The sequence below is a fragment of the Mytilus galloprovincialis genome, chromosome 3 (assembly GCF_965363235.1).
Source record: "Mytilus galloprovincialis chromosome 3, xbMytGall1.hap1.1, whole genome shotgun sequence".
In the NCBI taxonomy this organism is placed as follows: Eukaryota; Metazoa; Mollusca; class Bivalvia; order Mytilida; family Mytilidae; genus Mytilus; species Mytilus galloprovincialis.
In genome coordinates, this window is record NC_134840.1 from 43791994 (window position 1) to 43924910 (window position 132917).

At 32.1% G+C, this 132917-nt stretch overlaps 7 protein-coding genes and 2 long non-coding RNA genes across 10 annotated transcripts; 7 read left to right on the plus strand and 2 right to left on the minus strand.

The window, feature by feature from the left end:
• Positions 1–1144: 1144 nt before the first annotated feature.
• LOC143068027 (calmodulin-alpha-like) lies at positions 1145–12658 on the plus strand. 2 transcript variants are annotated; one of them, XM_076241768.1, is made up of 6 exons: positions 1145–1275; positions 6732–6783; positions 7553–7577; positions 9181–9324; positions 10112–10366; positions 11255–12658. In XM_076241768.1, exons 2-6 carry the CDS (start codon positions 6781–6783, stop codon positions 11347–11349), a joined length of 522 nt encoding a protein of 173 aa, XP_076097883.1. In that variant the 5' UTR covers positions 1145–1275; positions 6732–6780; the 3' UTR covers positions 11350–12658. The 2 variants fall into 2 exon arrangements, with proteins under 2 accessions (XP_076097883.1, XP_076097882.1); XM_076241767.1 differs by lacking the exon at positions 1145–1275 and adding an exon at positions 6471–6605.
• An 11323-nt stretch (positions 12659–23981) lies between these two features.
• LOC143066261 (uncharacterized) lies at positions 23982–41224 on the plus strand. The gene is made up of 10 exons (XM_076239254.1): positions 23982–24110; positions 27035–27062; positions 27274–27417; positions 29517–29759; positions 33286–33319; positions 36928–36940; positions 38897–38930; positions 39235–39378; positions 40115–40357; positions 41097–41224. Exons 1-10 carry the CDS (start codon positions 24108–24110, stop codon positions 41138–41140), a joined length of 930 nt encoding a protein of 309 aa, XP_076095369.1. The 5' UTR covers positions 23982–24107; the 3' UTR covers positions 41141–41224.
• Positions 41225–45330: 4106 nt separating this feature from the next.
• LOC143068033 (neo-calmodulin-like) lies at positions 45331–52822 on the plus strand. The gene is made up of 5 exons (XM_076241773.1): positions 45331–45644; positions 45929–45962; positions 46541–46684; positions 51977–52222; positions 52709–52822. Exons 1-5 carry the CDS (start codon positions 45642–45644, stop codon positions 52735–52737), a joined length of 456 nt encoding a protein of 151 aa, XP_076097888.1. The 5' UTR covers positions 45331–45641; the 3' UTR covers positions 52738–52822.
• LOC143068036 (uncharacterized) lies at positions 50880–60930 on the minus strand. The gene is made up of 2 exons (XR_012976094.1): positions 60858–60930; positions 50880–51706 (listed from the first exon to the last, which is right to left on the minus strand). It is a non-coding gene; the product is annotated as an uncharacterized LOC143068036 (long non-coding RNA).
• Positions 60898–71133, plus strand: LOC143068034 (calmodulin-like). Its single transcript, XM_076241774.1, has 5 exons — positions 60898–61025; positions 64155–64185; positions 64920–65063; positions 66383–66625; positions 71022–71133. Exons 1-5 carry the CDS (start codon positions 61023–61025, stop codon positions 71048–71050), a joined length of 450 nt encoding a protein of 149 aa, XP_076097889.1. The 5' UTR covers positions 60898–61022; the 3' UTR covers positions 71051–71133.
• A 3348-nt stretch (positions 71134–74481) lies between these two features.
• Positions 74482–83179, plus strand: LOC143068042 (calmodulin-alpha-like). Its single transcript, XM_076241782.1, has 5 exons — positions 74482–74669; positions 77645–77675; positions 79452–79595; positions 80539–80781; positions 82056–83179. The coding sequence occupies exons 1-5, from the start codon at positions 74667–74669 to the stop codon at positions 82082–82084; spliced, it is 450 nt and encodes a 149-aa protein (XP_076097897.1). The 5' UTR covers positions 74482–74666; the 3' UTR covers positions 82085–83179.
• Positions 83180–103070: 19891 nt separating this feature from the next.
• Positions 103071–108483, minus strand: LOC143068039 (neo-calmodulin-like). The gene is made up of 5 exons (XM_076241779.1): positions 108437–108483; positions 106128–106158; positions 104962–105105; positions 104135–104380; positions 103071–103322 (listed from the first exon to the last, which is right to left on the minus strand). Exons 1-5 carry the CDS (start codon positions 108437–108439, stop codon positions 103291–103293), a joined length of 456 nt encoding a protein of 151 aa, XP_076097894.1. The 5' UTR covers positions 108440–108483; the 3' UTR covers positions 103071–103290.
• On the plus strand, positions 107953–109265 carry LOC143068043 (uncharacterized). The gene is made up of 2 exons (XR_012976095.1): positions 107953–108513; positions 109062–109265. It is a non-coding gene; the product is annotated as an uncharacterized LOC143068043 (long non-coding RNA).
• An 8471-nt stretch (positions 109266–117736) lies between these two features.
• On the plus strand, positions 117737–121896 carry LOC143068038 (calmodulin-like). Its single transcript, XM_076241777.1, has 5 exons — positions 117737–117893; positions 118549–118579; positions 118847–118999; positions 120063–120305; positions 121551–121896. Exons 1-5 carry the CDS (start codon positions 117891–117893, stop codon positions 121577–121579), a joined length of 459 nt encoding a protein of 152 aa, XP_076097892.1. The 5' UTR covers positions 117737–117890; the 3' UTR covers positions 121580–121896.
• The last annotated feature ends 11021 nt before the right edge of the window (positions 121897–132917 follow it).

Consider the following 132917-nt stretch of genomic DNA (forward strand, 5'->3'; position numbering starts at 1 on the left):
CAGCCTTTTCCCGCCATATTTTAAATTTCAAATATCTCGAAAAGGAAGTCCATGACCTGTCAATATTTTTAGCTTATTTTTATCCTTAATTGATGCTCTACCAGTTTATTATTTTAATAGTATTAATTTTAACTTCTTAATTTATTAATTTTCACCTAACCTCCCCTAAGTACACCCTTAATTAACATGTTGCTTGTGACCTTGCATGTTACAAAATCGACTATAACAGAAGCGGGATCTAGTCAGGGAATATATGTTAACACTTCATTGTCATCAAGAATCCTGTTGAATATGTATGAACTATTTGCTATTTAACGTTAGGCAAACAACAATCAATTATTCAACATTTTCTCGGGTTGTTTTCGGCCTTTTACTACGAAAATGTAATCATTCATTATTATTTTTATTTATTTGTTACATAACCTTGTATCTGCTCTTTAGTCGACTTTTATCTGTTTTTTTTTTTTTGTGATTGGTTTTATGGGAGACTTTAAGTGATTCTACTTACTTAAACATTATTGTATACGCGTATCTCAACTTGGCACATACTAGTAGTTACAACAACTACATATTCATCAGTCTAATGTTTGTTCTTATAGTCAAAATGGTCGGTCTGATTCCAGCAGGTAAACATTAATAACGTGTGTATAGTCTCTTTCATTTAATCCGGTCAAGAATCGAGCTTTTAACATTATGTCTTCACTTGAAGTCAGTGTAAAATATTACAACAAAAGAAAGTTAAATCAATATGGAATGAAGCATAAAATCAGTTATAAACGGACGTTGCTTTTGTGTCTAAAATGATATTTTAAGTTTAAAGTATGCATTTATCAATACACTATTGATCATGTGCTTGCATATAAGTCCTGCTCACATTTTCCAATACATATAAATATATATAGACATATCAGTTTATTGTATAACGTGAATTCTGCTTCAATTATTCAGTACTAAGTCAATCCTGGGTGTAATAACAACCCGTAGAATATAAGATTCTTTTCAACATTAGGACAATTGCTTCGACTGGAAAAGATAGATTATGTCTCCCGTTTCCATAGTCATAAAAATACAATACCCAATCTACATTCAGTTAATTGCTTTACCTGAGAAAATACAACATAGAAACTAAAGTAACTGTTTATTGTATGTAGGAAATCGTACTTGCTTTCTTTGATATTTTATTCAGTTTCGTTGTAGATCGAGAAGTTAAAGAATACAGTATATAACCGAATCGATACTTTTCTATCCGCACGCAAGAAACATACAGCTAAACAGGTATGTATTAATAGAAGTGATGCATATATTTCATTTAATTTAGGAAGGTCGGTTAGTGGGTGGGCTGGAAAATATAAAAATAATGAAAAGATGAGATCATTAATTTGTTTATTTTAGAACGTCTTTAAAAAGCTCATTTTGAATTTTTTTAGAGTACATTCAGAAGGTGTCCGCCAGATCTCAAAATCATCGAAAAAACTCATTCGAATTGAATTTTAATTGTTTCTCATCTTGCGTAGAACCCGCCGTTCAAGACAGCTAGATCCAACGAATCAAACTTGTACAAAAAAGGTTTTATAATCAAGTGTCTAGCACGTCCCGTGAAACTAGAGATTAATGAGTTATACACACAAGCACTAGCCTTTCAAAAAGGGCTAGTCGACTCTTAGCTGATGAAAATGGAAAGTGCTCTCGCTTTGTAGATTAGTTCATTTACTAGAATAGCCACGTGCATCAATCAACAAATTTTACCACACCCGTGAGGTCACACGTTAAGAAGTAGTATATATCGTTTAACGTTGTTGTTTACGAAACTCCAGAAGATTCGACTATTTATAGATATAAGTTACCGGTGTATCAATATCATGAATATGCATGATTAATGACCAGACAAAATCTAATGGCTAAAATAGAAAGGACAAATCTCCTTGGAGTCAATAATTACAATTTCAGACAGTCCTATCAACTCAGCTCTTTTGTAAATATTGAAATATAATAGTCACTTGAAAGACAGCCACATCAAGTGGACATTATAAACAAATATCTGAAAATGTGTGCCAATCTTACAATATATCTCAAACACTAGGTGGTGAGTAATATTTTAGGTAAACAAATAACAAATACCTTATATCGTTATTGTAAGTTTTATCCTTGTTATCATAAGATGTGGTATGACTGCCAAAATAACGGCCTGAGATTTACAGTAACGAACGACAATGACCTTCTTTCGCCGAAAAAAAGCACACATTGCTAAAATGGGTTGAACGTTTGTCTAACTGAGATAAATTACCTACAATCATAACTAGTCTAAATGGAGACGTCTAATAAATTGAAGAAAGAGTGCCAAGCAATATGTACGTTCATAAACCCATTCACAACAATGGTGGCCTGTTGCTAGGCAGAATAATTGTCACTATCTAAACATAATGGTGTTGTCAGTGATATTGAACCTTCCCCAGCCCTTTATACATGTGGCCCCGCTTTGCAGGAACCTACATTTTTATAGACAGTATTTGTAAATGTTAATAATTTTCGTCCTAAATATAAGCCTGAAATAGTTGTCGCTAGACGTTAAAGAAGCAACAACCAGTTAATAATCTTTCGATAGATTCTAACCAAAATCAAATCATTATTTCTTTTAACTCCGGATTCGGAATTAGTATACTTTGCATAAATACTACCAAATAAGAAATAAATAGATGCATGAGCATAAAAACACCTCCGAATGTGTCTATTAGTAAAAGTAAAGACATTTTACTTTCTAAATACATATCATGTATCACTCTTATTTACCAGGTTCCTTTTTCCTTCCACGATATATTTTGGTTGTTGTCGCATTTGATTTTACAAGCGTAACTGTAGGCAGCCGTCCATAACTAGTTTAAACTTTTGAAAAGATAACTTCGTGGACTAAGAAAAGGAGAGTTATCAAAAAGGGGACAATAAAAAACCATAGATTAAGAATAAAGACAACACCATGGTAAAAAGAAAAAGTGTAGAACAGACAAAAAATAAACCACCAAACACCACACAGAATACTAGAGACAAAATTCAACATAAACTGTGGATTAATGCCGGTGTTCCGTCAGAATCCGTGCGAGTAGCGGTGAACGCTGATGATATTCAGAAAAGGTCGACGAATCGTGTGTAAATTATAAGACATAATTTGTCATCGACAGTTCTAAACACGGCTGGTAATCTACACACGCAGAACATTTGGTTCTGCAATGAATACCGTGAGAGGATTTTCCGGTTGTGCTTGAGTGGAGCAATTGTCACCGCTTCGAAAGGTATATACATTTCTAAATCGCAATTTTCTTATTCGACTGATCAAAATATTGAAAATCGGAGAATGCTATGCTGTGGTGAATACTTGAACGAAGAGATACATGTATCATTTACTGTTGTACGTGGAGTTGAACTCCTACAAAATCAGTTGTCCCACGATAATTTGCCCAAAAAAGTGACATTTTGATTTTGAAATGGTTGTATTAACAGACCTACAAGTTCAAATTTACTTTTTTTTTCAGTCAATGGGTATGAATGTCGTTTTGGGCGTCGTGGATGCTGTCCGGTGTTGATAGACATCTTAATAAATCTAAAAACCTCATATTTTCAATTTGTCATTCGTGAGGGGATTGGTTCTGATTGAGGACATCGTGAATGCGTGAGGGGACTTGAAATCATATCTTTATATACAAGCTATCAGTCGTTGAAAGTTGCCTTAATATGGTTAGATTGTTTATGAAAAAAACATTTGTGTGCATAAATAAAAATTATGAGATATAATTTTGAAATAACCATAAATGACCATGTTTCTTTTTATGAATAAAAGTCTACCCAATAAATTTCAAATATCATAGGCGGATCCAGGGGGGCCCTGGGAGGCCCCCCCCCTTTCGTGGGAAAAAAATTTGGTTGATTATATAGGGAATCATTGAAGCATGACTGGAGCGGGCCCCCCCTTAGGAAAAGTTCTGGATCCGCCACTGAATATGTGTCCAAATTCGTGGATTTGGGCAAATAATCGGTATAGTTTACTACCAGTCCACAATGTGATATTAATTAATATTGTAATTTTCATTGTTATTAATTGATAAATGTTATATCAGTATTGCAAATCTAATCCTGAATTCTGTCTATCCTATTTTTGGGATATTGTTTAAGAAATTCATATATTACGTCACTTTGTGCGTTTATGGTTTTGGCTAACTCGGCTGTGAATTTTTATGTGCTGGTTTAGATAGTTTTATGTAACCGTTTTTATTGTGTAGTTAGTCACCACTTCGATTCTATCATGTATATCTATTATATAGTCATTTTATAAAACATCACTGGTTGCAAAATTATGAATAATATGGAACGCCATGACTGTCTTCTGATGTTGATTGTTTAATATGTTCGGTGCTTTATGCATTATGTTCAGTAGTATGTATATTATGTTCAGTAGATATCCTATTATGTTCAGTAGTTATTACATTATGTTCAGTAGTTTTTACATTATATTCGGTGCTTTAGTTATTATGTTCAGTAGTTTCATTATTATATGCAGTGGTATTTAAATTATGTTCGGTACTTCTGACGTTATATTCAGTACATTTTTCATTATGTTCAGTACTTTCAACATTATGTTCAGTAGATTCAATATTATTTGCAGTACATTATGTAATACCTTCAGTAGTCCCGCTTTCTTTATATTCAGTACATTATTCATTATGTTCAGTAAAATCATCTGTATTATATTCGGTTCGTTCAACTTTATGTTCAGTGGTTTTATCATTATGATGATGTAGTAAAAGTCGGGAAGTCAATAACGGAAATTGTTGGAAAAAAACGAAGGCGGATATTTTTGACGGACGTTTTATTCATGAACACCTTTACGTGATTGAATTAAAATGGAAGAAATGGAAGCAGTTTTAAATCGGTGTGGTTTACGTTCCCAAGTTGGCATTTTTCACAAGAAAAAAATAACTCCTGACTCAATTTGTAAGTTGTCGCTACAAGATTTCACATATTTAGGTATGACTGACAGGAGAAAAATAATGGAATTAAGAATAGCTTGTGTTCATTTCAGCAGCAATATTTTGAATGAGTAATAACAAGTTTTTCATTCCCAAAGGAGCACTGGAATCCCTGCTTGAAATCGATTTAACTGTTTTAAAAATATTCCCTGTGGACTACCCCTCCCCCCTTTTTTGGTGCTCTCTATTTTCAACCCTCGAATTAAGCTTTCCAATCTAATTAAAATTAAAACCTTGCTTTCTAACCAATCTGTTCATGCACCGGACCGGCAACTTTCTTTATTTAATACGAAAATCTAAAGTGCCGTTATACACATGCATGTTGTTTGCTTGGAGTATACGCCCGCAAAGAAAGAAATAGCCTAAGTCCGAAGGCACAAATAAGAAAAAGAAAGTTTTATGGCAAAGGGTGCCGGGGTAAATCTCTGTTTTCAAAATATACATGAAATATTTACCACAGTCATGGCGTTCCATAGAATTATTCGAAATAACCAGGATGTTCTTATTCCAGGCAGAAACCCTAGCCGTATTAGGCACAACTTTTTGGAACTTTTGGTCCTCAATGTACTTGACTTGGCTTTCGAACTTTTTTCATCTGAGCGTCACTTTTATTTGTAGCTAGAAACAAATCGTTGACAATTGTTTTCCTTTAACTGCTCGTAAAACCTATCTTCCCACAATGTATTTCAAAATTCTATCTCATTAATTTTGTTCATGCACACAAATGTGTTTTCTCATGAACAATCTGACCACATTTAGGCAACTTTCAAAGACTCATAGTTCGGATATTATATTATGATTTCACGTCCCCTCACGCATTCACGGTGTCCTCAATCAGAACCGATCCCCTCACGCATGTCAGAATGAAAATATGAGGTTTTTATATTTATTAAGATGTCGATCGACACCGAACAGCGTACACACCGCCCAAAACGACATTCATACCCATTGACCGAAAAAAAAGTAAATTTGAACTTGAGGGTGTGTAATTAGAACCATTTTAGAATTTAAATGTAACTTTTTTTAGACAAATTGTCGTGCGGCAACTGATTTTGTAGGAGTTAAACTCCACGTTCATCAGTAAATGATACATGTATCTCTTTGTTTAAGTATTCACCACAGCATAGCATTCTCCGATTTTCAATATTTTGACTAGTCGAATAAGAAAATTGCGATTTAGGATTGTATATACCTTTCGAAGCGGTGACAATTGCTCCACTCAAGCACAACCGGAAAATCCTCTCACGGTATTCATTGCAGAACCAAATGTTCTGCGTGTGTAGATTACCAGCCGTGTAAAGGTAAATGTATAATGATGGGCCCATTTAAAAAAAAGTTCACTAAAGTATAATTAAGTCTACACTTATATATTACACGAATATTTGTATATTTAAAAATCACAAATATTGTCACAAGTAGAAAGAAAGAAGTATTATGATAAATAGCAACAGTTGTTAAGATGATTGTTAGAATATTCAAATTCTTTTTTTAATTATCATTTTAAATGCCGAACTAGAGAAAGTTTTGACATGAGTTTATACTTAAGTGATTAAAATTTATCAATCGATGACACGGGTATCATAATATAAGGTAGGATTTATAACACTAAAGAATTTATTTTTCTTAGAATACATAATTCGATCCAATAATAATTACAATGATGCTAATATAATCTATTGTGTATGTTAAAACCATTACATGTATTGTATTTTACAGACTGAGAGCATAATTTGGGACGCTAAAACTGCAAACACAATCAACGAAAATGGTAAGTGCTGTTTTTAGATTGTATTGAAGTTGTATGCGTCTTGTAAATATTGATTGAGATAATTTCAAAACAATGTTAGCAAGACATATGAATAAATATATATATTCTATACATTTGGTGCATTAAAAAAAATGAATTAGCCTGGCATCTGGTTTGATATTTTTGTTGACTGTTGATATTTTTGGGAAAAGATTTTTGTTTAAGTATTCCATTGCACCGTCTGACTTTATCTAACTAAATCATCCAAATCGAATTTTTCATTTAGCACAAGCAATGTGTTACATATTTGGTGTATATTAAAGAGATACAAGGAGATGTGGTATGCGTTACAATGAGATACCTCTCCATCCAAGTCGCAATTTGTAAAATACACCATTATAGGTCAAAGAACGGCCTTCAACACAGAGTATTGGCTCACACCGAATAGCAAGCTATACAGGTTCCGAAAAATGACCAGTGTAAAACCATTTAAAAAAATGCATATTAACGCTGATTATAAATCGTTTATATAATGATAACGTGCAAGTATGTTGGTTTAAGTTATACACAAATTTTAGTGTAAACGACTGTCAAGGTCAGCTTCATTGAGTGAAATTCGTTACATTATTTTTTTGTAGACTTTAATTTCTTTATTTCATTACAATTTGTCAAAACTCAAACGAGTCCTAGTATTTTGTTATTCTTTTGGTGTCATTGACGTTTATCAGAATTAATGTTTATCTTTATATTCATTATATCTATAATTTAAATCGACCTTCGTATGTTGCAGGCAATGACGGAAGATCAGTTAAAGGGTAAGATACGTGTATTACATTTATACTGAAGGATAACTGAAAAAAGCGACTGTCGACTGGATATGTATATATTTTGACCTTTTATGATATAAAAATAGCCCACTTATCCCTTGAGTTAACAATGTATTGTAAGTACAAATATTTCTCTTTCAGATAAATGGGTTCAATTTTTCAACGCAGTCATATTTTACTATTCAAAATTCAAGGGTAGTCACTAATGCATAGAAAATAAATTCTATTTCAAGTTCTTTGATTTTTAAATGAATTCAATGTAAAAAGAACGATAGTTTAGTCACAGAACTTCGTTGGACTAGTTATTATATTGCATAACGAAAGGAAATGGGGAATGTATCAAAGCGACAACAACCCGACCATAGAGCAGACAACAGCCGAAGGCCGCCAATGGGTCTTCAATGTAGCGAGAAACTCCCGCACCCGTAGGCGTCCCGTTTATACCGTTTTCTCCATTTTCATTGTCATGGTTTGTGACGTTTACATATGGTTCCCAAAAAGTTATTACTTTCCATTGGAAACTTTTGAGTTCGTTTGCCACAATAATCGTCAAAAAGGAGGGAGTAACATCTCATTTTGTTTAAAGCAACAAACAATATATGTAGAAGCATTATATCGAAGAACCCACTCTCTTTAATCTTATGTAATATTCAGAAAATACAATAATTATTATTGTACCACTTTTTCGAAATCACAACATTTGAGGAAAAAAAAGAAAAAAATGCAGTTTACTTTTCTACATTGGCTAGAGGTATAGGGGGAGGGTTGAGATATCACAAACATGTTTAACCCCGCCGCATTTTTGCGCCTGTCCCAAGTCAGGAGCCTCTGGCCTTTGTTAGTCTTGTATTATTTTGATTTTAGTTTCTTGTGTACAATTTGGAAATTAGTATGGCGTTCATTATCACTGAACTAGTATATATTTGTTTAGGGGCCAGTTGAAGGACGCCTCCGGGTAGGGGAATTTCTCGCTACATTGAAGACCTGTTGGTGACCTTCTGTTGTTGTTTTTTTCTATGGTCGGGTTGTTGTCTCTTTGGCACATTACCCATTTCCATTCTCAATTTTAAGTAAAAAAAAGTAGCCGATTCTGTGAGAACAATGCCATATCATTTGTCTCTTTCAGTTGCAATAAATCTTTAAGTTTGTTAGCAATATACATGTACACATACCGTCTTACCATTGACTACTTAGTATGACAAATAGATTCAATAAATGATAGATGGATAATAATGCTTCTATTTCGTCAAATCAACATCCGAATATACATATTGTGTTTCTGAAATAACAAATGAACGTAAGATACACTTAAACTTCTGTTCACTGTATCAGATGTTTTATCCAAATCTCAATGAATTTAAGTGATAGGAGCAAACTATATAAGTTTCCCGTAAAAGTTTTAAAAAGAGAGAAGACACAGAGGACAATCAAAAACCACAAGTTTAATAAGACGGAAAACAAATGACCAATATCAACAAAAGGACAAACATGTGTAACAAAATACGTGATGTATACTTTACAGATAGATATTTGGGAACACATTAATTCTATATGTCTCCTTTCTTTTACGGTAAAATTTCTCTTGAAACAGAATTAGAAGAAACATTCTTAATTTTTGACAAAACTGGTGACCAGGAACTCGATGTTGAAGAAGCAGGAAGAATGTGGAGATCAACAGGATTAAATCCGACCAAATCAGAAATACAAGAGATGTTCAACGAAATTGACCAGGATGGTAAGTCTGATCATAAATGGCTTGCGTACAAAGTTCAGTTAAACTGGATGGAAGAGGTAATGAATTACGCTTGGCAATTGTTGACAGACCAATTGACCTGTGAACTATTGCTTACCAGTTATTCCTCCAATAAGAATTTGGTAAACTAGCAATTGATAACCGATAGATGTGAAAACGTATCACATGGCTTGAAGCTTTCTCATATGAAGCTTGATACCGAATTTCAGAAAACCGTTTATTCGTAATTTCTTGGAAAGTGCATCAAAAAGTACTTACAATGCCATTATGTGTAAGTTTATATAAGTGTAAACAAGAAATTAATAAACAATGAATGCAAAAGCATCAGGCGGTAAAGCATACGAAAAAAAACTGAATATCAAATTTTGGAGATCTGTAATTAATTTTGTAGTAACTGCGAAAAATGCGACAAAAAAAATCATTTGTATGATACATTGGTAGATGGATAGAGGTATAGCTGTATACCAACCTCCGTCGGTGTTAGGGAATATTAATAATAGAAAATGTCATGATAAATTTCAATCTGAACGAGAACGCGAAAAGCAACAATAAAAGCATTGTCTATGCAAGTATCACCCAATATAACATTCAAAAGTTTCATCCGATAGCAAATGACACTCTTTCTTTCAAAATTAATATAAGAAAATGAATAAAGGAATTATAATATAAACATATAACGTCAAAATAGTTACAACCCAATGTTGATATAAGCATCTATCATTGCCTGTTAACACTACAAAGTTTCTATAACTGTGTATTATATGTATAGGTCGTGGAACGATAGACTGCAAAGAATTTATATCATGGATGTCAACAAATGGAAACAAGAATTTTGTTGATAACTTGGAGGAAGAAATGAGAGAAGCATTCAGAGTTTTTGATAAAAATGGTGACGGTTTTCTAGATAAGAAAGAATTCAAACGTATCATGACTGAACTTGGAGACGAACCTTTGACCTCTGAAGAATTAGAAAATCTGATGGGAAAGTACGACGAAGATGGAGACGATAAAATAAGCTATGAAGGTATACGATATATACAATATGTGTTTACATGTTACAGGGGCAAAACTCAAATATATCAAATAAAGACTATTTGTGATTAAAAGTAAAGCAATACATATGAATGATTAACACCTATTTATACATCAGATCAATCTAGTTATTCAGTCTGACCTTGCTTTTGTTTTATACTTAGTGATACACATTTTCATACCATCTCGAAGCCATGAACTTTTCTAAAAATATTCAAAACCTTTATTCTAACAATTTGAAGTAGCTTATTTATGTGTTAATGTGGTCGACTTACTCAGGCACATACTGAATCAAGTCTTAAAGACGTTTTTGTAAATTTTGTGAGTTAAAGGCAAACTTAAGATATAAATCAATTATATGTACGTTAAAATACCATTACCATTATTACTTATTTATTCCAATAAAAGGAAATAAAACTTGCATCCATATATAATATTCCAATTAATCTTACAGAGCTATTTCGCCTGTGTAGGAAGTCTTTCTGGTGACGTTAGTGGTCACCATGGCACTATCTTAACTTATAAATGAAAGTACATGTAGGGTCTATATGAATGCATCATACAACATCGAACCACTGGAAGGTGATAAAATCTTTCCTTCAATGCATGAAGTTCTTCTGGTAGTAATATTGACCATCGTGCACTTATATTTTTATAATATAAAAATAAGGATATGTGGTATAATTGACAATAACACAACTATCCACCAAAGTCCAAATGATGGTTATGATTTATCTTGTTATTTTCTTTTAAGTATAATAAGTGCAATTTACACTGTATGTATTCAAAGCCAATTTTTTTTTGAAGTATTTTTTTTACTTTCACAAACACATTTATATAAAATTCCAGGTTCTTAATTTACCACCTCTTCTTTTTGCAGAATTCATACCAGGTTTTGTGGAAATGGCGCGAAATAGAGATGCATTTGAAGAACAAGAAAATGAAGAACAAACAAACAATGAAAATGAATATTAAACAACACAATCACGAACAAACAAACAATGGAAATGAATATTTAACAGCACAATGACAAACGAACAAACAATGGCAATTAATATCAAACAGCATAATTCATTACGAACAAACACACAATGAAAAAGAATTGACACTATTCATTATAGACTAACTTGTTTACATTTGTACATTTTATCCTTTTTTGTGCAATATATTCTCATCAAGCTTTTCTATTACCTCACCTTTTTTTTAGCATAAACATTGTAAACTGCTGTATAATGGTAATATTTGAATGTTTATACAGTTACTGTTTTTGGTTTGGTAAATGTATGGTTTTATATCTGTGAGTGAACTGTAAGTGTTGATCTCCAACAATTGCAGTTCGTTCAATATTCCGGTAAATGGCAATATGTTGTTTTTTTCGTAACAAACTGTTCAACTGGTCACGAATTTTTTTACCAGCTGCTGTGGAAAACCATAGTCAATTCATTTTAGTGAAAGGGGAGAAAATAAAAGCAATTTGCAAATCGGTCATAATTTTGAATAAACTGGAATATTTGGCAGGCAACACTTAAAGTTCAGTCAGTATTTTGAGAAAAAAACATGATATTCATTTAGGCCAATCATCGGAGTTAGTATCAGGTTTTTGAAAGTCAATTAAAAAGGAGAAAGATTAACACTAAATCTTGTTGCATGTTTCTGGATCTTATTGGGGAATTTGAATATATATTGTAATTTGTATAATTCATAATATAATACTGTTTACACTAAAAGTCAATTAAACCACCCCCATGTTTGCCGAAACAAAAGACAATAATTGTTTCATTCCATATTCGAGGAAGTATAGTAAAATACTGGTAAAGTAATTGTTTATTATAAAATACGTTTTTCTTGGAATAAGGAGTAAAACAGTTATTGGCTGTTATATCAGTAAATATGTGGTTTAATTGACTTTCATAAAAAATATATATTCACCTTGGTGGTCAATATAACCATACAGATAGAAATATGGCGTAAATGCTACACGGAAGTTCTAAAAGCGGACATTTCAAATTATTTTACTGTAACAATCAGACCTGTATACCCAAAAAGAGTCTTATAGTCAACAATCATAGCATTACCACACATCTAATTAAGTTTTTTGTCACTGATTGCAGGTTCCTTGATGTATTAGTTAACTGAATTGCACAAAACACCCACTAAATATATGTATCGTTTTATCGCGGTTTCTAATCATTGCTCTACAAGTTATATCTGTGTTTTAACTACAGGTCACCAACTGTTATCAAAGAGCTTATCATGAACTTTTGTAATAAAGCATAAAAATGGTCGAATATCAAAATATCTAAAATGTTTTGGTAAGTTTAGTGCTCTGATGGTCATATTACTTGGTTGGCGGTTTTTATTTTTCGATTCTCTAAAGCAGTACACTTTTGTTTGATAAAAGTCTATTTCATTAGAAGGGCATTAGCTGTCAAATTCATGTACAGCGATATGACTCAAATGCTAATATTTGATTAATAAAACACTTAAATGTATATTCAAATTATAAAAAATATGAAATTAACAATTTACAATGCATGGGCTCGATAATATATATCAGAATTTCATTTGAAATTAAGTCCAGGCGCCATCCAACTAACACTCGATGTGACTTCCGAAGACTTTAGTTTTTTGTGGATCAAATAAGTCAATCAAACGTTCTATGTTTACATTCTATTCCTTTTTTAATAACTGGACAAACTTATTTCCTGTGTTACTCATCTTTAGCTTAGAGGTTAAATTGAAGGTCACATGAAAACGGATTCAATGAGGTCGAATTATTCACTTGAAAGTGAATAATTAATCAATGATGTTTATTAGATTATTTTGACAAAATTGAACCAAACTGGCTACAAAAGGCGACCTATCATTTCACTTGTATAGCTTCTATATTTAAAAAGGTAAATATGCTAGTTATACCTACTGGAAGTGTGATGAAATATGTCTGTAAATTTTCTGCTTATCATGATCTATGTACGTTATGTCAATACATATTATCGACAGGTTGCAGGTATTCATATGGCCAATGATTGCGCCCCTTTGATATCAAACTTGTTCATATACTGTTATATCAATAGTGCTCTGCCTATCTCAGTAGAGGCCCTTGATTCAATTAAATTACTTACTTCAACCACTTCTATCGTTATCTTGATATGTTTCCGTAAAATAATCAAGAATTCTGTAGATATGCTGCCAACATTTACCCAAAGACACTTACTTCTAAATAAACAAATCATGTATTAATATTTAACAGCAATAGTCCTTTCCAAGATTCGTTGTTTAGGTCAGTTGCACACTTGGGACTCTTTACAAAATGATCGTCAAAAGGGACGATTTTTAGTTCTGTATTGATCTTTTTCTTACTATAGTACGTAGATGTTTATTTATCCTCAACTTATGGTGTTTGTATCGTACATATAATTTGGTTTGGAAGATTGCTGCACCTGTAGAAAACTTATCGCAACCTAATATTTACGGTTATGTTGTTTTCAGAGATCGTAAGTTTAGATACGATCCGTGCCTGGAAAATTATCGACTCTTATAAAAACTTCTAGAAATTTAAATCTGTGGTTCTTGAATACTGCTTGATCGACACACATTTGCTTACATACATAACTGGTAGAATTACTGCACACACCATCAATGTCCTCAGCCAATGCCACCCGTGATTTTGTGTTTCGATCCCTAGCTCGGTACACTCTCTTCCAGCTACTACTGTCTTTCTTCGTCCATATCAAGCGAGACGCTTTTTCTGCTGCTTGGTCGAGTTTCGGAATTTCTGCTCGTCTATGCCGTCTAGTTATTCTGTGGCAGAAAACAACATTAACACCGACTGTACAGGAAAGCCTCTGCAGCTAACCTCAACAGGAAAGTTTCATGTCTACCCTCCTCTATCTCTGCACTCTGCCACAAGTTCATCTTACTGTGCCCTCTTTTTTTCATTGGCTTCGCCCCATTTTTCCTCTTTCTCTGTCTTTTCTATCTTTCTCTGCATATACACATGCAACACCGAATTGAATTTATTTTTTTGTGATATAATTTGTTGTAATAGAACTAGATAAACATCATTTAAATCTCACCTGAGTGTAATCAATAAATATCGATTCGATAAGTTCTTATTTGCACATGCAGCTACTGTACCCGTAAACATTAAAACAGATGTTTTTATCCTCATTGTTTTCAACACTTTAAATAACCAAGTTTGTAAAGTTATGTGATTGACACCTTGTAATGGGTCCTCAACAACTCTTTACTGCAGCGATAAGGCAGATTATCAGCATGAGAGAAGCAGGTTTGTCGCTGTGACAATTGCACGTATGTGTGGTCATCACCATTCCACTAAAAGTCGTTTTAAGAATAAAAATCAAACGATGTTAAAGACCTTCCCAAATTAAGAAGACCCCCTATAAAATCTGCAAAGGAAAATCAAGCATAATGAAGTTTGGTCAGAAGGAAACCCATTGCAAACAATACAATCCTAAAAAGAGAGTGGTGGCCATACAGGAGACTTTAAACAAGAACTGTTCGAGGTTGATTCATCACTACTGGTTATCGTGCGATAAGACCATTTCGGGGACCTTTGCTTACGAACAGACATACAGTGGCCCGTATCCAATGTAGTGCAGAGCTCGCCAAAAGTGGAAATTAGTATCGTGGAGGAAGATCCATTGTTCCAATGGAATTCGGTTTAATTTCCATGGCCCGATCGAAGCCCGGATTTTAACCATATCGAGCATTTATGGGACACTATTAGGCGTAAAGTGCGCGAAAGGACACCCCGGTTCAAACACGTCATGAAATTAACAATGCCCTTCATCGAGAATGGTTGTAGTTACCTCAGCAACAAATTGGTCGACTGGTGGTAGGAATCAGAAGACGTTAAGAGGAGGTTATCCGTTTGAATAGAGGCTGCACTAAGAACTAATTCTTTTGCGTATAACGATCAACGATGATGTTAACAATCATCGTAAGATTAATTTTCAAATGTCTGACATTGTAAAGTTCGACTACAATAAAAGTGGTAAAATGCATTTTTTTGTACAAAAAATACAACATTTTGTTATCAAAATTGTGGTTAGATGAAACTTTTTTTTTTTCATACATGTTTTAATTTATTCGTTTTAATGCCAATGTTATCATTAACTATGTTTCAATTTTATTTTACAAATATTTCATCATATTCTATCCAAAATAAGAAGCTGATTTTTCAAGGTTTAAAAATCCGTTGTTGCAATACTTTTTTCCATGTGAATGTATCCAGATAGCGTATTATCGAAGATCGTGTCAAGGTCTTCATCAATATTTCCGATCTCCTAACATCTGAATACTGCTTAAATACTGATTGATCAACACAAACAATGATTGTGTCTCCTATTTAACTTAATGTTATTGCCATACAGCTATGAACATTAACGCGTACTACATTCTGTCCATACCTATATTTTGACATTGCGTACGATCGTGGTTTTCTCTGACTTTTTATTACGATTTTAAACTGAATCCTTTAGATTTGTTCCCTATTTATATTTTACTCTTGGATACATGAATCTACATAGCTTTCAAAGTCATTTTTCTGTCATTTTTATTGTGTGTGTGCATTGTGTTAATCTCTTAAACCAAGTTTTTTCATTTGATTTTTATAGTTGTTTTTTTTTATGTTGTGCACATATGCCTCCTGTCAAGGGGATGGTTTGGCTCTCCTAAACAAGTTTAACCCCGTCGCAGTCTATATGTTCCAATCCAAAGTGATCAAGGGCCTGTAATTGTCGTTTGTTGATCTATATCATATATGTTTTTCCATTTATTATTTTGTACATAAATAAGGAATAGCATGATCGTTTAAATTGTTTGAACATTTGTCTTGTAGGGTTCAAAACTAAAATATATAGAAAGAAACTCTCAATAGAAAAAATTATCAGCAAAATAATTATCAGCAAAATTTGTTAGTCGATTCCTTATTGAAATATTTGCTCTTTAAATGATATTGTTTTGCACTTTTCATCTATAATATTTATTTAAAAACCTATAATAGAAATTTTTAATAAAAAAAATTATCAGCAAGTCTTACGTCTAGTTAGTCGATTTCTTTTGGACAAAATTGCCTTTAAATTATACTTTTTTGCACTTACATCTTTTATCTTGAAGAAAACAATTAATATATCTAGACATTTTGAATAGAAAAGAACGACCAGCAAGACGAAATCTTAACAAAAGACATACATCATGCCGGAATCTTTAGTTATTGTAGCTATTGTCCTTCGGTGATATTTTAACCATTAAATGGCGATATATTTGCATATCAACCTAAAACATAGACATATAAAAACAGTGAATACGAAAAATATATCATAGAAAATTTAGTTTTTATGAATACTAGTTTAAAGAGCAGGTTTATGAATATATATAAAGACTGCTTTTTAGGCACAATTTTATATAGATACAGTGTATTGAAATAATATCAGCACTGTGGTTTCATGTGAAAATGATATTCCACGAAATAAGTAAACAAGTTCATAAAAAAATACCAGAGTGACAATGAAAAACTTTCCATCGGATACTACAGATTAAGCGAAATGGTCCAAACAAAAAACCGGAATGAAAGGTTCACCAGTGACTCATTTTCGTTGCCCTTTCAAAATTCCGATGATGACATACTCATATCAGGTTATATCGCTAAAAAATAACACAAGATACCAAAGGGCAATTAAAACACATAAGTTGTACGATATTGACAACGTCATGGCAAAAATGAGCGACTAAGAAAAGACGAACACTTTGAAAGAAAATTAAACTTTAGACTGAGCATCGCGACCCCCACAAAAAAAAAATATTGGAAATATCTGGTGATCCGGATAGGTAGTCAAATCCTGTTCCAATAGTGGCACTCGTAACGTTACTTATGGTAAGTACAATTCATTAAAAGACTACGGAATTGTGTGATCCCGGAAAGCCGGGCAGAGATGTGACAATGACATGGGACATCGCAAGCTATAAAATATTGTACCACCTGGGATACATATTATATAGACAAAAACAAAGAGGGAACAGATACTAATGAGGGTCCGAAAAACGAACGTCAAAAAAAACCTTGAAAACATCATTTAAAAAGTGAAAAATTATGATAGAAAAACAATAATAACATGAACAAAACCAAAAAATAAACAGCGGAAGAACACAGAAATTTTAACTGAAACACTTTAAATGATTCCTTACATTTTTCAATTTTTAAACTTGGAAAATTACTTAAGGTTTATGTACCCTTCTGTAGCCATTTTTGTACGAACTTTTCAAACTTCGATTGTTTCAAAACTACAGATACAATGAATAATAGAGATAGGCCATTTTGTACATATTCCAAGGGGAAACTTGATGCAAAGCATTATTTTTTACTGTTTCATTGCATTTAATAGAAAAAGAGGACTTTGTGGCAAATAAATCAATATTTGTATAGAAAATCCACAGCCTTTATCCTTGCACTCTCATATTTGGCAATTTGATGACTGATAGATATAGGATTATTGCATGCAGTGCTAGCATTGATTTCCTAAAAACAAGTTTATAAATGTAGTTATTGGTTAAGACAAGTATAAATATGGCCAAAATCAAGTACACCTTGTAGGGTGCGCTCGACTTTAGTGACTCAGCACGAAGTGTTTTGGAATTTACAGGTTACTTAGAACGTTTTGTAAAAAAATAAACACTAGCACATCATAGAAAATCAAGTGAGTAATTTATGTTTCAAATTTTATAACATAAATCTCTGTATTAAAGGCTGTGGATTTTCTATAAAAATCTTGATTTATTTGCCACAAAGTCCTCTTTTTCTATCAAATGCAATGAAACAGTAAAAAATAATGCTTTGCATCAAGTTTCCCCTTGGAACATGTACTAAATGGCCTATCTCTATTATTTATTATATCTTTAGTTTTGATACAATTGAGGTTTGAAAAATTCGTACAAAAATGGCTATAGAAGGGTACATTAACCTTAAGATATTTGCATGCAACCAGATGAATTTTAGCCCTTCGCAAAGTGTTTTTCACCATTTCATACAGCAATTTTGTTTTCTGTTGAATTTGTACACTCTACTAACATTATCTTCATTTCTTAGATAATTCATTTTCAATAACGTCTGCTTTAAATACAATGCTACTTAAGAACGTGAGTCAACGATGTATTTCGGGTTTTAAGTTGCTATCATGTATTTATCTTAAGACAAATGTTAGGACACTTTCGATGTCACGACCCCAGTGGTTGTCGTTTGTTGATGTATTATATCATATATGTTTTCGTTTATTATTGTGTACATAAATAAGGCTGTTAGTTTTCTCGTTTAAATTATTTTAACAATTGTCTTGTAATGTTCAAAACTACAATATATAGATAGAAAAATGATCAGCAAGACTTATTAGTCGATTCTTTATTGTAATTATTGCTCTTTTAATGATATTGTTTAAAATTGGCACTTTTATCTTTTATTTAAAAAATTTATAATAGAAATTTTAAATAGAAAAATAACAACAAGACTTACTGTCTAGTTAGTCGATTTCTTTTTGACAAAATTATACTTAATTATAACTTTTTGCACTTTTATCTTTTATCTTGAAGAAAACAATAGATATTAAGAAATTTTACATAAAAAAAAAACAATCAACAAGACAAAATCTTCGAAAAAAAACATTATGCCAAAATCTTTAGTTATTGTAGTTATTGCCCTTTAATGATAACTTTCACCATTTTCTTCTACTTCTTCTTCCTTGCTAAGGACTGGATTCTTTAAAAGAATGTTATAGGTCCACTAGGGCGGTATATTTGCATATTGACATAAAACATAGACAAATAGAAACAGTGAATACGAAAAACATATCAAAGAAACATGAAGTTTTTAGATATGATTTATATATATATATATATATATATATAACTCGTCTAAACATCAACCCAACAATGTTAGATCTGTAAATTTGCTTTCGCAAATTTTTGTTCTTCCCTCGCCGGGATTCGAACTCATGCTTCTGAGATATTGTGACACCATATCGCCTGCACTGTAGCCGTCCCGGACGTCATTATGTTCTTTATCCCTGCTGACTGCCATTGGCGATTGCCAAATAAAATTGATCACAAGATGTAACCAAATGGATCTTAATATAAATTTAATACTAAACAGAAAAAAAATTAACTTGTGGCCACGATGTTATGCCACAAACATACGGTGTCATTATTTTTTTAGTACACCAGATCCGGAGTTCGACAATGAATGTCTCTTCAGTGATGTTAGGGATCGAAACGGTATTTGGAAGGCCATATAAAAAGTACCCTCATTTTTAGAAAAAGTACCCTCATAATATAATATAAAGACATATTTTTATGCACAATATTATATAGATGTAGTGTATTGAAATAATATCAGCACTGTGGTTTCATTTGAAAATGATATTCCACGAAATAATGTAAGTAAACAAGTTCATAAAAAATACCAGAGAGACAATCAAAAACTGAAGATCTAGGGGAATAATCACAAACTGTCCATCGCATACTATAGATTAAGCGAAACGGTCAAAACAAAAAACCGAAGTAAAGGTTCACCAGTGACTCGTGTTTAATTGCTCTTTAGAAATTTCGATGATAACTCGTATCAGGTTATATCGCAAAAAAGGCAAATGATACCAAACGGCTTAATTTAATACGCCAGACACGCGTTTCGTCTACATATGACTAATCAGTGACGCTCATATCAAAATAGTTAAAAAACCAAACAAGTACCAAATTGAAGACCATTGATGATCCAAAATTCCAAAATGTTGTGCCAAATACGGCTCAGGTTATCTATGCCTTGGATAAGAAAATCCTTAGTATTTCGAATAGTTCATACTTTTGCAAACAGTAAATCTATAAAAATTACCATTTTTTTTATAATTGATATTCATGTCAACATCGAAGTGCTGACTACTGGGCTGGTGATACCCTCGTTGACGAAACGTCCACCAGCAGTGGCATCAAACGTCAAACGATATGGTAGGGTAAACGAACAGTCCTAGAAATAGTTATCAAAGGTACAACTTGAAGGCTTACAATTTAATACGCCAGACGTTGTACGATATTGAAAACGTCATGGTAAACTTTCGCGACCCCACAAAAAAAGTTTGGGAGATATCTGATGGTCTTGTTGGGTAGTAAAATCCTGTTCCAATAGTGGCACTTGTCACGTTACTTATGTTAAGTACAATCCATTAAAAGAAGACGGAATTGTGCAATCGAGAAAAACGGGGCAGACATGTGACAATGACATGGGACATCGCAAGCTTTAAAATATTGTACCAGCTGGGATATATAATTATCATAAGGGCAAACACAAAGATACTAAAGAAGTGATCGAAAATCGAACGTCGAAAACATCATTTAAAAAGTGAAAATGAAGAAAGAAAAACAATTATACCAGGAACCTAACCAAAACTAGCTAATGGCACAGAAAGTGAAACTGAAACACTACAATATAAAATTTAATTTCTTGATAAAATTCAACATTCATTACAGCACAGGTTTCTCACCACGACGTCACAACAATACATAGGAAAACAAACGAAAAATTAAATTAGCAATTATAACTCGTCTGCTGCTTAACGGTTGTAAAGCATAAACATGTAATTATAAGAATCCACAGTGTAGATACTATGCTATCCGGAAGTCGCGATTTTCGAAGCGAGAACTTTTTGGATCACATTTTAAATTTGATGGGTATATTGAATTAAACGGTAAGTTGATCATCTGTACATTGCTTAATGATTAATTCAGCTGACATCGATATTCTCAAATGGTTTAGAATTAAATTCCGCACATTCATTATTCGTATCTTTGCCTTAATCAAGAGAGTTTCAAGTGCATCACTAAGAAAAATCAGTCGGCGAACCTAAAAACAATCTTTTTACCCTCTTAGTGTACAAATTAACGTTAAAACCTGACTTTATTAACTAAATGAAGATTTCAAGTGGTGGTAAAAGTTTCAACCAGATCTTTGAAGCCAGAAATAAGAAAATTACATTTGTTTGAATTTCTCACTGTACGATCAGTCTCGCTTGTATATTTTAAAACTGTATGATCAGTCTTTATGTCACTATATTCTAGTGGTGATTTCAAAGTTATTTACGATACATTAGAAGGTGGCATTTTTCTAAATAACACAAGTATATTTCAATACATTCACATCCTAAAAACTTATGAAACATGTTTTAGCTTGATAGGGTGTACTCGACTTACTACATTAAGTATAAGGATGTTTAAATGTTGCTAAAATAAGAGGAAGGTTTGATGTATACTAGTATGTAAGTTTCAGAAATGTCCTCCGTTATTCTTAAAATTGTACAAACACACAGATTTAGTTGTTATATAAAAATGCATGTATTTACACACATTCGGGGCCGTACTGTAGCCTATAATTAATCACAGTTCCTTCACTTTGTTTAAGATGTAGAGCTGTCTCTTTGACACTCAATTGTACACCACTTTGTCAATCGGGGGGTTATAGTGCTAAAGAAGTCCGTCTTTCCGTTCGTCCATTGGACCGGTACAATATGTTTCGCCGGTTTTGTAAGCGCAGCTCCTCATAAACCACTTAATATACATTGGGGGTTCCGGCCATTTTTAAATGGAGAGGGGGTCCAATCCAGGAGAAAAGGGTATTCTAAATATATGTTCCCATACAAATGCATTGATAGTTAAAAAAGGGTTTCAAACTGCCGGATCCCCCTTTTCTTTAATCCGTCACTGATATAACTATTATTTAATCTTATTCGGTTTCCTTATATATGAGCGTCACTGATGAGTCTTATGTAGACGAAACGCGCGTCTGGCGTACTAAATTATAATCCTGGTACCTTTGATAACTATCCTTATCATAAATCATAATGACTGTATTGTGCACCGTCTATTTCCAATTTTAGTAAAAATCTTTTTTGGGGTTACTTAATATAAGATACGGACTTGAACATTGCATTATATGGGGGCACCCATCAGGTATTTCCAACACCTCCGAAACCAATCATTCAAGTTTTCTGAAATTGCTCCATTTTTATTCGATTAATGCATTATGGACCTTCTGTTTCTATAAACTTACCAAAATTATATCACATGAATTATCCCCCTACGCAAAGCTGTCTTTATCCATTTTTTGTTATTTTAAAAGTGACAAGCTTGATTTATGTTATCATCAATTGGTCAACGGCGGACGGTGTAAATAATCTTTAAAAATGTTATAGCTAAACAGATAACTGTAACGATACACTATTACAAAGTCCACAAGCGAATCATGTATTACTTTTTGGGCATTTGATTTTAAATAAGACTGATGGAACAAAAATAGAATTATTTTGCCGTCTAAAAAATTCATGAGAAATATATTTGTATTGTCTGATGGAAGTAATTACACGTTATAGTTCCCTGGATAGTTCATAATATCACATATACATTGTACACGTATATACCTTCAAATTACTGTTGTTTTTTCTTCAAATCACGACTGGTCATACAGTCAAAAAATCTGAAATCGCTTCTAGAATACAGTCAGTTCTAGACTGATCGTACAGTAATTTATTTTGGTATCCTCAAGGAAAACATATTTTTATGGCAAATACGAATATTCTACTTAAATACGAAAAGAATATTGAAACAGTATATATTTAACTATAAACTGATGCAAATATTTTCAATAAAAGATTATTTGCTTTGTACAACGAGAGCAAAATTGTCCATCAATTTCACTTTTTTCTACCAAGTTGATGTGATGCACACGTATATTTTATATTCTAATGCATGGTTTTGTTACAGTTACTCCTATTTATGATGCTATATATACCTTGAAGATGTTCAAAGCACTTTGTAGATATAGGAGTAAACAAATGATGATAAAAGTTACCGTAGGCAAAACCGTCCTGTTATCCAGTTGGAAAACACCGCTTCGAAAATCGCGACTTCCGGATAGCGTACAGAATAGTATCTACACTGTGGAATCGGATACTGTTTATTTTTTTATTTTATGGTGTTGCAAAAGCGTTGCTTGTGCGCACTTTTTAAATTCATACAAACTGTATTTCGGTTAACTCTTTTACTCATCAATAAAATTATAAAAAGAAGCATTCAATTCTTAAATGCATATATATGTTATAACTATTGAATCATGTAAGAATTTGACATGCATTAAAGCTGAGAGTTTAATTATGATATATCACTCAAAACTGAAAAATACAGTAATCTATTAAGTTTTAGTGTGTATGTGTGTTCGAATTGAGATATTCTATTAATTCATTATTGTTCAATCGATTTGTCGTTCTTTAGAGGGTTTTAAATTTTCAACGTTATTGCTGTTAAATGTAAACAGCGGCGTAAGAATGGTTATTGAAATTCGATCACCACTAATTGTCTAGCAATCATAGCTAGATAATTTTATCAAACATTTAAATAACTGGACCGAATAAAGGTACACAAATTGGGGAAAACACTTATATTATCATTTTTGTATTTTTACTAGAAGTTCTGCAAGATATATTGAACTAAAATAAACAAACATTAATTGTCACAAATTATATAAACGATTTATTGCTGAAAAAGGACAAATAATATTTCACAAATGGTTGTATATTGAATATATAAACGTGCAGCGCCTCGTCCAATGGTATTTGAATGTTTAAACGTTGTTTTTGACTACAAAACGGAAGTAGATTTTTTTCGGAGTTTAGGGTATCAACATGGTAAGTGTCAATTTATTTAAAATATGTCGATATGCAACAAAAATTGGTAATTTCAAGTAACTAAAGACAGAAGATTAAATCATTAAATATGTTTTCAACAAAAATAGGACACTTAATTTGTTTGCAACTTAAGGAAATCGCTACATGTTGAATCTCATTCATTTCAGATATGTACTGCAAACATTCCGAAAGGTCAGATTTCTTTATCATGAGATCGTATTTCCTCATTCCAATAGAATTCTGTTCAATTCTTTGAAAAATCAAGTGTTCAAGTATTCCAGCCTTGCGAGTCCAAGGAATAAAACCAGATTACATGTAGATTAAAGTTAGATTCCTTTGACCTTGCTGTTTCAATACAATTTTCGTCAAATATAACAAATCTCTCTTTCTCTCCATACACTTCAACAACAAGGGACATTTCTATCTCGTATTAAATCATATTAATTTCTCAAAACCTTTGTTTATATTTCAATAATTTCATTGTATTACAGCACATCATCCCCCAAAAACAAAAGCATAACAAAAATATGAAATAGAGTTATGAATAACCGTAAATAAAAAATTACAAACATTCAGTTTACAATGGATATATGTTTCAAATACTGTATACTCACCAGAAAGTTCTTTGACACTGTATAAACAGTTTATCTGATACTTTGCGCCACTTATGGCTCATATTTGATTATATCTACAAGTAGAAAGCTGATATGTATAAAATGTAGTCTGGAGGAACGGGACTTAATTGTAATGCATTAAATTACAAATATTATTAAAAATATATAAATAATCAATTCGCAAGAGTCATAGGAGTTATATACGTATAAATGTATACTCTTCTAGAAAGTATGAAATAAACATATTAAGATAACCACCACCTCTATTCCAACCTTTGTAACACCAAGTGGGGACATATGCAGTCATTTAATTGTCATTGTTTTGTTTTTACTTATGTTTGCTTTTTATATGAATTCTGTGATAATTTGAGAGTTGTTTCGTCACTACGAATCTATTCTACATCGTACCACTTGCCGAAATAGACAGACCTATGCCCCCTTTTATTTGAATTGGCGAGAATTCTCATAATTAATATTAATGAAAATGCTTTAACTTATTTAACGATTTTTTTGTAAAGGGCTTACATTTAAAATGCTTTCTGCCATTGAAATTGATTTCTATTATTTTACGATGTATGTATTGTTTATTATATATAATAGATATCTGTGATTTTAAATATCAATTTTCTCTGTAAATATGGCATGTAATTTTATGACAATAAATTTAATTCAACATAGATAATTAACATAAAGTTTGTTTAATTCTGGACGTCGTTTAGTTATATGTGACAGTGAGACAGTTCTCATTAGCGTTTACCCCACATATATCTTTATTCATTTGAAATAGTCATATTTTGTAGAACTCAAAGACGTAAATGAAAAAGAGAGTCAAATTAGTGTTTATATGTTTTGAATATCCGGTATTGTATATGGTTGTTATAGCGAATGGACTTAAAAAGGTTGCCTTCCTCTATCAGATTTCGCGATTATTGCTTTTCTTTGGCAGTCTCTGTTCAAAAGTTTTCAATTTCTAACCATTTTGGTTACACTTACAATAATTGAAATTAAATATTTGTTGTTTTCTGACATGAGCAATGCATTCGATAGAGTTTGACACTAAGGTCTTAGTCATAAATTGTAATTTTATAAAAAGCAGGAATATCTAGTTTAGTACTGAAACGGTTCCAAATTGTTTATTTGAATGTGCGTACTATGTGCATACACAGTGTTTTATTGTGGGTCCCCTTATATTTTGTTCTTTATTAATTACATATGATGGTACTTCTTGGTGCCTTAGTTAAGATATGTAATAATCAATTGATTTGCTTGTTAATTTTAATATCCACTAAGTAAGAAACTATGCTTTACCGCTCATCACCTTTACACAGATGAATGACTAGACACAAATTCGAACGACATGTAGATGACAGTCACACACATCTGTGTTGTCATTTAACTAGCAATGGATTTTGTCAAAGCCTTTTTGAAAACTTTTTTATTGCAACAGTGATATAATTGAACAAATGACTTTAAGGATGTTAGCTACTCTGTTTTAAAATAACAAGCTTTTTAAAAAAAAATGATGATATATAAATGAAGGAACTAAAAATCAGAAAAACTTAAGGATTCGTGAGCTTGTTTTCAAGATATAAGCTATTAAAAATTTGGCAGGAAATGATTTTTCATATATTTAACACCGGCATTTTTTTTTTATTTAAAACACAATGAAAAAATAACAATGATTTTATAAGATTTTCAAACATGGCTTTTTAAACTATATGTTATAAAATTATGAAAAGAAAAGTCCACTTGTAATTTTGTCCATCTGATGAGTTAAGCCCTTTTCAAATAATTTTTATAGTTTGTTCTTATGTTATACTGTTATACCACTGTCCCAGGTTAGGGGAGGGTTGGAGTCCCGCTAACATGCTTAACCCCGCCACATTATGTATGTATGTGCCTGTCCCAAATCAGTAGCCTGTAATTCAGGGGTTTTCGTTTGTTTATGTGCTACATATTTGTGTTTCGTTCATAGCGGACTATGCGGTATGTGCTTTGCTCATTGATGAAGGTCGTATGGTGACCTATAGTTGTTAATTTGTGTCATTTTGGTCTCTTGTGGAGAGTTGTCTCATTGGCTATCATACCACATCTTCTGTTTTATACATCTAGTGGGCAAAAAATGTAATGGCACTACATGAATAAAACAAAAAATAAAAAAAACAAGAGGAGCTTACATTATATGTTATATATTGCGACTGTAATTCATAGACTTGCAAGATCATCCTAAAATTTGTTCATGCTTAATTTCTATGATAATAACAATGACTAAAATTTCATTTGCATTTATATTCGAATTTTCTATTGCAGGCCAACCTTTCGGAGGAAACTATTGCAGGTAAATCAATTATTGATAAGCATTAAAATTTTAATTAACAAGACTATCTGAAACATAACTTTAATATTTGTTCAGTACTCATAGAAATGAAATCATATTGAAATGAAAAGAATTAATGAATGAATTAATAAGAAAATACAATATCATAAATCTTTAACACATAAAATACCATACACATATTGTTTTTTAATTGTAAAAACTTATATTATAGAATTTAAAGAAGCTTTTGGTTTGTTTGACAAAGACAATAATGGCCAGATTACGAGTTCGGAACTTGGAACAGTAATGAGATCTTTAGGGCAAAATCCAACGAATGCTGACATTACAGAAATGATAAACGAAGTAGATAGTGACGGTAAGATTCGAAACAAATATAATAATACTTTTCAATATTATATATAGTCCCAATCAAGTACAATGTGTAATGTGCTATAGTCGCATACGAGTACACGGTATAATGTGCTAAAGTCCAATACAAGTACACTGTGTAATGTTCTATAGTCCCGAACAAATACACTGTGTAATGTTCTATAGTCCCGAACAAATATACTGTGTAATGTTCTATAGTCCCGAACAAATATACTGTGTAATGTTCTATAGTCCCGAACAAATATACTGTGTAATGTTCTATAGTCCCGAACAAATATACTGTGTAATGTTCTATAGTCCCGAACAAATATACTGTGTAATGTTTTATAGTCCCGAACAAATATACTGTGTAATGTTCTATAGTCCCGAACAAATATACTGTGTAATGTTCTATAGTCCCGAACAAATATACTGTGTAATGTTTTATAGTCCCGAACAAGTACACTGTGTAATGTTCTATAGTTCCGAACAAATATACTGTGTAATGTTCTATAGTCCCGAACAAATATACTGTGTAATGTTCTATAGTCCCGAACAAATATACTGTGTAATGTTCTATAGTCCCGAACAAATATACTGTGTAATGTTCTATAGTCCCGAACAAATATACTGTGTAATGTTCTATAGTCCCGAACAAATATACTGTGTAATGTTTTATAGTCCCGAACAAATATACTGTGTAATGTTCTATAGTCCCGAACAAATATACTGTGTAATGTTCTATAGTCCCGAACAAATATACTGTGTAATGTTCTATAGTTCCGAACAAATATACTGTGTAATGTTCTATAGTCCCGAACAAATATACTGTGTAATGTTCTATAGTCCCGAACAAATATACTGTGTAATGTTTTATAGTCCCGAACAAATATACTGTGTAATGTTCTATAGTCCCGAACAAATATACTGTGTAATGTTCTATAGTCCAAAACAAATATACTGTGTAATGTTTTATAGTCCCGAACAAGTATACTGTGTAATGTTTTATAGTCCCGAACAAGTACACTGTGTAATGTTCTATAGTCCCGAACAAATATACTGTGTAATGTTCTATAGTCCCGAACAAATATACTGTGTAATGTTCTATAGTCCCGAACAAGTACACTGTGTAATGTTCTATAGTTCCGAACAAATATACTGTGTAATTTTCTATAGTCCCAAATAAATATCCTGTGTGATGTTTTATAATCCCAAACAATAAAACTGTTCAATAGCCATTACAAGCTTTCTGTGTAATTATAGTTCATAGTCCCAAACAAGTAGACTGTGTAATGGTTTATAAAAGTCCCAAACACAAACAAATACTGTTTAATTTTCTATAAGGGACTATGCTTCATTTGTTTCATGTGTTACGACACAAGTCTTTTTGTGGTTATATATTTTATATGTCTAAATTATAACTGCAACCGAATCTTTTGGCTACTCCAGTTTTTACCAGACGACGGCTTCTTATTATTTTGACTTGCAGTTAGCGCTACAAATTCATACAGGGTCCTCAAACGTTGTGCAATTTCCCATACAGTTCTTATACTTATAATTACTTTTTAGATATAATAACAAATTATATGGATTGTATACAGTTATTAAACAAATTCATAACCACGAATATATTAGTATACAGTAATACTAGTACGATATTACAAAAAAAACAACTTAATGAAAACTCCAATAACAAAAAAAAAAAAACATGGTGCTATGCAAATTATACTGCAATACTGACTGTATGTATACTACAAAAAAAAAACAAAAAACACCAATAACGACAAATTGATACAGTGTTATCACAATAACACCAATAGTGAAAAATCGATACAGCGTTTTTAAGATAACACCAATAATGATAAATCGATACAGTTATCAAGATAACACCAATAATGATAAATCGATACAGTGTGAGATAATACCCATAATGATAAATCTATACCAGGTAATTATAATACGGATACCACTTATAATGATAAATCAATAATGTTATAAAGATACCACCACAATAATATTATCTGTTTTTATAATACTGCATTTGAACAAGTGTGAAAATAATCAGATCTATAATAAATTGAATAATATCTATAATGTTTCATGCAGGTAGTGGAACAATTAATTTTGCCGAGTTTACAAAAATGATGGGGAAAAAGATGGAAAACAGTGATCCAGTGGAAGATCTCCGAGAAGCATTCAAAATTTTTGACAAAAACAGTGATGGCAAAATAGATCCTAACGAGCTTAAAAAAGTGATGGTCAATATTGGTGAAAAATTGACCGATGAAGAAGCTAATGAGATGATTAAAGAGGCAGATGTGGATGGAGATGGAAAAGTCAATTATGAAGGTTTGTATAACAATTGTTGCTTAAACAGATTTGATGGAGGGTTGAGATCTCATAAACATGTTTAACCCCGCCGCAATTTTGCGCCTGTCCTGAGTAAGGAGCCTCTGGCCTTTGTTAGTCTTGTATGATTTTTAATTTTAGTTTCTTGTGTATTATTCGGAGTATGACGTCCATTATCACTGTACCAGTAAACATATATGTAACACTCAGAAACGTGTCCTTCCCCCCAAACGTGTCCGATTCCCCCAAACGTGTCCACATTGACGTCACTGAACTGCAAAACATGTCTAGTTAAAAACATCGCCAAAGCGTGTGATTTGTATAAACGCCCAAACGTGTCCATTTTTCAACAAACCCCAAAACGTGTCCAATCCCAAAAACGTGTCCATATCAAGCGTTATTTGGTTATTGCTATTCCATTAACGTATACTAATTTTACCATTTCATTAAAAATATAGATAAGGTACTTTTTTAAACCGGCCGAAAAAACTGGGTAAAAGTGGGGGCGTCATTTCGGCTATGTTGTATGTAAATTGTAAGCAAACATGTTTAGTTAAACTGTACAGTTAACGGACGAAAGTGTCCCTTTCTCTGCACATTAAAATTTGTATGTTCTCTCTAAATATTGTGAAACACCGGCAACTGGACGATCAACAGTCAAATATATACAGTACAAATGTAAAAAAAAACAAAAACTTGTAACCTATGTTCTCTCTAAATATGTATGAAATATTTGCAACTGGACAATACACAATCATCAGTTTAAAGATAATTTAAACAGTATATAACAGTAAAATCATTAAAACATGTATGTTCTCTAAATATGCATGAAATACTTGCAACTGGAAATACGCTATCAACAGTCTAAAGTTAATTTATACAGCAAATGTAAAACTATTTCGCTCTAAATATGCAAGAGTACTTGCAACTGGACAATACGCTATCAACAGTCTAGAAAGTAAATTTTTACAGTACAAATTAAATTTGCAATTACGGTAACCACTAATAACCGGCGTTGATCACATAACATTCATATTAATAAAAAGAAGCTATAAAACCAATGCATGAAATATTTGGCACTGGACGTTATGTCTCTTGATCGTGTGTCTTTAGTGATGCTGGAAACCTAAAATTTATTTTAAAAAAAACGGATAACCAGTTTATAATTCGATGAGTTTTTGAAATACACACAAATTCAGATGGAGAACTATTAACAAAAGTTTTTAAAAAAAGCTGCTTAACGCCCGCCAGGCAATATTCGGATAAATATAAAAAGCATCATCGGAGTTTATAAGTACAAAATAATTTACAAAGTCACCGATTAATTCAACTCTATAATTATGTGCAGGTTCGCTCTAAATGAGTTTGAAATACTTGCAACTGAACAATAAACAATTTCAGTCAAAAATTGATTAACAATTACAGATTAAATTTTGAATTATGATATTCTTTAAAAACCTACATTTAATTAACTAAAGCTATTAAATGAAAACTTTGTCACCTGTGTCCCCATCATGAAATTGCCGTAAACGTTATTTAGGCGATACATGTATCAACGCTAAAAGACATGAGACGTTCTGGCGTTAAATATTGGACACGTTTTGGTGAATAACATTTATCGGACACGTTTGGGGTTATGAATTTGGACACGTTTGGGGAATATTGTACATTTCGAACACGTTTAGGGAGAAAAGACACGTTTGGGGGAATCGGACACGTTTGGGGGGAAGGACACGTTTGGGAGTGTTACATATATACTAGTATATATTTGTTTAGGGGCCAGCTGAGGGACGCCTCCGGGTGCGGGAATTTCTCGCTACATTGAAGACCTGTTGGTGACCCTCTGCTGTTGTTTTTTATTTTGTCGGGTTGTTGTCTCTTTGACACATTCCCCATTTCCATTCTCAATTTCATATCGTATTTTTAAGGGGCCAGCTGAAGGACACCTTCGGGTGCGGGAGTTTCTTGCTACATTGAAGATCCATTGGTGGCCTTCGGCTGCTGTCTGCTCTATGGTTGGGTTGTTGTCGCTTTTACACATTCCCCATTTCCTTTCTCAATTTTATTGATGCTTTATGCCTAAAACAAATAAAAAGTGTCTTTCTGAATTTTTGATTCTAATAATTGAAAAAAATCCATCGACGCTGACTGTCGATGAATGTGCCATAATTATTATCAATGCACATGATATTAATCTGAAAACTTATCGATTCAAGTAAGGGTGTATAAATATATAATATACTACGTTTTTAACCTGTTTTTAGGTTTCATCTAGTAAACACTAAACATTGAAATACACCGCTCTGTCAGTTGCCATAGATTCTAGTTCTCTGTCAAAACCATGTATACTTATATAGCATTCAAAAGAATATGACACGATTGCCTTTGAGACAACTATCCACTTCAGATCATATGGTCTAGATGTTAGCAATAAAAGGACACCATGAGGACTTCAACAATGAGAAAAAAAAATCCGTGTAGTCCGTATATAAAGCACCGACATGAATATTGCGAAACAATTCAAACAAAACAAACGAAGCAACAATTTGTAGTGATACAACACTGATTTGTTGTTATACATTAAATTAAAATAACAGTTACATTTACAGAATATATGATTTCCACCCATTTATATATCATTCTATTCTACAATTTTAATAATAGTACAATGTAAGTGCATGGTGGACACTTTTCTGTAAAAAATCGATTTTTCTAAAAGATTGGACACGAGTAGGCTATCATATTTTCCCGCAAAAACAATCACAGAGTTACCGGTCCTTGCCGGTAGTGTCGCAAAACGTTATTGAGATATTCTTCCGCATGCTTTATACAATTTTTCGGAACGTGTGCATTAAAAATGATTTTTTACTTATATATATTTATCTAAGTTAACTACAAAACATTTTCATATTATCAATTTATGTTGTAAACAAAACATTTTTGTCAGTATTCATTAAAGAGATGAAATTATCAAACGACAAGGAATGTTATTTTGCACTTGTTAATGTGCGCGTATTTATCATGTTTATAGATCGGTTACAAACCCAAAACTTATTTACATAATGGAAATCTAGGCAATAGCAATACATCAAAATGACTCAAGGTCATCGCGATGTAAAACTGAAAATGTGCGTTATAATTTTATTTTTTAGATTTTGTATATCGATTCATTTAATACTGATGCTCATAAAAGATAAACTTTTTATAACTACATATATACTTTCTTAACATAATTTCTGATATGATTAACATAAGACGTTATTATGTTGGTTATCTCAACTTCATTCAAACAACAGACCAGAAGTAGAATTGTCATCAAACAATAAATTATTGACAGTTAATGCCTAAATAACCTAGATCATGCCTAATAATGGTACATTATCAAAGAACACCCATTATTGAACTATAAACAATGATAACAAAATCAGCCAATATAAAACAATATTCGGCTACAAAGTTAAAGTTCCTACTCAAAAATGTATTTTTATATTTCAATATTACATGTATGATGTTATTTTATTTTCAGAATTTGTAAAAATGATGACAAAAAAGGATAAATAGTGATGTGTACAGACAATGATAGTGACATAGTACATTCACGTTTTGCTGCCACAAGTGAAATGTTTCCTGTAGTTGTATTTACAAAATGCTGATAGATTCTAAATTGAAAGCCAAGAAAACTGTTTATAAGATAGAATAAAATAAAATAAATAATATTACTCAAAAAGACATTATACTACCTATCTTTGATTGCATGAAATATGTCTCAATACAATGTTCTTGTAGGAGCATAAATATTCCAATTTTCATTTGTAAATATTCACTTTAAATGTATACAATATGAACAGCCAAACACAAAAAGAGAGAACCCAAACACAATCAACAAAACCAAGAGAGAAACAACCAGGCAAATATATTAGCATTATACTAAATACAAAGAGACCTACATCGGACTCGGACTTCTTGTAGACGAAACGAGCGTCTGGCATATATACAAAATTTAGTCCTGGTTTCTATGATGAGTTTATTTTCTATTAAACTGAGTTTTACTGTGCGTATTGGTTTGTGGTAGTTTATTCTACATTGACAAGAAGTAAGGAGGAAAGGTCGAGATCTCACAAAACATGTTTAACCCATCCACATTTTTGCGCCTGTTCCAGGTCAGAAGCCTATGACCTTTGTTAGTATTTTTTTTTCAATTTTGGTTTATTTTTTGGAGTTTATTATGACGTAAATTTTCACTGAACTAGTACACATTCTTTGTATAAGGGCCACCTGAAGCCCACCTCCGGTTGCGGGATTTCTCTCTGTGTTGAAGACCCATTTGTGGCCTTCGGCCGTTTTCTTCACTTTGGTCGGGTTGTTTTCTCTTTGACACATTCCCTATTTCCATTCTCAATCTCATTATGCAGAATTATGAAAGTCAATGAATTCTGACTGAAGGTAAAGTTCAAATGATTTCCATAGGAATAGAATATGCTAACTTTTTGTTAATGCAAGTGCATACCAAATATGACTTAGTAATCATGAGTGGTTCCCCTCAAATTTACCTAACCACAAACCTAAACAAATTCTTGACGCTTCTGCCCTCGCCAAAACCCGTTTAAGAATTTAGGCTCCATCAAGACGGGACAAAATATATTTAAACAAAGTAGAATTGAAACAAAATAAAATGCAGCAAAAAAGCAGAAACAAATAAAAAAAAAAAACACAAAAAAAGAATAAGATGGAAAACATGCATTGTATCACAATGTGACAGTCCTGTATCTTCAGCCAAAAAAATGCTTTTAACCGCCTGTTATCATAATGAAGATACATGAATATTGGAGAGGCCAGCAAGTTAGTTCATTACACAGAAATACTATCATAAAGTTGGTGTTTTTGTCTGTATATCTGCACCATCTTTGATGAAAGTGTATACTCAATTATTTATAAGTACATTTAAATAATGTGTCAACAAAACATACATAAATTGGCCCTTATATAAATGACAAATTCTGTCTTTAAATTTCCAGTTTATATATTTTTGTTTTTTTTTCGTCTATATCGATTTATTTGGAGGCTTTCGGAAACTCTCGGTCTAAGGCGTTATATGGTGCAGATTATTTTGTTTCGAGCGATATCACATGCGATGAGATCAATAAACTGCTATTTCGTGCGTATAAAAGTTTTAGTATTACTGTTCGTCTTATTCTGAATACTCTTGTACATGTTTTGAGCACAAATGATGCACAGTGTCCTTGTATCTCAATTACAATTCAGTGTTTCACATTGTTGGGGTTTCTTCAAAAGCATTATAACTAAAAAGTTAGCTTTTTGGAAAAATTGTTCGGTTTTATAACAAAAATGAGAATAAGAAAGAAGGCATTTTGGGCTTAAAAATTGACTCTTTCTAGTTTTAACTGTAATCTAGAGAAGGAAATTAGCATATGTTTCTAATAAGTCGTCATGTATTTGTATGAAAAATAGCTTTAGTTTAAATTTTGAATTAAATGCATTGTAAAGCTATTTTGAACATTTATAACACAAAATAATAAAGGGTTGATAAAACATTTATATAACAAAACCTAACAAACCTTCTATGATTGCGTATATATATAAGTTCAATCGCCCGTATTTCACGTCTTACAAGATATGAAACCTATGAAACCATTTTTGGTCATATTAAATTCATCCGAGAGAAGAAAAAAAATACATGGTCACACAAGAAAGATCAAATCACTCGAAAAAAGACTAGATCCCAGACCTTCTGTTTGTATTAAAACATTTCGCTCTCCATGGACTTTTTCGGAGAACGATATTAATTGAAATAATTTTGTTATATTAATATATTTAAAGACATATTTTTAGTTCATCTTTGTTGAAAAAAATGTCGTTGAGTCACTCTTTATATCCATTTCAAACTATACACGTAGAAAGAAAATGATGACGTATTTAAACGTCAAATGGAGCAGGTATGACTAAAGATCACTAGCGTGTCATGTATTTACAACTTTAATCTGTACTTTAAACGCTTTCTAAGGCAAACTGATTTAAATGTATTGCATTTACATTTTTATAAAACAAACAACTACTAATAGTGAAACAGATGAGGCTCCATAGTAATGGGATCGTTGTGTCTTAAGTACCCAATTGATATCCACCAATTTCGATAGTTTTGTATATCAAATTATTTTTTTTACTGTGCCATAGCAAATATGGGTTGTAACCTCCTTTATTCATAGGTATATTATATCCACAATTTTCGTTAATCCATTATTGATTGAAATATGGAATTTTGATAAACAGATTGGTCAGTAGCCAACAGTGCACCCTTTTTTCACATTGTGATTATGAGATCTACAAAGGCAAAACATGGACCGTGTCATAACTAAATGTAAAACAAGAATGTGTCCAAAGTACACGGATACCCCTCTCGCACTATCATTTTCCATGTTCAATGGACCGTGAAATTGGGTACAAAATCTAATTTGTCATTAAAATTAGAAAGATCATACCATAGGGAAATGTGTACTAAGTTTCAAGTTGATTGTACTTCATCTTCATCAAAAACTACCTTGACCAAAAACTTTTACCTGAAACTCTAACTTTCATTTTCTATGTTCAGTGGACCGTGAAATTGGGGTCAAACGTCTAATTTGGCTTTAAAATTATAAAGATCATATCATAAGCAACAAGTGTACTAAGTTTCATGTTGATAGGACCTCAGCTTCATCAAAAACTACCTTGACCAAAAAATTTAACTTAAAGCGGGACAGACGGACGAACGGACGGATGCACAGACCAGAAAACACATAATGCTCCTCTACTATCGTAGGTGGGGCATAAAAAATGAAAGGCGCTATAGTATGAAATTGAAGATTCTTCTCAAAGATTTTCTAGTTTTATATTTTTTGAATTTTTTACGAAGGGTGCATATCGCACTTACATAAACAAAGAACCTCAACGAGTCATAAATTCATTTTAAATATTTACAGAAAACAACCCAGTTATCACCCTCTTAGATACAATGAATTTCGATATCGGTAGATAAGACTGAATCCCACATTACCACACATATACGTATATATATGATTTCGTCACTTCGTAAACAAGTTCGGTTAATAGCAACGACCATATAAACAATGATCTATACATGTTTAAATGCACATGATTGACTTCTTCCCAGCTTATCTGTCCCTGTATATTGTTTCGTGTGTGTGAAATTGTACTTATTTGAGTGAAAAGGTTACTTGTTCATTTTAAGTTTTAACAAGTACATTACTATCGATTACTAGTATTGAAATTGATACAACTCTAAATCATGGTAAGTAGTTTAATTATTAATATTCATAATACATTCAAGATCATTCAACAAAAACATTACATACGAGATACACATTAAATCTATACGTTGATATTTTGTAACGTTGGATGTAAATTCTTCAAACTTCTGACCAAAGACATCTTTTGCTATAATAAATGTTCTTATCTTACATTTAATTTCCATGAACTAATCGTTTTTTCTTCCGTATTTTTCTTCTTTTCTCAAGTTTTAATCAACCTCAGATATCCGTGTTTCGGCATCTTTCAAAATCAACTATATGTCTTCATTTTTTAAGTTTGATTCAAACTTTACTCTAAATGCAACACCAGCTGTATAGGTATGTAAGTTGGATTAGAAAACTAGAAAGGCCAAAATCTGTTAGGTCCTCATTCTTCACAAGTATAAAAAAATAAGTTAATTGAAGAGAAACTCTTTTCAAATCTAATTTCATCATATCAGTATGATCAAACTTAAAGTTTGTATTCTCAGCAGGCGACAGAAGTTTACCAATGTTCAAGTATCGTAACTCAATTGAACAGAGCAAAATTATAAATTGTAACCATACAAAAACGAGGGAATCGGATGATCTTTACTTTGTTTGAGCGTTTTTTTTTTTTAAAGAAATTTTTAAAATGTGAAAATATACGACCGAAACTAATTAATAAAGAAATGTAAACGCCATACGATGAAGCTGAAAGTGAGTTACTGCTGATAAATGGGAAGTTGACAATTGGAAAGTTGAAATCAGCACGTTTGTCATAGAATCTAGTTTGAAGACACTCCAAGTCATCTATCAGTGTCAGGGTCGAGGAAAAGATCAATATACGAAGCAGTCCGTTTACTTTTGACAGCATATTTTATCTGAAACTCATTGGGATAGATGACATGGGACCACTCATTGGAATGTGAGACATTAAGTGACAACCTAATCCATACCTGAAAATAAAATCGAAAGAACTATAAAAAATGTCTTTCCATTTAGTCTTTGTAGAGCTTTAAAATGAATTCTGCGTCGTATGAGTACAAAAACAAGTCGGCAAACATTGGTGCAAAATGAGTACCCCTTGAAATACCGACCAAAGTCAACACCTATAATGTCAATTTAAAAATTCAGATTTGGAATCCATGAGCCGATGAGGTGCTTCAATTGAATGTCAACTGTAAAAGCATCAAAGGTTTTGATATAACATCAAAATTGTAAATGTAGTAGATCGTAAGTTGTTGAGAATCCACATCTTTTTGACATCGATGTTTTAATATACCTCATCACTCACAATATTTCAACTGTAGAAATAATGGTGGTAAAAGATGTCTGTACGAACAATCCGGCTATATACCGTTATTTGTAAAGATTTTTGTATCCAGGTATCCTGTATAAAGATGGGAGATTTTTATGATCCTTTTTATACAAAAGGAGAGAAGGACGGATTTGTGATTCTCTAAAATCTCTTCGTTAATGATGTAGGATATGTGTGGTGCTCATTTTTGTACTAAGAACACTATATAGAATAAAGTCGCCGTTTATACTAAAAGATATAACACACTGCCTATCTGTTTAGAAAAGTGTCTAAGCGACCTTAAACATAATATATGATTGAAACCATACAGATATTCAACTATACATTACACATGCGCTGTATTACGTTTACGATTTTACGTTTGGCAAATAAAGCAAAATAAATCTTCTTCTTTCTTTATATAAAAATGAAGAAACTACTACTTAATAGAATTTTCCGTCGGACATTGAAAATGCATCATACATGTATACGTATGTCAGATAAACAATATATATGTTAATAATATTAAGCCGATGTACCTTTCTTTTTTGTAGGCGGAACGAGGCTTGACAGAAGACCAACGTGAACGTAAGTTATCTCTTCTTTTTTTCCGATAATATTAAACACACTATAATTCTATTTGGTGTACGGTATGAGCTTTGCTTATTGTTGAAGGCTATACGGTGACCTATAGTATTTTTTGTTATAAGTAATTTCTGTGTCATTCGGTCTCCGGTGGAGAGTTGTCCCAGGGGCAATCATACCACATCTTCTATTTTTTATATTCATTATGATATCGAAATACAGTCTAAATAATTTGCCTGCATTAGTGTGTAGCATAATAACGTAGTGGAATAATGTCCTGGGATTGACATATAATATTTTCTTGTAGATATTACCGGTGTGTTCAATTGGTTTGATAAAAATGGCGATGGAAAGATCGACGCCAAAGAATTGGGATTGGCTCTTCGATTAGAAGGATTAAATCCAACGGAAAAAGAAATATCAGAAATGATTCAAAAAGTAGATGTTGATGGTAAGACTAAGACAAAAAAAAAATATCATTTGAAAAAAAAAACTGTTTTCCCAAACTTTTAGAACTGCTTAACATTGACTATTTTATTTTATTCACAATACACTTTAAAAAGATATTCGACTTAATATATATTATTTATCTGTCCATGTTTGTTTAGATGACTTACTTGAAATCAAATATACCTTGATTTGCCGTCATGTGTTGACCATTATTCACGATTCATGAATTTGTCACTAAAAAACATGCGTACCCAATATGTTTTTGTTCATGTCGACCAACCAACCAATATGGCCGGCAGATGGAGAATGAAACTGAAAAAGTATATTCTCGAAATGTAAAGGAAAATCAAATTAGGTTTAAATAAATTGCCCATTGATATAAATTTTGTAAATTCTCCATTTCACAGCACCACGATGTACCGATTGATTTCTGTTTGCTGAACGTCCAGTTGAAGATATTTCTTTCACATTCAAAACGAATAATTGATGATGTGGGCATCTATTAGATTCAATTGCAAATTTCATTTTTGCAACCAGAACCAGGCTGGGGAAAAAAATACAAAGCATTAAATATGTGTCATACTAAATGTTGAGATCATGATGCAATTTGGTATAATACATGTATACAAAAAAATATGCAAAACATATACACGTAACATAATTAAAAAAGATATTAGCAACTAGTTTTCTTTTAAAATTGTACATTGTCTGATAGAGGAGACCAATTTCTATTATAGATGACGGTCAAATTAACCACAAAGAATTCATGAAAATGATGAAAGACCAGGTTTTAAATACAGACGAGAAATCAGAGCTTCAAGAGGCATTCAAAGTATTTGATAAAAATGGTGATGGTCGAATATGTGCCTCAGAACTAACCGAAGCCCTTACTTCTATCGGGGAGACGTTATCACAAGAGGATGTCAGTGAGTTAATGAAGAGAGCTGACATAGATAAAAACGGAACTATTTGTTATAATGGTATGTTCAAATATAAAATGCCTCGATTTGAAGCTCGGCAAACGGTTTAGGGACTTGCTGCAGCCATTATATATTTACCATTGTTTTGTGTTTCATTTTGGGGCATATGTTATCGATTCTTCACTTCGAATTTAACGAAACTAAAATTTCTACATGTTTATATTTCCATAATTAAGTTTTCTGAAGTTTCATCTTTTTTTCAATTGCGTTTGAATAATCTTAAAAGAGGGACGAAAGATACCAGAGGGACAGTCAAACTCATAAATCGACAATAAACTGACAACGCCATGGCTAAAAATGAAAAGGACAAACGGACAAACAATAGTACACATAACACAACATAGAAAATTAAAGAATAAACAACACGAACCCCACCAAAAACTAGGGGTGATCTCAGGTGCTCCGGAAGGGTAAGCAGATCCTGCTCCACATGTGGCACCCGTCGTGTTGCTTATGAGATAACAAATCCGGTAAATAGTCTAATTCGGTAGGTCACATTTATGAAAAGGAAGGGAATTGTAGTTATGACGTAAGGAACATATCCGATATCATTTGTGAAACGGTTATTCCATAACGGTCAACCAACTCGTGATGGTGTCCGTAAAATTTACGAAGAGATGATTTCAACTTCATCATTTAGAACTCTTGATTTAACAGCTTCCTTAACCTGATCTACATGTATAGGACTTATGATATTGTTCTCCTTTATAAGTAATTTAATCATTCTTATGTTTTTCAGAGTTTGTTGTTTTAATGACTGATATGAATCCAGGTGTTAAATGACCAAAGCAAGCTAATACGTTGCTGTTTCGACAATTTAGTGACTTTTGAATAATAATATATTTGAAATAAAGACTAAGTCTATAATATTTTTAATATTTATACTTGAAAGTTGTATGTTAAATTTGTGTAAGTAATATATACACATTCTCCAAATATCTGGTGGTTGTGTATACATGTGTTACTTGTTTACTTTCTTGTTAATGTGACTTGGATGGAGAGTTATCTCATTGGCACTCATACCACATCTTCTTATACATGTATAGAATTATAACCAGAAAAGAGGCCTAATATACCAAATGTAGAAACAAAAAATATAGAGCAACACGAGCCTCACCAAAAAAAAACCCAGAAGATTTCATACATTTGTTTTAATAGCATGCTCGCTCAACTTGATACTTCTTGTGAAAGAGTTCAAGGAACACAATGAAAAATAGACCTTTTTTCAGATATCTATATCACAGCTTTCATGTTATCCGGAGTACATGAGAAAGTACATACAAAATGCTATGCATTTGATATTTAAAATAAATCTTCCAACTTAGCATCTTGAGAGTCATTCAATCTTAACACATGGCATGGGTAAAATCTCTTTGTTCTAACTGTGCTATAAAGGTGTGCATTAACTACCTCAGATATACTGCACAGTTCAAATCTATTTTTACCTTTATAATTTAGGGGCGGTTCCTGGCAGTTTTAAAAGGAGCGTTATTCCATCAAATTAAAAAAATATGTCACCCAAGTGTAGCGAGACTAAAGACAATATTGACTATTTTAAGCTATACACGATACTTTGTCCAATCCAAGGGTTAACGACCTGTTCGCCCCCGATCCCGAATCCGCCTTCTGTCTTGAAAGTACGACAAAGTTGAACTTTGAAAAAAATATCGTAGTTTCAAAATAGGAAAAAAAGAAAGGTTTCTCATTCCCTTTTTTTTTTTTTATCTAAGCTGGGACATAAAATAATTTATTATATTTTGTGTACAACGTAAATCTTAAATCAGTGTTTTAAAGTCATAAAGATAGTTAAAACAATTTTTGGTAATTTCTGCCAAAAAAAAAAAAAAGAAATGAATATCCGAATAAAAGAAATCTGATTTGGATTAATTTTTAGACTCAATTGAATTTATAACGACTTTTTGAATATCTATTCCTATAAAGTGACTATTTTTGGATCTAATGAAATGAGGATCATATTTAAGTTTGTTTTAAAACTAGGGGATTAGCTGGAGATAAATCAGATTTCATTTAGATGGACGTGTCTTAAAAAGTTATATAGTAGATCAAAAGAAATTTGGGGGGTTGCAGGGAGTAAACGGTTTTGAAAGAGGAACGTATTTTCTGTTTATTTAACAATTTAACAATTTAAATTTAGGTAATACACAAATGTATCACATCTTCCTCGATTCCTTTTTTCTCTAAGCAAATCATTGAGGGAAAGAAATTCAAAAGCAATTAATTTAAACTCAATAACCCTTATACTATTAAATCGCAATTTTAGAAGAAGTCTAAATATAAAAAAAAAAATAATTTAAAACTTACCAAAGTCGTATTTTCCCCTTTCTTTACCCTACAAGAAACTTTCCTAGGATCCGTGGATTGCGGAATAACGTCCACATTTCTAAAACGTTCACGTAAATTGATTGCGTCATGTGTTAAAACAGTAATTGGCCAATCAAATCGGTATATGTAATTTAATCTGCACAGCACGAGATGACCCAATAACCCGAACTCCTTCGTCGTTCGGGTTAAGCAGGGTCACTCGAACTGTGCAGATTAAATAACATATACCGACTTGCTTGGTCAATAACTATAACATATGGATGTTTAAAAAACATGGTTAAATATTGGAGTTATATAAAAAGCCATTCAATTAAAAAAAATATAGCTTTTGGAGAATCTAGTAAAACAGATTCAGCCTGAAATAAAGAAACATTGAGAAAAATAAGAAAAATTACCTCATGGTTAAAACTTGATTATTTATTTCATATACATACCTTACATGTTTTGTCTAAAAAAAATCCATCTTAAGGTTATAAGTACGAGCATAGATGTAACACCCAGACAGATGGGTATTACATATATGGGTATATCTATGGTACGAGCCTTATAACAGTGGGGAAACCTTTATTTGATCAAATGAATAATGAGAACAAATATGGTTTATGTAAGCTATATGATCATTAATTTGACTTTGAAGTAATAATGGCACAAATGTCACAGATGTATGTTTCATAAATGATTTAAGTATCTGTCCGAAGAAAGGTATAATGAACAAAATGCCAGTATGGACTTCAACAATGAGCAAAAACATACTGCATACTATTAGAAAGCTTTAAAAGGTCCCGACTTGATAAATTTCATACAGTTCAAACGAGAAAACAGTAATCGTGTATAATTAAAACAATAAACGAAAAATCAAAAAACAAATATGAAGCTGCTCCTTTTCAGATATGTTTTAAAATGGTGCATGTTATATATTATAAGTAACATGCTGTGATAAGTTACATTATCATATACTTAGACTAAATAACATATGAATTTTACTGTATGATAATAGCATTAAATCAATCTCAATTTTATTAACGAAACAATTATTTGGATACTGGAAAGTATATTTTGTAAAATAATAAAAAACAAAAACAAAATCAAATTATTAAATAAATGCGTTTTTTAAAAGTTTCAAACATAATTTAGAAAGTTACGTTAAAAAAGTTTACTTTTTCAAACAGTGTTCATTATGTATATTTTTGAATCATTTCTTTTGTCGTTTCGTCCATATTAAAATGTTTTTTTCTGTTGAGGCATCTGATAGAAAAATTTCATATCGAATGTACTAACTGGTATCCGACGTCCGTGAACTTTTCACTCTTTGAACTTCTATTTGGTAACCACGTAAAGGGATCAATACATGAATCTGCGATTTTTCTCCATTGTTGAAGCATATGATAAAAAGATCATAACATGTCATTTTTCATATCGCATGTATTATCAGCCCTCGGTCAATATCAGACCTCGAGCCATGCGGCTCTTGGGCTGATATTGAACCTAGGGCTGATAATACATGTGATATGAAAAATGCCATGTAATAATCTGATATTCTTACACCGGGAAATCTAGTGAAAAGATATACTGTCTTTCATATTTGTTTTTCGTTTATTGTTTACTTATTGTTCTCGAATTTATTCACATATTTCCATATTGGGGTCCTTTTTACTTGACTATATACATTTGTACATGCATTAATCATACATCTCGTTATTTTATATTGATTCAATGCAATTAAGAATACGAAGCTTGTCGTACACATACTAATTTATCGGTGGTAATCGATTTATGCCTTTTTGGATCGAAAGCAAGTTGAGGCGCATTGGTCTATAAGTTCTTTTATTGTTTCAGGATAATTTCAAATCCTTTACGTATGGCGACGATTGTTGTTTAGAACGATTTTTTCAATTATGCTCCGCGAAAAGATATAAGGTGCATTTAGTCATATTCTTCAGTCAGTCCGTCTATGTGTCCGAAACAAAGAGAAGAATCCAATTTCAAACGATGAGGTCAAAGTTTAAGGTCACGTTGCTTAAAAAAGACTGCAATTGAAGAAGAAAAAGTATGAAGCCATGGCTTCTAATGATAGCTGCAACTAGTATAAAACATTCTTAAAATTTGGGCTTTTATACGAGATCACGAAATATAACCTTTGGTTTTCTTTGAGAATTTTGCTTCAGCATATATGAAAAATTATCAATGAAATTACATTTTGTATGTTTCTCTTCGAATAAACTGATAATTTGAATACTTAAGACAAATTTTCAATAAATGTGCAGTTAGGTGAGCTTCCTTTTGCATATCCAGATCAGTAAAATGATGCTTTTGGAAGATATTTGATCGTGCGTATGCGGAATTATAAAATAAATGTCACTGACAAAAAGAGAGCGTATGTGTTTGAAATGGATTGATTGATTGATTTCTGGTTGTTTAAGTCCAGTATGCGAAATGGAAAATGGACATTAATATCTCAGAGACTGATTTGATCAATCATAAAGTCCTGGCATGTATGACATTCTTTTAATGTATTGAAACATGTGAAAAGTTAGCATCATACAGACATTTTTAACTGATTTTTATCATCCAGTACTATGCATCTTGTACTGAAATCGTGAGACTATTTTCATTAATTAGATATAAACATTTATTATCCGAAGATTAAGTGTGATCCTATTAGTTTATAATGAAAATTGAAATAGATGTGCTTACTGCCAACAAACCATGGAGATATGTCGCAATGCAGGTAACACTTTAATGCCGCATTGAAGGTTATCCAAACCGTACATTCCAATGTAGAAATAAGGGTATCCACGAGGATACGATCGGCACAAACAATAATTTCCAACAGTGGATTTTGTTAGTACCTTTTTGCACACCTTTACATGTCCCCTCAGTATTAAGTTATTTTATATGTCGAACTACTGTCAAAAGGACATAATCAAAAGTTGATTCCGAAATGGTAAGTCTTGATTATGACATTCTGAATCAGAAATATTACGTCAAAATTGTTTTTTTATATAACCAAATATGGTTTCAGATATTCATTACTATGATTATGATCAATTATAAATATTATATAATTATGATTATTATGATTATTATTACAATTTGCAATGATTTTCTATTGTCTTTATTTCTTAAAATAAAAATTCATAAAAATTATTTTTTATTTATTTTTAACTTGTTTTTTATATAATTTTTTTGAGGAGAAAACGTGTATACATTCACCCAATTCTATTATAGGCAGACTGTAACTTAACAGAAGAACAGATTGCAGGTAAAACATTTTGAAAAAATATTGATCCCTTTATATTAATTTTGTTTAATATTCAATTTGATAGAATAAAATTCAAAATATGGACCTTCGTGGCATGTGGATAGAGGATAGGTCATGAAAATAACAATATACCTTAAATTATAATCTTGAATTTAGAAGAAACTTGGACACAAAAGGCATCTTGATACCAACCTGCAGAGAAGCATGTAGGCTGGAAAACTGCTATCAAACGTCGAAAAAGGGTAAACAAAACCCAAAACTCGTAATTACAATGTACTATGTCTAAATGATTGATTGATTGATTGTTGATTGCTTAACGTCCAGTGGCAAATAGTTCATGCATTTTTAGGACGATTATGTCTAAACGATAGACAGTAATTGATTTTTCTATATAGTTGCAAAAGAGCACATATTTCAGGAAGGATACAAAGTAATTACATATCTATACATGCATAGAAATACTTTGATATTGAAACGAAAATGTGTCTGAAAAGTCTGAATTATAATAATTTATATAAGTCTTAAAATGTTTTTTGAGACTTAAGTCTCCTTTTTGGTATACAAACTTTTTTTAACAGAATTTCAGGAAGCGTTTACGCTTTTTGACAAGGATGGAGATGGAACTATTACAACCAAAGAATTGGGAACAGTTATGAGATCTCTTGGACAAAATCCCACGGAGGCAGAGCTTCATGACATGATTAACGAGGTAGATGCCGACGGTAAGTACATATGCATACGGAACATTTTTTGCATTTTGAACCTACAACTTTTAACTTACAATTAATTCTTAGAATACAATTAACATACAACAAGAAGGTTTGTTTAAAAAAAATATGATATATTAACCACTTTTACGTGACTAGCAAAGACTGCGTATTTAATGGCAGATTATTAAGTGTTTCTGTTAGATTTATCAGTCACAGTCTATGGAAGAAGCGATTCGATAAAACTTTTCTTATATTAACGAGCTATATTGTCTTGTATCAACGAGTTGCATTGTGAGAAATTTCAGACGAATGTTAGCATTTGTACGAAGAAAGGCAGATTTCTCGGTATCGAGTAATGACTCTTTTCTTAAAACAGGGTGACATTTAACACGACATACGTCTGCTGTATAATTTCCATGAATTATTTTATGTAATAACAAGCAAGGTTTATTATTTGTACACATTCAATAAATATCACGTAGCAAATTCAGTGGAATGCAATTGAGATGAATTCAATTATTTGCTAAGCCAAAATCACATATAAGTCAAAGATACTGCTATATTTTATTATATCAATGCGATGTTTGTCTTATATCATAGCGATATTTTTTTAATATAAAAAATGTATGAATGCGATACTTTTCTAATATAACTGCCATAATTTTCTAATATAAAATGAATACGATGACACGTCACAATGCGTGTCAAGAAAACTGCAAACACAATTCACAAACTTAGTTCATGACCGACTTAATGTTTGAGGATCAATATCACTGAAATGTCGTATCTGTAACAAAATTAACGCTTACATGAACTTATCATTTCGAAAATGTTGCTTGACGCTATTGATAGTTGAAAGTGTTAACAACCTGTTCAGTCTATTGTTTTCAATCACATGGTTTAACCGACTAATTCTATTTGAAGCGATGATGCAATGGCGGAATTTATATGCGTTTGTAAATAGCCTGCCGACCTATTAGATTCTTATATAGGTCCAGTGGTGGAAGGGGGGATGGGGGGTCCGGGGGTTGGAAACTCCCTTTTTTGGCCGATCAATGCATTTGAATGGGGACATATGGTTGGACCCCCCCCTTTTTTATAACCCTCTTTTGAAAACGGCTGGATCCACCATTGAGGTCACACTGCTATAGCCTATCCACATGGGTCATATCGAAATAGACAAAAAATATAATTACTAAAAAGAAAGAAAAAAAACATTCATTCAAACAATCCAATCCAACACAGCTCCAAATAACAATGAATATTCAAATGGCAAAATGAATATTTCAAACAAATTAAAATGTGCAAATGCTGATGTCCCGAACTTTGAAGATACCAACTCAAACTATAAATTGAACAACTTCAGATACAACGAAAATCAAAAATCTTGTCAAACAGAAAATGTGTTTATTATTAACATAGAAAAAAATATTGACAAGGAAAACAGTTCTTTTTGGATATCAAAGACTTTTCCCGTTGGTAAATCGATATCTCTATGAACATAATCAGCTTGCCGCATGGACGCTCTTTTACATCGTGAGGGCATTCCGATGTATTGTTGCCTCACATATTTGACTTTCGTTTTTTACTAGTAACCGATCGTATAAATACGCGAACATTTCTAAGTGCAAAATAACAATCCGTATCTTTTCTATATTTATAAATTAAGATCGTTCAGTGCTGTTTATTTGGTAATTTTATTGACGTAATCGTTCTTATACCATCATAACTGTCGTTACCGTTAAATCTTTAGAAGTGTGCTAGTTCATTTTGCACTTTACAAAAGCTTCAGCACCCAAATGACGTTTTTGGAAAAGCAGTTATTTATAAGGGGAAATTTTAAAGATGTATAGATATAAGAAGATGGTGCATGAGTTCGAATGAGACAACTTTTCATTAAAGTAATAATTTGTTTCAAGTAAACCATTATAGATCAAAGTAGGGCCTCAAACACGGAGCATTGGTTCACAGCGAACACCACGCTATATAGGAACAAAAAAATAAATACTAGTGTTAAACCATTCAAACAGGAAAACCAACGGTCTAATTTGTATAAAAAAAGGAGATTCAAAAGTTCAGGTCAGATTTTGTCGAATCAATCTGAACGAGGACAGTATAATTATTCATCTTTGTCACAAGTTAGTTTCATTGTTATCAATAAAGAAAGTCTTCCATGCTTGCGTTGCGAGCATATCAGATATATATTATTTTGATGCGTTCATTATAAAATTTGCTAAATGTTATATATGTGAACAATAATTTTGATACTTACATGTAGCTATTTGATAACGACATTGTTTATTAAACCCCATCGGTACTGGCATTTTCTAATTTTGAAATTGGTGGATTGAACCTGGTTTTATAGCGCTAAACCTCTCACGTGTATGACAGTCTCATCAAATTCTGTCATATTTACAACGATGCGTGAACAAAACAGACATAATAGGTAAAATTGTCAAAATATGGGTACAGCAGTCAAATATTAATACTAATAAGTACTAATATTGATATAAGAAAAACACAGCTATGATATTTTAAAAGGACCGCATTGATATTAGAAATTATAGCATTTGTATATTTATGTATATAAGAAAAACACAGCACTTCAAATTTTACACGGACATAAACGTTTGCTTCTAACTAACTTCTGAATAGATATTTAGACTCAATTGTTGTTTATATTTGAACAACAAGTTTTAAAATTAGTATTTTCTTAATTTTTCATTGCCGAAAACAACATTTTCCGCATGGAATGTCTGCATATTTAAAATTGATATTAGACAATATCGCTATGTGATATAAGAAAAGTTTTTATCGATTCGTTTCTTCCACAGACTGAGTCAGAAGTTAAAGAGAACTCTAGCTTATAGTTTATCATATGGTAACGAAACTTATCGATCGTCAAATTGCCTTCTAAGTATCTTATTGTCATTCTTATCGTTGGGTTGTTGTCTCATTTGAGTTAAACCCATATCTCCTTTAGCTGATTCAAAAGTTTTAAAAATTAATAGAAAAGAATGCAGTCACCATCTTATTTTCTAGCTTCAAAATAAAATGGTTAAATGGTCGTTCTTTAAAGAAACGTTTTTGTTGTGATTTTTATTTGGTGAATTTTAAAATCTCTATTTATTTGAAAAAGTAAACTAATGTCAGATTCAGTTGGGTTGCTCTCTCTCTCATGGTATCATGTGGAATTTTATTGTCCATAATAAGAACAGGTAACGGGACTTGAAAAAAATCTTGTGTATCAATTCATTGATCAAATTCGCAACAAGAACACGCAAGAACAAAGGAACCGCGCTTTATCTGCTGTTCTACATCCCAAAGTCTATATGATGCCAAAGCCCATCAACATGTAGGCAAAACTATCACATCACTGTAGGCCTAGCATCTGCTTACCCTGAGCACCTGAGATCACCCCTAGTTTTTGGTGGGGTTCGTGTTGCTTATTCCTTAGTTTTTTATGTTGTGTCATGTGTACTATTGTTTGTCTGTTTGGCTTTTTTTCATTTTTAGCCATGGTGTTGTCAGTTTATTTTCGATTTATGAGTTTGACTGTCCCTCTGGTATCTTTCGCCCCTCTCTTTTCAAGACCTATCATACGTTTGATTTAACTTATTTCCTACTTGTCGCTAATTTTGGTTCACGCTACATCTTCACCACTACAACATGAATCTGATTTCAATTCCGCAAAAAAATATTTATTTAAACTGACTTCTTGAAGAAACTTCTAAGGACGAATGTTAAGAAGTTATAATTATCCTTTAACTTCACGTTATAAATAATTGATTCAGTTTAAGAATTATGAACTTGTTATATTATAAGCTCGGGTGTGATCCTCCATCTTGGATTTTGAAGAAGCAGATAACTTTGGTCTAGATATTTGATGAAATGTGCAAATTTTGAGAGTTGTATGTCATTCATGTAAAAGACTTTTGATATAAATATAGAAACGTTTGTGTTCTATTATGAATCCAGATGTAATTTCACAAAAACACTCAGATAAAGTAATTTTATAATAGAAAGTGTTACTATGATGAATTTACCTATTTTGATATGTAGCAAGAAAACAAGTTCGGTGACCCCATTTTTTTTTCTTATCTGAAAGCATGTTACAAGAGCAATCTTCTCACATTTTATCATAAAGTTCTTAAAGTACGTTTTCTTTTTATCACAGAAAATTGGATTTTCCATAAATAAAATAAAATAAATAAATAATCTTTATTTCAAGAGGATGATCCCATTAGTTAAAACTAATCTTCCTGAGAGTCCTCAAAATAATAATAACATATTTATAAGTACATAGAGTATTATAAAGTTATATTATACACAATATACAATTGTATTTAAATAATAATGAAAAAGCATATTAATTTGCACAATTGATGAAAAACTTGTAACATTTTGTTTTAAAAGATACAAGTGTATTACTCATTTTTATTTCATTTGGTAAACTGTTCCATATTTGAGAACTTGAATATGTAAATGTTTTCTTTAAAAAATTTGTTACTGGTTTTGGAAGATTTAATAGTTTTTCATCAGCTGAACGTTAGTTATAATTTTAGTTATCAGTAAAATGAAATTTTTCTTGTAAATAGTTAGGAACCATACCATTTAATGATTTAAATACAAGTATTGCCTTTTGGTATTGAATGCGTTTTTCCACATTTAACCAGTGTAAACTATTAAACAATAAACTGGATGATGTCATTATGTCAGCTTCTACTATAACCCTAGCAGATTTCTGCATAATCCATACAAAATCTGACAATTTTGCTCAACCTGAAGCGTGCAAAAAAGTCCGGTGACCCATACTTTTAGTATATTTTTTAAAAAAGCATGATAAAACTTCATTTTGACAAGTTATTAATTTTTTTTATCAATTTTAATTCATACTCCCTAGCCACCTTAACGTCTATATAGACACCCGTCTATTGTTGCAATGAAGTATTTTCTACTTGAGGTTGCTGTCTCATTTGTGTCTTTTCAAGTACTTCTTTCATCAAAAGTCTCGTACAGTCAAGTTAAAAGCACCTGTTAGAAGAAAAAAATAAAAGGAAGAGTTATGACTCTTTCAATACATTTAAATAAAAGGTGACATACTTAATGTTGAAGTCCGTACGGTGACCTATAGTTGTTAATGTCGGTGTCATTTTGGTCTCTTGTGGACAGTTGTCTCATTGGCAATCATACCACATCTTCTTTTTTTTTTATGTTAAAGTTATTTTTCACACAGAGAGAATCACATCTTCACTCAAAAAACATGCGGAATCTATTTACCGATTTTCGTTCTTCATTTCATAGGAAATGGAACAATAGATTTCCCAGAATTCTTGACAATGATGGCGAAAAAGATGCAAGGTAGTGGAGATGACCAAGAGGAATTACGAGAAGCATTCCGAGTGTTTGATAAAGATGGAAATGGTTTTATTAGTGCAGCTGAACTAAGACATGTTATGACAAATCTAGGAGAAAAACTTACGGACGGAGAAGTTGACGAAATGATACGGGAAGCTGATACAGATGGCGACGGTCAAGTAAATTATTCAGGTAAATATTTTTATGCCATCTTTGATTTGTTGCATAAAATTTCAATCTCAAATATTGAAGAAGAAAAAAGGAATACTAATATTAAAATGTAAATTAGCGAAAAGCAAAATATTCAATTGCGTAGGAATTTTAACAAAAAATTCCATATATCTATTTTGGCTGTTTTATGTCAATTATTTTATATTCTATAATTTTTATAGATATAAGAAGATGTGGTATGCGTGCCAATGAGACAACTCTCCATCAAAGTCACGATTTGTTAAAGTAATCCATTATAGGTCAAAGTATATACATGTACTTGGCTTAAATTTGTTTCAGCTCGTTATATAATTGGATGTAAACCAATAAAAATGTACATCTTATTCAGCTATATATATAAGATGAATGCTAGGGTTTTCAATTCACTTGAGTTTACCCAAAATGCTTATCTGTTTGGTATTTTGTGCTGTTTTATTTTGTAATGAATTATGTCTTTTTCTTTTGTAGAGTTTGTGAAGATGATGACCCACAAGTAAATTCTTATGTATACCATTACCTCATTTAATTGCAATAAAATAATAATTTTAAATAAAAATATATAACGCCGACATAAAGACATTTGTGGTGTTCATTAGTTGTTTCTGATACCGATACCTCTTTAAAATGAGTACATCCGATAGTGAAAGCCGTGAATAGGGACGTATATGTATGCTTAAGATGTTTGGAAAATAAAAATATTGTCAAAATTGGAACCTTGAATCCGAAATCTCGTAGAAGAGTGCCCTGTTTCCTGACCGTTATAAAATCCTTGTAGGTCCGTAGATGATCTTTTGAAAGGCAAAATGTATCCCCTTTCTACCCTAATTTCATTTTCCAGTGGTTTTAGATTCTTGTGCTTACTCCAGGTCGGCAAGTTAGGAGATCCTATACCTATTGTTTATCGTGAATTTGTTCTCGTCCCTATAGCTAGACATGCATCGTTCCTTTAGTTTCGAGCAACTTAGTATAATTGGAAAGAGGCAAAACATACAGGCGACAGTTGGTTGACCGTTATGGAATAACCGTTTCACAGATGATATCGGAGATTTTTCATCATGTCGTAACTACAATCCCCTTCCCTTTCATGAATGTGACCTACTGAATTAGACTATTTACCGGATTTGTTATAACATAAGCAACACGACAGGTGCCACATGTGGAGCAGGATCTGCTTACCCTTCCGGAGCACCTGAGATCACCCCCAGTTTTCGTCGGGGTTCGTGTTGCGTATTCTTTAGTTTTCTATGTTGTGTCATGTGCACTATTGTTTGTCTGTTTGTCTTTTTCGTTTTAATCCATGGCGTTGTCAGTTTATTTTCGATGTATGAGTTTGACTGTTCCTCTGGTATCTTTCGTCCCTCTGTTGCTGTTAATATCTTTTTCCATGTGATATAACATAATCTTATACAAACTGCTGTATTATTTTGCCTTAGAATGAAAGCGATGCATTTCTATAGAATTTTCATTATTATTATTATGTAAAGTGCAAAATGTTGCTATGGATAGTTAATTCTTTTTGATTCTTTAACGCTATTTTGAAAAAAGTTCTACTAAAACTAGAAGTACACCAGCCTTTTAGGGATTTACATGTTTAAAATCGAATTGTTTTATGACTGAAAATGAAAGAAAAAAACAAAACAATGTCTCTTAAGAAGTGGTGAGAATATAAGAAATATATGAAATGATTACAAAAGATATTTTATCACTTTATCATTTTTACTGAAAAATATGTCGAATAAACAAAGAGAATTTTATCAAAACTGTAAACATAATTATGTATATAGTAGATTTAATATATATATGCATGTTTCGTTAATAAACTAAATATACCTTTTGACTGAATGTATATAAAGAAGTACTTATGAAAATTATTAAACACGAAATATTCGGTTGATTTAATTTTGCCGCAATGCGACATATTACTAAGGAAAATATCACCCATTAAGATTTCTTACACATATCCGAATATTTAATAAATTTGCGGATGGACATGTTCAAACAAACTTTCCTTCATCGAATTGAAATTGTAAAAACAGTAGTACTGGTACACCACTGGTCCAGGTTAGTGGCAGGTTTGGGCGCCTGCTAACATGACTAACCCCGCAACATAATGTATGTGCCTGTCTCAAGGCAGGTTTGGGCGCCTGCTAACATGACTAACCCCGCAACATAATGTATGTGCCTGTCTGAAGGCGCCTGCTTACATGACTAACCCCGCAACATAATGTATGTGCCTGTCTCAAGGCAGGAGTCTAAATCAGTGATTGTAGTTTGTTGCTGTGTTACATATTTGTTTTTCGTTCATTATTTTGTACTTTTGTACTTAAATAAGGCTCTTAGTTTTCTTGTTTGAATTGCATTACATTTGTCATTTCGGGGCCTTTTATTGCTGACTGTGGTTTTGGCTTAGCTCATTGTTGAAGGCACATAGTTGTTAATTTCTGTCTCATTCGGTCTCTTTTGAGAATTGTCTCATTTGCTATCATACCCATCTTCTTTTTCTATTCAAAGAATTAAACAAGTTTGGAGAATATATGTGGAATGAAGTGTTTACTACAGAAAACACAACTAAAACACAAGTCCATGCTTTGCACTCCCAAAACATATGCTTTCAAAAGAATAAGAACAGTACGGGTATACAACACAAAACTCTTCCAGCAGAATGATGATGGTAAAATTGACAGTGAATTCAATCTAAGAAACAATCAGATTCAGTAGTAAACAGGGTGGCTTATTCGAACTATAATAATTACTGGAAAACATAACTACGCTCCAGAACCATTTCGTTCTAAGATGTAAGAATGTCTTTTTTATAATATGTCTCCTCACATCTACCTTTGTGATGATCATACAATGTAAAACATTTAATCTATAAGATTAGGTTGTATTATTATTTCTAGATGTTTATATAAATCTATGTAAATAATCAAAGTCTAAATCCAATTAATAGCCTCTAGATTTTTCATTCAAATTTACATGTAATTGTATGTCAAGAAGAATATTACTTGACCTTGTTATAAGACAATTCACTACAGTTACTATGTTATAGTAAGAAGTTAGGGAATTAACATTCTTCCCTATTAGATGGGACATTTTTTTCTGAACAATATAGATTTTGGAGGATGCAAAGGTCTACTGTAACAGTGTATATGTAGCCACAAGACATAATATATCTGAAAGTCGAAGCACTACAAGCGCTTAAATCGTTTGTTTCATATTCATTTCGGAGGTACATACTTCAAATTTCTATTTTACTTGACGTTTAAAAAAAATATATCAGTTTAAGAGATCATATCTTTTTATTGCTAAAACTGTTAATTTGACAATGATGACAACTTACACTATAAGTATCATTTATATATCAACGGTACAAATACCAAAGCACTAGTTGTTGGCCAGACCGTGTTCTTTGTCCATTACAAACAAAACCCATTGATAGACAAAGTGCATTGTATATCACAGAGAACTATTTTCTTTTACTGTGAAAAATATAGCTGTTACAAATAAAAGCCTCCGCTTCGAATTAAGGACCGTTTTGGGTAGTTTGGTGATTATTTTGTTAATTTGCTTGTTTGCTGATATTGTTTTTGTTTAACGTTTTTTCTTTTGTTATGACTTCTTGCTCGCTATATAGTTTTACATTTTATAGGAAAGTATACAATACACATAATTACACTCATATTCATATTTTATTATACATATTTAGAATATCTTTTAGATCCAGTTTGTATTTAGGGTTCGTTGGATACGAACTATTTACCTTGTAAGTGAATATGCATAAACAAAAATAAATACTTTTAAAAATAAATTTAAACAACCCTACAAAGCTTGTCCGGGTGATTTAATTTTGTCGCAATGCGACATATCTCTAAGGATGATATGTGTGTTAATAAGGTTCTTCAGGGGTATATTTATAAAACTGAAAAATTAGCATGTTTATTTTTATATATCTCTTATGGAAAAGAAGAGGGTTCAAAATATATTTTCGCTTCTAAATTTAAAAAAAAAGTATTTCGTCGAAATATCGTTGATTAAAATAAATCTGGTTCATGTGTATATTGCAAAAAAAAGTTATTTTTTTATTTTAATGATTAAACAAATGTGCAAAGGGAACAAAAAACTAAAAAGAAAAATCGGTCGGTGACTAAACAAAATCTCAATGTTTCTGTAAAGAAACAGTTCCATTGAAGACAAGGGATTTCTGGATGAAAGTTAACAGTTTAGTTTGAAGTCCATTTAGCTAAACCAGTAAACTTTATTGTTAAGGGGGAAGTCTATTTAGCTAAACAAGTAAACTTTATTGTTTAGGGGTCAGCTTAAGCCTGCACCGGGTACGGGATTATCTCAGTTGGTTGAAGACGCATCGGTGGTATTGGACTGTTTCGGCTTTTTGATCAGGTTGTTCTCTCTTTGGCATATTTCTCGTTTCCATGCGCTATTCTAATTTCAGAGATCCGATCATTTACAAACATACAAGTCAGACTACATGATACGACGAAATTTCTTATTAGTTTAATCATAATAACGATACTTCTTTCACAGTAGTTATGGTTTATCAAACCTAGTGCAGAACTCCATCTTCAAACAAATGAAACCGGAAGAGAAAAGTCAATTTTCATTTAGCTTCTTTTCAATGTTGCCGATCGAAGTGCTTAAAATTATATGCACCATGATCTTCTTTTTCTGCCAGTTATGGCACCTGTCGTCTTACTCATGTTAGTATAAACGCGGTAATGAATCTAATTCAGTAGGTCACATTTGTGAAAAAGGGAATGGAATTGTAGTTACGACAATAGGAACAAATCCGCTATCATCTGTGAAACGGATATTCCAGGACGGTCAACAAACTCTTGATGGCGGCCGTAACAAAAAATAGTTTCCAAGGAAAGATGCCTGTAATACATTGGTTTGTCGTTCGGTGGTGGAGACAATGTCAGAAATACCGAGAACAAATTGGCAATACATATAATATGCAAGTTCTACAAAGAGAATAGATTGAGTGGAATGACGACAGTTTCGAATGCCATTGGAAAACGAAGGCACGATGGATAGTGAAGAAATTTATCCTTGCATCTGACGAACTACGGACCCCTCAAGAAGTTATAGTATGGGTCCTCTAACGTAAAATGATTTAGGCGCTATCGATACACGAGATATCCGAAATGATGCCTCTATTCTGACCGGACATGGCTGCGTATTTATACATCGTACATAGTCAAACAGACATTAAAAGTGATATCCAAAGACAACAACAAAAAAAATCTACAGATACCTGATGCACGAACAAGTCTGAATAGCATTGCTAAAAAAAATGATAAAGATAAAAAGTTTCCTGTTACACCAATTATGCTATTTTTGTCACTGACCGATTATCAATTACCTGAATATAAATTGCAAAAATGCCACTGTAGTCGTGCAACTTTCGAGTAAATCGATGTTCGTTATCCATCTTGCTATGGACTAGTCTAAACGGATTATAGTTTTCTTTGAATAACACTTTAATAGTGTGAGTAAATTTTCATGAAGCCACACACTACCGGGTACTTCACTATCTATATGAACAGGACTCAAACATCAGTACTGCAATCAAACTTAACTGGTTTAAATAAGTAAATAAATTTATATCCCCCTTTTCAATAGTTGTGTTTGTGATAAGTTTCGATGTGAAAGCTCAAGCCCTTTTGCGCCGTTTTGTTTTTACAGTTTGGTTCTTATGTTGTGCTGTTAAACCAATGCCATCTGTATCATTTTGCCTATTGGGGGATACATATGAAGTCTGCATGGTGATTTGAAGTGTATTAAATCAGTATCATTTGGCCTATTGGGGGATACAATATGAAGTATGCATGGTGATTTGTAGTGTATTTAATCTGTATCATTTTGCCTATTTGAGGATACTATATGAAGTATGCATGGTGATTTGTAGTGTATTTAATCTGTATCATATTGCCTATTGGGGGATACTATATGAAGTCTGCATGGTGATTTGTAGTGTATTAAATCTGTATCATTTGCCTATTGGGGGATACAATATGTAGTTTGCATGGTGATTTGTAGTGTATCAAATCTGTATCATTTTGCCTATTGGGGGATACAATATGTAGTTTGCATGGTGATTTGTAGTGTATTAAATCAGTATCATTTTGCCTATTGGGGGATACAATATGTAGTCTGCATGGTGATTTGTAGTGTATTAAATCTGTATCATATTGCCTATTGGGGGATACTATATGAAGTCTGCATGGTGATTTGTAGTGTATTAAATCAGTATCATTTTGCCTATTGGGGGATACAATATGAAGTATGCATGGTGATTTGTAGTTTATTTAATCTGTATCATTTTGCCTATTGGAGGATACTATATGAAGTATGCATGGTGATTTGTAGTGTATTTAATCTGTATCATATTGCCTATTGGGAATACAATATGTAGTCTGCATGGTGATTTGTAGTGTATTTAATCTGTATCATTTTGCCTATTGGGGGATACAATATGTAGTCTGCATGGTGATTTGTAGTGTATTAAATCTGTATCATTTTGCCTATTGGGCGATACAATATGTAGTTTGCATGGTGATTTGTAGTGTATTAAATCTGTATCATTTTGCCTATTGGGGGATACAGTATGTAGTTTGCATGGTGATTTGTAGTGTATTAAATCTGTATCATTTTGCCTATTGGGGGATCCAATATGAAGTCTGCATGGTGATTTGTAGTGTATTTAATCTGTATCATTTTGCCTATTGGGGGATCCAATATGAAGTCTGCATGGTGATTTGTAGTGTATTTAATCTGTATCATTTTGCCTATTGGGGGATCCAATATGAAGTCTGCATGGTGATTTGTAGTGTATTTAATCTGTAACGTATTATTTTGCCTATTTAGGGATACAATATGAAGTATGCATGGTGATTTGTAGTGTATTTCATCTGTATCATTTTGTCTATTGGGGGATACAATAAGAGGTCTGTATTGTGATTTGTAGTGTATTTCATCTGAATCATATTGCCTATTGGGGGATACAATATGAAGTCTGCATGGTGATTTGTTGTGTATTTAATCTGTAACGTATCATTTTGCCTATTTGGGGATACAATATGAAGTCTGCATGGTGCTTTTTAGTGTATAGTATCTGTATCATTTTGCCTATTTGGGGATACAATATGAAGTCTGCATGGTGATTTGTAGTGTATTTAATCAGTATCATTTTGCCTGTATGTATCATTTAGCCTATTAGGGGATACAATATAAAGTCTGCATGGTGATTTGTAGTGTATTTAATCTGTAACGTATCATTTTGCCTACTCGGGGATACAATATGAAGTCTGCATGGTGATATTTAGTGTATAGTATCTGTATCATTTTGCCTATTTGGGGATACAATATGAAGTCTGCACGGTGATTTGTAGTGTATTTCATCTGTATCATTTTGCCTATTGTGGGATTCAATATGAAGTCTGCATGGTGATTTGTAGTGTATTTCATCTGTATCATTTTGCCTATTGGGGGATACAATATGAACTCTGCATGGTGATTTGTAGTGTATTTCATCTGTATCATTTTGTTTATTGGGGGATACAATATGAAGTCTGCACGGTGATTTGTAGTGTATTTCATCTGTATCATTTTGCCTATTTGGGGATACAATATGAAGTCTGCATGGTGATTTGTAGTGTATTTTATCTGTATCATTTTGCCTATTTGGGGATTCAATATGAGGTCTGCATGGTGATTTGTAGTGTATATCATCTGTATCATTTTGCCTATTTGGGGATACAATATGAAGTCTGCATGGTGATTTGTAGTATATTTTATCTGTATCATTTTGCCTATTTGGGGATACAATATGAAGTCTGCATGGTTATTGGGGATACAATATGAAGTCTGCATGGTGATTTGTAGTGTATTTCATCTGTATCATTTTGCCTATTTGAGGATACAATATGAAGTCTGCATGGCTATTTGGGGATACAATATGAAGTCTGCATGGTTATTGGGGATACAATATGTAGTCTGCATGGTGATTTGTTGTGTATTTCATCTGTATCATTTTGCCTATTAGGGGATACAATATAAAGTCTGCATGGTGATTTGAAGTGTATTTCATCTGTATCATTTTGTCTATTGGGGGATACAATATGTAGTCTGCATGGTGATTTGTAGTGTATTTCACCTGTATCATTTTGTCTATTGAGTGATAGGTGTTCCATTGCAAGTACAACTGCATCTGCTTATCTATATTGAAACAAAATAGATAGTCATTACTGATACTAAACTGGTTTATTATAAAGCTTGATATACACATGATATACTTCTATTATCGATTGGGTCTATTTATTTATTTATGTTATAATTTAAATCTGTCAAAATGAAGGCGTATCTGATGAAAGTAACCACCAGAAGACAAGTCGTGAGCACTTAAGTATGAACAAAAGAATCATACTTTATATTTGCAATGCGTTTCTTTTTTCTTTTTAGTTTCTCTATATATTCTCCCATATTCTTTAAATATTTCCAAAAAACACCATATCATAAAGGTTTAATTTATGATCATTTTTTTTTTATTCAGTTCTGGTTTACAATTCACCTATGTTTAAATTGTATAACGTTACCTTACCTTTTTCAATAACTGAACGAGATAAATTACGCTTTGAGTGTTTAAATTTCCATAAGCACACCTCCTACAATTTACACAGTTAAACACTTAAAAGAGAGTTTGATAAAGGTTCAAACATTGAAGCACGTCACCGAAGTAAGGACACAGATATTACACTCACACAAAATGGTATGATTAGTTTAGATTTTTATCTTGTTACAACAGTTTTATTTTATTTCTATATCACTTTAATGTTAAAATAGTACATTTTATATATTACTTTACGTCTAATGTTATTTTGGTCTCTTGTGGAGAGATGTCCCATAAGCAATCCTACCAAATCATTTACTTTAAATAGTGATGTGTTAAAAATAAAGTTTAAGATATGTGTTTATTTGCTGTTAAAACCAGCTATAATGCATTACGAAGAGGAATGTTATACGTTTTTAAGGGTCTTTAAACAAAATGTATTGAGGTGAACTATCATATACATGTATATATATTTTGAGATATAATTCCCTACATTTCTTTTACTTATATGTGTGGTCTTACGATTGGTTAAATAATTAAAGTGTGATATATCCCCTTTCCCGATTAAGTTTCAATTTTTTTTAAACGTTTTTAACAGTTTTTCCAAGTCTTTTTTCTCGGAATTATGAGGGAATTTTTTTTCAAATTCAATCTTTTGGAAACATGACTGAATACAATATTACCGTATGAAAACAATTTCTTTATTAGAACTACTGATCTATTGATTATGATTACACTTCCTCATTCATACAATATGAATAACAAAGGGCATGTGAAACGGTTATTGTTTTAGTGTACGGGGGTATGTGGGAGTAATTTGTAGATCAAAAGGGGGTTTATACCAAGTAAGCAACCAATAATTTAGTTTGAAGAGAGACCGATTTTTGTTTCAAAAGAACAAATAATAACAGGCGATAAACAGTCCAGAATCTGAGGTTTCTGGTCGTTTATATAAAGGATCGCCTCTGTACCGTGCACAACGAAGCAATATATTAAATACGCACCTGTTTTCTCCATTAGTACGTGACACCCGTCGTCTTACTCCTGTTAAAATTCGTTGATGAAATGTATCATCATGCTGAAGTGGACTAATAATGTCTCTTAGTAACCCTTATGCATTGTATACATCGAAATATATCGTCGCATTATAGGCTTTAACGTATGATATCCCTATCATAACTTGATTTGTCCTCTCTTCATTGGAATTTATGCAGTAGAAAGTACAGGAAATGGGTAGACACCTATTGAGTTTTTGGTCAATGGTCAATGTCTATAAGGTCGATGGCATTTATATTAAATGATTTCTGATGATACATGCAATTTGAGTTCACTTTGTTGGTTTGAACGGAAACTTGTATATGGGAACTAAAAAGGGAAAGGGAATAGTCTTATTGATCAATAGGTATATAGTAGGTTAAAAGCCAATGAGACAGTAGATGAAAATAAATGTACATAGTTTATAGTATGAAATTCTTTTAAATTTTTTTTTAACTATGGCATACATTGTAAGTTGACAAATACATGTTTATTGACCATGTGATTCAAACCTGTTGACTAGAATAACCGTTAGCCAAATAATACCAAGGGATACCAAGGGCATAGGAAGTTTTTGTATAAATCTCTTTAGATACAGAGTTTGTTTTTTTAAATTTTCATCAATATATTCATCTTGCATCTTTTCAGGACCCTGCAGACAACAAAACATGACTCTTATTATAGTTTCTCCCAATTAATATTCTATTTTCCATGGGGAGCATCTGTTGACAGTGTTCACTTCTTTAGCTTTCTCTGCATGGTTTAAAGGCAATTCGTCAGATTTAAAAAAAAAAAAACGTTTTGAACTTCAAAATAAATATTATATTTGTTTTAAATAACGGCGATGCCCTGTTTGATATGTCATAAATCTTGTGAATCAATACAATATATGCATTCTTGAAAGACATTAATAGCTAGATTTTCAAATGGAAAAAATAAACTGTTAAAGTAAATATAGTAAGAGATTGACAGTGATTTAATAAAAAGTTTTATATTTTGCTCCGTTGATCTGATAAATTAGACATTTAGTCGATATTGAAATTGATGTAAGATAGGTTTATCTTTTCAAATTCAAGTATTAAAATACTTTTTTATACATGTTTGTTCATGTCATATCTTGAAGTTTTTTTTTTGTGTTTATAAAAAATCATATATTATGTGCATCACTTGACCAATATAAAGAAAAGATTTCTAATATAATAGGACTAATAGTATACATTTTGTATCTATATAAACAACTTTAGTGACAATTTTGTGATATTAAAATAAATTATTTATTTATAAAATATTGCCATTTACTAAATGAAAATAAGAAGATGTGGTATGAATGACAAAGAGACAACTCTCCAAGACCATGCTAGGACCAAATGACATAAAGTTAGCAACAAAAGGTCGCCTAAACAGCGAAAAAAACACAACATACCGTACAGCAAGTGATAAAAGACCATGAAAGGACAAATTAAAACACCTTAAACGAGAAAACTAGTACGTTAAATAAAAGTATTCATAAAAACATTTTTTTTTATTTAGCATTGTTTTGAGATGCAACGTGAATTTAGTTACAAAACACAAAGAGGCAAAATAAACTTATCTACTTTCTTGTTGTTCAACATCCAGTTGATTTAAGGAATTTTCGTACTGTTTTGCATTTGTATGTGTATGAACTGATACCATTTCAAAATAAACGGGATTTATTCATCAGTGTGACCTAGCTTTCGGCAATGAGTACTTTTGGTGAATTGGCTCTTCTAACACGAATGTACTTCGTTAAAATGTAGTTGTTTTTGTTCTAGAATATATACATTTTTGTTTTAAATTCATTTCATTTCAATTCTCACACGTAATATTACAAATTGGTGTCTAAATTAATTGGTTTTTTTCCCCATCTATCTTGTTTTGATAGTCACAACCATAAAAGTACATATATGTTGCAATTTCACATTTGGCTTATGAGTTTTAACGATTAGTTTAGAGATAACCTTTCTTTCAGGCAACACTGTGGTGTGTAGAATGGCATAGATTACCTCTCCTATGTTGTGCTATATACAATCATTGCTATTTGGTTAAAGTCTTTCGTAGGACAAAAACACTCATGCCACACAGCAAAGTCAATACGTTGGTCATCAGCGTAATTTCAGGTTATCTTTCATTGACTGCTTCCTTATGCATGCATATTTTTGAACCAGGACAGGCTATAGAAATAAATAGTTACCATTTCGTACGAACAATTAATTATATTACATGTATTTGTAGGCTGACCAACTAAATGAAGAACAAATTGCAGGTATGAAAACTCATTTCTATTTGATATTAGAAATTTAATATCTACAGTATAATACCTACCTTCTCTTAAAAATACCACTTTTATTATGCATGTATGTTAATTACAATAATTGATACTAACAGTGCCCTCCTTAATCGAATTGTTCTTCAACTCATTTGGCGCACAATGTTTCCAAAACCTGTTTAAGGACAATTAAAAACTAGGATACATCAAGAACGCGATAATTTATTTTTTCTAATTGTCAACTTCCTATTTTTGAGAAGTAACACCCAACCTTGATGAACGTATATCAGACAAAACAATATTAATGCTTGGTTTCATTTTGATGATTTAACCAAACAGAGATAAACACTTAACTCAAAAATTACTTCAGCAGGATAAGAGGAAGAATGACTTAAATTGTAATTCTACCAAATTTTTGAAAGCTAAGCAAGTTCTGTTTATATGCATAAACGCATGAATGTAAACTTCAGTTTGGCAAAGTACAAACACAAATTTTGTTTATAATCCTAGCGACGCTAAAATGCTTATTTTTTGTTTTGTTTTGTTAGTTGTATGCATCTTTGGTTGCATGCAAATTCCTGTTGCCGTTTCCTCTAACAAATATAGTACGTTGTGTGAAATATCAAAAAGCATAATATTTTCCGTTATAATGTAAATTTTGTATATCCTCACCAATGTGTTTCTCTCATTATTGATATTTCTGCTGTATACATGCACTTTTTATTTTACAGAATTTAAAGAGGCTTTCAGTCTGTTCGACAAAGATGGCGACGGTACCATTACCACAAAAGAACTGGGAACTGTCATGAGATCTCTCGGACAAAATCCAACAGAGGCAGAACTACAAGACATGATCAACGAAGTCGATGCTGATGGTAAGTTTTAAAACCTACAGATGAAAAGATATTATGCATATACCGTATAGTACATGTTTCTTTCCCCGAAACCTTAGTTCCATTACATGTGGCCATCGCTGTGTTGTTTGTCGTTCTTTGACATATTGCTTTTGATTGTCTCATTTTAATAATATATACTAGAACACACCCGTGATATCGCGGGTCCGTGACTTAATTAAAGTATAGAACTATGCGTATTATCTGATAAAGTCATGCCGATTATAAGATGCATAGTTTTCTCTGCTTTAAAAAAGCTTTCTGTTTGAACCCGTCGAGCGTCGACCTTGAACTTATCAATTATTGGTAATATTAATTATTTGGAAAACAAAAGTGCCTGGAATGAAGTATTTTTTAATCGACATCATTGTCCTATATTAGTTATTTGATCTTTGATTCACTGTTTTGCGTCATGCCGGCTAACAAATTGAAAACTGTACCTATACGCCTTAATTTAAGTCCAAATTTTTATTATTCGTATTGTCATCTTAGAAAGTCATACTGATTAAAATACTACAATAGGGAACAATGTGACAATGGTTGAATTTAGTAGTGTCAACCCTGTGGTTATGACCCGTGTATATAGCAAAATCCTAAATACACCGTATGGTGGTGCGCCTGTTAGATGCGGAACGTACAGTTAAGGTAATAGGTAACAGGTGAATATACTATTGGTATCGGTATCGGATTCGACCCGGAACTTGTTAATTATTGGCAATATTAATTATGTGGACTGCAAAAGGGTCTGGAGTGGTGTAATTTTTAATCAACACCAATGTCCTATATTAGCTATATATAAAGTTGAATTCTTTGATTTGCCGTTTTTACCTGATGACGGCTGACAAATTGGACCTCGTCATTTTAGTATTATAGATATATCTTCTTACTTTTTGTATACATGTTCAAAGTAGCGACATTATAACTATCACAGTGACAAATGTCAACATTTGCAATTACAACATATTTCTTACGATTTTAGGGGTGCAGAGAATTAATCTAATTATATGATATAATTAGTTTTGCAAACTACCTTGCTATTACTCGAATTTCTTTGTATAATGACCAATTGCTATGGTAGGTTACCGATTTTACTTTTTACTAGTATCTTCAGATTTTTACCAAGTTACATACATGTTTGTGCAGTTTTGAGAAGGTTTCGAACACAAGACAATTGATGCATATCTATGTTAGTCTTTCGCAAGGTACTTGTGTATTCAGAGTACTTTTCACATTGTGTTACAACCAGCAAAAACAAACAAACCAACACATTCTCATTCCTTTTTTTCCCTTTTTTTTTCAAGGTAATGGTACGATAGATTTCCCAGAATTCCTTACTATGATGGCTCGAAAAATGAAAGACAGTGATTCCGAGGAAGAAATCAGAGAAGCATTCAGAGTATTTGATAAGGACGGCAATGGTTTTATAAGTGCAGCTGAACTTCGACATGTGATGACAAATCTAGGTGAAAAATTAACAGATGAAGAAGTTGATGAGATGATCCGAGAGGCCGATCTAGACGGAGACGGTCAGGTCAACTACGAAGGTACGTTTTATTTTTCAATACAGGTGTCTGTTTTCGATTTAGATCATATAAGACAGTTTTCAGACAAACCAACCTAAAGATCGTTTTTATGCCCCACCTACGATAGTAGAGGGGCATTATGTTTTCTGGTCTGTGCCTCCGTTCGTCCGTGCGTTTGTCTGTGCGTCCGTCCGTTCGCTTCAGGTTAAAGTTTTTGGTCAAGGTAGTTTTTGAAGATGTTGAAGTCTAATCAACTTGAAACTTAGGCCACACCAATTTGATTCCTTGTTCGACGGACCCGCCCGCACCTATTTTTTTCAAAACAGAATTTTTTTATTTTTTTTTTTATTCCCGCTTCCCGCATCCGGAAATGTAATCATGTCCATTTCCCGCACCGTTGTTTTTGTAAATATTATAAAAAGATATCAACATTTGTTTTAAATCACAGTCTAACCTGTATATAACGACTTTAAACATAAAATCACCCCACCACAAGGTGTAAATATCTGTGAGAATATGTGTTTCGGCATGAAACCTATTTATCCAAAGAGGGAGTGCTCCGTTATAAATTTATAACAGCGCGGAAATACCTGTAAAGAACAAACAATTGGTTTCTTTCCCCCTTACTTATATTCCCTATCAAAACATGTTCGCTGTTAGAATAAAGTACGAAGAACTTCTGAAGGATTTGCCTTCAACTGCAATTATATTGTATGCTGGCGAAACAAATCTATCTATAGCCACTGCATGTTTATGCACCTGTCCTGATTGATTCAGGGGCATGTCGTTCAGCAGTTATCGTTTGTTGATGTTGTTCATAATTTGGTATTTTCCTGTTTGAATATATATATAAATTAGACCGTTGGTTTTCCTGTTCGAATTGTGTACGCTAATAATTTTGGGGTCCTTTATAGCTTGCTGTTTGGTCTGTATCAAAGCCCTGTGTAAAAGGCCGTACTTTGACCTGTGTTTTTTATAATCAGGTTGAGAACAACCTCAGAAAGGGGTCATTTTATTGATGTAGAAAAGAAAATAGAAATACCAAGGATTTGTATAGTTCTTCTATACAAAACCTTTGAAAACTTAGAATTTTGTACTCAAAAAGAGGAGATTTCATCATCAATCATATTTTAAACAACTTTTTCTAAAAGAGCCTTTAAGAGGGGTCCACTTATTTTGAATAATATTAAACATGTAAATGTGTTAACATGGTTAAAGTCCAGGAATATTACAAAATTCTTGGACATGTTTTGACCACTTAATACCAGATAGATATATATATATAGTGCTTTGAGAAAATATGAGCTCTTTTATACAGACAAATATATTATAACTTATATTGATTCCTCATAAAACATGTAAAAGGGATATTTATAGCATTAAGGGGTTGCCCCAAAACTGATTATGACTTGAATGGAGAATTGTCTCATTGTCAGTCACACACACATAGACCAGATTTAACTATTTCTTGGTGAACAGGGAAAAAATACATCAGAAATTAAAGAAATGTCAACGTACAAGTGATAAATCAAGTTTTAATATTGTCAAAATTTACTTTTTAATGTTTACAAAAAAAAAATCATAATTGCTCGCCTTTACTTTTCAAGCTTCGCCTCAAAAATTTGCAAATTAAATATTTTTTTATTAAAATTTTCAAATCGCTCGCTCGCCCCATATTTTGGAGTCCAAAAATCCGTAGAACAAGAAATTAAATTGGTGTGGCCTTAGTACATATGTTCCCCATGATATGATCTTTCTAATTTTAATGCCAAATTATAGTTTTGACCCCAATTTCATGGTCCACTGAACATAGAAAATGATAGTGCGAAGTTCAGGTTAAAGTTTTTGGTCAAGGTAGGTTTTGATGAATTTAAAGTTACATCAACTTGAAACTTAGTACACATGTTCCCTATGATATGATCTTTCTAATTATAATTCCAAATTATAATTTTGACCCCAATTTCACGGTCCACTGAACATAGAAAATGATAGTGCGAGTGGGGCATCCGTGTACTATGGACACATTCTTGTTCTTAGTTGTAAAAGCTGCTCGGTTTAAAACATAAAAATGAATTCCCAGGATTTAAGTTGATGCACTTATTCATTACTTTCCCTGTGAGAGTATCTTCATCACATATATCGCAATGAACACACAAAAATAACTCAAATGATGTCATGGCAACATTTTTAAGGAGTTGATGGCCATTCACTAATATAAATTTGTTAATGAGTGTCCAGAGATGACGCATGGTGCATGTACATACATGTGTACCCTTTTTAAAATACCTAACACAATTTGTTTTAGTATCTGTATACTAAAGTACCTCCTTCATAGTAAACACGAATTCCCGCTACACATAGTATTGTTTATTTTAAGGATCGTAAAAACACAGTTGAATGTATAACAGTGAAAGGATGCAGTGCACTGTAACATAGAATAGCCATTCACTGTATATGCATTAGACATTTTTACATCGCGATGACCTTGAGGTCATATCGATGTATTGATATTGCCTAAATTTCCATTATGAAAAATAGTTTTGGGTTTTCAACCGATCTATAAAAATTATAGATGTGAAAAGGGTACTTTTTTATTTATATATAAATACCTGCGATTCCGTTCTCCGTTCTCCGTTTATACGACAAAATATGGAATCATTTCAGTTGTTGTTTTAGTACTGGAAATTTGATTGATTTATTTCTTATAAAATACGGTTTTATATAATTAATTGGTGTTCAAGAAAGAGTCAAATGTTCATTCATAAAATTATCGTTCATTCATAAATTTATCGTAAAATAAAAATCACTACACAGGTCATGCACACAGGTTATAAATACGTAGGGTCAAATGATTACCTGTCATCTAAAAATGACAAACTTACAACAACAAATAGAAGTTTTTAACGACCTTGACTGGCTATACAGCCCTTGCACGGTCGTTTGACAAACTTAATTGACTCCCCTTGCCAATGAAATGGACCTAAAATTTATTTTACATGTTTTCGAAAAAATGGAAAGATAATAATAATAATGATGATAATAATAATAATAATAATAATAATAATAATAATAATAATAATAATAATAATAATAATAATAATAATAATAGGTAACATTTAACAAGATCATTTTTCGCAATGTTTCCTGAAAATTGATAAATATCAAAGCAACATAGAGCTGTTTCTTCTTGTTCGTATAATGACGATTTAATGTCATGTTTGTCTGTGATGACCCCCTTTTTCGGGATTGCATCAGAATTATAGTTATCTCGTATCGCACGAGGATGACGCATATCAACTGAGCAATTATGTTTGGGACTTACTTTTAAGAAATGATGTCAAAGTAACATTATGAAAATATTTTTCGTAAGCTGAAATAATTTATTTTTTACATGTTTATGTCTTGTAAGATATTTTATTTTTGTCCCGTTTTTCAACATTTGCGTCTGGAAGTTTAAAGGTTTTAACTGAATGGTTAATTTAAATTAATTATGAAAATTGTTAAAATTAAATCAATACTGGAAATTTTTGCCCAGTTACAAACACTACCAGGGGATAATACATAAGGATTTCTGTTATATGTTTCAGCACATGTATAATTAAGCCCAACTTTAGCCTGGTAAACTTGTTGTCTCCTTGTGAAATAAAAAACATATTAAAAATGTTTTCCTGCTAAAGTCTTTTATTGATATAAAGTCAAAACCTTCTTGCTTTTCACTAGACAACCATGTCCTGTCAGGTTTAATTCTTATATATGTAGATGAAAAATAAAAGTCCCCAAAAACATTAACATGGCAGCAATTGCTTTTACAGCCTTTAAGGCTTTGATTTTTCAGTTTACAGAAGAGTGTCCACCATGCACTTGCACTGCACTATAATAATAATAGAATAGAATGATCATATACAAATAGATGAAAATTATATATACATGCAATCGTAATATTAATAATATATATAACAACAAACCAGTGTATTCTCTACGACTATTATTATATAAGTATAATAGTCCAAGGTATACTGATTTCTTGCACTACAATATAATAGTTATTACGGTGAGGTTGAATTTCCTGTCATTTATTCATCATCTTAGCACGAACTTGTATCAGAAAAATATCTCTGTAAATAAACCCCAGTTTCAGGTATAGAGATGTGATCTGTTTTTGTGACATGTGCTTTTGACCATCCACAAGAACCTGCGGTCATCCGATGTTCAGTACTTCAGTACTTTGATTATTTAACATTGCTCCCTATCAAGGATAAAACAACACAAAATGTCAAAACATGTGCTTTATGTTTCAAAACAATAACAGACATTTAAAAAAAAAATGTTGAACCAAAATGAATGTTAATTTTTCATATGATGTATATTACATACGTATTGTGAAATACTATAACTGTTCTTTTTCCTTTTTTTGTAGAATTTGTGAAAATGATGACGTCGAAATGAAGGAAATTAGCCATGACGAGACACAAAAACAATAAAAATTTTTTAAATAATATATTTATCGAATAAAACAGCATGTGTTCAAATTTTGTAACTTGAGAAATTGGGATATTCCTTTTAATTCTAATTTTTCAGTAGTCATTAAGAAATGATTATTTAAAATTTGAATTTGATCCAATGATCACCACAACAAGAAACCATACAGAAGTATCATCAATAAGATAATATGCCAGCAAAATTAATGTTTCTTTTTTCAGTTTCATGTAATTGCATACATGACTACTATCGTTTGTTATATATAAAATGTTTATGAGTGTTTAGACACTCATGTGTATATCGTAGCGGTCATTTCCACTAGTGAAGGACGCCGGGGTGGTCGAAGAAACCACCGACTTTGAGAAGTATAACTGGCAATCCAAGTGAATTTTAAAAGATTGGAGTCGAACGCACCAGTCATGTAAGACAGTTGAGCACAACTTGTGTCTATTGTAAACAGTTTATGTGAAGTTTTGGCAGTTCTGTTTATACCCTTTTGGTTATGTTTATTTGTACGTTGTACATGTTTGGTTTCTATAAATTTTTTTCTCTTCTGTTCCGGAGTAACTTCCTAAATTCCTAACAATACAAAAAAATAAGCAATCATGTGGCATCATCAGGGAGTCGCCTTACTTCCCCCTTTACCATACAGTTTGATATGTTATAAGGTTGAAGAGCGTGAGTTTGGCAGTTGTGATGGATAATATCTTTAACCTGCACATATAAAAAAAAATGAGAATGAAAATGGGTATTGTGTCAAAGATACAAAAACCCGACCAAATAGCAGAAAAAAGCCGAAGACCACCAATGGGTCTTCAGCAAAGCGGGAAAATCCTGCAGCCGGAGGCGGACTTCAGCTGGCCCTTTAACAAATATGTGTACTAGTTCACCGACCGTGCGAGGGCTGTATAGCCAGTCAAGGTCGTTAAAAACTCCCATCATCATTACTAAAAATGACATATACTAGACACCAGACTAAATTTAAAAAAAACATACGAGTCTACCAAGGCCAGAAGCTCCTGACTTGGAAGTATGCCTTATTAGTTTGAAAACGTCGACTACATGATGTGGGATAAATTGTGTGTTATACAATAGAAATTACAAAAAAGTGTCTTCTTGCGTCGTTATCACATGGTCTCAAATCCAAGTGTAAATGTAAAATAGACAAATGTCGTAGATGTTGGAAACCAAAGGTCACAAAACGGCCTTCAAAATTGGGCTTATGAAAAGAAAAAGGACCTTGCAAAGGTTAAACAATTCAAACGATATGTTCAACGCCATGATTTGCGTACGAAAATAAAAAAAATGGTTATGGTATTTAGCAACAAACAACACCAATTGAACTTTAAGCTCCTGACATAGAACATGCACATACACACTTCGGCGGGTTAATATGATTGCATACACAAAACTAGCACCTAACCTTGGATAGTACTTCCAAATAAGCAACATAAGAACGAACTATAAAAATCTGTTGAAGAGTACTCGCAGTTACTAAACGTCAGTTACAAGGCAATAACAACTAAATTAACAAATCATGTATTGAAGACAAAGTATCAGTCAGTACGCATCCAATGGGTTTAGTGTGAAGACTTCATAAGCAGTCGAGGAAAACATGACCTTGCATAGTGCGAAAAATAAATCTTCGACCGTATGACGAACCGTATGTTTTAATATTATCTGTACAATAAAACATGTATTTAAGTTTATCTGTATTCTTGTTACAGTAACAAGCCAATGTGAGCATCAATTAAACAATTATTATTATAATTTCAAACATGAAATTTAAGATCTAAAAATCGTCGTATCTTTGAAAAAAAATGTACAGGTTTTGAGTAATTTGTGGTAACGACATCCCTGATGTCTTTATAATCTAACAGTGATACAAATGTATAACGTTGAACCTTTCATTACCATAAAAGAGGGACGAAAGATACCAAAGGGGACAGTCAAACTCATAAATCTAAATAAACTGACAACGCCATGGCATAACAGATATGTGAAAAACGAAAGACTAGTCGAGTTGGGGTATCTAAACTCTGTAATGAAAACCCAAATGAAAAAAGGAAAGAAGAAAAACAATGTGTGATATAAGGTTCACATGTGAAACCAAAATTGATATCTGAATCTAGGATAGGACAATTATTTCTGTTTTTACGCGATATCATAAAAGTCAACGTTGCAAATAAAATCAAGTTCTGATTAGTTCAGCGGTATCCCGTTCAATTGAACAGCGGTAATTCTTTGCAAAATGTTACTTTTTTTATGACCTTTTTTTGTTGCAATATAGCTCTTCAACATCCTTTGCTTTTAAATATTTGGCTTTGAGCGTTCCTGATGGAGGTAGACTCAAAAAGAACTTCGGACGTATGCCATTTATAACGTTCTATGATGACGATGGGAGTTTTTAATGACCTTGACTGGCTACACAGCCCTCGCACGGTCGGAAGTTTAAACAATACCCTATGTTGTTCATCTAATTTAAAGTTTAAACTGTATGAAATCTAACAAAGTTTTGTTTTTATTTTTTTTCACGTGCATCATTTATCATCATCGGTACTTAAGTATTCATCTGTGTTGAAATTTACAATCTTAATATTAATATAGTATTAATAAATGGGTGTTTTTATAATGGCCCTGTTATATGTCCAAGGTCTGTTATAATGGTCGAGGAAGTCTGTAATGGCCCGAGGCAACGCCGAGGGCCATTACAGACATCCGAGGCCATTATTACTGACCAAGGACATATAACAGAGCCATTATAAAAACACCCATTTCTTAATACATTTATTAACCAACTGAATAACAGTGTATGTGTTAATATACCAAATATTCAAGATATTAAGTTGACAGAAGTTATGTGTTGAAAAACAGGAGGAACAGTGATCCCTATACATGGTTCTTTAATGTTGGTTGCTGGTTACTAAATTAAATAAAATACAAAAAAGTATTATACTCTTTACAACTTAATTTTATTAACTTTATTAAAAACCCTTACTGTGCTATATACAGACAAACCGGGCATTAATACAGGGCCATTACAGAAAAACAGGGCCATTACAGAAAAAACAGGGCCATTACAGAAAAACAGGGCCATTACAGAAAAAAACAGGGCCATTACAGAAAATATGTTATTTTTAATAACCAGTCATTTTTGGCAATAATGTACTTAGTTGGTTAATAAATGTTTATATAATCTCTCTGTTTTATATATTGTAACTTTTCGTGGCGAAAGGAGGGGGGACAAAAAAATGTTTTGGCTGAAGTTCAGTCCACCCTTTTTTTTTTACCAATATCTTTTATCAAAATTTTAAAGTTTGTCCAGACTTTTAAATTAATGTCATTTGTTCAATGTGAATTGTTTTCTGTTATATACGGTGTTAACAGTACAACTTTATTTCAAATTATCACCGTTTTATGAATGTAATTTCATGGCTGATTTAATATACTCAAATTCTTTTGTGAATAATTAAAACAACTTGTGTCAATAAAAACTGGCTCAAGTAACTAACCCCAACAACGACTTTTGGTTTTAAAATACACATAATTTGAATTTAGGTCGTTATCATCAGACGATTTTAAAATGGTAGGTGATTTCTCGATTTATTTATTCAGATATTTGTCTTATCACGAAGATACAAACATTATATGTTGATTTTATTCTGTTCTTTTTTTATCAATTTATTTATAAATACTCATTTCAATTACTAATATTACAGTTGTTAAGTAATATAAGAGTGAATGTGTTTATTCATGTTTTAGAATGCCGACAGGGGTTTTCATATCAATAACTCATTGTGCTACTTATAACATAACATACACAGTAGCATTTATTTGTATTCAATAAAGTTTTTAGGCCATATAACATAAAATGTTAAATGCAGTCTGCAATCTATCGTTTATAACAGTATAACAAGGAAGAAATAAGCAGAAATCACTCCGGTTTTTCGTGGGGTCCGTTTTGTTAGGTCTTCGTTTTATGCCATGACGTTTTCAGAGTTTCTTGACTTATGAGCTCGGTTCGTCCCCGTGGTATCTTCGGCCTTATTTAAGTACTTTGTTTATGCTTTCAGTAATTTTGAGCATCATTTGTGTGGTATATCATGTATACCTCTTAGTTCTAAATTCATTGAGATAAAAATGAGATGTAGAGGATAAAAAATAAAGAACTTAATCTATTAACATGTTCAACTTGAGGTGTTCTTTCAAATTTCAAACTTTGTCAGTGATTTTATTTTCTATTTCTTAATTTTTTTGTTGTCATTATTAATTTTGTTGTTGATGAAAGTATTTTGTAAGACTGGTAGTGATATAGAGCTTGTCAGAATGAGATTGTATATGGGGACATCTGTGTATTGGTGAAGGCTATATATTGACCTGTAGGATATAATTTGCAACATTGACCTCGATGTAGACTTCCGACTGGGCATGTGACATTGACAACTATTGTGTTCTTTTAACTACCAGTATTTGCTAGTCGAGAGTAAAAGTAACAAGGTTGAGGTATAAAAAAGCCAGCTCAATTACCACAGATTCATGTTATTTTCCCTAGTCAATACTTTCGTCAGTAGTTGTCTGAAGCCATACCTGAATGTTTTTAGATATTTGAAGAATTGGTTTTTGATGGCATTTTTTTTCATAGAGTCTGATTGACGACTCGGAACAGTTTAGATCTGGATATATGTTATATAGACATCTCTCTAATTTTGACTGTAGCCCCTCTCAAACCCCTGGTTTTTTTTTGTTATTTGTGTTGTTGGGTGCATGGCTGTCTCGTTTTTGTATATCGAACATTTTAGAAAGGTAGTATTGTGTATACTGTATTCCAATTTAACTCAATACGCCTATGGGATCGATATACGATACTTATGGGAAGTGGCCATGTAAAACCATTTGGATATTGTTTTAATAAGTATTTAAAAGGTTTTTCTATGTCATCGTCCATAATTACTTTCGTCCAGGTATCATAAAGACAACATATATATAGGTTGTAAATTAAATATTGTGTATGTTAGATTTATTCATATTTAAATGTACAGTTTAGTCGTGTGTTTGTCCCTTTTCGATGCCTCTTTTGTATATTCTGTTATACATGTATCATGTATGAATAAGAATGTTCTTAATGGTACAACCTTGAACAGCAAATCAATGCAAAATTGTCAATAATACATGATTGTATATTCTATTGAATGTAAGATTCTCATTTTTCATTTTAAACGGTCATGCACAATTATCAGATTACATTTGAGGAACTAAACAATAAAAAATATGAATAGTGTTGAAAAGGTTTTTCCTTTGTTTCTTTTAAAGTTGTTAGTTGTCTCAAACTGTTGAAATAATGCAGGTGAAATGAAAAAGGTAAACCCCCTTGTAATTAACAATTTCAAAAATGAAATTATGAAGAATTACTCTTGCCTAGCAGGAACGTTAGGCTGAGGCCTGTGTCAAATCATACGACAAACAAATAAATAAATTTTGAAAAATAGTTTTGTTTACACGCCTTGGAGCTTCTAGAATTCTCAAAATTCCCCCGTAATACTTCGTTATGAAGACTTTATTACCATAAAATAGTTTAGAATTTTCATTTTATAATGAATTGTCCATGTACATGTAACTATTTTCAGAGTAAAGCAATAAATAGATAAAAGACCCTGTATTATACATGTAGTTCTACTGTAACATTGAACAAAACACAATATATAATACATAATAAATTGATAATATAATTATCAAATGTATCAAGTTAAGTTGTAAAAGTCTATAAAATTACCAGAAGTCTGATATTATCAGATTATTACATGGCATTTTTCATATCGCATGTATTATCAGCCCTAGGTTCAATATCAGCCCAAGAGCCGCATGGCTCGAGGGCTGATATTGGCCGAGGGCTGATAATACATGCGATATGAAAAATGACATGTTATGATCTTTTTATCATATGCTTCAACAGTAAAGAAAAATAACAGATTCATATAATGATCCTTTTAGAAAAGAAGTTCAAAGAGTGAAAAGTTCAGGGACGTCGGACCCAAATTTTGGTACATTCGATATGAGTCTTTCTAACATATACCTCAACAGAGAAAAAAAAAACATTTTAACATGGACGAATCGACAAAAAAAAAAAAAAAAATCAACAATATACATAATGAACATTGTTTGGAAAAGTCAACCTTTTTTAAAGTAACTTTCTAAATTATGTTTGAAACTTGAATAATTTTATTTTATTTTTTTATATTTTTATTTTTTATATTATTTTACACAATATATTTTCCAGTATCCATAAATTGTTTTGTACACTACTTTGTAATGTTTTTCACTGAAAACGTAGTATTGAGGTGTATTTTCCGGAATTTGCCGAGTATCACCGGAATGCCATGTGATAACGTTACGGAAAGGCATGTGTTAACAATCGAAGCATGTGATAAACTTTTCATATCAGCCCGCTAAGCACTAATTGAAAAAAATATGAAATATACGTTAATTTAATGCTATTATCATACGGTAAAATTCATATGTTATTTAGTCTAAGTATATGATAATATTTTTTCTCTAATATTTCAGGCCGACCAACTGACAGAAGAACAAATTGCAGGTTGGTTAAACGAAGGGCAAAATTATACGGAATGTCCTATGATCAATTGTAATGTTAATCGTACATTATTGATATCCTTTTTTTGCAAGTATTCTTGCTACTTTGATAAAACTGTGGATATAATTAGTTCAACTACTTTATTCAAAATAAGTTATATTTGATTGAGGGGAATAAAACCTCTACCCATCACTCAAAACTTAATAAATAACACATAGCTGAGAGGGTGACAAAGCAGATTGTTACCCCGAAAAAACGTTGTCAATTGAGGCGAAGCCAAGGTTGACAATGTTTTTTCGAGGGATAACAATCACCCTCTTAGCTATGTGTTACATAATTTATTATACTGAATGTTTATTGTTGTCTTTTATTATTTAATTAAGATTTAAAGTATTTAACTATGACGTCAACGTTACAGACATTACACAAATCAACATAAGTGAAGCAAAATATTTTTTGTTTTATTACGAAAGTCGATGAAAAACCTCTGAGACAACACGTAGGACAGAGCATTGTCATTAACTATTTGATTTAAATTCAATTTATTGCCTTTTACGTTACCGATTTTGATTGGTCTGCACAAGTGGGTGACATTCAAATATTTGTCTCACGCTCAGCAAGGGAATAGAGTAAATTGTCTCCTTCGTATTAGCCAATCATAATCTGGCATTTTAACGTGAAGTATAATCATAATCTGGCATTTTAACGTGAAGTATAATAAAGTTAAATGTATTACAATATTGCATATGGTGTAGCATTCTACTGTTTTCATTGGATATGACGACCACATGTTTCAAAAATTATTTTACGTATTTGACGCCTTGTTTCTATTTTTACGTATATTGACGGTATGTTTCTATTTATATGTATATTGGTGGTCAATATAAGGAAAATGTTGCTAAATTTAGATTTACGACGTCATGACGTCACATATAACAATCACTGAGGAAGCACCGCACCAGAAAAGAAAATTTCCAAGTTGATCAGGAGATTTCAATCTTTTGTGTTAAATGCAGACGATAAGAATACAATAATGCTAATGCAACAAGCTGTGATTTTGTTTAAAAAAAAAACATTTTCAATAACATGTTAAAATTCTTTCAAAATACAATTAAAACATATACAGAAAGAACATTAAACTTCATTTTCCTAATAAATTATTTACATATTTAATATTGAAATTAAGGACTTTCACTCAGTCAATACGTTATATATGGACCTATTAGATTATATTGACACTCGGACTTCGTCCTCGGCCAGTATAATCTGAACAGGTCCATATATAACGTATTGACCTCGTCAAAAGTCCATAATTGATAATTAAGTATAATTGACAACTCCTACTCGTTCGGGATAAATAGGGTCACCCGAGCCGTGCAGATAAAATGATATATACCGACTTGCTTGGTTAATAACTATAACATAATGACAACTCAAAATTTTTCATTTCAAAACTTCTAGTATCTTATAGCTGCCTGAAGAATGCTTCAAATGATTTACTGAAAATATTATTAATTCTGTGCTACCAAGTTTTAAAAAAAAAATTTATACGTATTAATGTAAGGAGATTTAGGAAATTATGATGAAACTAATAAATGTAACATATATTAAACAATTAATTGATAGTCGGACATAGATGTAAATAAATTCTTCCTTTATATATTATGTTTATATCATCGGAATAAATACTGTATTTGGTAGACTTTTTTGTAATAAAAACCTCATACAAAAATGTAACAAGTAGAATATGTTGATAAAATTCATTATTGAATTATTCAGAGTTTAAAGAGGCTTTCAGTCTGTTCGACAAAGATGGTGACGGTACCATTACCACAAAAGAACTTGGAACTGTTATGAGATCTCTCGGACAAAATCCTACAGAGGCTGAACTACAGGACATGATTAATGAAGTAGACGCTGATGGTATGTACATTTCGTGCATATGTCTATGTAAATGTTGTAATCACATTACAAGTTACCAGTTACACTATTACGGATGCTCATTTCTTTAATTATTGTTTTTAAGTGTTGCTGGAGGTCACCATACCATATAATCGTTCCATTTCGTACTTCTTTTAAATTCTAGGCGAGTCAAAAAGAATAAGTTATATATTAAAAATACTTTCATCCATATTGCTACTGCATGGTATAGACATGTTTTATATAGTTTTAAAAGCTTTCAGAAAGATTAATTATATTACTGTAAAAGTGTGCCATACGACAGGATTTATTTTTGTCCATTATGGGAGTCTCGGGATATTACCAGGGCCAATATGGAAAAGGGCATGTTATAATCTATAATTTTACAACGGTATGAAGGCTCCTTCGATTTAATGAAGTTTCGATGGAGCATATTTAAAGCTCTGTATACTTGTTACGCGCACAATTGTTTCTTCTAGATAGTTACAGTTAAAATTATTGAGGACACAGAAAATGAATTACGAATTTATTAAGTAACACTGATATAGAAAAAACGAACGTGTTTTGGTAAAATAAGCTCTGTAAGATGGGTCCAAAGTACAATCCCACTAAAACAAGGAAAAATAACAGTAAAGGGAACAAAAAACACGTTATTTTCGTAAGTTTTGCTGCCTCATTTAGATATATCACATAAAATCATTATTCGTTTAAAATATGCACGACATAATCACTAGAAACAATATATAAATATCCATTCGAAGTTATTTGCCATAAGTGTTTGAAACGAGATTATCCTAAAGAATCAAGGGGGAGTGTATCAAGACAACAAGTACAGTTCTAAACTGAAGATTGAAGAAAGTTTATATCTGAATAAGGATTTAATATGAGATAATTACACAACATGATATATTAGGCACATTAACATGTACAAACGTCTTCCTTGCAGGAAATGGCACAATAGATTTCCCAGAGTTCCTAACAATGATGGCAAAGAAAATGAAAGATAGCGATTCAGAAGATGAATTAAAAGAGGCATTTAAAGTTTTTGATAAAGATGGCAATGGATTTATAAGTGCAGCTGAACTCCGCCATGTTATGACAAATCTCGGAGAAAAATTAACTGATGAAGAAGTTGATGAAATGATCAGAGAGGCTGATACAGATGGCGATGGTCAAGTTAATTATGAAGGTATGGTCAGCACAAATCTAGTTGAACTTTTTTATATATATATATATCAACAGATATGGTAAAGATAACAAAAAAAAATATAATGTAACAGCATTGCACATGTATGCTATAAATGTAATACACGATCTGCTGAAACATATATTTTCCATTGGTTGATCTCATGCAAGATTAGAAACGTCCGATTTTTTCGCAATAATGGTCCGAGACCACAATTGTCGTCCCTTGATTTTCGTTGTTCACGAATATAGTCCCTAGTGTTGACAGTAGGTTACTTGCCAATATTTTTCATACCACTTCCAAATTTATTTCTCCATGTTTTATGCCTCAAATTCGAAGTAGGGGGGTGAAATTACACTGTAAAAAAATTTGGGTCCAGAATTTTAAAGGAAAGTAGTGATTTGGTCCAGCTGAAAAAGGTTTAAAATTAGCACTTCGGAAGCTGTCGAAAGATTTCAAGAGCCCTAAACATAAAATTGTCCATATTTTGAGTTCGAGCCGATGAAGTTTTCTATAATTTTGATATAATTTGTCCCAAAAGTAGTACAACACACTGTAAAAATTTCATTGAGAAAGCGCATGTGGGATTTTTTTAATTTCCATTTATGTTCTAAAAGAAATGCACTACGAATTAATTGTGGTCTCGGACCTAATGCATTTGTAATTGCAGAACGGATACAAATCACATTGGATTATCTCCCTTTTAATAGAGACGTATGTTTACGAGATTGGTTAAGGCAGCAACCATTTGATTTTCTGGGGGGGGCTATGGTTTTTTTTTTCTGCACAAACTTTTTTTTTCGCCTGCGGCGAAAAACAATCTATTTTTTTCGCGACAAGTCGAAAACAATTTTTTTCTTTCAATTTTAGCATTACATATAGTGGCAGCTGAGGGTGAAACAAACAATTTTTTTTTCTCAGAATCAAAAACAAATTATTTTTTTCTCCAAAAACTGGAAACAAACTTTTTTTTCCAAAAAAAACCATAGCCCCCCCCCCCCCCCCCAGAAAATCAAATGGTTGCTGCCTAAGTACCTTTCATTAAGAAATAATATTTTAGTTACTTACTTGATCAGAAATGCCCCCGGAGGTACCTGGATTGGTCGCAAATGCAAACGAGCGTCTCTCAGATATATCTTGTTTCATATCATTAACTGTTCAAAGCCTACAACCAGTATGCAGTCAATTTATAATTATTGAAACATGATAATCTATAATTAAATAATATGTATTTACAAGTATACCTGCATGATGAGAAACATTTCTTTACATTGTAGAATTCGTCCATATGATGACATCAAAGTAGACCATCGCTACAAGAACTGTTTCCTTCTTCACTGTTACATCATAATGTACATTTCATTCATCAAAGACAATTTTTCAAATATACTATCATACTCAAAACAATATTTTTAAATGATGATATTGTTATAAACTAGGAACTACAGAAAAATATGTAATACATGTGATTTAAAACTACGACGAATGTGTACAACCTGGCAACGCGTTCTTGACCACAAAGATGCCATGGCCAGTCCAGCCTTTTTGCTGTAGAATTGAAACATTTTATTATATTTAATATGAAATGGAGGTCAATGTTCAACTCGTTTTGCATGATGCGCGGAATTTGAGGTTAACTGGCCCACTAGGTCATTATATTAAATATCCTTTATTTACTCTACTGCAATGCGTCCATGTTCATCGTCCGTCCATTTTCTTTGTCCGTCCATATTCTTTGTACGTGCAATGTTCATTCATATTCAAAAATGTGATTTTCATTTTTAAAATGACATAAATTGCAACCAAACTAGTCTACAACAATCCTCGAAGTGTTGAGCTGCAAAATGAAATTAGATATTTCCGCTGCCAAACGTATACTGTTTTTGTAACTAAAAACAATTTAAGGATTATAATGAAGATAAGTCAATTATCAATTAAATAATCCGAAAATGTTCAAATTTTATTCAAAGTTTTAGGAAGAGGTCCATATATATCCCCCTTTTTGAATTCGTTACTTGATATACTAGTACTCAATCGTAATTAAACCTGACCACAGATAAGTTTGACGAACATTATACCCATGTATATGTAATTGTATGTAAATATAAAACAAATGTTAGGTTATAGTTGTGTACTTGCAAATTAAGTTTATAGACAAGTTTTGGTTGGAAGTTAAAGGATGACTCGAAAATAAAATCACGAATAATTTACCTTTCGTGGTTTCAGTTTTTCCAATGTATTACTTCCCTATCACTCTGTAATAGATCTGACACTGTCGTCCATCTGAAGAGTAATGCATGGAACACAAGATATACTTATCTCGTCCACACAACTAGTCGCATGATGAAACGGCAACTGTGATTTGTACATTGTTCCTAATATAATAAAAATTTAAATGATATTTGTATGCTTCTGTATTATTTATACAAATTCTTACCTTAATACGGCTATTTAGAAAACGAAACGTTTTGTTTCTTAAATTAATTTCTTCGTGGAGCTATTCAACTATCAATTGACTTGATTACAAATTAAATTCTGAAATGAATTTTACGTCATGTATGAGTTTTATTCTTTTTTTAGGAACAAGATGGACATCAATAGACCAAAAAATGTCTTTGGTATTGATATTTTGAAATAGTACAAATGTGTACCATATATTTAAGTTTAAAAAATCCCAATAAACGGACCTTTTCAGGTGACATGACTGAATCCATTGGACATCGGAAACCTTAATAAAAAGGAAGTGAGGAACATATGCATTCCCAAACTGCTTTTGAATATAGTAAAGATTTTGATATAATTTTATATACAATATATGTAGCATTTATACTGTAACACGTACATAGGCTAAGCTTATTTATTTCCATTTTGTGCAAGGTACGTTAACATTTTTATTCTAGATCCGAAATGTTCTATTTGCAAATTATCTAGCTAGTTAATTTTATTCATAAATTGACATCAATGAACTAAAATATGTACAACTGCTCTTTGCGTTTTATAATGATCCTAACTTTTTCATTCAAATATATATACAACTAGTACACATTTCAACTATAACCAAATGTCCTAGGTCAGGAAAAAACTTGTCCTTTTGCTGCAATTATGTGTCCTACAAGCTATAACACTTGTCCAATACGATACAACTGGTAAAGCTCCAACTTCATAAGTTCATGATAACATGCATAATCCTGTTCTTGATTATACTTAAAAGTAATATTAGCTTTATATTAGAGACTACACTCTCGAATATCCACGTACTGTACCTTGGACTGATGCATTCGTAGACTTTTGAAAAATCAAATGACAATAAGCATGGAAATAAACTCATCATAGATACCAGGATTAACATTTTATATTTACGCTGACGCGCGTTTCGTCTACAAAAGACTCATCAGTGACGCTCGAATAATTTTTTTTAAAAGGCCAAATAAAGTACGAAGTTGAAGAGCATTGAGGACCAAAAATTCCTAAAAGTTTTGCCAAATACAGCTAAGGTAATCTATTCCTGAGGTATAGAATAGCCTTAGTATTTCATAAAATTCAAAGTTTTGTTAACAGTTACTTTATATGAATCGCGCGTGTTTATATACCACAATAATGGTAGCCGTACCATTATTGCATCCCTTTATATGTTCCTTATACATATACTAATTGAAAAATGAATTATTTGGATTAAACAAATTTGAAGAGAGTCTAGTATCCTCTCGGTCTTTTAAATACCTATTATGGAAATTGGTAATATATCAAGAACAGATTCTGTTAATATTTTGGATATAGTTTCTAAAACAGTTCGTAAAACTCGTTCTCATGGGCGTAGACTAAATCTCAATCACAGAAAACTTCGTACCAACATTACAAATATTTTGGACCTAATTTCTATTACAAAAATCAACGGTAAACATTATCTATTAATCAAGCTCTGTTATTTAGTTGTTAATAAATTACATCAAATTTTAGAGGAATTAATGCAACACAATTCCATATTATAATTGCAAATTGTTTCTCAAAATTGCTCGCCCTGAAGATCACAAAAACATTGTATTAAAATTAAATATGTCTTCAAAGGTTTTGATTTTGTAAATATTGCCGGTGTTTTTTATGATCATTCTGTTAAAGAACAAATTTCTGACAATTTTAATAATACTGAACTCCATCTTATTTGTTACGTTTACAAAACATTTACCCGGAAATATGGGTTTAATCACAGCGAAGTGTACAAAGAGGTAAATATCAATGAAAATACACCGACGTCATGAAACTGCAGTGATTCCGAATACATTTATGGGCCATGTTCCCTTGTTATTACAGGAGACATTATTATAACATCGTTTGTACAATTAATAACACTAGAGATATTTGGATGAAAGCATGGAAAGATTGGATCTCAATTATGACGATTTCTGTAAGTACACTCAAGAGATTTATCCTGCCGAACTGATATAATCAATTTGATGCGACTGTCGTTCAAGTGAGAGGTTTTTTACATTTTCTACATTTGAAATTGCATGTACCAGGTTAGGAATATGACAGCTGTTCTCCATTCATTTGATGTGTTTTATCATTTGATTTTGCCACTTGATTAGGGACTTTCCGTTTTGAATTTTCCTCGGAGTTCATTATTTTTTTTATTTTATTTTTTTCTGACTTTAAATAAAGCTAATACTAACAATGAACACTGTCCTTTTCTGGATCGTGATAGAATGAAATTCAAAACAGTGTGGCTGTGGACATTGATTGACACATTAAATTCATCCATTGACTGGGACAATTTACGTGAACGTTTGTCTGTAACGACCACTGTTCACGACGTACCTACGATAGTCATTTAAACTGTGGAGTCACCAAAGGTTTCTTAACGCCTTTAATTATAAAATAATTAGAAAAATTAATCAGGTATAACCTTTATGTTTTGGTTTCTATAATTGATATAAATCAAAACATCGTGTTATTTCTGATTAATTTTTCGAATTACTTTATTAAGGTGTTGAGAAGCTTTGGTGACCCCATAGTTTAGGTGTCTTTAAAAAGTACATAGTGAGCAGTGGTCGTTACATACAAACGTTCACCTAAATTGTCCCAGTCAATGGATGAATTTAATGTGTCAATCATTGGCCACAGCCACACTGTTTTGAATTTCATTCTATCTATTAGATCTTAATTTTATTATAAAAGAGAGAAATTTTCTTTTTCTATTTTTGATTATTCATTTTGGATGGTGGCGTTCCATTGTCACCATCTAATGGTGTTTATTTATCTCAAATTGATCGATTCGCTCGTGTATATAACAACGTATTTGATATAAACGAAAGAAATCTCTGTATCACTGAAAAAATATCTCACCAGGGGTTTCGATATCACTAACTCGTCAAACCTTTTACTAAATTTTATCATCGTTACAAGGATATCATTTGTAAATATAAATTAACATACATACATCTTATACATTCAGTTATTTTACATCGAATCTTTTATGATAATATTCTTAATAGAACACAAATATGTCGGAATTCACCTCAAAAACTAACCAAACCTTTAAACACACTTGTTCAGAAGGGATATAGTGAATATACTGTTGTCAGGTCATTAAGGATTGCATATTTTGGTATTAATATTGATTCACTCATAATGTCTTTGTATCGGAAATAAACACACTAATTCTTAAACCAGTTGTTTGCATGATACAGGTTAATGTTCTTTTCATATATTTTATGATGGTATGATACCAAATCCCTAACGGGAGAGATTGTGCTTGATTTTGATATGATGAAGATATAATCTTTCAATCAGTAATATTAGTTCTTTGTTAATTTATGTATTATTGCCATTTCGCTTAGTTTCTTTTGTTACCTATTCTGACATCGAACGCGGACAAAGAAACGTCATCATCTAGAAATAAATAATTTACAAAAGGAAATGAAAAATAATTTCTTTTATCATACATTTGGTTATTCAGCTTCCATTTAAAGATATAGATATCAAGATATAGGAAAGGGCAGTGTTCATTGTTAGTATTAGTCTAAGCTTTGTTTAAAGTAAGCTCAACATAATACAACTCTTCAGTGTACATACTAATGTCGTCATTATTTAGAGCAAATATAGCAAGTTGTAACCGCAAAGCTGACGAAATGGGTTTGCTAAATTGTATATCATAAAAAAAATATCATTTGGAGCTACTTTTATAATGTGTGAGTTTCCTTGGCATTATTAAGTGCATTGAAGCTCCTACTGTTTTTTATATTAAGAACTTGTTTGAACTGTCTTCTTCCGAAGCTATGCAATTTGAATATTTTGAATATAAAAATGTCAGCTTGAAGGGAGAAAGACCGAATAGGATGTGATATATATCAAGTTGGAAGTGAGAATGTCAGCTTGGAATCTAGAAATTGAAACAAAATTACGTCACTATTGGTCTTTCTTTTATTTCTACTTATATGTGATGACTAATGCAACAAAATGTTTGAAATGCCCTTAGTCATGAATATGTACCCATAATACGTTTATATCTGTTTTGATCTTATTGTTCCCGATTTGATTTCCACAAATTTGATGGATATCGGGTATTATGTTTAAATACATCTACGCAGTACTGGAAAACGTCATTATTACATTACTATTACATAGAAACAGTTCACATATTTCGTTATTTGTCTTATAACAAGGAATAATTCAACAACCATGATAAGATAATTAAAAGCATTTTATTTAGTAATGCAAAACAGAACAATACAAACATCAGAACAGTCTTTAAAGTGTGTTGCATTTTCAAGTTATATTTTATTTCAACATGCTGCGTAGAAGTGATTATCTTGGTGTAAAGGCACCTTTTCAAGCGCAAAATGACCACAACATTCCATGTGGAAACATCGTTCGCAGCAATAAAATATATTATTTAATTGCATTTGAAAGATATACAAGACAAAACTTTGTGACTTTAGCGATTATCTTTTTTTCAAAATCCATTTTTTTATAACAGTTTAGACAAAACTATTCAAATATTGTTTACTATCTTGTTTGTTCTTGCTAAGATACCGAGTTTGTTTTGTTTTAAAAGAATCCTTAATGACTTTACTGTGTTCAAGATCACGCTGGAAAGCGTACTTGAATAGGTCCATACTTGTATTTGCTTTGATTATAATTTTTTTTTTAATTTGTTTAAAATAAATATGTGTTATCACGGCAAGCAGTTAAACTCTATCTTTTTAGTACCGAGTTTTAAATATTAGTACAAATGGAAAGAAGAAATGCTGCTGATTTTCTATAAAAGGAGTAGATCCAGTAAGACCCCTTTTTGGCCCCAAAATATTGCAGTTTTACAAAATTGTTAAAATGTAACCTGTTAGCTGTTTATTGGAAAGAAGAATACTTCTGCTTCATAAATATGGGCTGTTTTTGAAAATATGATGCACATATATTGGGTACTAGCATCATTTAGTCATGCTTAAGATACTGAAATCTTCACAATTTTAGTAATTGAGTTAAATTTTAGACGGTTTTCGTCTTAAATGAAAGTGGCCGTATTTGTGTTCATTCTCAATGTTTAGATGTAAGTTGTGTTTGATGATAATACATACCATATATAAAGGTTGAGATTGAGCAAGGATGCGGCAATTTTCATTTTTTGACAAAAACATATGAAAAGTGTCAAATTATGGCATATTTGATAGATTTTTCATATTCAAGCTTGTATTTGAAATTATTTAATGACTAAGTCAGTTTAAATCTTTCACATAAACTAATTGAATCGACTGAAGTAGACAGTTAAGTGTTTAAAAAGTGTCCAAAATATTTCATCAGATGTACCTGAAATTTGAGGTCAAAATCGGCCCTTACCGGTCCAACTCCTTTCTATATGTTAATAATTTAACCAACAGAAAGATATTATCCATAATAGTACGTATGTAAGTTATGTAATGAATATAATGAGGAGAACAATAAGATTTTAGTACAGATTCGTATAACTTTGCATTCATACCACACGACAAACTCGGATTTAAAATCTGATTTGACAACAACATATCGGTAAGTCGTGATGTACAAACAGGATCATGTTAGCGGAATTAAATACATATTCTTAGAACTGAATTAAACGATTGATTTTAACAAAAGAAGACCTAATGCCTCAGTCACACTAGGCCACCATCGCACATAGCTCATCGCGATCCAAAAACAATCAGATCGTGGTGAGGTCGCGGTATGAGCGGCATAAAAATGTAGATTTTCGTGGTTTTCACGATGCTACTACGTCCACATTACGCTTCTACAAGGATCTCGCTACTATTATACCACGTTCTCACCACGCTTATTCTGCGACCTCACTACGCTCATCCATTCTCAGTACGACCATACCACGATTTATCCAATTGCAACACGGTCACGTTTCTCCTGCGATTATAGCACGCTCTTACCACGATCATTCTACGATTTTATCACGTACATACCGCGATCTAAATACGCTCTCAGCAATAACGTCAACATCATGCTCCATATAAAAACTGTTCCATTCCTTCTAATTGTCATTTTTACGTAGAATTCTCGAAAACAACACGGCTATGCACCAACATCTACCAGAACTCGTGGCGTGATGGTAGGGGTAGATGTAGAATCAGGAGCATCTGATACGAACACTGATCTAGTAGAGATATCGGATCAATCAATCCAACCTGAATCACAACGTATTGCTGATCCATCAAAATCACATTCACGATATTTTATTGAATAATAGTGGGAATAATACAGGTATGCCAAGGATGGTTGATATGTTGAAAATTAGGGACATGAGGTCCAAGTTACAAACAAACAAACAAACAAAACCTGGAAAGCTTTTATATATTTTAAGTGACAATGAGCATGAACATGGCTAGAATACAAAATGGTCGTAGTATGACGTAGTGAGGTTGTAAGACGAGTGTGATTAGGATGGCATGAGCGTGCTAGTACTTTGGTCTTGAACAGCGTAGTATAATTAGTTATCAAAGGTAACAGGATTATAATTCAATACGCCAGACGCGCGTTTCGTCTACATAAGAATCATCAGTGACGCTCAGATCAAAATAGTCATAAAGCAAAACAAGTATATAGTTGAAGAGCATTGAGGACCCAAAACGTGGTATAGTAGTATTAGAAGCGTTGTTGGGTCATAGGGAGAACGTGATGGTCGAAGTGAGGTCGTACTAACAACGCAGTGAGACTAGAATTGCATTTTCGCTACGCTCTCGGTACAATAATACAGCGTCCTTTGTGATCTTACCACGACCTTACTGCGCTCTCGCTATACTTCTTCTACGACCTATTCTAGCCACGACCGCACCACGATTGTTTTGAACATGTTGAAAGTTAGCTACGGTTATCACGATAATAAAGAATTCACCACGACCGTACTACGACCTAACTGCGATTTAAACGATCGCACTACGATCGTCAAAATTTGCATATTTTTCAGAGATCGCAGTGCGAGCGTGGCCACGTGTGACTGGGGTATAATACGACGACTTTTGTAGCATTCAATAGTTACATTGACCAACAATCATATTATCCAAGTACGCACAAGCATATACTGGGGAAAATTGCAACACTTCCATTGAAAACATGGTAAAATGGCATCATTGTAGAAAGTGAATAATTTAGGTTTTACCAAATATTTTTAATCCACTTATTTTTTAAAATTGAATTCATGGTATTAACTTACTTTCATTCAATATTAATGCTACATGGATAGGACATAACAGTTGCACGGAAATTGTTTTTCGCGCTTTTCACAAAAAATGCAAATGTTGCAGGACTTGTTTTTCCAAAACATTAGTTTTGCAATAAATACAGATTTTTATGCATTAAACTAATTCAGAACTGTTTGAAATGCCTAGTAGTTAAACGAACGTTTTCTGTATCAGATGTTTAGTTTGCTGTAAAAACTACTTATATTATAAAAATTCGATATAACGAACAAGACAAAGCTTGAATAACCTTTTCAGTATAGCTCTAATGAAGTGTCTCTCTATTTTTGCGGCAAATGTATACTAAGTTAATACCAGAAATTTAATTTTAAACCATAAACGGATTAAAAGCATTTTGTAAAAACCAAATTATACACATTCTACAATCATGTCATTTTACATTGTTTTCAATGGAAGTGTTGCAATACTTTTTTCAAGGTGTATAAATAAACGGTCTTATAAAACCAAACACATTTATTTTCCTAATTCTTTCTACTTAATCTGTACTTTAGTTTTACAAGATTGTCCAGATATGTCGACACCTTCCTTACGATAACATCGATGTTTAAATATTGGTATAATTTCACAAACTTTGATTTGAGATTTCATATGACTGTAACACAGATTCGAAGCTTAGTATAGCATTCGTTTTGAATTATAATCTCTATCTAGTCAAGAGAGAGGCGAAAGATACCAGAAAGACAGTCAAACTCATAGATCGAAAATAAACTGACAACGCCAATGCTAAAAATGAAAAAAAAACAGGCACATTATAGTACACAGAACACAACATAATATGAAACTAAAGACTTAGCAACAAGAACCCCAACAAAAACTGGGGGTGATCTCAGGTGCTCTAGAAGGGCTAGCAGATCTTACTCCACATGTGGCACCTGTCGTGTTGCTCATGTCATTACAAACCAGGTAAATAGTCTCATATTGAAGGTCACATTCGTTATAAGGGAGGGAATTGTAGTTACGACGTGAGGAACCTATATATACGATATCATTATGTAAGTCAAGATATGAGGTAGACATAACTGTATCTGTTTTATCCTTCATCTTTAGTTCGATGGGATTGATGCGTTCAACATAGTAACCAAATTTTGAATTATTTATGGAAATAACATCCTCTATATAGCGGAAAGTAAAGTTAAAGTATCTTGCTAACTTCTTATCTTTCTTCCTAAAAAGTTCCTGTATGAAGTCAGGTTTATAGTAATAAAGGAACAAGTCGGCAAGAAAAGGGGGCAGATTTGTTCCCATTGGAATGCCGACAGTCTGTTGAAAAACACGTCATCCAAACGTAACAATTATGTTGTCAATCAAAGAAATAGGCATCTCGATAATGTCAGTTTCAGAGAATTATTTGTTTGAATCAAAGTGATTCTTTACAAAGTAGGATTTATCCCTCCCTGAGATAAGATACTTGTATCTACGTTGACCATTCTTTTGTAATGAAACACAGCAATACCAACTCTTTCAATTTGTCTTTTAGTTTGGAATAGGGAATACTTGTGTACAGTGTAGAAAACATGAAAGAGTCTTAAGTTGTTTGTACTCTAAAAAAATCTTTAGATTTTTTTAGTATCCACATCTGATTCACGACACTTCTAGAATATGCAGCTTCACAAGAACGTTAAAGCCCGAATTTGATTGCTGATAAAATAGATGTTAAAAATTTAGAAAGAAGTTTCGTTAAGCACTTTGAAGACCTAGTAATATAAAGTTGAATGTAATGACACTTATGTAGTTTAGGTATCCAACACAGTGATGGAAATCCAGTTCTTCATCTTTGGTTGAAATTCCAAAGGAACATAGAACAGAACTAAGATTACTAGTATCCAGGATTTTTTCTTTGGTAAGTTTCGTGAGGGTTCATGGTGAGTTTCCAAGTGAATTGTCAATACCTAACTTTATTTATCAAGAAGTTTATGTAATGAGATTTACACACAAACACGCTGTTGTTTTGGGCTTTATCTGCGAGGACAACAGCATATTCGTCATTGAGGTAGGACATTATTTTAGCAACATTTTTACTTAACTGATCATATGAAGTGATAGTAGTCACATTTTAATCTTTTGTGGAGGCAAAATGTCATATATTGCAAATTTAGAGCCTTAAACCTGAATTTGTGCTATTTTTAGCTTTTCCCATCCTAACATTATCCTTTCATATAAAAAAATGTTCTAAATTGTTATAAATGCACAGTAAGTTGTGTCTGTGGTATTAATTATTTAAACATAGTTCTTTTACTACCAAAACAAGTTGTTGTCATCTAGATTTAATGAAATTAATTGATTTTTATCCCTTATATCAATGCGTCATAGCATGTATTTGGCAGATAACAGCCTGATGTAAACATTGCAAAAACTAAAAAAAAATCCCATTTATTATCTGAAATGAAAGTTTTGTACCTTAAATTGTATTATCTGATAATAAATAAAAACAGTAAAATGACCATTACTGCTCTTTTGAACATTTAATAATCCCATTACTTACACCAGGTCAATATTCCTTGACTCTTCAATGCCTTGGATTTTTTACTTAACTCATTGTAAAAATTGTGGAAGTCTTTAAAGTAGTAGAATACACAAGAAAAAAATCAACAAAACTGATCTTGCTATTGAAAGTTTATGTTACTGTAGTCCAATATGAAATTTTCAAGTATTTTCTACCAAAGTCATACATTACAGTCAGTTTCAATTGAGCTGTGAAATTTGTAATATAAGTCACATTATGCTCAGATAGGATGTTTCTAACTTCAAATTGACTAAGGATTAAGAATAAAGCAAAGCAAAGATTTCTGAGAAATTTTTTGCCTCTTTAGGTGTCAGTCCACCAATTACTCCCTCGAATTAAGTAAATAAACGCAAGATAACGACACAAGACGCGGCGATTCTACAGTCTATCACAATCTACAGAGATAAGAGTTACATATCAACTAGTAGTCTTATATTTTACAAGCAAGTTTTCATTTCAAGATATAGGTTTATCCCGTTACGCCTTATTTTAAGAATTGTATTAACAAGAACTTAATGAAAAATTGGGTATACTATTCGAATACCTCTACTTAACTTAAAAGTCTAAAATACCTTACCAGTAAACAAGCTACTGTTCAAATGCGTTATACGGGGAATAATTTGACAAATATGGTAAGGTTTTAATTGATTTCATTATTGAATAAAAACTAGGACATAACACACACAGAATATTTTATTTTATTGTTTATCATATTCCTAATATTCGTGTTATGTGCAGACTGTGTAGAAATATTTATCTAAATTGGCATTATTTCTGCCAAAAAACCTGATCATCGCAAACTATGTTGTCAATTATAAACAGTGTTGTTTTTTAAAATTGTTTGATGTTTGATGTTTGAAAAAGTAAAATGTCTCTGTACAGTTGCACATCCGATCACAATGCATCGTTTAATGATTACGAATTTTTCTGTCGGCATGTGTACACATGTATTACATAATTACACAGTGTCATACTATCAAAACAGCAAAATATAAAGAATAACAAAATGAAAACAACACGTTATAAATTTCATGCGTTCGAAGCCTGGATTTACCTTTACCTGGAAGGGTTAATTTAGTTATCAAAGGTACCAGGATTATTAAAACCGAGTATTTGAAAGCCAAAAATATTTATAAGGAACGAAAACATTTACGAGATTTTAACAAAAAAAAGGGCCTGGAGATAAAAGAGACGTGCCGTTTTCTACAGACACCAAAGGGAAACGTCATTCACAGCAATATAATATCCATTTTTTCATTGCACTTCATTGGAATGATTTACTTTCTAGCAAATCAAGCAAACATGTGTGTAGAAAATCCACTACATTTTGCACAGTGGTTGTATACATAGGTAACTCATTTGTTTGTTCATGTGATGTGTACGAAAATAGCCTTTGATATGTTTGAGCTTTTGATTTTGTCATTTTAATATGGATTTTCTGTTTTGAATTTTCCTTGGAGTTCGGTAATTGTGTTATATTTCTTTTTACAGTCATAATAACATCGTGCTGAGTCCCAATAGTCAAGCTTACATTAGAAAGTGTACTCAAATAGGCCTATAACTTACCTAATATCATTATTTAAAAACTTGTTCGGTGAAACTCATTTCTAGCACAGCATAAATGAATCCTGAATCTATTGATAATGGATTGTCAGAGGACAAATATGAAAAATTAGGCAGACGTTCTCAAGAAGAAGAAGAACAACAACAACAAATAGAAGAACAAGAACAAGAACAAAAAGAACAAGAACAAGAAGAACAAGAAGAACCGAGCAAAACAATAAATGTCAGACTTCCGTTTGGAATACTATATTACCATAATGTAATTGTGCAAAGCTACCATATAAGAGCGTAAAAAAGAGGGAAAAATGTAAAATTTTAATAAACAAATAGATTGCCGTCACTTAATTCATAACACAATTCTCATTCATAATTCGTTGGTGGTTTAGTTATCATACGTATCAAGCTTACTGGGAAAAGACTATCGTATTATTAGTACAACTTCGGAACGTTTTGTTCTGTTATATTGCAGGTTGAGCAGTTGACAAAAGAACAAATTAAAGGTTAGTAACCTTAGTTGATTTTTTTGGTTACACGATATCATTAATACGTGAATTATGATACTCAGTTGTATTGATTATGACTATTGAACAGTGGTATACGACTGCTTCCTTTATGTATATATTTTTTCCTATATTTGTATTACATAAATGTATTATCATTTATCAGCAAAAAAAGGTCAGATTTTGACAAAATACACGAAATCAAGGATTTGTAATTATACAATCCTTGACGCAATTATGATTTTATTCCCAACCCATAGCAAAACAAAATAACTTCTGAAATTGTTACTGCTTCTAAAAGATGTATGAGATAATGGCACTTGTCCTGTTTAATTCAAAACTATTTTCTCTTTTTTAGAACAAAAGAATAGACAAAAAATGTTTTCATCACTTGTAAGTCGGATGTAAATGTTTCATATCCTCATAACTGACGCCCCTCAGATATGAGAAGCTTGCATCTAATACTAGTTATGTAAATGTCTTCGGTTTATTTGTTATGGTTATTCTTATAAAACTGTGTACATGTAATTGAGATTCTTCTACACATATACCATAAATTAATTCTAAATTATAAGAACAACTTAAAAAGTTTGTATTTGGTAGACATGTATGTAATACAATCCTCCTAAAAAATATGAAAATGTGAGGGAAATTTACTGTGACCTACAGTCAAGCGTAGTGTTTGGTCATTCTACATACATAAAATAGATATATTTAACAAACACATTTTAGAGTATCGAAGACCAACAAGGGTAGCGTCCCATTTCACTAGCCTAAATACAACGTTATGCAAGTGAATTAACACAGTTGACCGACCATGGAATGTACTATGAATTAAAGATATAAAATTATTTAAATGAATATTTATGTAATACATGGTCGTCGACTCAATGCAAAAGAGATGGTCGCAATGTAGTTCTAACGAGGATATATTCTTTAGTGTTGTAGGCAAAAAGACATGATCGTGTACTAAAATTATTAAAAAAAACATATGGATAATAAATGCATATACCACTTTAAACTTCCTTACACACTAGCGAGATACAATAATATCATACTAGTAGTTTTTAGTCTAGATTTCAAAGACATACCCCAATTTTCGTTTGAAACTGTGAGCAATGATGATTCCTGTAAGTATTTATTACCTTGTAAAATATAATTTCATCAATACGAGTGTCAGTGTAATTAAGACAAAGTGTTGAACAAGAACGCATCTGCACATTTAGAGGATGAAAAATGGAAGTAATCTTAAGATGTATTATAATCAAGTAAACTGATTCAAGAAAAATCCCACTTTTATCTCTCTTAACACAAATCTAGTCCCAAAAACACAAAACTTCCCTGCTTTTATCAACTACTGGATTATGCTATGCTGAACATATTAAAAAGTCATGGTCAAAGGGATTCATATTGTTTGAAAAACGATTAAAAGTACTATTGTTATGTGCGTTCATGCACGGAAATAGGATTTTTTTTCATATGAAATATCTAGCAAAATTATGAAATGTTTAATACATTCAAGGAGAGGGTGGTGATACACTTAAACTTGATATATGGTACCAAAATGGAAAATGTTTAGAGGATGAAAAAGAGAAAACGAGGGGGACTATGTGAAATATCCTGACGATAAAATATGAATTTTGAGCAATTAATTTCACACGTATACATCCTGTACAAATCTTCTATATTTACTATATATACTAGTTCATTATTTTTGAACTAGTATATATATTTGTTAAGGGGGTAGCTGAAGAACGCCTCCGGTGCGGGAATTTCTCGCTGCATTGAAGATCTATTGGTGACCTTCTGCTGTTGTCTAATCTATGGTCGGGTTGTTGTCTCTTCGACACATTCCCCATTTCCATTCTCAATTTTATAAGACTCATCAGTGACGCTCAAATCAAAATAGTTAAAAAGCCAAACAAGTACAAATGAGCATTGAGGACCAAACATTCCAAAAAGTTGTGCCAAATACGGCTAAGTTAATCTATTCCTGAGATAAGAAAATCCTTAGTTTTTCTAAAATTCAAAGATTTGTAACATGAAATTTACAAAATACCAAGTCAGGAATGTAACAGCTGTTATCAATTCGTTTGATGTGTTTGAGCTTTTGATTTTGTCTTTTGTTTAAGCACTTTTTGGTTTGAACTTTTCTCGGAGTTCCGAAAATTTGTTATTTTATTTTTTCCTTTACGAAATGATCTAATTAATATCGTTTGATTACTTATATCGTTAATCCGAACCGCAGTTAACTACACTTTTGGTTTATTCAGACTTTAAAGAGAGATTTAGTTTGTATCAAAATTATGGCGACGGAACAATTCAAACAAAAGAACTGGGAAATGCAATGAGATCTCTTGGACAAAAAATCCTTCAGAGACAGAACTCCAAAAATAATATGTTAAATAGAGAAGATGCTGGCCGTAAATAATAATGTAATGAATACGGATTTGTATAAATTGTAGAAATCACATTAAACAATACAAATATTATTGCTACGGATGCGCATTCCGACAATTCACATTTCTTAAGGGTGAACTTACGTTAAATTAAAAAAAAAATGAAATTGATGCTATGAATCGGAAAAGCATTAGTCAGGCAACAAAATAAGCTAAACATATTGATAGGTTATGAATTCTTTTTTCCGAGATATTTGCTTTTTATCAAATGTCGGGAAAAGGCTGACTCAGACTGGAAGCTTACATTTGTGTTGGTATAGTTAAGATCTCAAAATGAAGGAAAAGAAATCCAGAATCTGTTTACATTTTAATTAATGAACTATTATAAGGTATTGCAGACTTCTAGGCAAAGAAAATTGGTGTTATGGGGCAAATTAGTTTATCCTGTATCGTAGGGATAGACCAAGGAGTACGACATCTGACAGAAAATATTGATCATCACATACATGTGAGGAAAACCATCAGTGATGATATAGGCATAAATTGTATATAACTTCCATTTTGTGCACCTTACGGTATGTATTATTTGTGAATTATATATTAAATAAATGTACACCACTATTGATTCTGACAGATATTTGATTTATATAGGTATAACTATTATTTCAAAATGATATCGTTTGTATAATGAAAAAATCAACTCAACAAAGATAATTTCATACGTCAGAAAAAGGAGAAATTACCGACAATAAAATATTAAATACTTAACACTCATAGAGATGTTTATCCCTTTCACATTAAACACGTCTTCCTTGCAGGTAATAATACAATAAATTTCCCTGAATTCCTTTCAATGATGGCATGGAAAATGAACGAAACGGTTCAAAGAATGATTTAAAGGAAACACGTTCAGATATCGATAAAGAACAGTAATGGTGTTGTAATTTCTTAGGATAGAATATTCTACGCAAGTTCAATATAAATGCGGCTTTAATACTTAACATTGTAATTATGCGATAATTTTACAATGGCGATAGATTCATTATGAATAATTTTCGTATATAATTATACCCCGGGTATCTGATGAATTCTTTCTTTATTCCCGACTTACTAATACTAACTTAGTGATCAAACAAAGACATTTCCGCTTACTTATCTCTATATAGACGCCCTTTCTTCTGTGTGCAACACATGAATTGTTTCTTGTCAACAGTTTACCTGATCAAATATGTTCCTTGATTGGTTGCTTATTAGTCAATGTAATCGTAGTTGTTCTACGTGTATGTATACCTCAATTTGAGTACATTACCACTGCAGTTTGGAGTAAATTATTTTTTTAATCTCTACCAGCAATGTCCAATCGATTCGACATATAAGTCTATGACTAGCTGAGCTAAAACTTTCCTACAAAATATTAAAGTCTGAAATCGTGAAACTGTAAATACTCTTTATACTCATTAAAACGATTTTTCAAATGCGAAAGAGCGTCTTTGATATCAATCGTGTTTCCTACCATTTTTTACGTAGTCAAATACTGCCCGAATCCAATCAAATTTATGACAAATCTATGATAATATTATTATGTATTTAAAATTTTGCATGTATGTTAATTTGCCATTTTCTTACATTGTAGGTGTGTATTATGATGTCTTAATAGAACATTGCTACAAAAACCATTAACCTTCTTCCCTGAAATGTTTCACCCTATATAATGTTACCAAAGACAAATACTAAAATATTATCAAACAAAATCTTCTGAATTGTAATATACGATAGTTAATTAGGAACTACTAATACTGAACTCCGAGGAAAATTCACAACAGAAAGTTCCTAATTAAATGGCAAAATCAAATGATAATACACAACGAACGGACAACAACTGTCATATTCCTGACTTGGTACAGACATTTTCAAATGGAGACAATGGTGAATTGAACCAGGTTTTATTGCGCTAAACCTCTCACTTGTATAACAGTCGCACCAAATTCCATTATATTAACAATGATGAGTGAACAGAACAGACATAATAGGTAAATAGTCAAAATATGGGCACAACAGGCATCACTGTGTCACAATCACAGGGCTTTCGCTATATAGTTGAATCCTAATTTGTTTTTGATTTTATAAATGAAGCAAGTAGTGGACACATTTGCATGAAGCGTGAACGTGATTCTTGTTAAATATGAGTTTTAGAGGCATATCCGTTCATAACAACAAATGTCACTTGATAGTTTTCTTGACTGCTGTTACCCTATTTTTGACATTTTCACCTATTATGTCTGTTTATTTTGTTCACATGTTGTTGTCAATATAATGAAGTTGTGAGTGTTTTCATAAATATGAGATGTTTAGCTAGCTACAAAACGAGGTTAAATCCACCATTGTCTACATAACAAAATGCCTGTAGCAAGTCAGGAATATGACGGCTGTTATCCATTCGTTTGATGTGTTTGAGCTTTTGATTTTGCCATTTGATTTTCAAATATTCGTTTTGGTTGTTTTGTTATTTTACTTTTTGATAGGATTCGTGTAGCTCAGTCCTTCGTTTTCTATGTCGTTTTTGTGGTACACACAATCGTAATAAAACCTTATCTACGTGACTACAGATGAAAAGTTTGAAGATATCATTGTAGTCATTTGAGGTATTTAACAAATATTAAGTTATATTTTGAATGATGACTTACATCTAGAAATTGACAATGAGAGTCGGTTGTAATTAAGAACAATACTTTACGACACAGGAGATGATTTAAGCTTCCCAACTGTGAACCTACCCATTTCTATGTAGTAACATCCCAACACCTTCATATGGAGTATATATCTCCCAGCTTATACAAAATTCTAGAGCTTGCATTTCAAATTTTGATTTTCTGGATAGAGGGTTGATGCTTACAAGGAAGCTATTGAAACAAGAGTTGCAAGGGGTGTAGTATCAACCATCACTTCGGAAATTTTACGGACGCCATCACAAGTCGGTTAACCGTTATTAAATATCTGGTACACATATGACGAAAAATGTGTTCCAATTGTTGTAACCACAACCTTGTCCTCCCTTATTCGAATGTGACATACTGAGTAAGACTTATAGCAGATTAAGACGTATAGCAGAGTTCGACATACTTGCATGAGCAACACGACGGGTGCCACGCCTGGATAACAATATGTTTATCCTTCTAGTGCAGCTGTGGTCAACTCTGTTTTTGTTGGGTTTGTGTTACTCAGTATTTAGTTTTCTTTCTTGTCTTTTGTATACTGTTGTTTGTCTTTTCGTTGTTATTCGTTTTTACTACGGCGTTATCAGTTTGTTTTCGACTTGGGAATTGAATATCCCTTTGGTATCTTTCACGTCTCTTTTACCACTGCTGGAGAATTTTAAGCCCCCAAGGTTCTCATCAGCTAAGTATTCCGTACTCCATATCGTGTAGCTGGTTCCAATAGACCCCGTCGTGAAAATATGGAAACAACTCATACAAGGAAAATTTAGGGAGGTTTTGTGTTTTCAAACTTGTCACATTCTATTCTGTGCCTATCTCAGATAAGAGCGTGTAATTCTGTGGTTGTTATTGGTTGGTGTTGTTGTTATTAGCAAAACTAAAGCAGTTGTTTTTTTTTTCTTTTGAATTGTTTCAGAACCATGCATAGCTTTATAAATAGTATGTGTGATGCTCATTATTAAAAGTTGTCTGGTGTCATAAAGTTAAATTACCCCCTTCCGCTTCGTTCTTTAGACTCTGGTAGAAGGTTGTCTCATTGGCAATCATATCACATCTTATTTCTGAATTCGTTATATAGTAAAAGAAAAGAAAAGCTTGATGAAAAGGTTACTCGGGGAATAATATACATAAAGTATAACAGGGGCGGATCAAGCATTTTCAAAAGGGTGTTCTTACATCCGGACCCCTGCCCCCTTAATCCCTCTGGGTCTGCCACTGCGTGATTTGTATAGCAACTATTAAAATTTAAACGATTTCTGAACTGTTCAGTTTACTACTAGCATATATCATCTCACATACTTGTGTGACCAGAACATGTCAATATAAATAATTAACATTCTGAACGAAGGAGATAAAAAGCGCCATCGGTGTTCCTTGAAATTGAAAAAAATAGGACATACTTCATGTTATCCCTTCGCAAATTTTTATGTCATCACGAGTTGTTTGACCGTTTAGAAAATCTATTTCACAGATGACGTGATTTGATTTGAAATTTTCGTAACCACAATCACTTTCTCTTTTTCTCGAATATGACCTCATCAAAGTTGTACTTTCAGAAGCAACACGACGATTGTTGTATGTGGAGCAGACTTTGCTAGTCTTTCTTGGGCAGCTGACATCAGCTCCATTGTTTTGTGGGGTTTGTGTTGCTCAGTCTTTTGTTTTCTATATTGTGTTTTGTAGACGGTTGTTTGTCATGTTGGTGATTCACCTTGTTTTTTCCATGGCGTTGTCAGTTTGTATTCAACGTACGAGTTTAGATCTACCTTTGGAATCTTCCGACTCTCTGTCGAGATGTTCAATAATCTGTTAAATCATTAAACATGAATATGGTCATGTGTAGTGAAGCACTGTGTATTTGCGTCAATGTATTGTCACATTTGACCCAACATATCGGCTGAACATATATTTATTGCTAAACATTACAATACAGCAACAGATTCAACAGATATTGGAGGTATCTGACTCAATTCCTGGAACAGGAATTAGATACCCTAATTAAGATCACCAGAGTAATTTTAGTGTTCAGTTAGCTTTATCTTTAGATCTCTGGCTGTGTAGAAGATTTATAGACACTTTTTATGCGTTCTTTTTTTTTATCCATGTTCATGGTATCTGTAACAGATGGTGGCAGTGCTTTTTCCTTCTGTATCTAATACAAGAGTATGGAAGCCTCTCATCTGTTGAAATCTTTTAAGTTCTCGTTAAATGTTAGTCTTGGATAGCGTACATTTATAGGATTACTGCAACACTACTTAAGACATTATCTTGGGAAATATATCATGCTGGACCATGGTAATTACAATTGCAATAGGATAAACATTTCATGTCAAACTCTTGAATATTTGTGCAACAACCCTTCTTTGCCAATTCGAAATGTGTCATATAAAACTGTCCAATTACCGCACGATTTTAGAGCATGATTATAGATAATTAACTACATTCATCCATTTAAGGTGGTACCTAACACCTTGACTAAAATTAATTTGGTCCGTTTAATTTTAATTAAATTTACTTTGTATTTCCTTAACAGCACAACGTCATTAAAACGTTTAGCTGATTTTACAAAGTTATCTCCCTGTAGCGTTAGGTACCACCTTAAATTAAAAAAAAAGCAACCGAAAGCAACAAATAAAATTCAAAGCCAATCATTAACTTCGTTGTAGTTGATATCTTAACGGTCCAACATCACACTAATTACATGTAGAGGGAAAATGGGGGTATGAATGTGTCGAAATAGACTGTCTACATAAACACTTAGTATTATAGATTTGTGTTATGCTGAAAATGGTTCTTGTGCATCTGTATATCGGGATAAAAATAGAATGGTTTGTATAATCTCACATATTTATATAATTCAGTATGCAAATCCCACATTATCATACACCTATACAATTATGTTTATTTTGTACAAAAAACAAATTCGAGTTTATAAATTACATTTTCATTTAGATTGTTTTAGTATAATAAGTACTAATGAATTCCAAGCGCAAATTGTTTTTGCATGGTAGATTTCCCACAAATATTACAAAACTGTCATAGAACTTCATTTTCCGTATTGAAGTCCATTTACTTATTGTAGCTGTACATCTGTACATAAATTTACCTCTTTTGTGCCATTATAGCAACAAATTCTGAAATATACAAAGAACAAAGAACAAATTTAGTGTTTTTATTTATTCTGTTACTTGTTGTTAGCGCTTCAAACCAATATATTGTGATAAGAACTTTCTAAAATGATTAGTCTATACTTATGGTATGCGGTTGCATCACTGTCGAAGTTTTAAAGCGTCTGTCTCAAGTAGGTTTTTTTTCTCGTTGTTGAAGACCGCGCCATGATCTATGGTTCACTTAGCTGCTTATGTAAACATCATTCGGACTTAGCTGGGTAGCTATCATGTGGCAACCATTCTACATCTCCTTATCATTTTTCTATAAAGAACTGAGCCAATTCAAAGTATTTCTAATGGTCATAAATAAATTGTACACAAATGACTCGGTAACAATAGATCAGTAGTCTTTTGGTAACTGATGCTAAAAACAATATCAGTACTACTTGTTATGCTTTCTAAACGGCTTATAAACATGCAAATATAACAACTGTCATATCAATTGAAACTCGACGAAGTTTATAACAAATGTATATATGAATATATTACAATAGAGGACAAATCTGTTGAAACTCTCTCATCTTTTATTTACACGATACAGAAAACAGAACATAAGAAATGGAAAATATTGTAATAAATATACAAGCATGTTTCGTTTAATATGCTATCATTAGTTAATACACGATACAAAAACTACTTGCATTTTGTTTCAAACTTGTTTACGTTTGTGAAAAACATTTTCATTATGTTTTTCTTTGTTATGTTAGGTTTATTTCATACCGCCAGGTATACATTTATCATATGTATTCGACAATTTGTTTCATGATCAACCATACCTTCATAGTTAACCTGACCATCTCCATCAATGTCTGCTTCTAAAACCATTTCTTCAATCTCGTCTTCTGTTAAATTCTCACCAAGACTAAGCATTACTTGTTTTAATTCGGACTGACTAATTTGTCCATTTCCATCTTTATCAAATACTTTAAACGCTTCCCGCAAATCTTCTTCTTGGTCGCCGCCATCTTGTTGCTTCTTTGCCATCATGGCTACAAATTCCGGGAATTCTATTGTTCCATTACCTATTTGTAAAACAGAGAGCAATTAAAAGTTTTCTAGCCTTAGTATGATTGACTCTAGATGTCGTCTTATTTGTTAATGTGTAAATGTGTCCTTGATTTGAGGTCACATAGACATTTACTCTTCGCTTAAATTTATTGTAAGTAGTAATAATGGACATGTTCGCTATCGGTAATGGCCTTCGTTGAAATAAATTATATATGTTTTTTTATTAGTTTAACTACATTTTAATTTGATATCGTGCTGGTTTATACTTGTTATACAATATGTTACAAATCGACAAACTATATATTGGAAGAGTCCAGTATACTTGTTTTGTCATATAACCAGTGTGTACCCTTTTTAATATGGATCTAAATGTTACACACGTATTATAATATAAATAAAAAATACAAATGTAAGTTAAATTATGTGGTATGTCTGTCAATGAATAAACTATATAACAGAGACTAAAAAACGATAGTTTTGGTATGTCGGTGCTATAAAACGAGTATAAAATTCACAATTTGTAATGTTTTAATGTTGTAAAACTGACTGAAAAGAAAACAAATCGGCAATGACACAATGTTACTAAACAACAAACCATCAACATCAATTTCATGTATCATATTCCTTAGTTCCACCTCTGTCGGGTGTTGTCCTAGAGATTTCATAACAGTTCCTAGCTCATTTGTTGTTATCCGACCATCACCATTTTTGTCAAATAAATTAAAGGCGTCCTTCAACTCTAAAAGACAGAATAATTATTGATGTACAAAATGTATGTATGAAAAATGCATGATTATTATCAGGTTTTTGATTATACAACATGTAAGATTATTCTTAATTTGTTATCGCATTTATTTTAATATTTTTTTTTATTAAGATGAATAAGAATAAGAATAAAATTGTTTATTATAGTGTCACATATTGATTGAAACAAGGCATTTACGCAAGATGAATTGACAATCACTTTTGAATAAAAGGAGATATCGGATTTTCAGTCAAAGAGACAGCAACCCAATTTGATTAAAATCCAATGGAGTGAATAAACTCAGTGTAGATACCAGGATGTGACACACTGCGCTCCCTAGCTATATATAGGTGGAGAGCGTCTTAAAGATAACTTACAGCTAATTGTATTTAGATTGGCAGCAACCCACCGTTACAAATGGTACAGTGGTAAACATTGGACATGTGACATTCAGCAAAAGCAGTAAATTGAGAAAAATCCTTTATCGCCTAGAACTTATAACTGAAAGATCGCTTATAAACATAAGATAAGATGTATCATATATAGCTTGTTTTCAGTAGATCTAGTCATAGATGCGAGTAATAGGTAGGCATCGAATGCAGACTGATTGGTCCATTTTTTTTCTGTTTAAAGGATATGTAAAAAAGTTTGAAAAAGCAAACTAAAATCCAAATTAAGAGCACAAAATTTTGTTGCTTTGAACATATTTTACTTTTCTTTGGCCTCATTTGAAGATCTTTGAAATCAATGTATTTATAATTACCTATTTTGTTTTAAAAATTTCGAACGGGTTCTTGGAAGCATATTGCCTTTTTTTTTTTAATGTGTTTTTTTTAACGGGTTCTTGGAAGCATATTGCCTAATTTTTTAAATGTGATGCAATTATTTAATTTTGAACGGGTTCTTGGAAGCCAATTGCCTGTTTTTTTTTAAATGTGCTGTTTTTGTTTACTTTTGAACGTGATCTTGGAAGCCATAAGAATCACAGTACTCAATACACTAGAATAACAATTTACCTTCAATATGGTCGTCTGAAAATGTGTTACTCTACAAATATAAGAACATTGAAATCGTATCAAAAGTATACAGGTAATCCTATATGTAAATAATAAACAGATAATTTAGCAGGTGTTTATTTAGTGACTCTTTATATGTAGGCGTTTAACCGTCACACGCCTTTATTTCATAAAAGTGCATATTTGTTCATTTAAAGTCACACTGCGACGCCATACGAACGAGAAGATAATAAATATTACTTTACACTTACAATTGTAGTTAAATATGTTATTAAACACGGTACACCTTCATATGCTTGACTGATTATAGTTCATTATCCAGTAGGCCAATTTAGTTCATCAGTGAAAAAAATATATTTTGAGATTTTAACAGTTTGAATCACACCAATTCAATAAAGTGTGATACATGGTTAGTTAATAAGGTAGGAATTTGCCTTGATTATTGCATCATCCATCATGTAATAATCTTAAAAGAGACATGTATCATAAATATGTTACGTATAAACATATTTCATTAATGTCATGCATAATTACAGTCGAATGTAAATAATTACGAAGTAAACAAGTTGATATTTTATAGTGTGTCTTTCTATGATGTGATGTTACACTATTGTTTCAGATAAGGGTGAAGGTTGGTACCTATTAAAACTTTAAACCCGCTACATTTGTTTATAACTGTCCTAAGTCTGGAATCAGATGTTCAGAAGTTGTCGTTTGATGATGTGGTTCATAAGTGTTTCTCGTTGCTAGTTTTTTTTATATAAATTAGACCGTTGGTTTTCCTGTTTGAATGGTTTTGCACTAGTCATTTTGGGGGTCCTTTATAGCTTGCTGTTCGATTTGAGCTAAGGCTCCGTTTTGAAGACCGTACATTGACCTATAAAGGTTTCTTTTACGAATTATGACTTGGATGGAGAGTTGTTTCATGTCGCTCATACCACATCTTCTTATATCTTAGTAATTCAAAAGTATAATTAGGAATCAAAAGTCATATACATCCATTTCCCTGAGTTAAAAACTAAAGTTACAACACTATATTTAAATGGTGATACGCAGACAAATATACATGGAAAACATATACAGTGAAGACAAAACTAAATACCGGTCATATAAGCTTTTAAAGAAGTTTTTTTTTATTTCAGACAATTTGTCCATTTGTAAAAAGAACATACCCCATTATTTGAATATACTCAACGATTTCACATCAATTACGTATACGTAAACGGTAAGTGGTACTAAAGAATGGAAGATAACAATACGAAAACTGGACGCATTGCCTTTTTCATAAATATATGTTTATTAGTCTTCAAATGCATTCGTATATAGACATACAATCGATTAAAAAACCAAGTTCATTTTGGCTCATTGAAATAATTACCATACAATGCATATACTTTGTAAGAAAATGAACAGATCCGTATAGTAACAGGAAGAAAATCTGGGCTCGTTGAGCTTTTTTCCTGTTTGTTTTCGAGTAAAATGTACGTTTATTGGTTTCATACTGAGTACAGGATAAATATAAACAAAATAAATAAGTTGATTGTTTTCAAAGGCATACGATAGACAATAACAACAAAAACGTTTAGTAGATAAATATTTTGTTTGACAAATATATCTTAATGTGAAGATGGAAGATTCTGCTAGATGCTAACTGTGTTTTTCTTATTTTACACACATAATAAATTAAACTAATCATATACGCTTCAAACCCTACAATCCACGAATAACATTTTGACACTGCCCTTTTTACTGCCTTTAATATGGAATTGTAGATTTTTTCGAGATAGGATAGTATAAGAATATTTTCAATTTGATAAAACAGAAATTGAGTATGTTTGTGATAGTACATTTTCATTGTTTGAAGACCTTGCATGTAACATCATTCAAGTCTTTTGAGTCGAACGTATTAAAGCGATATGGGTATTGTTTTCAATCTTCGTTTTTTCATTCAGGTTTTTTTATAATTAAACAATAAAGTACTTCTTCCGTCTGTTTTTTAAGACTGGATTTGTAAACATGGTCATTTAACATATTAAAACCGGACGGATACAAATTTATAGATCATTTGCTTGGCCTAGAAATAGTAAGTACGCTATATTTTACACAATTGGACATCTTTCTATAGTTTACTACACATAGTTTTATAGACATGTATAAATGAAAAAGGCGTGTCTTGTTTTATTTTCCTTAATAAGTCTTAAATATAATAATACATGAAAAATATAGTGTATATATAACAACATATATGTTTATGTGTGTATGTTTAGAATGTCATCGTTTTGCGTGTGATAGAAATAAAAGTTACTTACCATTTTAGTTGATATTGTAGGACTTCTCAGTAAAACTGATATTTGACCTGAAAATGGTGGTAAAATATTTAGCTGGGGTATGTACGGGGTAATTTCACATTTTATGTGTCTATTTATTTGAAATGGTTAATGATTTTATTAGTTGTGATTTATGATTATATAAGTTTCTCGTATCAATATATGGGATAAGCAATGTAAAAGATTTTAGATTGCTACTCTTTAAACAACTAATTGGTAGTAGTTTCAAACTGCATATATCATATGTCAAATTGTGACAATTACATTACTGTATCTACATTTAGAAATAATTCTACAGCCCATTCATTCAAATAGAAATCCGCACATTTAAAGATAAAAACGATAAATTCTAAAGTGGTGGGCTTAGTCTAATCAAACTTGTTCCCTTAAATATTTATTGGTTAACGGTGAATAAGTGAACACCATTAATTTAGTTCTTAAACATATGTATACAATGGCATTTTTGTTTGATAATGTCGTAAAGATGAAAGACCATGTGCAACTGTTTATTACGACAATGAAATGTTAAGTTGAATATGCATGATTTCATCAAAAGATAAGAAAGACCCAAGTAGTTTTGGTATATAATATTTCTTTTATTTTACAGAATACCAAATTTTCCTAAATCCATGAAAACCAGGAAAGTGAACCAGACTATAAAAGAGACCTGTTTGAAAGTCTATGTCTTCCGTTCTGTAAACCAATTCAGTACTATTAAGAATTGTCTAGTAACGATCAGGGTAGTTGGGTCGGATATGTATTAAATGTTTTGAAGCATCTGCCATGGCGATTAAACTATTTTGCAAATAAATTGATTGTTTTTTGTTGCTAAAATATTTCATCATGATTTATTTTTATTTTTCTTCATAAAACAGAGAAACGTCACCACTCTTCTAATGATACCATACTGTTGTACGATATACAAGAGTTCCAAATGGTGAAGTTGAAATCATCCCTTTGTAAATTTTACGGACACCATCACGAGTTGTTTGACCGTTATGGAATATCTGTTTCACAGATGATATCGGATATGTTCCTTATGTCGTAAATTATACAATCCCGTTCCCTTTTCACAAATGTACCTACCGATTTAAACTATTTACAGGGTTCGTAATAACATTTTTTGGTGGGGTTCATGTTGCTTAGTCTTTTAAATTAGTTTTCTATATTGTGTCGTGTGTACTTTTATTTGTCTGTTTGTCTTTCTTTTTTTTTAGCCATGGCATTGTCAGTATATTTTCGATCTATCAGTGTGACTGTCCATCTGGTATATTTCGTCCCACTTATACAAACATCATAGACAATACTACATTTTTTTAATGAGATTGCCTAAGCAAAATGCATTGAATAAGGTTATTTGTCTTTTTACACACCGTGTGGACTTCTTTAACAGGAATGTGATCCTAAACAAAACCAGAGGCAGATTGAGCTGGGAGAAGGAATCCCCCTCTTTAACGAGTGACTCAACTCACTGCCGACATGTTTTAAATGTGTATTAAGATCGTCGATATCATTAGAATTGACAGTAAGCATTTTTTATCGATTGCATCATATAGACAATGTTTGACTACGGAATATATACTTTTCCGACAGGTTACCTTCTCTTTGGTTGGACATCTTGGTACTCGGTCAAGCAAGATAAACGTAAATAAGTAAATTCAAGATTTTAATCGATACTATCTAAGGGAAAGTTTACTGTTTAATTATACATGACTAAATCATCAGAAAGCAGTAATCTTTCCCCCGAAATTGCACCGTTTATATATGTTATTTTACTTCTTTTGGTTGCTCGTAGTTGACCGAGTACCAGGATTTCTTACCACAGGGAAGTAACCTGTCGATAAAATATAGAACCGTAGTTTAAAGTCGGTAATATGAAACAATAAAATTGAGGACGGAAATGGGGAATGCGTCAAAGAGACAACAACCCGACCATAGAACAAACAACAGCAGAAGATTACCAACAGGTCTTCAATGCAGCTAGAAATTCCTTCAGCTGGCCCCCTAAACAAATATATTTACTAGTTCAGTGATAATGAACGTCATACTAAACTCCAAATTGTACACAAGAAACTAAAATTAAAAATAATACAAGACTAAAAAAGGCCAGAGGCTCCTGACTTGGGACAGGCGCAAAAATGAGGCGGGGTTAAACATGTTTATGAGATCTCAAGCCTCCCCACAAAGACTATTACAGATTGTGGTATTTTGACTGATTGTGAATTCGCATGTCGAGTTTTGCATGCATAACTGGAGATTAACGTTTATCATGTCGACGCACCTAGTTTCGCTACTTTTAGAGGTAATGCGATGTCCTTAGATTCTGTTGTTGACCTTGATTTGTCTCTTTCTCGACTATTTACAAGATTTGAACATCGGTAAACTACTGTTGTTTTAGTTCATTTAGATCGCGAGATAGAAATGTACATACAAATGTATGTGGTGGTTCCAATTCTTAATCTGTTCAATCTGTCCGCATATCATTTTAATTCAAATTAGGTGTTTATGCTGCTGATTATATAGGTGTAGTTTCTGGAAGAAAAATATGTATATACGTCAAGGTGACAGAAATCCTAGTGCTTCACATAATTAACGAAAAAGATTTATAAGGCCACGCCATGCAATTTAATTCCTTGTTCGACGGACCCGCCGCACCTATTTTTTTCAAAACAGATTTTTTTAATTTTTTATATTCCCGCTTCCCGCATCCGGAAATGTAATCATGTCCATTTCCCGAACCGTTTTTTTTTTTTAAACCAATTAATCCTAAGTGAGAGTGCTCCGATTTAAATATGTAACAGCGGAAATACCTGTACAGAACAAAACATTGGTTTCTTTCCCCCTAACTAATATTCCCTATCAAAAAATGTTCGTTGTTATATTATAAAGTATGTAAAGAACTTCTGAAAGAGTTGCCTTCAACTGCAATTATATTGTATGCTGGCGATACAAAACTATCCATACTAGCGGCAGGTTTGTGCACCTGTCCTGGTTGATTCAGGGACCTGTCGTTCAGCAGTTATCCGGTTTGTTGATGGGGTTCATTGATATTTTCCCGTTTGGATATATAAGGTAGCTACCATTTGATTTTTATGGGGGGGCTAGGATGAAATTTGAAAAAAATAGGCAGGACAGGAGTTTTGAGTAAAAAAAAAGGCAGGATGAGACACTTGCAAAAAAAAAAGTCAGGACGACAATTTAGGTAAAAAAAAGTCAGGATAAACTAAAAAAAAAAAGAGGCAGGACCGAACAGAGTGAAAAATAAAAAGGCAGGACAGAGATTACAGCTAAAAAAAAATGCCGGACAAAATTTTTCATCCTAGCCCCCCCATAAAAATCAAATGGTAGCTCCCTAAATAGATCGTTGGTTTTTCCTGTTCAAATTGTGTACACTAATAATTTTGGGGTCCCTTATAGCTTGCTGTTTGGTCTAGATTAAGAACTGTGTAAGGCAGCAACCATTTGATTTTCTGGGGGGGGGGGGGGGGGGCTATGTTTTTTTTTGGAAAAAAAAGTTTGTTTCCAGTTTTTGGAGAAAAAAATAATTTGTTTTTGATTCTGAGAAAAAAAATTGTTTGTTTCACCCTCAGCTGCCACTATATGTAATGCTAAAATTGAAAGAAAAAAATTGTTTTCGACTTGTTGCGAAAAAAAAAGATTATTTTTCGCAGGCGAAAAAAAAAATTTGTCCAGAAAAAAAAAACCATAGCCCCCTCCAGAAAATCAAATGGTTGCTGCCCAAAAGGCCGTATTTTAACCTATGCTATGTTTGTTATTATCAGGTTGGGAACAACCCTCCCTCAGACAAGAGGTCATTTTACTGTTGTAGAAAAGAAAATAGAAAAACCAAGGATTTGTATTGTGCTACTATACAAAACCTTTGAAAACTTAGATTTTTTTACTCAAAAAGAGGAGAAATACATCATATTTTAAACAACTTTTCTAAAAGAGGTCCATTTATTTTGAACTTAATATTAAACTGTTAAAGTAAATGTGTTAACATGGTTAAAGTCCAGGAAAATTTGACCATTTAATACCAGATAGATATTATAGTTCTTTGGGAAAATATGAGCCCTTGTGTACTAAAAAGTGGGTTTTTTTACAAAAAAATATATTATAACTTATATTGACCCCTCATAAAAGGGATATTTATAACATTAAGGGGTTGTTCTGAACCTGGAGTCGTTTTCACAAAAAAACTTACGACTAAGATTTATCGTAAGTATACTGATTTGTTCATGACTTAATACCCCAGTCCCACTAGGCCACGATCGCACTACGATCTGTGTAAAAAATACAAATTTTGATGATCGCAGTAAGATCGTGTAGGTCGCAGTAAGGTCGTACCACGGTCGTGGTGAGGTCTTCAAGATCGTGAAGAGCGTGGCCAACTTTGAACATGTTCAAAACAATCGTGGTGCGGTCGTGGCGAAATTAGGTCGTAGTAGAAGCGTAGTGAGAGCGCACTAAGATCATAGTAAGATCGCAAAGGTCGCTGTACAATCGTAGCGAGAGCGTAGCGAAAGTGTGATTCTATTCGGAGAGATTGAGCTACGATCTCACAGCGACGTTATCACGACCTTACTACGACCATCACGTTCTCACCGCAACCCAACTACGCTTCCACTACGACTTGACCACGCTGTTCACGCCACTAGTACGATTCTAGTACGCCCTTGTCGTCCTCATCATGCTCTTCTCACGACCTTACTACGTTCACACTACGACCATAACTTTTATTGCCACTTTCACATAAAATATATAAAAAAAACTCCCTAGATTTTGTTTGTCTGAATGTATTTATCCATTTGCTCTAACGGCTCAACCATGCTTCTCGTTTTTACACAGATTAAACCGTTGGTTTTTCCCGTTTAAATGGTTTAACATTAGAATTTTTTTGGGCCCTTTATAGCATGCTGTTCGGTGTGAGCCAAGACTCCGTATTGAAGGCCGTACCTTGGTCTATAATGGTTTACTTTTATAGATTTTTACGTTGATGGAGAGTTGTCTCATTGACACTCATACCACATCTTCCCACATATATTGACACATCTGTGTCATCTCTGCTATCGTTCACTAAAATATCGTCATTTGAGCTTTATGGACCAGCAATAGGTTGTAATTTATGTTTGATTGGTCGTTCCGACATCTCTTTTGATGACAAGTATTATACTACTTATGTGTATAGTATCAGTTTAATTGAATTCTGGAGCCGGCATGTCAGTTAACTGCTAGTAGTGTTGTTATTTATGTATTATTGTCATTTTGTTTATTTTCTTTAGTCACATCTTCTGACATCAGACTCGGACTTCTCTTGAACTGAATTTTAATGTGCGTATTGTTATGCGTTTACTGTTCTTCATTGGCTAGAGGTATAGGGGAGGGTTGAGATCTCACAAACATGTTTACCACCACTATTTTTGCGCCTGTTCCAAGTCAGGAGCCTCTGACCTTTGTTAGTCTTGTACTATTTTTAATTTTAGTTTTTTGTGAACTATTTGGAGTTTAGTATGGCGTTCATACTTTGCTCCCTCTGCCTCTACATCAACCCCTACCACCACGCCCACGTGTTCTAGTAGATTTTGGTGGCATGACTATTGTTTCCGAGAAATCTCCGTTTTAATCAGAAATAGAAGGAATGGAACTATATTGATATGAAACACGATGTTGACGGTATTGCTGAGAACGTAGTAAGATCGCGGTATGAGCGTAGTATAATCGTGGTAAGAACGTCCTATAATCACAGTATTAAAGATCGTGTTGCAATCGGATAACTCGTAGTATGGTCGTAGTGAGAACTTGAAGAGCGTAGAAAGATCTTTATAGGCGTAGTGAGGTTGCAGAATAAGCGCGGTGAGAACGTGATTTAATCGTAGCGGGATCGTTGTAGAAGCGTAATTAGGACGTAGTAGCATCGTGAAAGCAACGAAAATTAACATTTTCATGCCGCTCATATCGCGACCTCACCACGATCTAAATTTATTTTAAATTGCGGTGAGCGTGGAGCGATCGTGGTCTAGTGGGACTGGGGCTTAAGACAAATCCTAGTCGTTAGTTTTTTGGTGAAATTGACTTGGATGAAGAAGTGTCTCATTGTCAGTCACACATACATAGACCAGATTTAATTATTCAATTATTTCTTGTTGAACATGTTGAAAGGGGAAAAAATACTTCATAAATTTAAGAAATGTCAAAGTACATTGTACTAGTTTAAGTCAAGTTTTAATATTGTCAAAACCTACTATTTTATGTTAACAAAAAAAAATATAATCCCTCGCCTTTGCTTTTCAAGCTTCGCCTCAAAAATTTGCAAATGAAATATTTTTTTATTAACATGTTCAAATCGCTCGCTCGCCCCAATTTTTGGAGTTCAAAAATCCGTAGAACAAGAAATTAAATTGGTGTGGCCTAATGGTCAATTATACAAGAGAACAGTACTCAACAATACACAAACTATGCTTTTTTACTTACTTTTTTTTCATTTCGCATCCAACCAAGGTTTCTAAAGATACCGTTATTGCCTGCTTTGTTATTCGTGAGCTGGAAGCCAACTTATCGTTACCTTATCAGTTTAAAGCAAAACATACTGATGAATAAGTTATACAAGTCATGTTGTAAGCACAGGCGCTTGGGTATATGATACAGATCTTTTGTTTGTTTCGAGTGATTTAAACGACTAAGAAAAAATACCTAATTTTACCATCCATACTCAGAAACAAATTTTAGTATGGATGGTAAAATTGGGTATTTTCTCTAAGTCTTTTAAATCACGCGAAACTAGGAAAGACATTCAAGAGCTTGCAGCTCCTACTTAAGACTTTGCAAAACGTCATCAGTGTCTGAGAAGAAAGTTGATGAACCAGTGGTATGTCAAGAACGTCTCGTCCTTTTTCTAAAAAAAGAAATCATCGGAAGGTACCAAGACCTTGTTGGTAAATATTCCATATCAATAAAATTGAGAATGGAAATGGGGAATGTGTCAAACAGACAACAACCCGACCAAATAAAAAACAACAGCAGAGGGTCACCAACAGGTCTTCAATGTAGCAAGAAATTCCCGCACCCGGAGGCGTCCTTCAGCTGGCCCCTAAACAAATATATACTAGTCCAGTGATAATGAACGCCATACTAATTTCCAAATTGTACACAAGAAACTAAAATTAAAATAATACAAGACTAACAAAGGCAAGAGGCTCCTGACTTGGGACAGGCGCAAAAATGCGGCGGGGTTAAACATGTTTGTGAGATCTCAACCCTCCCCCTATACCTCTAACTAACCAATGTAGAAAAGTAAACGCATAACAATACGCACATTAAAATTCAGTTCAAGAGAAGTCCGAGTCTGATGTCAGAAGATGTAACCAAAGAAAATAAACAAAATGACAATAATACATAAATAACAACAGACTACTAGCAGTTAACTGACATGCCAGCTCCAGACTTCAATTAAACTGACTGAAAGATTATGATACAAATGATACATGATGGTCTTGATGTATTATAGATTGTGCGTACTGATGTTGTTTATCATCTTAACAACGTGTTATATTGTTCTTTCATTTGTCTTTGTTCTATTATTAATATAACTTTTACTGTTGGATTGGTTTATGTGATATCCGTGGTTCGATACTAAAACATCCCGTCTATGTGTTTGTATTATCTTTCATTTTTTGCAGGTGTGTTTTGTATACGCGATTTTTTGTGGTTTTTTTTTTTTTTTTAGGTTCTTATAACGTGACTCTGTACTTTAAAATATCCCGACAATATGATATTGTTCTATTATATTTCATTATGATATATTTCTATTATGATTTAGAAAATACGTTGAACCACAAACGTCAAAATTATTCAATTGGATTTTCCTCTGAGTTCAGTATTTTGTGATTTTACTTTTTATGCATAGAAGTGATAAAATAAGATACGTATTATATATATAGAAAATTGAATATTTTAATAAAAAAAAAATATATCATACACCCAAGCGCCTGTGGCTGTGGTTGTAATAACGTAAATAAGTACGTTCAACTGACTTTTATATTTATCACTTACCTTGAAGTTGACGTTTTCTTGTTCTACTAGGGGGCTCAGTGGTCTAAGTGGTTACTACTGTAATCACTAGCCAGTCAACACTGATGTTGTGAGTTCGAACCCCGCTCGTGTGGGTGCATTCGACTCCAATCTTAATTGACTAGGATAGTCAGTTTTCCTATCGAGGGTCGGTCGATTATTAAAGCGACTACGGCCAAGCGAGACAACTCTTATACATTATTTAAAAAATAAATCAACATAGATACCAGGATTAAAATTTTGTATTTGCGCCAGACGCGCGGTTCTTCGACAAAAGGATCGTCGGTGACACTATAATCAATAAAGTTAAAAGCCAAATAAAGTACGAAGTTGAGGAGCTCTGAGGACTGGAAATTTTGAAAGATTTTTCCAAATACGGTAAGGTAATCTATTCCTACGGAAGAAATCATTTTTATTTCGAAAAATAATCTCTGAAAAGTTTTGTAAAAAGTTAATCTATAGATATGACAATTCATGTAAACAGAGATTATCATCATCATAGATCTTAGTGCAATTTATATTGACTAATAATTTGACACTGGCATTATTTTGTTCAATCAATGTCAGAATGAACAGTATGATCTTTAGATTTTTTTTATTTTTAAAAACTGGATTCGCACATGTAATATTGATAAATCATATACAATTTCTGAAGAGTTATTACTAATATGTATATCCCAACACTGACACACATACGAAAAATAGTAAAAGTTCACATCCGATTCGGATAAAAACCTATCACATAGACATGTACGTTTAAAATGGATGGTGGTTTATTTTATATGATCTTGAATATTACGTAGGAACGTTTATACAGTTCGCCCCCATTGCTTTATCCTCAAAATATGTGTTTAAATCTACACATTTCATTGCTAAGCTTGAATCTGACAACAACAGATAAAAAGATGTATGATTTTAATCAACCACCTCAAGAAAAACAATTTTTGATTTCCATTTAAAAAAACAGCACTCGAGATCCAAATGTTATTAAATTTTCTGTTGTGTACATTCAATGTTCAAACATTTCTTATAGAATTTCGACAAAACAATCTCGGTCTTTTCGTTTGATTGTTCAATGCTATATTCGTCATTTATATGTAAATATGTTATTAAATCTTTTAACAACTGTGCATTTGAGAAAATAAAACTTCAATAAGTGCTCAATAGAGTGTGATCTCTGTGTATATGGGTTTTAGCACAAATACAAGCAAAATCTTTACAAGTGAAATAGGACGAGTTTACCGATAAGATTAGAATGGTCTTTTAAGTAGATGTATACTCTTGTCAATGAATATGAATGGGGAACAATATTAAATTAAATCGGTAGACAGTTTCATCTTATATACTACTTTTACAAATAATATAGAAGATGGTAAGTCACAATTTATATACTTATTTGGTTATAATATTCCCTTGTAGGTGTTTTAAGGGTCTTTTTGCATCAATATCTGGCATTGTCAATCGCGATATTTAACAGAGACAATACAAAAGGAAAACAAAAGACGAGTTGCTGTTCGGGACATCACAAAAAATGTAAAAAAAAAAGTGTTCAAGTAAGTAGGGCGAGTGATATTATTATCACAATGAAATTCAATTTGTGCTTTTTTTTTAAATTGAAAATTGAAATTGGGAATGTGTCAAAAAGACAACAATCCGATCAAAGAGCAGACAACACCCGAAGGCCACCAATAGGTCTTCAATGAAGCGAGAAACTCCGCTCCTGGAGGCGTCCTTAAGATGGCCCTTAAACAAAAGTGTATATACTAGTTAAGTGATAATGGACGTCATACTAAACTCCAAAATACATATAGTAAGAGCTGAGGCTGTTTGGTGATCTAAAGCTGATAACTTGCATGTGGACTTTGGTGGACAGTTGTTTCGTTTACAACCGTAACTCATATACTGTTTGATTGTTTGTTTTAAAGATAGTTGAGTCTGTATAATTTTTCTATGTAAAAGCATCGTTTTTTTTCCATTTTCGCTGTCTAACAAAGTTGCGTATTTTCATAAACAAATGTATGTTTTAGGCTGACCAACTTACAGAAGAACAAATAGCAGGTATAAACCATTGCATTTCATTTTTCTTTGTTTTGCAAATGTTTGAGAAATACATTTTAAATCCTCGATGAAGTAAAATCATTCGGTAACGGGTTCTTGAAATAGAATGAGTATTAGCCAAACACTTGATATTAAAACCTTTTATATCTCTTTATGTTTTAATATCTGAAATGTAGTATTGTAATTTAAACTGAGAGAAAAAAAAACACATATCAAAATGCTTTAATTTTTGAAAATTAATACAAGTTAGAATTGTACATTTCATAGAATATTATGAAGCTTTCCGCGTCTTTGACACTGACGGGGATGGATCTATCAGTATTCAAGATCTCGGAACAGTTATGATGGCTTTAGGACAGAATCCTACAAACCAGGAATTGAAAGAAATGACACATGCTTATGCTGATCCTGATAGCAATGGTATACTGCTGTCTTTATATGTTTGTGTTTTATGTGAGCTTGCTAGTAGTTGATGGTGCAAAAAGCAAAACAACGTTTAAGGGGGGAAAATCAGTTTAAAAACTGGATTGTTCAGCGGATGTCTTAAAACATTTTAGTTAAAACAAAACCATTATATACATGTACTGATGTGAAGTTTGCTAGAACATTTAATGAACAAAGATAATTATGTTAATTGTTTAAAAAAAAATACATTTAACTCTTTGCATGTTAAGTCTAGTATGAGCTAGTGTGATCTGTGGACAAACGTTAATGTGTGTTGTGTGTCTCTTTCTAGGTGACTGGTAGATCTTGAAATTAATTTGGCACAAAACAAATTAAAAAAGAAGATGGTCAAATACATAAAGACAACTTCTAACGAATTCCCTCACGTGGTCTAAGCATAACAATATAGTTGACGGTGTAACTTACGATTTGTGTTTAGGTCTATCCACCCCCTTTTAATCTCGATAAATGTTGGGATTGCCATATCATAGAAAACACTAAAGTATAAGAATAACAAACATAAACAAAATTATTTCGAATATATTTACGGAAAGTGGGCTCATTGACAAAGTACTCAACTCCCTGATAAAGTAAAATTATTTTGTCACTTTAAAGTAAGAAGAGGTTACCTCCAAAGAGACTTCATATAGCAATGTTATCATCAGTATACACTTGTAGTCAAAACCCATAAAGTATATCTCAACTGAATCTTAATTATAGATAAATCAAAAACAAAACAAAAACACCAAGACTTGCTTTGAACTAAAAAAAGACACAATGATTTAACAACTCAAACATGAATATATGAGATATATTTTCTTTCGCAACGAAATGTTAACTATATGAAATAAACACGCGGGGAAACAAGTAAGAAGAGAACGCCATGGTATTCATCAACATAAATAACCTACAGGTATTCAGATGGAAATTGTTTCTCCGTCTTACAGTAATGATTTTGCATTTGGTTTTTCATTGTACTAGTATATAAAATGTGTGTTTTTTCCATATCGATCATCTTCACTTTCCTTTGTTTAAACAGGAGAAGAACTTATAGACTTTCCTGATTTCTTATCTCTTGTGGCAAGGACAGTGAAGGAAACAGATTCCCATGAAGAACTTCGGGAAGCTTTCAAAGCATTTGACAAAAATGGAGATGACATTATAGATGCAGATGAACTCCGAAAAGCAATGTCAAATTTGGGAGAAGAATTAAGTGAGATTGAAATCGACGAAATGATCAGAGCTGCTGATAAAGACGGTGATGGTCAGGTTCATTATGAAGGTATGTAGAGACGTCAATATGTATTACATTCAAGATCCACACATAATTAATTACTATATAGTTAAATCGCGACATATTTTACCAATTTTTTCTAGTATTGTTGAATTATCACTAATTCTAAACGCGTATCAAGTGACGAAGAAAATAACATGATAGTTTGTGTGGCCCAGTCTTTAGTCTTCCAAGTCGTGTTTTTGGTATTTCTGTTTGTCTATAATTGGTCTTTTTCTTTATTATTTTGCCATGACGTTGTGTGTTCATTTTAACATATGAGTATGAATGTCCCTCTAGTATCTTTCGCCCTATTTGAAAAATAGTCCAGCAATTAACTTTATTTTCAACAGTTTCGGGAAAATTATCAGTTAAGATAAGAGGATATCGAAAAATAAAGAAAAAAGTATCACACGAAGCATGATAACACTGTACAAATAGTCCGTTGCCAGATATGGTACATATGCCTTTTCTGGAATTACAAAAACAAAATACGTCATTGTTTAAGTGTGTAAATATACTGCTATAAAACAACTCATCGTAGGTATGCGGTTAACATCAATTAGGTTTTTTTTTTGAAAAACCATGTAGTGGACAATCTCTTTGCATGAATGGTGGTATGAATGTGTAGACTTGGTGCCTTTTCTCTTCTTTATTTCAAAGCAACTTTGAAGTAACTACAATCTAAATGAGAACTGATTTTTCAGTTTGAGTTCAATGAATTTTGTTTTATTTGTCAACAACAGCATGATCTTTATAAGACAAATGCAATGTATGATCGTTCACTGTAGCACAAACATCGTATGTTATCTGCAATCGTTCAAAGACCAGATTAAAAGTTTGTGCGCACAAGTTTAAAACTTGTGCGCTCATGACTTAAAGTTATGCGCACAAAATTTAAAGTCGCGCGCGTACAAATATGTAAAATTTCATTTTTGGCACTTAAGAAGCTCTGTAAAAGAAGGAAAAGTTAATATAAATAAAGGTGAAAAGTTTGGCAGCAATATATCTGATAATCAATATAATGGATATGATGTGATGTGGTCCCAACCCCAATTCCAGCATAAACAAAATCCCCAACAAAATTGAAATTTTCGATCAACGACATTTAAACATTATTGTGTTTTGCACAAAAATCATATAATAATTATATATTATAGTCAATTTAACACACGTAATTTTACACTGCTTTTTAATGAATCATATGTTTTAGGAAGTCTACTCAAGTTACCTTTATCGTTCTTTTCTTTTCAGAATTCGTTCATATGATGGCCTCAAAATGAAGAAAAGATATAAGAAAACAATAGAGTTGTGCAATACAATTTCAACTTTTTGAACTATGCATTCAGATGGGTGTTTCTATTATCAGTAGAATTCGCTCTTCTTTTTTTTTGTCAAAATGCAAGTTATATGTTACAGGCATTAAAGGGACACCAACTGTCATAGTTTATCTTAAGGTCGGTGTCATTGGTCAAAATGAGAAGAATTGTATGCTTGTTGAATGCAAGGTTATTAGTAAGACCTATTTCGCCAATATGTTATCTATTATACATAAATAGAATGTGCTGTAAGATTTTAATAAGAGCATCACTATAGCGCTCTTAGAATACCATTTAAAGCCCCCGAATTAAAAAAAAATATGTATGGAACGTACTGCTGAAACAAATTAGAGATGATGATGTTGCCAGTCAGATCAATTATTGTATCTAGCAGTTTTTTTATTCGTCCGATCAATACCAAATCAGTCAGCTGTATAAGAATATCCATACATGATTAACCCAGTATTCATGTACATTAGATGTACATGTAGATGCTGACAAAAAGACGATTATCGGATTTTTAAAGAGCTACAACGGAAATTATATGTCACTTATACCACCATGTTTTCCAGACGAGAAACTTAAATGTGAATCGGTGGTAAGGGGTTTTGCAATCACCATTAATTGCTATTGGCGGCAATGATTTTCATAAGAATTAGTTTTTGTCGAGCCTGCGTCTTTTGTCGCAGAAAGCTCGACATAGGAATAGTGATCCAGCGGCTGCGGTGTAAGCTAACTTTTTAAAAAGCTTTGTATTTTAGAAGATGGAAGACCTGTTTGTTTCATACTGTATACATAGATGCACCATGTTACGAAGTTTCTGTCTGTCACATGTCTATTGTCCTTGACCTCATATTCATAGTTCAGTGGCTACATGAAAAAGAGTTAAGAATTTTTTGTAATGCTAATTTATCTCTTGTTATGAGTAATAGGATAACTATATTTGGTATGTGCGTACCTTGCAAGGTCCTCATGACCGTCAAACAGTTTTCAATCGACCCCCACCTCCCTTCATGGATCAGTGAACACGGTAAAGTTTTGGTGGTCATTTCATGGATCAGTGAACACGGTTTAGTTTTGGTGGTTGTTAATTCAATATCTAGGATACTTTAAGCAATAGGTCTAATATATACGGTGTATGTAAGGACTTTAAGGTGTACATGTCCAACTTGCGGGTTTCATCTAGCCTTGACCTGATTTTCATGGTTCAGTGGTTATAGTTAAGTTTTTGTGTTTTGGTCTGTTTTTCTTATACTGGATGTAATAGGTATATAAAAATTGGTGTATGGAATGAATGTAAGGTGTACATGTTTTGCTGGCATGTGTCATCTAACCTTGACCTCATTTTCATGGTTCAGTGGTCAAAATTAAGTTTTTGAGTTTTGGTCTTTTTTTTAATACTATATGCAATAGGTCAAATGTATTTGGTGTATGGAAATATTTTATGATGTACATTTCAGTCTCGCAGGTTTTATTTGACTTTGACATCATTTTCAAGGTTCATTACTTAGTGTTAAGTTTTTGTGTTTTGGTCTGTTTTTCTTAAACTATAAGCAATTGGTCAACTATATTTGTTGTATGGAAGAATTGTTAGCTGTACATGTCTGCCTGGTATCATGGTTCATCTAACCTTGATCTCATTCTCATTGTTCATTGGTCAATGTTATTATAATAAGGAGGCTGGTGGGTACAAAAAGTTCAGGAAAAAATTAAACCTTTATTTTTTTATTATAAATCTTATTTATTACACTATTAGTTATTACTTTATGATTTGGTACAAAAATCAACCAAAAAAATCGATTCAGTTCGGCCCCAGAAGACTTTTAAAATGTTAATATCATTGAAAAAGCTCCAAATTATCTCCCTTTTGTGCAAAAATGCCATTTTTTGGCATCAAATTTTTAATATCTTTTTCAACTCATCGGTGACCTATATTTTTTATTATTATTTTCAAATAAGCTATACATAAACTGAATAATTGTAAAATTAAAGCGATTTCCGTAATTAGGTTATTTTTTTATTTCGATATAACCTCAATTTCGCCTATTAGTTCAACAGAAAAAAAGGACATTAACAAAAATGTATGCTTCTTCCGGAGGATGATTGCGAGTTAAATGAACGGTGACTCCATTTGTTTTATTTCATTTTTCTATTAAGTATAGGATAAAGTTCCTTTATAAAAAAAATATAACGAAATCCTATATTAGAAAAAAAAAATGATTTATACCCAGGAGCCCCCTTAAGTCTGTTTCTTAGAAACTATAAGCAATAGGTCAACTATATTTAGTATATTGAATGATTGTAAGGTTTACATGTATTTCTTGTTTGGTTGATATGACCTAGACCTCATTGTCTTGGATTAATTCATGTTAAGTTTATGTGATAGTTGTAGTAAAGCTTCATATTTAGGACCATCAACATAATATCAATGATTAGTGAAGAAGGCGAGACATTACAGCGTTTGAACTTTTGTTTATATAAATGCTAAAAGTTCTGCGGCATATAAATACAGGTCAGCAAATAAGGGCTTGCAATAGTATCCTTGGGCAACTTATTTATAATAAAATAATTTACGAACAAAAAATATTGAAGACATGAACAAACGACAACCACTGAACTACATGCTCTAGATTTGAGACAGGGTCAAAATGAGGCGGTATTAAACATGTTTGAAGGCGCCTACACTACCCCTACCCTTATTTTGTCGACTGCATACGTTTGTACAAACTTATATTTTTTTGAAGAATCCACTTCTTTTTGACATCACCGGTAGGATTCATCTAAGTGAACCTTTCTTTTATAGTTTCTAAATCTGAGCGTATGTTATAAATTATGTAAGAAGCGAAGCAACCAATCTGGTGGGTTAATAATACCCTCAGTGACAAGGTAACCAGCAGGGCATCGACACAGTGCTGACAATCGTGTATTTTTCCCTTATTTTTCCTACTGTCAAGTTCATTGCTAGAGAATTTACTTTGGTCAATTGTTTTGTTTCAAGAAACAAGTGATGTCTTAGGTTAAAACAAAAAATGCTTTCCAATCTGCTATAGTTTTACAGGATGTAAAGATTGTATACATTATATAACTTGATATAGATGATTAACGTATCAAATTAGGAGTATAAAACCTATAGTGGAGCAGGAGATGCTTAAGGGCATACGATACAGTTTTGATCCCGTATTTACAGTTTGATGAAAATTTCTATATAGGCTAATTTTTGCCTGATTAAATCAAATATGTAATAAAAAATATACCTTCATGCGCTACTTTTTGAGTTAAATGAGGTCGAAGTTTTGTATATTTGCTAAAAATTCGGATTTCTGACCGCATTTTCCCTTTCGAAAGAAATCCATAACTTTTTTGTTTTAAAAGATAAACACAAATTGTTTTTTGTTAAATAATTTGTAATTATCACATATTTGTTACGAATACGTCTGGTTTTACATATGCAATAACCTCAAAATTGCCCGGGGCAAAACAGAGCATATTGATATTGTGCCCCGATTCTAAATGACGTGACGTCACTGCGTCCTTAACGACACGTTTGTGATAAAATGTTTAAGATTTTACCTTTTATCTTTCATTAAATTGTTATAATTGACCTTTTTTTCTCTTTTCTGCAGAAATTATAATATGTGATAAAAAGATATAACATGTCTTTTCCATATTGGCCCTGGTATCATCCCTCAGGCCGATATGGGAGTCTCGGGATGATACCAGGGCCAATATAAAATTGTTTTTTGTTAAATAATTTGTCATTTCTGTGTTTTATAAGTATCCTAAAAAAATATGTCTTTTTTACTAAAAAAATAAGTCATATTTATCAAATTGTCATGAATTGAAAAAATAACGTAATTTTTTGCCGTATATTTATCAAAATTTTAAAAATTGTACTATTTAGGGAGCTACCATTTGATTTTTATCGGGGGGCTAGGATGAAAAATTGTCACATACCCAACTATGTCAGTCCTATTCAGGTCCGATAACTCTGTCGATATCATAGATAATATCGGATACATACAAAATTGTTAAAACCAAACCAATCGTATTATACGTCTCTGTTGGAATGTATACAATAACTATATTTTTTACACAATTTAAACTTTATATCGATTCATTGCCTGGATTCAGCTTTAAATATTGAATTAAAAAATAAATAACTATAAAATGATATTCAATGATCGAAATTCATTTAAATTAAAATTTGAATCAGATTATTTCTTTGAAATAATTATAGAAATATAAAAATATTAGAATGCCTTTTAAGCAAAAAGCAAAAAATATTTTTTTAAAGAAATTTTTATAATATTCATATTTTCCTAAAGTTTATTATGAAACATACTTCTTCTGATTTGACACGGGAAGGAGAAGATATTTATTTGTACATTTATGAAAACTTTTTTATATCACAAAATTTAAACTCTGGTAATACATGTATACACACTGACAGGATGTTGAATGTCACCTGGTTGCTTTTGGTTTGGACGTCTACCTGACGGGTACGTCTAAACACCGCTCAGGACCTCCTGAGTGCACTCAGGACATACAAAGTGCACTCAGGACCCTTTATAGTCATCGCATTTGCACACAGGATGGATGTATATACGCGTTACATGCTGCTTATCTAAGAATTAAATTTTGGTAGAATTTGAAATCGAACTTAGATAGATATGTTAATTTTTTTAAATTATGAGGGCACGTGTCACTGATTACACAACTACTGAGCCGTGAATTATCCAATCAACAAAATTAATTGGATTATATTTATTGATGTTTATGAATTGTGTTGTTTGTACAATGTTGCGTTTAAAATTTTAAGATTGTTTAATGTAAATTTAGATTATGCACAGTGAAAATAGTAAATTGTATGTAATATGGAGAGAAAAAATAAGATAACCCATTCGATGTTCTTTGTATTTTTCATTTTGACGGCTAAATTAATTATTTTGTGTTCTACAGTTTATGAAAAAAGAAAATAAAAAAATCTGTAACAAGTTCGATTTTTGTTTTTCTTTGTGTGATTTTTTTCTCTTTCTCCATATCAATTTAATAAACAAAACCAATGTTTACTAAATATCAAATGTTATTCTCAACAAACCACTGTATGATACACATAGGTATAGAAAGACAATTACATGTATATACAATATTTACAATGACAATATTTACAATTTAAGAAGTCTAATATCTTGGCTGTGTACGTGCTGTCCTTGGTCTTTTCCTTTGGTTAGGCTTACGTGCAAGGATAAAAGAGGAGGGAAGTCATAGATATATTTAAAAAAAAAAAAGCGCAAATATCCTATGTTTTGAAGCGCAAGTGTCCACAAAAAAGCGCAAATGTCCTATGAAAAAGCGGAAACGTCCCGTGCCGCTATCCATTGCGTAAGCCTGGAGATATGAAAATACATAAGAATTATTCATCTTTATTTTTGAACTCAAAATAAATTAAAAAATTTCCGTATTGAACGAAATTTCATAAAAAAAATATCAATGCTAATTTTTGTGATTAACTGTTAGCTTAAAAGTAAATTATATAATATGAAAATACGAAAGAATTATATAATATGAAAATACGAAAGAATTATATAATATGAAAATACGAAAGAATTATATAATATGAAAATACGAAAGAATTATATAATATGAAAATACGAAAGAATTATTTAATATGAAAATGCGAAAGAATTATTCATCTTAATTTTTTAATTAAGAATATACCTTGCTCAATCTCTGGAAACACTCCTCGTAGTTGAAACGGGGTTTTGATCCCCAAGGACGCCACATTTTGCAATAAATTTATCTATATTTTTGAACGTTTTCAAGTGAAATGAATTGATTGAAAATTTCCAAACTATATGTAGATTTCTCATATTTCTCAACTGGCTTCAATTATTACAAACAAAACGAAAAGGTTTATTTAACATTTTTTTCCAAAACAATATTATTATCTTTGTTCTATATTTTTCAAAATACATCTAGGTTTTGTTTGTTTGTCAAGCTTACTTGTATGCGGTTAGACCCACTATTACTAATCACTTCTAATTATTAAAGATCAAACGACCTAATCAACATGATAATTGGTATTCAATATAATCATCGGTCATGCCTGACATATTTCATAAAAACGGCGCGTGCCGATGAAAACTCAAATAACTTCTTAAATATTAAATTGATTTTATCGAAACAAAAACTATAAGAAGAAGAATTAAATTATCTATCGAATGCATACCTTCACCACCCACTAAAACATATATTTCATGTCCTGAGTGCACTTTGTATGTCCTGAGTGCACTCAGGAGGTCCTGAGCGGTGTTTAGACGTACCGCTACCTGACAATATATTATGATGTAACATTATAAGATTAGATTTCACCTGTCCGGTCAAGGAATGATATTTTTAAGGTATAGAATATTTATCTATTATAATTGGACATTGTTTTATTTTCTCTTAGGATGAAAACATTTTTTGTTTGTTTTAAAAGGAATGTATTAATATATTTCTAAAGAAAGATAAAATATACAGAAAACTTGAAAACACCTTTAAAAAAAGGAGAGATTTTTTTTTATTGAAGATATTGTAAACTTTTTTCTGGTAACAGTATCTCCTGGATGAATATCTGTCAAAATAGATTTCAAGATTTCAAGATTTTATTGTAAAGCAACGCTCAGACACATAAATGTGTAACATGAGGTACATATATACAATGGTAAACATGATTTATAATACAAAGGTAACATTAAAAAAAAAAAAACAAAAACAATATAATTTAAAAAAAAAAAAAAAACAACAATAAAAAAAATAAAAAAAAATAAGACAAATTAATATACATATCACAATAGGTTATTCAGCTTTTTGATAAAAGATGCCACCTGTCTATATAAATTGACATTACAGTAAGATAACATTACAGATAATTTCTGTTTACTTGGATGCTTCGTATAATAACTAGGGATATGTTGTTCTCTAAAAGTAACCAGTTGAGGAGACTTGCATATAAAAAGATAGTGAAATTCGTCTCCTACACTTTCTTTACATATGTGACATTTTCTGTCCTCCGCCGGAATATTGTGCCAACGCCCAGTTTCAATGGGAATTTTTATATTAGACGTTCTTAATTTTGTCATCCAGATTCTTGCATTTTCCGGTATTTTTATTAAATAATTTTCAAATCCAAAACAGTTTTTATAACTAGAATAAAATACACCTCGGGAAGATAATTGGACATCTTGATGCCATTTTTGTATATATTGGTCTTGTAAAACCTGTTTTATCAGATGTTTGTAGTCAGCACTATCTTGATTGACAAACACATATCCTAGTCCTGTATCATTAAATATTGATTCTATAAAGTTCAGCCATTTGAATGATTGACCGCTATTTTGCATTAAACTTAATAATAATCTATACATATTACTACTTAATTTGTCACCATGCATTATCCTTCTCCAAAATGATGTCATTCTTATTTTGACTTTTATTTCTAATGGAAATCTGCCTAATTCTCCATATACCATATAGTTAGGCGTTGAAGATCTTACTCTTAGAATACGTTTACAAAAATTTAAGTGAATTTGTTCTAAAATTTTCAGGTTTTCGTATCCCTAAATCTCACACCCATATAAAAGAATAGGCTCTACCATGGCATCAAACATTTTAAGCTGTAAATCCAATGGGATGGCTTGATTTCTAATACTTTTGTACAAGCTGTATAATGCTTTTTGTGCTTGATTAACCAATTTTTTCTTCGCCTCATTGAAAGTACCATTACATTTAAATATGAGCCCAAGATATGAGTAGGTATCGACTAATTCTATATTTTTGCCTTGTAATTTAAATTCAAATTTCCTTCGCACTTTGCCTTTACTAAATACCATACTTTTTGTTTTTGTAACATTAACTTCAAGTTTCCATAATTCACAGTAGTTCTGAAAAATATTTAGTGCATTTTGCATACTTTCTACTGAATCCGCCAGAATGACGGTATCATCAGCGTACAGTATGGCAAACAGTTTCATAATTGAATTTAACTCATTTTGACATTTTTCTTTAACTATCTCAAGGGGACATCCACCTAAATCAATAAAGAATTTTTCTAAGTCATTTAAAAAAATAGAAAAGAGAAAGCGAGATAGATTTTCCCCCTGTCTTACACTAGTTAGACAGGGAAAATATTCTGACTGTTGGTTGTTGTATTTTACACATGATTTAATATTGTTATACATATTAAAAATAACAGTAAATATTTTCCCTTTTATACCACTGTTCTGTAGTTTTTTCCACAGACCACTTCTCCATACAGTGTCGAATGCCTTTCGAAAATCAACAAACGTACAAAATAGTTTTTTTCCAAAAGATTGATAGAGTGATATTAAGGCATGCAATACGAATAAATTATCGGTTGTAGAGTGACCTTTTCGAAATCCAGCTTGGTTGTATGAAATTAAGGAAATTTCATTTGCAAAAAAGGTTAACCTAGAATTAATTATTGATGTAAAGACTTTTCCTAAACAGCTTATTAATGTTATTGCTCTGAAGTTATCAGGATCCATGGTATCTCCTTTGTTTTTAAAAACTGGTCGTATTATACCAATAGTCCAGTGCTCTGGGATTATTCCGCTTTCTAAAACAATGTTAAATATTTTACAGTAAATATGTACCAATGCTGGAGTTGAATGTTTTATATACTCATTTAAAATATTATCTAATCCTGGTGATTTGTTATTCTTTAAATTTTTTATTGCATCAGTTATTTCAGCTTCCGTAATCTCATCGTTCAAAATTGAATCATACAAAGCATCATCACAAATAGAGTTAAAATCAATATCAATAGCATCATCAGCTGCATCGGGTTCATATTGATTCAATTTTTTAAAATATTCGTAAAATGTGTCAATAGGAATTGGAGGGTTCTGTTTAGTTTGACCGGAATATTTTTTAAGAGTCCTCCAAAAGGCTTTTGTGTCAGATTTCGAGTGGGATCTAAGCTCAGCGGCACATTTTTCTTGATACTTACCAAAATTTTGATTTAGTGTTTTCTTATAATCTTTAGCAGAAGTGCTTAAAAGTTGTTTGATCTCTGCAGATTTTTTATGCTTATATGTATTTTTAACCCGATGAAATGCATTTCTTTTTTCTCTGCACTCATTATTAAACCAAGGTTTTGTATTTAATTTAGGTGACCTTTTAGACCTATTATTTTTGTTATCACTAAAAGCGTGAGTGGCGCTATTTACTAAGAATTTACAAAGGTTATCAATAAAACTATTTATCTGATCGACATTAACCTGTGTGTTTTCATTCATTTTATTCAACATGATGTTAAGTTCATTCAATGAGTTATTGGGATCATCATTTATTTCTTGAGTAAATTCATTTGTTTTATCTGACCTCCAACGAACATGTTGGTCTACCTTTTGATTAAAAGTTAAGTTTTTCTGATGATTATCGTTATCTATTTTCATTGTAAAATGGACTCTATTATGAACATCAGAAAACATTGGGTTAAAATCAATTATTTCAAAATCTGTAGTTATATTAAAACTATTAGGTGAAAGTAACAGATAGTCTACCATGCTAGCATCTTTACATGTTGTATGGCCAATACCATTGTCTGAAAAAAGACGACCATTTGCTATAAATAGGTTACATCTTTTACAAAAATCCAATAATTTTGTTCCATATTTGTTTACACGACCTGTATCTTTATTAAATCTTTGTAAAATATTATTTTCTTTTAGTATAGAATAACTCGAAGTATTATCATTAATGATATCTTCTTCTATTTGTAGTATTTCTTGTAAATTTATATCATCATCAACATAATCCTTAAAAGAAGAAGTTCTAGCATTGAAATCCCCTACAATCACAATATTTTTGATACCTTGAGAAAATATTAACAATTCTTCTTCAATTTCAATGAATGATTCATCAGATGAATATTTTGAGAACTCAGGTGGAACATAAGTACAACCAAATAGAGTATGTTGATCAATAAATGTGTCACACTTCAAATATTTTTTTTTATTAAGAAATTTTGAAATCAATGATATCGAAATATCACTAAAGGAAAATAACAGAAACATCAGAGATTATTTATAGAATATTAAATATAATCTAGGAAAGTCTTACTATAGAAATCATTGATTTGATGCAACATTTCCATATGATACATCAGCCGCCATTTTGAAAAATCTCGGAAAATTCCCTTTTTTAAATCGATGTTTGACCGAATTTGCCCTGAAATTAAACTGTTTTAAGTAGTATTTTTCGCCAGCTATATGTTTGAATATACTTAATCGATTTGCAAAGTTTGTGTTTTATTTACAGAATTTCTTTATTTGTTGTAAACGTAGACTTGGGTATCTGTAATTTAACATTGAGTCAACGGAGAAATGACGAGAAAAAGTGCATATTTTACGATTCCGATTTGACCGAATTTAATCAAAAATTAAACTGTTAGGACCAACATTGTTTGATAGAAATATGTATGAATATCAAGGATTGATTTGCAAAAGTAAGAACACGGATCAGGTTTATGAGAAAATTAAACTTTATTGAAGCATATATGCATTTTATATGGGGAAATATAATACAAAATGGCGGCTATTATACGTCACAAAAGTCACGTGATGTCTAACTTAGTTGGATATACGGTCCTGCCTTTTTTTTTTATTTGTAATCTCTGTCCTGCCTTTTTATTTTTCAGTCTATTCGGTCCTGCCTTTTTTTTTCTTAGCTTATCCCGACTTTTTTTACAACAATTGTAATCCTGCCTTTTTTTTTTACCAAGTTACTCATCCTGCCTTTTTTTTTACTCAAAATCCTGTCCTGCCTTTTTTTTCAAATTTCATCCTAGCCCCCCCATAAAAATCAAATGGTAGCTCCCTTACTGTTTTATAAAATTTGGTCCAGATAATCTCCCTGCAAAATGAAACAAATGTCTTTTTTATTTACTGAGGTTCATGCTGGGGTTTTTTAATGAGGCATATGCTGGTCAATGTTTTTGTTGTTCTTTGTGGTGTGTGTCTTGTGCACTTTTTTGCATTTAAGTTTCTCCTTTTTGGTCATGGTGTCGTCTGTTTCAAAACTCCTTGTTGTTTTTGATTGTCCAGTAGGTAGAAATCTTCTCCCAATTTATTTCATAAATCAAATTTGAAAAACAAAAAACTTTATTTCTGCAGCATACTTGATGTCCATACAGATTAAACTGAAATTGGTATGATAAATATCGTAATATTGTAACAAGGAACTGTCGACTATTTGAAGTTTTGTTCACTTATAAAGCAGAGATAGGCATGGATTC

What these genes read in the sequence shown, in the direction of transcription:
- LOC143068027 (XM_076241768.1), top strand. An exon ending in CAACGAAATTGACCAGGATG is followed by an intron (nt 9,325 to 10,111) that starts GTAAGTCTGATC and finishes TTATATGTATAG; the next exon opens with GTCGTGGAACGATAGACTGC. An exon ending in CGATAAAATAAGCTATGAAG is followed by an intron (nt 10,367 to 11,254) that starts GTATACGATATA and finishes TTCTTTTTGCAG; the next exon opens with AATTCATACCAGGTTTTGTG.
- LOC143066261 (XM_076239254.1), top strand. An exon ending in TTCGGAGGAAACTATTGCAG is followed by an intron (nt 27,063 to 27,273) that starts GTAAATCAATTA and finishes CTTATATTATAG; the next exon opens with AATTTAAAGAAGCTTTTGGT. An exon ending in TCAAAAAGTAGATGTTGATG is followed by an intron (nt 39,379 to 40,114) that starts GTAAGACTAAGA and finishes TTTCTATTATAG; the next exon opens with ATGACGGTCAAATTAACCAC.
- LOC143068033 (XM_076241773.1), top strand. An exon ending in TAACGAGGTAGATGCCGACG is followed by an intron (nt 46,685 to 51,976) that starts GTAAGTACATAT and finishes TTCATTTCATAG; the next exon opens with GAAATGGAACAATAGATTTC. An exon ending in CGGTCAAGTAAATTATTCAG is followed by an intron (nt 52,223 to 52,708) that starts GTAAATATTTTT and finishes TTTCTTTTGTAG; the next exon opens with AGTTTGTGAAGATGATGACC.
- LOC143068034 (XM_076241774.1), top strand. An exon ending in AAATGAAGAACAAATTGCAG is followed by an intron (nt 64,186 to 64,919) that starts GTATGAAAACTC and finishes TTTATTTTACAG; the next exon opens with AATTTAAAGAGGCTTTCAGT. An exon ending in CAACGAAGTCGATGCTGATG is followed by an intron (nt 65,064 to 66,382) that starts GTAAGTTTTAAA and finishes TTTTTTTTCAAG; the next exon opens with GTAATGGTACGATAGATTTC.
- LOC143068042 (XM_076241782.1), top strand. An exon ending in TAATGAAGTAGACGCTGATG is followed by an intron (nt 79,596 to 80,538) that starts GTATGTACATTT and finishes TCTTCCTTGCAG; the next exon opens with GAAATGGCACAATAGATTTC. An exon ending in TGGTCAAGTTAATTATGAAG is followed by an intron (nt 80,782 to 82,055) that starts GTATGGTCAGCA and finishes TTTACATTGTAG; the next exon opens with AATTCGTCCATATGATGACA.
- LOC143068039 (XM_076241779.1), bottom strand. An exon ending in ACATGAAATTGATGTTGATG is followed by an intron (nt 104,381 to 104,961) that starts GTTTGTTGTTTA and finishes TTTTACAAATAG; the next exon opens with GTAATGGAACAATAGAATTC. An exon ending in TGGTCAGGTTAACTATGAAG is followed by an intron (nt 103,323 to 104,134) that starts GTATGGTTGATC and finishes TGTATATTTCAG; the next exon opens with AATTTGTTGCTATAATGGCA.
- LOC143068038 (XM_076241777.1), top strand. An exon ending in TGCTGATCCTGATAGCAATG is followed by an intron (nt 119,000 to 120,062) that starts GTATACTGCTGT and finishes TTGTTTAAACAG; the next exon opens with GAGAAGAACTTATAGACTTT. An exon ending in TGGTCAGGTTCATTATGAAG is followed by an intron (nt 120,306 to 121,550) that starts GTATGTAGAGAC and finishes TTTTCTTTTCAG; the next exon opens with AATTCGTTCATATGATGGCC.